At 41.7% G+C, this 144179-nt stretch overlaps 1 protein-coding gene and 3 long non-coding RNA genes across 6 annotated transcripts; 2 read left to right on the plus strand and 2 right to left on the minus strand.

The window, feature by feature from the left end:
• Nucleotides 1-15618: 15618 nt before the first annotated feature.
• LOC110521697 (BMP/retinoic acid-inducible neural-specific protein 3) lies at nucleotides 15619-120845 on the minus strand. 3 transcript variants are annotated; one of them, XM_036968751.2, is made up of 9 exons: nucleotides 120317-120845; nucleotides 120120-120176; nucleotides 119364-119695; nucleotides 71130-71320; nucleotides 70775-70959; nucleotides 60759-60864; nucleotides 60137-60373; nucleotides 50284-50506; nucleotides 15619-17488 (listed from the first exon to the last, which is right to left on the minus strand). In XM_036968751.2, the coding sequence occupies exons 3-9, from the start codon at nucleotides 119639-119641 to the stop codon at nucleotides 16372-16374; spliced, it is 2337 nt and encodes a 778-aa protein (XP_036824646.2). In that variant the 5' UTR covers nucleotides 119642-119695; nucleotides 120120-120176; nucleotides 120317-120845; the 3' UTR covers nucleotides 15619-16371. The 3 variants fall into 3 exon arrangements, with proteins under 3 accessions (XP_036824646.2, XP_090087998.1, XP_090087999.1); XM_090231873.1 differs by lacking the exon at nucleotides 15619-17488 and adding an exon at nucleotides 44200-45581 and having other exon boundaries at nucleotides 120120-120719; XM_090231872.1 differs by lacking the exons at nucleotides 70775-70959; nucleotides 71130-71320; nucleotides 119364-119695; nucleotides 120120-120176; nucleotides 120317-120845 and adding an exon at nucleotides 61668-61752.
• LOC149983983 (uncharacterized) lies at nucleotides 24574-38201 on the plus strand. The gene is made up of 3 exons (XR_016495210.1): nucleotides 24574-25263; nucleotides 31495-31580; nucleotides 37239-38201. It is a non-coding gene; the product is annotated as an uncharacterized LOC149983983 (long non-coding RNA).
• On the plus strand, nucleotides 64207-65701 carry LOC149983984 (uncharacterized). The gene is made up of 2 exons (XR_016495211.1): nucleotides 64207-64423; nucleotides 64533-65701. It is a non-coding gene; the product is annotated as an uncharacterized LOC149983984 (long non-coding RNA).
• Nucleotides 87636-89672, minus strand: LOC110521698 (uncharacterized). The gene is made up of 3 exons (XR_002473180.3): nucleotides 88901-89672; nucleotides 88102-88388; nucleotides 87636-87985 (listed from the first exon to the last, which is right to left on the minus strand). It is a non-coding gene; the product is annotated as an uncharacterized LOC110521698 (long non-coding RNA).
• Nucleotides 120846-144179: the final 23334 nt, after the last annotated feature.

Below are 144179 nucleotides of genomic sequence, written 5' to 3' on the forward strand. Positions count from 1 at the left end.
AGAAAAAGGCTATTCTTGAACATGGGGTGAGCTATTGTTACTAATTTGTAAATACAGCCAGTTTGTTATTTAGAATGACTTATTTCTGTTTTTAGAGGGAGAGTAACCAAAAACCTACAATCATTTCATGGATCTCCCAGTCGAGGGCAGCATGGGTATTGAACCAGCATCTGTAGCAACACAACTTGCACCCACAACTTGCACCCAACAACTTCCACGTGACCGGTCGGGAGTGTTCTACAGTATTACAGTAAGAGTAAAATAAAATAAATACATAAATAAAATAATAAAAACCTTAGTGTAACAACAGTTTTAGTAAGTAATACTGAAGTCATGCACAATTATCAGTTTCTATTTAGGTTTATGTCACCCATTCATTGTCATTAGAGACACAGTAGGACCCAAAAGCATAATCAGTGCTCTAACTCCACCTTGCACTGGACTGGAGCAAAGAAGTGGTAACGCAGGGTATCGTACTAAACCACAAATTACCTCTATGTCCCGCAGCATAATCACAAAACTTTTAGTGGAGCAACCACTGTAGCTAGCTAGCTAACGTTAGCTGGCTGGCTCGCTAGCTAATGTTACAAGTATGATTTTACTATTCACAAGCTAGCCAATGTTAGCCAGTTAGTTTGGGTGCTTGACTGCCGTTATGAGTTCAGAACATTCGGATCAACCCTACTCATCTGCCAGTAGTCCGGTGTGTCCGGTGTGCACTCTGAATGCTCTGAGAGCAAAATTCTCTGAATTTCCGAACAGACAATCTGACAGCACAGTTGCAGTCACCAACACTCTGGATAACATAACAGCCTAACCAGCTCTGCTAGGGTGAGTAATGTTCAGTGAGCTATTCTCATTTGTGTCTGGAAGTAGCTAGAAAGTTGCTTGGGTGCTTGACTGCTGTTGTTAGTACAGAAGGCTCGGATCAACCCTTAAAGAGATGGGTGGGGCTAAAGCTTAAGAGGGTGTGAACAATGCTGAATGGATGTAGACAAAGATGGGCTCTCGATTAGCAGTACCAACACATTCAAAGTTTATCCACATTTAACGCAGAATTAGTTCCTCAACTGTAGTGTATGATATACAATTTTGCAGCTCTCAGTCTCTACTTTTATCCAATGTAAATAACACAATATTACATTTTGTAGTGTATGATAAGGCCGATTTTGAGCTGTTCGGTCACAATTTGCAAGAGGCTGAATGTACGTATCTCACACACAGGAGAAAGTACCCGAGCAAACAAAACAGCGCCTGTCTCTACATGTATCTCTAGATGCAGCTCCTGCTTTCTTTGCAAGTTGCGGTAAATCTTTGTGTTTCTAAATCAATAGTTGTTTAGTGGTCAGAAAATGTTGGAAACATTAACTTGCTTGACCATGCTGTAGGTCATGTAACAGTCTGTTACATGTGATATGCCCTGTGCATTAAACTGGACAGAGGTTGCTATCCGGTTTTGTGATAAAACAAAGACGTGGTTGAATTTATTCTGCCACTGTGTCTTTTTGTCTTAAGCATATGAATTAACAGGTCACAAGGCATATGAATTAACAGGTTATAGAGCAAACTATGCAATTATCACAACACATAGGTTGTAATATGGCTTTTTTGGAGAGGGAGGGGGATTGGCTTCCCAAGTGATTTTACCCACCTATCGCTACGGTCCTCCCTGTAAACCTGTGCTTCTTCTCATCTCCTTCTTCTACCAACTCCTTCTCTCTAACTAACCCCTTACACTCCTTCTCCACTTCTTCACCTCTAACTACTTTCCTATTTCCTCCATCCTTCCCTTCATCCCCTTTATCTCCCTTTTCTTACTACCTCCTCCCCCTCCACCCCTCTCTCCCAGCCTTGTTAAACAGAGAACCACATTAGTCTAACTGGGGCCCCCTCTGGGGATAGCAGTCCTGTCAGCCCCAAGGTTTAGTTAATCACTCAGCCAACCTCCACGTCCTACGTACAGCTCGGCTCGCTGCTATGTCCCCCGACGCTAATAGAGAGACAACCATAGGGGAGGAGAGGGGGGAAGAGGGGGAGTGTTTGTTAGGAATGCAGGTATTTCATTAAATGGTCCATTTCAAATCAAAGGATAATTTGTCTCCGTCTTGAGGGCTGGGGTTCTGAGAGGATGGATAGGCCTAGGTTATTGGACTGCAGATTTGCGGTGGCTCAGCAATGCTAAAAGGGTGGAATGTTGACTTTTTTAATTTGTGATGTGATAAATACTGTGTTTAAATAGCATATTTAGACACCAAAATAGGTTTGGGTTTAGTCATTTTGAAATGGATTTCGCTGACTCAATACAGTTAAAATTTGACCTCCATTTGCTGTTTGTTGTATATGCTGTTAAGTTCCAGAGTTGATCAACACTTTTCAACACTGACCCCGAAAGCTACTAAAACAAAAAGAGTTGGATGCGTTCTCATCACAATATATATATTTTTTTATGACTATACAGGTTTCCTAACTTGACATCTTTTATTCTTCAGTACCTCTCTAATTAAGGCTCTACAGTACAAATGTGTTCTTTATCAATTAATAAAAACATGGGACAGGATCAACTCTACATAATGTCGTCTTTGTTGCCGTTCCCTCTGGCAGAAACCTCCATAGGTGTCTCCAGTTCTGACCGAGCCAACCTGTCCCCAGTGTTTATCCCACTGTATCATTAGGCAGCGACTCAGCTCCCTGTTCTAAAATGCCATATATCCACAGTAATGAACAGCTCGGGAGACTAGAGTAGACACTATTCCCAAATTTCACTGCTGTACTACTCTCATTAATCTAAACGCTCCAACTTTGCTGCTCCAGTCCCTCTCCTCATTAGCCGTGGCAGGTATCGGGATGCACATAATGAGGATGTGCCCTAAATCAGGTGGTTGAGGGAGAGAAAGAAAGAGGGAAAGAGATCCATGAGTGAAAACCTATCCTAAATGAGGAAACACCCTGTAGAAAGAGGGCTAGGGGTCAGATACTACAGGGGTGCAAGTGACAAGCATCAAGATTTTTATTCTGTTTGGCAAACCGTAGCAACCCCTTCCAGCGCACCGTGCCAATCAAACATAAATACAGGAGTCCCTGAAAAAAAAATGACAATTTTGAGTGGGGACAAATGAGAGGGTGTTTGTGAATGCCAATAACTCTCAGAAGCTCTGCGAGGCACCCGCTGTACCCACTTCTCAAATTTTTACCTCGCTGAGAAGCATTGTTATACAAAATAAACAATTATTTCTCCTTTATGTTGAGCTTCCTTGCCAGTCCCTCAGTGAGGGAGAGTGAGATTCTACTCTCAAACTATTATTCCACTGCTGCTCATTGGATTAGAGTATGTCCTGTGGTTAATATTACAGAACACCTCTCCTCCCGGTCTTTGTCACAATTAAGGCAATCTCATCCCAGCTCCTCATGTGTCTGAGCACTTCATACACTTCACAGCGAGGGATTTTTGAGAGCCCGGCCTACATAAATGCTTTCACAAATAGATGCACAAACAAGTCATAACACTGTTATGGTTGCTCAGTCTCTACATGTTGCCCCTGCATTAGTTTTCCATGTTAAGTTGAACTGAGGTGTCTGCCTTAATTGCATCTTGCCCTGAAGTGGCGTTTGAGTTGATTTACTAGAACTACGAGTTAAAATTAGAGTAAAAAATGTATTGGGGTTTACATTGATATGTTGGTGCTGGGTTATTAAGTTTGGGCTATGGATATTTGACCCAGCTAGGGGGTTAATTCTTCCGCCATTAGCCCGTTAAGTCCACCAGAATATTTGCAAGTATTCAAGTTCTAGCTAGTGCGACTGAGTGACTGACGAGTGGGAAAAAGCAAATGGTATTTCGACAGACTAAGGGTGTTTTGGCAGGCGTAACTAGGTTGGGCAAGAGGGTGCACTGTGATGTTGAGAAAAAGGTGGACAAGGGAGAGGGAAAGAAAAGGAAGCACATGTCTGGAGAAATAACAGAGATAGTGTTTTTGTCTCGCCCACAGTTTTTCCTGGAGTAATGTAAGGTATTTCACCTTCCTGTTTTCACTGTCCCATTTAAATACTGCTCCAGCCATGCAACTACTCTAAGATTTGACACCACTTTGAAATTGGTACTGAAGGGAAAGCAACACAGTATTCACAAAACCATGGTACAGGTGGGCCCTGGCATGGGTTCATCACTGTAACAAACAGTAGTAGAGCTTTTCACAAGGAAATAACACACAATAGTAGTTACCCCATAAAAAAAGAAAATAATTGTGTTTTAACAGTAACTTTAGAACCAAACAACATTGATAGAAGTAGTGCCTGGACCTGGATGTTCTTACTACTTAACACACTTATTATGGACATGATTTTTTATCTTTCAAGAAAAGTCACCAATCAATGTTAGTAATTGGAGAGCTAATGGAAAGTAGATTCCTTTGAAATGCTACTCCTAAACAATGTCAAACGAGTGTCAAACGAGGTAAGGAACATAAATCAGAATTCCCCTCATCTCTGCTTCATTATCAAATGCATCTCATGTATTTCAGAGCTATGCAAAAATCTGACAATTTGGAGAAAAGCCTTGCCTTTTCTAATCCAGTGGAAATGTTGATTGATTGAAAGTTGGATGAGTTGCAGAGTTGAGCCAAGTGAAAGGTGAATTTGAATTAGGCAGACCAATTTTTATGGGCTCCCTTTTCACAATTGCACTCTTAGGATGTTAATGTAACTTTCAGACAGAATTACCCCTTTATGTGTTCTGATCCCGGCACTCCATTAATTTAGTTGTATTGCCAGTAAATTAGTTTCACTTAGCCCCTCTGGCAGAGAAACCTAAAGAGTATAAATATAATTAATACACCTAAACGTTTGTACTCAAAATATCCCCTTCCCGAAAATACATGCTTCTGGCAAACAGGTGGGGCAAACCTTTGGCCAATTTGCCACACATTTGCATCAAGCTCATATTTTTAAATGCAAACAATTCTGGGAAACCTGTGGTGAACATTCTGTTTGCTGCAAACTTAGTATGAATATGCAAGTTCGATCAGGTTTTTGGCTACTGTGTGTTAAACCAAATTTAAATGTATCTACATAAACCAAATCGCATAACTTTAAATTAACTTACTTCACAGAGAAAAAAATGAAGTACACTAAATGTAGAAATATGTTGTGTTCAATGTCTAATAGATAACCATAGATGCAATACAACATCTGCAAAGACCGGAAATTTCCCAAATGGTTTATTTAATATTTTCTTGTAGCTAAAACATTTACAAGAGAGAAATCTGAATACTATGGGGATGTTGACCTTATGATGTTTAATGGGACAACTACAGATGTCACACCCTGACCATAGTTTACTTTGTATATTTCTATGTTTTGGTTGGTCAGGGTGTGAGCTGAGTGGGCATTCTATGTTTCATTGTCTAGTTTGTCTATTTCTATGTCTGGCCTGATATGGTTCTCAATCAGAGGCAGGTGTTAGTCATTGTCTCTGATTGGGAACCACATTTAGGTAGCCTGGGTTTCACTGTGTGTTTGTGGGTGATTGTTCCTGTCTCTGTGTTTTCACCAGATAGGGCTGTTTCGGTTTTCGTTACGTTCATTTCGTTCTTTGTTTTTGTAGTGTTTGTATCGATTCGTGTTTTACGTTTGTTTATTAAACATGGATCGCAATCTACACGCCGCATTTTGGTCCGACTCTCCTTCACATACAGAAAACCGTGACAGAATCACCCACCACAAAAGGACCAAGCAGCGTGTCAATAGGCAGGAGCAGCCCAAAGAGGAGATGCGTAATAAGGATTTCTGGACATGGGAGGAAATCCTCGACGGGAGAGGACCCTGGGCTAAACCAGGGGAGTGTAGCCGCCCAAAGGTGCAGCAGGAGAAGAGGCAACAGGAGCAGCCCAAAGAGGAGTACAGTATGGACTATACTTCTTGGGAGGAGATAGACAGGTGGGCGGTCGACCCAGGGAGAGTGCCGGAGCCCGCCTGGGATTCGATGGAGCAGTGCACGGAAGGTTATCGGAGAATGGAGTTGGCGAAGCAAGCACGGCGGCACGGACAGAAGCCCGAGAGTCAGCCCAAAAAATGTATTGGGGGGGGGGGCTCACAGGGAGTATGGCTATGCCAGGTAGGAGACCTGTGCAAACTCCCTGTGCTTACCGGGGGGCTAGAGAGAGCGCATGGTGTCTCCAGTGCGGGTGCATAGCCCGGTGCGGTATATTCCAGCTCCACGTATCTGCCGGGCTAGATTGAGCGTCGAGCCAAATGCCATGAAGCCGGTTCTACGCAGCTGGTCTCCAGTGCGTCTCCTTGGGCCGGCTTACATGGCACCAGCCTTGAGCACGGTGTCTCCGGTTCGCCTGCATAGCCCAGTGCGGGCTATTCCACCTCTCCGCACTGGCAGGGCGACCGGGACCATTCAACCGGGTAAGGTTGGGCAGGCTCGATGCTCAAGAGCTCCAGTGCGCCTGCACGGTCCGGTCTTTCCAGTACCACCTCCACACCCCAGCCCTCCGGTAGCAGCTCCCCGCACCAGGCTTCCTGTGCGTGTCCTCGGCAAAGTACCACCAGTGCCAGCACCACGCATCAGGCCTACAGTGCGCCTCGCCTGTCCAGCGCTAACAGAGCCTTCCTCCTCTCCAGTGCTGTCGGAGTCTCCCGCCTATCTAGCGCTGTTAGAGCCTTCCTCCTCTACAGCGCTGCCGGAGTCTCCCGCCTGTTCAGAACTGCCAGTCTGCAAGGAGCTGCCAGTCTGCAAGGAGCTGCCAGTCTGCAAGGAGCTGCCAGTCTGCATAGAGCTGCCAGTCTGCATAGAGCTGCCAGTCTGCATAGAGCTGCCAGTCTGCATAGAGCTGCCAGAGCTGTCAGTCTGCAGGATGCCGCCAGAGCTGCCAGTCTGCAAGGAGCCGCCAGAGCTGCCAGTCTGCAAGGAGCCGCCAGAGCTGCCAGTCTGCAAGGAGCCGCCAGAGCTGCCAGTCTGCAAGGAGCCGCCAGAGCTGCCAGTCTGCAAGGAGCCGCCAGAGCTGCCAGTCTGCAAGGAGCCGCCAGAGCTGCCAGTCTGCAAGGAGCCGCCAGAGCTGCCAGTCTGCAAGGAGCCGCCAGAGCTGCCAGTCTGCAAGGAGCCGCCAGAGCTGGCAGTCTGCAAGGAGCCGCCAGAGCTCCCAGTCTGCAAGGAGCCGCCAGGGCCGCCAGTCTGCAAGGAGCCGCCAGGGCCGCCAGTCAGCATGGAGCAGCCAGAGCCGCCAGTCAGCATGGAGCAGCCAGAGCAGCCAGTCAGCATGGAGCAGCCAGTCAGCATGGAGCAGCCAGAGCAGCCAGTCAGCATGGAGCCGCCAGAGCTGCCAGTCTGCAAGGAGCCGCCAGAGCTGCCAGTCTGCAAGGAGCCGCCAGAGCTGCCAGTCTGCAAGGAGCCGCCAGAGCTGCCAGTCTGCAAGGAGCCGCCAGAGCTGCCAGTCTGCAAGGAGCCGCCAGAGCTGCCAGTCTGCAAGGAGCCGCCAGAGCTGCCAGTCTGCAAGGAGCCGCCAGAGCTGCCAGTCTGCAAGGAGCCGCCAGAGCTGCCAGTCTGCAAGGAGCCGCCAGAGCTGCCAGTCTGCAAGGAGCCGCCAGAGCTGCCAGTCTGCAAGGAGCCGCCAGAGCTGGCAGTCTGCAAGGAGCCGCCAGAGCTCCCAGTCTGCAAGGAGCCGCCAGGGCCGCCAGTCTGCAAGGAGCCGCCAGGGCCGCCAGTCAGCATGGAGCAGCCAGAGCCGCCAGTCAGCATGGAGCAGCCAGAGCAGCCAGTCAGCATGGAGCAGCCAGTCAGCATGGAGCAGCCAGAGCAGCCAGTCAGCATGGAGCAGCCAGAGCTGCCAGTCAGCATGGAGCAGCCAGTCAGCATGGAGCAGCCAGAGCAGCCAGTCAGCATGGAGCTTCCAGATCTGCCAGTCAGCCACTCTTCCAGATCTGCCTGTCAGCGAGATCTGCCAGTCAGCCAGACTCTTCCAGATCTGCCAGTCAGCCAGACTCTTCTAGATCTGCCAGTCAACCAGACTCTTCCAGATCTGCCAGTCAACCAGACTCTTCCAGATCTGCCAGTCAGCCAGGGGCCGCCAGTCAGCCAGGAGCTTCCGCCCCTCTGTCCCGAGCTGCCGCCCCTCTGTCCATTGAGAAGAGTTGCCATGGTGAGGAGGCCACGGAAGAGGACAAGGTGGGGGAAGACTAAGGTGAAGTGGGGGCCACATCCAGCACCAGAGCCGCCACCGCGGACAGATGCCCACCCAGACCCTCCTCTATAGGTTCTGGTTTTGCGGCCGGAGACCGCACCTTGGGGGGGGGGTACTGTCACACCCTGACCATAGTTTATTTTGTATATTTCTATTTTTGGGTTGGTCAGGGTGTGAGCTGAGTGGGCATTCTATGTTTCATTGTCTAGTTTGTCTATTTCTATGTCTGGCCTGATATGGTTCTCAATCAGAGGCAGGTGTTAGTCATTGTCTCTGATTGGGAACCATATTTAGGTAGCCTGTGTGTTTGTGGGTGATTGTTCCTGTCTCTGTGTTTTCACCAGATAGGGCTGTTTCGGTTTTCGTTACGTTCATTATGTTCTTTGTTTTTGTAGTGTTTGTATCGATTCGTGTTTTAAGTTTGTTTATTAAACATGGATCGCAATCTACACGTCGCATTTTGGTCCGACTCTCCTTCACATACAGAAAACCGTGACAACAGAATTATTTACATGAACTAAATGATAACTGAGCAAAGCCTTTTATCCGCAAAAAGTATGTTTGCTGGAAACATCTATGGTGGGATATTGTTTTATGCAGATTTTAGAATTTTCGCTTGAAAATCTGTCATGAATTAGATGGAAATCTTGCTAATCTCTTGGACTGTGCAGTTATGCGTAACAGATTTTGGAATGCTGTTCCTTTCATTCAAGGTTTACAAAATACTATTATCTCCCTATGCCTATCCACTATTTAAACTCACAGGCTGCAAGTCATTGAAGGACTTTCTAGTCTCATTGAAGCTGGGTTGGAATGTCTTCCTGCCGATATTGTAGACTGGTGATGGGAGGACCACTGGCAGAAGTATTAAAGTGATGTCACCTTCTGTGTCTAGAGAGAATAATCTTTAGTGAATAACTTGATTGTTTCAGGTAAAAAAAGACATTATCATCTGAGGCACCCCCAGCAGGGTCATATCAAACTATACCTACACTTCAAAGCGACGATATTGGGACTGTTTGTCTCTGGGCTGGCGAAGCAAAGTTTTTTTTTTTTGTTCTTGAAGACCGCAATCCAGTTATTAGTTTCAGCAGTCCGGGTTTAAAATGTAGAAGTCTTGTGCAATCTGTAGTTAAGCAGACAATTATTATTTTTTGACATTTTATTTTACTTTGTAAAAAAAACAAACAAAAAAATACATTGACGTAAATAGACAACTTAACATTTACTTAACATATCACACTTGCTCAGATCCACGTTCCCACCGTATTCACACCCAATGCTGTTTCGAATGCTTGTGAGACTTCAAATTGTGTTATGTTGTAGACAGAGAAACAATTACCTTTCCATTGCAGTTAAAGCTGGCTAACACCTAACTCTTGAAGTCCTCCTGACTTTAGAGTCTGGAATGTCTCTTTTATATTGTCAGCACAATGCGTCAAAAATGAATGGGGCTGTGCTTTTACGGGTTGGCTCTGAGTCTTTCTCACTCAAACACCTACAGCCCCTGAGCGCCGCCCCCTTCTATTACAATGGTTGGATTTTCAAATCCAAAAAATGAGAGGTCTCAACCCCGAGGAAAAATCAAACACTTGAGAGAACCAATCAAAACCCGTTGCACAATTTATTTTCAAATATTGCATTAACAAACAGTCTCCTTTCCAGACCAGTGTGTTCACAGCTCTCCCTGCTGTGTGGGTCACGTCAGCCAGTCTAGTGAATCACAGCAAATAGAATCATATTCAAGTCTAATGTTTTTGTAAAATATGTAACTCACAATGCCTGGAGTATCCAGCAGATGCGCATAACAAATAACAATATATTTTTTTAAATACACAACAAATCTTTCAACATGTACCTGGCTACGTCACTCCTGCTCAAGCTTGGTGTGTCCCTTGGTGTGTCCCTTGGTGTGTCCCTTGGTGTGTCCCTTTGTGGGTCCACAATCCTGTGTGTTACGAGGACCTCCCCCCATGTATAAAAAAGTAGCATTTACAGAACAACAACTGCGTGTAAGGCTTTTATGTTCTTCTTTAACTTCAGGCTATAGTCGAGTTGTCCAAAAGCAAGAGCGTTTCCTGGTCCATCTCTTCCCCTTCAAAAGAGAGGGTAAAATGGAGTACCTAATCAGTTGCACAACTTCCGCATTTAACCCAAACGATCTCAATCAGAGAGGTGTGGAGGGCTGACTTAATCGACACCACGTCTTTGACGCATCGGGGAGCAGTTTTTTGGGGGGGTTAACTGCCTTGCTCAAGGGCAGAATGGCAGATTTTCCCACCTTGTTGGCTCGGGGATTCAAACCAGTGACCTATCAGTTTCTGGCCCAACGCTCTTAACCGCTAGGCTTAACTGCTAGGGGGGAAATTTTAAGGGATAGTTTCACCCACATTTCTAAATTAAATACTTTGAAAGAAGGGTTGATAAGCCAGGCCATATGGTTGAACAAAGGCAAGGGACTGAGGGAAGAGCAAAATGAATAGGGGCGGCAGTAGCTTCAAGGTTAGAAAGGCATGCCGATATTCTAACCCCTGAACAGCTTGCTGGGAAATCTGCAGGACGTGATCCGTCAGCCAGTGGGTTACCAGCTACAATATGTCTATAAACTACCTACTGCTGTTGTGCCCTTGAGCAAGGCACTTTACCCCTAAGTGCACATGAGCTGCCTGTGATGTGTATGTTGTGTGTCAGGTTGGTCACTGTGACAGAATATTTGTACAAATGAACAATACAGCAAGTATGGTAAAATGTCCAGACTATCTATGGTAGCTGTGTATTTAATGTACACTAACTACCACTCGAGTTTGGGGTCACTTAGAAATGTCCTTGTTTTTTAAAGAAAAGTACATTTTTTTGTCCATTAAAATAGCAGTGTAGACATTGATAATGTTGTAAATGACTAGTGTAGCTGAAAATGTATTATTTGTAATGGAATATCTACATAGGCGTACAGAGGCCCAATATCAGCAACCATCACTCCTGTGTTACAATGGCACGTTGTGTTAGCTAATCCAAGTTTATAATTTTAAAAGGCTAATTGATCATTAGAAAGCCCTTTTGCAATTATGTTAGCACAGCTGAAAACTGTTGTCCTGATTGAAGAAGCAATAAAACTGGCCTTCTTTAGACTAGTTGAGTATCTGGAGCATCAGCATGTGTGGGTTCGATTACAGGCTCAAAATGGCCAGAAAAAAATACCTTTCTTCTGAAACTCATCAGTCTATTCTTGTTCTGAGAAATGAAGGCTATTCCATGAGAGAAATTACCAATAAACTGAACATCTCTTACAACGCAGTGTACTACTCCCTTCATAGAATGATGCAAATGGGCTCTAACCAGAATAGAAAGAGTGGGTGAAGAGTGGGTGGCCCCGGTGCACAACTGAGCAAGAGGACAAGGCCATTAGAGTATCTAGTTTGAAAAACAGAAGCCTCACAAGTCCACAACTGGCAGCTTTATTAAATAGTACCCGCAAAACACCAGTCTCAACGTCAACAGTGAAGAGGTGACTCTGAGATACTGGCCTTCTAGGCAGAGTTCCTCTGTCCAGTGTCTGTGTTCTTTTGCCCATCTTAATATTGTATTTTTATTGGCCAGTCTGAGATATGGCTTTTTCTCTGCAACTCTGCCTAGAAGGCCAGCATCCCGGAGTCACCTCTTCACTGTTGACGTTGAGATTGGTGTTTTGGGGGTACTATTTAATGAAGCTGCCAGTTGAGGACTTGTGAGGCGTCTGTTTCTCAAATGAGACACTCTAATGTACTTGTCCTCTTGCTCATTGGCCTTGACCTAGGCATTTAAGTACAGAAATAAAGGAATGTTAGAAACTAACTTGGCTACATCAAACTTAAGGTCAACTCTAACGTTAGCTAGCTTACAGAATTTGCATCTATCCTCCACATCCTAACAAGTCTGACTAAAGCTGCCACTGTCAAAAACCATTTAAAACCAGTACCGTAATGCTGACGAACTCAATGAATCCCCATGCAAGTTGAGATAAGCCTGCTACATAGCTTGGTTAAATGAACCCAGATGGAGAATAAGTAAAATCTAGACATGGTAACGTAGCAAGCTAACCAGCTAATTTAGCTAACGAGTGAAACAGTGTCAGATACAGTCCAGAAGAAGTGTCAGACTAAACTAGCTAAGTTAGCTAGCTACCGTTACAGACACTGACATAGTTAACTAGCCAAATGTCAACAAAAAAAACGTACATTTAGCTAGTTATATTCCATGTAAACATTTCAGTAAGCTAGCGTCACGAGCATGGTCATGCATTTACTTACCTTATCAATCTTGAAGATGATATAATGTAAACTCACCCCATTCCGTACAAATGTGTGTGACCGCGACATTCAAACGAGGCTACAAAGAAAACTAATGGGAGTGTAGTGACTGTGTTGACTTCAAAATCGGGGGTGTGAACTAGGTTTCTATTCAAGCGTCGATCGACATGGTAATGGCTCTATAGTATTGGAGGAAAGTTGAAAAAACGGACCCTCCGTTACATCTTGATGTGTCATGTCGTAACGTACAGCACGCATAAAGCAACTATTTTCGTCTTACAATCTCTCTCCACCAGGTGTAGCACTTCTCTCATTGTTTAAAAACAAGAAATGGACAGTGACGGGGGTAAGGGGGGATACCTAGTCATTTTTTTGTCATCATTGCATGCGATCATCATTCTCAAAGCCGCTGTTTACTTCTAAGGTCACTTTTGCACCGCCCTAAAAACTTGATTCAAATTCGACACAAACCTTCAAATAGGTATGTAATGACACATTATATAAACTCTTCATAGTGTTTTCTTTACATTTTAGAGGCGATAAGGTGGACAGATCGAGTGAAAAAGCAATTTTCCCCCACGACATCTGTCCTTCTCACTATCACGCATTAGTTTCGCTTCCCCATCTGCCATTTTTTTAAAGACCCAAAGGGGCTCATTGCCTGCTTGAATTATACAGAAACGGGCAGTGTTTAGGTAATGTAATTGAATTTGTTGGAAAGGGGATAAATTGTGCTTTACAATGGTATTGACATTACAATTGATCTGGAAGTATTAATTTTTGGGGCGCTAAAATAAGGGCAATATGACCAAGGCGATGTACGAGTTTACGTTACTCATTTATCACTCAAAAAAGTGTTATGAGTGAGTGCACCTCAAACATATTTCCAGGGTGTTGATGCATCATCCACCCAATCCAGCCTCTTCAACATCACGGGTAGGGGAAGGGTATCCATCTGCAAAAGGGATGTTTTGCTCTGATGTCAAATCAACTGTTGCTAGCTACCTGCATCAACCTACCTTAGCTGTTGTGCTAACTAACATGCTACTGAACCGTGACGCTAGCATATTGGTATTAAAAGACAGCAACATATTCACATAAAAATTGTGTTTAGGCAAATCATTAGTTAGATAGCAGAAATATGATAGCTAATGTTAGCTAACTAAGCACTAGCCAGTCAGTAAGTGGAGCTGACAGATTGAAACTGGTATCAACAAAATGCGTTTCACGCTATCCCATAAAACATGACATTGCTAACTAGGCATCATTTAGCTAATACAATTTAAAAGTTTATTTGGAAGTTTAATTCATAAATTAGACACTCACCAGACAACTTTGGTAGGTAGCTAGGTTTCCATTTTCGAACAGATGTTTCCAATCGCCTTGATTGATCATCAACGGTTACTGGCCTTAAAACTTGTTGCCACAAATTGAAATTGAATCATGAGAGAATTGTCTGCAAGAAAAAAACCTCTGGCAAACATTTTTTCCACTAGTGTCAATACATATTATTGTTGCCAAATGTTTGCTGCAGATTCAACACTAGTGGCAAACTTTTGGTTATATTTTGTGGCACACTATTTAGTTTGCAGCAACTAATTTATTTTTGTAAGGGGAGTCAGATGTGTTAAAGCATTACAGTAGCTCTTCGGCAGGAGGTTTGGCCACCTCTGTTTTCTATTTATTATTTCCCTCCTTCTTCCTTTTATGTGTCTGAGCTAATGCTGTAGAATGTTTGTCTCATTGCCTACAGTTGTCATTCTGAGTGATGGAGCAAGAGCTCAGCTAGGGTTGGTAGATTTAAACCAGGATGTAAACACTTGACTCCCATCAGGCCCGCTGTTGGGATAACCAAAAGCTTTCTCTCTCTGAGGCCTCTCAGCTGAATACCTTTTATTCCAGGACCTAGAGTAAAACATACAAGTCTACAGATTACAAGAGACTACCAGCTAGTGAGAAAAACACCTGAGATAATGAGCTTTGATACGCTGCCTGTCTCTCTTCCTCCAGCCGCCATCCATCAATGGAAATGAAAGAGACAGAGAGAGGGCTAAAGCTGGGTTATTCTCAGTTTGTCACTGTAAACTAGATTTCACAGACCTGGCTGACCTTTGGTGAAGCAATTTTCGGCGCAGTGTAGCCTGCTGCTGCCCTGCCAACTATGCAAACCACTGGAATGAGTGATGGGATTTATTTAGGGATAGCCATGTCTCACTAATAGCCAAACATAACATATACCTGCACCCACCTATCAATGTAATTGAATCAAACACAATTAATAGTCCTTCAACTCACATTTCAAGTGTATCCATGCCACTTTTGTTTTACTGTTATCTCATCAGACATTCCAATTAAGCTCAGTGTTTTCTTTTTCTGAACTGGATTTGCACCTAATATTCCTTAGATTCATACCTCGTGCTCCCCAGCATTCTAAAAAGGTACTAAATATTGACAGCCAGAATGAAGAGAATAAAGTATATCAATAACTAATAAATGCCCCCACTCTGGCCATCATAAATTATAGAAAACTTTCCAAGCTGCCTCTCTTAGTATTTTACACTTTTTTCTCACACAATGCATTGGCTGGATTGTTTTCAAGGATATCCAAGGGATAAAGTCATTAGTCTAAGAACAAGTCACCTGGTGTTTAATGGCAAACACTGGAACAAGTGGTGCTCTAGGGTTTGTTGTGACTTTAATGTATTAGACTGTTGTCTGGCAATGTAGCCTTGTCTAAATCTTTTACACAGATTAATTGTAAAGATTCACATAAGGCAACATTTCATGGAATATCTGTCCTGGTCCTAAAATATGGGATAAGAAATCCTCTCGATGCGCTAAATGAATGAATGGAACATCTTAATGATATTTTCTGTGGTTTACATGAAGCTTGTCCTCCTTAGAGAGGAGATTAAGATTTAAATATAATCTTAACTGACACACTTCCATTTAACACTGTCATTTAGTGAATTGGTACTAATTGATAGGATCTGGGACCAACTAACAGTACTAGTATGTCTAATTCTGTTCAATTTGCATCAAATATGTTATCATCTAGATTAATGAACTAAAGATCAAATATAAATATGAGGTGGATTTAAGTAATATATTATGTCTGAGAAAATTAGACACTAGATGGAGTATCTACACTATTTACAGACAGGACATAAAAATGACTTTTATTTAGTGAATGAACAAATTCAGAATGTTATACAGCATATGGACATTGCTTAGTAACTGTTCACAAACAACTGCAGTATAAAAAATAAAATTACATGTAACATAACATACTAGCTACTGCATTTATGGTGTTTTATTTCTGTATGTCTGAAGTACTGTAACTCCAATTTGTGGGAATTTAAACATATGAAAAAAAAAACTTAAACAAGGAACAGTTGATTTCCATATTGACTCATGAAGCTCTGAACATGGGGTGGGGTAGGATTAAACTGAAGAGTGTGAGTATAAAAACATGGGTTGTGTTTAATAACAAAGTGAAGGACCTAAAGCCATGCTGGTGTCAAACCAAACACACTGTCGAGATAACACTTCATTATCAGCAAAAGCATCACATTGTAAGTGATTGAGATCTGTGCAATTTAAGGATGTCAGGACATGGGCAACATATCAGTGATGATACATCTTTTGATATCGATAATGGTCAGAAAGTCTGAGTTTTATTGTTATTATGTAAAAAGGCAAAGTGAACATGATGAAGCCCCCTGTTATATGTGTCTATGACTCAACACATTTCCAGAAAGTTATAATTTTACATTAATCCAAATGCATATCTTTTGAGATCATAACCAAAATGTCCCTCAGTGCCTTCCAAAACTGCTCTTAACTGTAATCAGGTCAGTGTGATAGCAGCACAAGCATCTGCATATCTGGACACTGGCACCTTATTAGCTACATAATTTGGTTGTTTCGTATTCCATGGAATTAGGCTGTTTGGCAGAGAAAGCCTGCAACGCTGCCTGTATTCGGACAACATCTGTGGTGGATAATTTGAGGCGGTGGCGCAGGAGACAGGAGAACAGGTCCAGGAGCTGAGGTCCGGGAGGGGACAGTCTGTTGACCCGGTCCCTGATCTCCAGCAGCTGCAGCAGGGCTGAGTCCTGCGATCCCTGAGTGTACGGGTAGTCCAGCTGCAGAATCAGGTCCTGGATCGCTTCTGGGTCAAAATGCATACTATAGCCGAACACCTGGATGCTATTTATTTTCATGTAGCCCAGGTTCTTACCGGGCTCCAGAAACTCGAAAGGTTCGTAGTACACCGAGCCGTTCCCTTGGGGCAATGGAGCCCTGATCCTGCTCCGCAGGTAAAAGTGGACAGTCTCAAAAAACGTTTTCCACTTGTTACCCAAAGTCAATGTCCAGTTGTAACAGTCCAGGGGAATGTTTAGTTTAGTCCTCTCCCAATCAGGATAGCTGTTCTGGTCTATGGGCATGCTCCAGCTCTCAGAGTGACTTCCCCCGAAGGGGTTGATGTAGACAGACAGCACTGGTTCCAGGGAGCTGTTCCTAGTTAGGCAGATCTGCAGGGTCATCCCCAGGAGCATGTGGACGTGGTTGGACTTGTACTTGTTGCTTTTCAATGTCAACAGCATCCTCTTCCTCCACGATGGGTCAAACCAGTTGTTGAGTCGGACGTCGTTGCTGACGAAGATCCCATGGATGCTAATACGGCTGTCTTTCTTCTGCAGCAGGTATCTCAGCTCCAGGTCCTGCAGGTCTGTCTCGAAGCTGATGTAGTGGTCCGTGGAGTCTGGGACCTCATTGCGGCAGACCCCCTGGCTGAGCATGTACCCGGGGTTGCAGCTGGCACAGCGGGAGCGGTTGTCATAGGAGCAAGAGGCGCAGAAAGAGGCATCGCCCACAGTGCAAGGGATGACACCCTGGCAGGACGGATGGTCGTACGGGCAAGAGCAGCTCCTTGTCTCCTCCAGGTAGGAACCTATGTAGTTGTTCTCACTGCAGTACATGATGGACAGGATGTAGTTCAGCCAGTAGCTGAAGGACCTGCAAAACACACTCAAACACAAATACAGATCACCTTCCAGACAGTATATTATCATTTTATTTTTAGGGAAATGCACTTAGTATGGCCATACACTGTATAGTGCTCTTTGCAGTTCTGGGAATACTATCTGCACTATGATATCAGGTTCACTAGAATAACCACATATTCCCCAATAAATAGTTTAATCTCCCATAGGTTCATGTCATCATATAGCTGTATTTTCCTGAAGAAATAACAATATATAAATTATCCCCCTGTAGTATTTATGTCTGGCCATGTCAGTGGGTTGTCAAAGAGTGTTAACTTCATATGTACGCAAGCAGGGTGTCATGGTATTTTCCCAACCCCACATGAGACATAAAAAATGATAAATGCAGTATCTACAGTGCCTTGCGAAAGTATTCGGCCCCCTTGAACTTTGCGACCTTTTGCCACATTTCAGGCTTCAAACATAAAGATATAAAACTGTATTTTTTTGTGAAGAATCAACAACAAGTGGGACACAATCATGAAGTGGAACAACATTTATTGGATATTTCAAACTTTTTTAACAAATGAAAAACTGAAAAATTGGGCTTGCAAAATTATTCAGCCCCCTTAAGTTAATACTTTGTAGCGCCACCTTTTGCTGCGATTACAGCTGTAAGTCGCTTGGGGTATGTCTCTATCAGTTTTGCACATCGAGAGACTGAATTTTTTTCCCATTCCTCCATGCAAAACAGCTCGAGCTCAGTGAGGTTGAATGGAGACATTTGTGAACAGCAGTTTTCAGTTCTTTCCACAGATTCTCGATTGGATTCAGGTCTGGACTTTGACTTGGCCATTCTAACACCTGGATATGTTCATTATTGAACCATTCCATTGTAGATTTTGCTTTATGTTTTGGATCATTGTCTTGTTGGAAGACAAATCTCCGTCCCAGTCTCAGGTCTTTTGCAGACTCCATCAGGTTTTCTTCCAGAATGGTCCTGTATTTGGCTCCATCCATCTTCCCATCAATTTTAACCATCTTCCCTGTCCCTGCTGAAGAAAAGCAGGCCCAAACCATGATGCTGCCACCACCATGTTTGACAACGGGGATGGTGTGTTCAGCTGTGTTGCTTTTACGCCAAACATAACGTTTTGCATTGTTGCCAAAAAGTTCAATTTTGGTTTCATCTGACCAGAGCACCTTCTTCCACATGTTTGGTGTGTCTCCCAGGTGGCTTGTGGCAAACTTTAAACAACACTTTTTATGGATATCTTTAAGAAATGGCTTTCTTCTTGCCACTCTTCCATAAAGGCCAGATTTGTGCAATATACGACTGATTGTTGTCCTATGGACAGAGTCTCCCACCTCAGCTGTAGATCTCTGCAGTTCATCCAGAGTGATCATGGGCCTCTTGGCTGCATCTCTGATCAGTCTTCTCCTTGAATGAGCTGAAAGTTTAGAGGGACGGCCAGGTCTTGGTAGATTTGCAGTGGTCTGATACTCCTTCCATTTCAATATTATCGCTTGCACAGTGCTCCTTGGGATGTTTAAAGCTTGGGAAATCTTTTTGTATCCAAATACGGCTTTAAACTTCTTCACAACAGTATCTCGGACCTGCCTGGTGTGTTCCTTGTTCTTCATGATGCTCTCTGCACTTTTGACGGACCTCTGAGACTATCACAGTGCAGGTGCATTCATACGGAGACTTATTACACACAGGTGGATTGTATTTATCATCATTAGTCATTTAGGTCAACATTGGATCATTCAGAGACTGAACTTCTGGAGAGAGTTTGCTGCACTGAAAGTAAAGGGGCTGAATAATTTTGCACGCCCTATTTTTCATTTTTTGATTTGTTAAAAAAGTTTGAAATATCCAATAAATGTCATTCCACTTCATGATTGTGTCCCACTTGTTGTTGATTCTTCACAAAAAAATACAGTTTTATATCTTTATGTTTGAAGCCTGAAATGTGGCAAAAGGTCGCAAAGTTCAAGGGGGCCGAATACTTTCGCAAGGCACTGTATGTAGGTACATTGTAGAAAATAGGATGTATGCAATAGTCATGCCCTTTTAAAAAAATGCAGGGTTAAGGGCAGAGCGAACCCTTTGTTTACTGAGGAATTTAGTAAAACCATAAGGGAATGAAATGCAATGTGGGCTAAAGCAAGAGGGTCTGGTTCGGCAAATGATTGGATGGCTTTTCAGCGTCTTCGAAATATGGGTGTGGATATGATCCGAAAATTGAAAGCAGATCACTACCCGAAATCTACTTCGGATAATTTCAATAATCCATCCAAATTTTGACAAGTAGTGAAAGGTTTGTATTGCAAAACGATACAAAGCTTCACAAATAATTGTTGGTAGACACACAGATTGTAACTGAGAGAACCTCCATTCTGAAAACCTTAAATCAACATTTTCTAGATGCAGGCTTATTTGAAATGGTCAAAGGTATAACTGAGCCCCGTATGAATTTACCTGACACCCCTGTGCACTCCTTCGCCAGGTTCTCCTTTTCATCCTTCTCTGTTTCAGAAGTGTGTAAAGCCCCGAAAGAAATTGATAGAAAAAAAATCCCCTGGCCCTGATGTTCTAGACCCCCGTTTCCTACACCTAGCTGCAGACATCATTGCTCCCCCTTAACATGTATCTTTATCTTTACACTTGACATTAAGGAAATCCCCAAGTTAGTGCATCTGCTCTTGTACTGCCTCTCCTGAAAGGTGGAGATCCTTTGTAATTTACCATATCGAAATTGTCAGTACTGTCAAAGGTACCTGAGTTGTTAGTTAGTAGGCAGCAGAAAACAACATCTGAAATGGAATGCAATCAGGCTTTAGGTCTGGCCACAGCACTGTTTCAGCAACATTGAATGTTTTAAATGACATCCACTGTGCTCTTGACAAGAAGTTACATTGTGTGTCTGTCTTTATTGATTGTCAAAGGCATTTGACACCGTGGACCATGCTGTGTTAGTGCAAATGATAAAATGTTGTGGAATTACAGGTCATGTTCTAGATTGGTTTATAAATTACCTATCAAATCGTACACAATGTGTAATGGTGGATGGTTGAAAATCTGAGTACATAGTGGTGTGCTCAGATGTTATGCAAGGTTCTATTTTGGGCCCAATGTTATTCATTTTGTATATCAACAACATTGTGGATCATATTGAAACAGCAGATTTTCAATTTTATGCAGATGATACTGTTCTTTATTCAAGTAGTAGTAGTTTATCTTTAGCTTTTGAAAATGCCCAAAGAGCATTTAACATCATACAACATAATGTATGATTTGAAGCTGGTTCTGAATTTGGGTAAAACAAAATGCATGCTATTTTCAAATGCCGGGCATGTTACTAATCATGTCATTGCTACATTGGCTGGACATACTATAGAGCAAGTCAAAGTGTAAAAATAATTAGGTGTGTGGGTTGATGACAAGCTGAGCTTCATTGTTTATGTGGAGAACTTGATAAGGAAGCTCAAGCTGAGAATAGGTTTTTATTATCAGCATGAGGCTTGTTTTTCTTTGGAGGCCAGGAAGGAGCTGGTACGATGTACATTACTGGCGGTATCAGATTTTAGTGATGTTATTTATACAGTTCAATTCGGAAGTTTACATACACCTTAGCTAAAGACATTTAAACTCAGTTTTCTCAATTTCTGACATTTAATCCTAGTAAAAATTCCCTGTCTTAGGTCAGTTACGGTCACCATATGCAAAATAAGTAAATGCATATTCTAGTTTCTGGGCCTAAGAAATAGGCAGTTTTATTCTTTATTTTTTATTTGTATTCTTTTTTCTTTTTTTTAAGAATTTGAAATGTCAGAAAAATGCTTGAGAATTCTTTATTTCAGCTTTTATTCCTTTCATCACATTCCCAGTGGGTCAGAAGTTTACATACACATAATTAGTATTTGGTAGGATTGCCTTTAAATTGTTTAACCTGTTGAGTGTAGGGGGCAGTATTTAGATTTTTTAAAATTAAAAACGTACCCATTTGAAACTGCCTATTTCTCAGGCCCAGAAACTAGAATATGCATGTACTTGTCAGATTAGGATAGAAAACACTCTAAAGTTTCCAAAACTGTCAAAATATTTGGTGTGTGGGTTGATGACAAGCTGAGCTTCATTGTTTATGTGGAGAACTTGATAAGGAAGCTCAAGCTGAGAATAGGTTTTTATTATCGGCATGAGGCTTGCTTTTTTTTGGAGGCCAAGAAGGAGCTGGTACGACGTACATTCCTACTGGTGGTATCAGATTTTAGTGATGTTATTTATACAGTTCAAGTCGGAAGTTTACATACACCTTAGCTAACTACATTTAAACTCAGTTTTCACAATTTCTGACATTTAATCCTAGTAAAAATTCCCTGTTTTATTCTTTATTTCAGCTTTTATTCCTTTCATCACATTCCCAGTGGGTCAGAAGTTTACATACACATAATTAGTATTAGGTAGCATTGCCTTTAAATTGTTTAACCTGTTGAGTGTAGGGGGCAGTATTTAGATTTTTTGGGGATGAAAAACGTACCCATTTGAAACTGCCTATTTCTCAGGCCCAGAAACTAGAATATGCATATACTTATCAGATTGGGATAGAAAACACTCTAAAGTTTCTAAAACTGTCAAAATATTGTCTGTGAGTATAACAGAACTGATATTGCAGACGAAAACCTGAGGAAAATCAAACCAGGAAGTGCTGCTTTTCCTGAAAGCTCTCTGTTCCATTGGATGCCTTGCCTCCATTTAAAGGGATATCAAGCAGATTCCTTTTCCTATGGCTTCCCCAAGGTGTCAACAGTCTTTACACATAGTTTTAGGCATTTTGAAAAATGAGCGAGAAAGATAACCCGGATAGCTGGGTGTTCGCATGAGTTTTGCATGCGCAACAGAGTGGTGCAGCATTGTCTCTCCCTCTCCTATTGAAAAAGCGATAGTCCCGGTTGATATATTATTGATTATATATTTTAAAAACAACCTGAGGATTGATTATAAAAAACTTGACATGTTTCTGTGCAAATTACGGATACTATTTGGAATTATCGTCTGCGATGTCGTGACCGCTCGAGCCTGTGGATTTCTAAACATAACATGCCAAACAAATGATGGTATTTTGGATATAAAAATAATCTTTATGGAACAAAAGGAAAATTTATTGTGTAACTGGGAGTCTCGTGAGTGAAAACATCCGAAGATCATGAAAGGAAAGCGATTCATTTTATTGCTTTTCTGATTTTCGTGACCAAGCTACTTTGATGATAGGTGTTCATGATGTTTTGTCTAGTGATTGATAAACTCACACAAACGCTTGGATTGCTTTCGCTGTAAAGCATATTTTCACAATCTGACACGACAGGTGGATTAACAAAGAGTTAAGCTGTGTTATGCTATATTGCATTTGTGATTTCATGAAAATGTAAAATGTTTAGTAATTTTATTTGAATTTGGCGCACTACAATTCAGCGGGTGTTGATGTAAATGATCCCGCTAACAGGATGGGGTGCGTCACTTGCTCGCACACACATTTTCAGTTCTGCCCACAAATTGTCAATATGATTGAGGTCAGGGCTTTGTGAAGGCCACTCCAATACCTTGACTTTGTTGGCCTAGAACCATTTTGCCACAACTTTGTAAGTATGCTTTGGGTCATTGTCCATTTGGAAGACCCATTTGCGACCAAGCTTTAACTTCCTGACTGATGTCTTGAGATGTTGATTCAATATATCCACATAATTTTCCAGCCTCACGATGCCATCTATTTTGTGAAGTACACAAGTCCCTCCTGCAGCAAAGCACCCCACAACATGATGCTGTCACCCCCGTGCTTCACTGTTGGGATGGTGTTCTTCGGCTTGCAAGCCTCTCCCTCCAAACATAACGATGGTCATTATAGCCAAACAGTTCTATTTTTGTTTCCTCAGACTAGAGGACATTTCTCCAAAAAGTACGATCTTTGTCCCCATGTGCAGTTGCAAACCGTAGTCTGGTTTATTTATGGCGGTGTTGGAGCAGTGGCTTCTTTCTTTCTGAGTGGCCTTTCAGGTTATGTCGATATAGGTCTCGTTTTACTGTGGATATAGATACTTTTGTACCTGTTTCCTCCAGCATCTACACAAGGCCACTTGCTGTTGTTCTAGGATTGATTTGTACTTTTTCACACCAAAGTACGTTCATCTCTAGGAGACAGAACGCATCTCCTTTCTGAGCCGGTTTGATAGCTTCATGGTCCCATGGTGTTTATACTTGCATACTATTGTTTGTACAGAGAACGTGGTACCTTCAGGCATTTGGAAAGTGCTCCCAAGGATGAACCAGGCTTGTGGAGATCTACAATTTTTTTCTTAGATATTGGCTGATTTCTTTTGATTTTCCCATGATGTCAAGCAAAGAGGCACTGAGTTTGAAGGTAGGCCTTGAAATACATCCACAGGTACACCTCCCATTGACTCAAATCATGTCAATTAGCCTATCAGAAGCTCCTAAAACCATGACATAATTTTCTGGAATTTTCCAAGATGTTTAAAGGCACAGTCAACTAAGTGTATGTAAACTTCTGACCCACTGGAATTGTGATTCAGTGAATTATAAGTGAAATAATCAGTCTGTAAACAATTGTGGAAATATTACTTGTGTCATGCACAAAGTAGATGTCCTAACTGACTTTTCAAAACTATAGTTTGTTAACAAGAAATTTGTGTAGTGGTTGAAAAACTAGTTTTCATGACTCCAACCTAAGTGCATGGAAACGTCCGACTTCAACTGTAATTGTTTTAATGTATTTGTGTCTGTAGTTTTGTTTAAAGTTGCATTAGTGTATGTAAGTTGTTTTGTCTGAAACATTGTTCCCACTGCTGCTACTGGACCAGGTCTCTCCTGAAAAATAGATGTTCTCAATGACAAAAACCTGTATTAATAAAGGTTAAATATACCTATTTTAAAAATTGTGAAGAAATCCAAATGATGAAATAGCACATATGTGGCTATGCCAAGGGAAAGTATTCACCTCCCTTGGCATTCTTTTCTATTTTGTTATCTTACAACCTGGAATTACATTTTTATGGCTGCAGGGGCAGTATTGAGTAGCTTGGATGAAAAGGTGCCGATTGTAAACGGCCAGCTCCTCAGTCCCAGATACTAATATATGCATATTATTAGTAGTAGTATTGGATAGAAAACACTCTGACGTTTCTAAAACTTTTTGAATTATGTCTGTCAGGATAACAGATCTCATATTGCATGCAAAACCCTGAGAAATTCCACTTCCTGTTTGTATTTTTTCTGGGGGTGGCAGATTTTCAACCAAGCTCTCCTTGAAATTACAGCGAGATAAGGATGAATTCTCACTTCCTACGCCTTACACTAGATTTCAACAGTCAATAGAACTTTGTCTGATGACTCTAATGTGAAGGGGGGTCGAATGAGACAGGAAATAGTCACCACTGCCACGACTTGACCATGCTTTCACTATGCGCGTTGACAGGGGAAGGACCTGCGTTCCACCGGTCATCTGAAGTCATTCTAATTCTCCGGGTGGAATGTTATTCAAGATATATGTAAACAACATTCTAAAGATTGATTCAGGACATCGTTTGACATGTTTCTACTGACTGTTACGGAACTTTTGGACATTTTGTCAAGTTAAAGTGGACGCGCTTTGTGACTTTGGAATTGTTTACCAAACGCGCTAACCAAAGTAACTAATTGGACATAAATAACGGACATTTTCGAACAAATCAAGCATTTATTGTGGACCTGGGATTCCTAGGACTGCATTCTGATGAAGTTCATCAAAGGTAAGGAAACATTTATCATGTATTTTCTGGTTTCTGTTGACTCCAAAATGGCGGCTAATTTGGCTTCTGTTCTGAGCTCTGTCTCAGATAATTGCATGGGTTGCTTTTTCCGTAAACTTTTTTTAAAGGTCTGACACAGCGGTTGCATTAAGGAGAGGTATATCTATAATTCCATGTGTATAACTTGTATTATTATCCACATGTATGATGAGTATTTCTGTTGAAACGATGTGGCTATGCAAAATCACTTTAATGTTTTTGGAACTAGTGAATCTAATAGGCCAATGTAAACTCAGATTTTTTTTATATAAATATGAACTTTATCAAACAAAACATGCATGTATTGTGTATGTCCTATGAGTGTCATCTGATGAAGATAGTTCCAAGTTAGTGATTCATTTTCTCTATTTCTGCTTTTTGTGAAATCTATATTTCGCTGGAAAATGGCTGTGTTTATTATGGTTTGGTGGAGAACTAACATAATTGTTTGTAGTGCTTTTGCTGAAAAGCATATTTGAAATCAGACACGTCGGTGGGATTAACAACGAGAATAGCTTTAAAATGGTATGAGACACATGTATGTTTGAGGAATGTTAATTATGAGATTGTTGATGTTTTGAAAATGACGCCCTACACTTTGACTGGCTGTTGTCAAATCGCTTCCGTTAACGGGATTGCAGCCACAAGAAGTTAAAGTAGATTTTTGGGGCCACCTTTTGCAGCAACTACAGCTGCAAGTCTCTTGGTGTATGTCTCTATAAGCTTGGCACTTCTAGCCACTGGGATTTTTGCCCATTCTTCAGGGCAAAACTGCTCCAGTTCATTCAAGTTGGATGGGTTCTGCTGGTGTACAGCAATCTTTAAGTCATACCACAGATTCTCAATTGGATTGAGGTCTGGGCTTTGAGTAGGTCATTCAATACATTTAAATGTTTTCCCTTAAACCACTTGAGTATGGCTTTAGCAGCATGATTAGGGTTAGTGTCCTGCTGGAAGGTGATCCTCGGTCCCAGTCTCAAATCTTTGCAAGACAAACAGGTTTCCCTCAAGATTTTTTCTGTATTTAGCGCCATCCATCATTACTTCAATTCTGACCATGAAAAATCCCCATAGCATGATGCTGCCACCACCATGCTTCACTGTGGGTATGGTGTTCAAGGTGATGGGTTTGTGCCAGACATAGCATTTTCCTCGATTATCAAAAAGCTCAATTTCAGTCTCATCTGACCAGAGTACCTTCTTCCATATGTTTGGGGAGTCCCACATGCCTTTTTGCGAACCCCAAACGCGTTTGCTTATTTTCTTCTTTAAGCAATGGCTTTTTTCTGGTTACTCTTCTGTAAAGCCCAGCTCTGTGGATTGTACAGCTTAAAGTGGTCCTATGGACAGATACTCCCATCTCCGCTGTGGAGCTTTGCAGCTCCTTCAGCTTTATCTTTGTTGCCGCTCTGATAAATGACCACCTTGCCTGGTCCATGAGTTTTGTTGGACGGCCCTCTCTTGGCAGGTTTGTTGTGGAGCCATATTCTTTAAAATTTTTAATATTGGATTTAATGGTGCTCCGTGGGATGTTCAAAGTTTCTGATATTTCTTTATAACCCAATCCTGTTCTGTACTTCTCCACAACTTTGTCCCTGACCTGTTTGGAGAGCTCCTTGGTCTTCATGGTGCCACTTGCTTGGTGATGCCCCTTGTTTAGTGGTGTTGCTGACTCTGGGGCCTTTCAGAACAGGTGTACTGTATATATACTGAGATCATGTGACAGATCATGTGACACACAGATTGCACCCAGGTGAACTAATTATGTGACTTCTGAAGGTAATTGGTTGCACCAGATCTTATTTAGGGGCTTCATAGCAAAGGGGGTGAATACATATGCACACACCACTTTTCAGTTTTACATTCTTTAGACATTTTTGAAACAAGGTGATTTTTTAATTTCACTTCACCAATTTGAACTTTTTTCTGTATGTCCATTACATGGAATAAAAATAAAAATACATTTAAATTACAGGTTGTAATGCAACAAAATAAGAAAATGCAAAGGGGGATGAATACTTTTGCAAGACACTGTAATTATGTAGTAACCAAAAAAGTGTTAAACAAATCAAAATATATATTTTATATTTGAGATTCTTCAAAGTAGCCACCATTCAGCTTGATGACAGCTTTGCACACTCTTGGCATTCTTTCAACCAGCTTCATGAGGTGGTCACCTGGAATGCATTTAAATTATTAACAGGTGTACCTTTTATTAAAATTTAATTTGTGGAATTTCTTTCCTTCTAAATGCGTTTGAGCCAGTCAGTTGTGTTGTGACAAAGTAGGGGTGGTATACAGAAGCTAGCCCTATTTGGTAAAACACCAAGTCCATATTATGGCAAGAGCAGCTCAAATAAGCAAAGAGAAACAACAGTCCATCATTACTTTGAAAGTTTTGATGTCTTCACTATTATTTCGACAATGTAGAAAATAGTAAAAATAAAGAAAAGCCCTTGAATGAGTAGGTGTGTCCAAACTTTTGACTGGTACTGCATATGTAACTCATGAAAATATATGAGAGTGGAAAAGTAGAAAATAAAAAATATATTTTAAAGTTCAGCTTCATATATCCCCATTGAGATCGTGTTTGTGCCTCGACCTAGGTTGGGCAAAACTAAACATGGCGGTGTTCGCCTTAGCAATCTCACTAGAATAAAGACCTCCTCCACTCCTGACATGATTGAAAGAGATTGTGATGCCTCACATCTCAAAGTAGGGCTACTTAATAATGTGTTAAAGTTAAATATTTCTAAAGAATATTTTTTGAATTTCCCAACCTTTTCAGCTGAATGGGAGGGGTGTCCCCTTTGGGGGACTCCTAGCCATAATTAATGTTAGATCGCTCACTTCCAAGGCAGTTATAGTCAATGAACTAATCACTGATCATAATCTTGATGTGAATGGCCTGACTGAAACATGGCTCAAGCCTGATTAATTTATTGTGTTAAATGAGGCCTCACCTCCTGGTGACACTAGTGACCATATCCCCCACGTATCCCGCAAAGGTGGAGGTGTTGCTAACATTTACGATAGCAAATTTCAATTTACAAAACAAATCAACGTTTTCGTCTTTTGAGCTTCTAGTCATGAAATCTATGCAGCCTACTCAATCACTTTTTATAGCTACTGTTTACAGGCCTCCTGGGCCATATACAGCGTTCCTCATTGAGTTCCCTGAATTCCTATCGGACCTTGTCCTAGTCATAGCAGATAATATTCACATTTTTGGTGACTTTAATATTCACATGGAAAAGTCCACAGACCCACTGCCAAAGGCTTTCGGAGCAATCATCGACTCAGTGGATTTTGTCCAACATGTCTAAGGACCTACTCACTGCCAAGGTCATACTCTGGACCTAGTTTTGTCCCATGAAATAAATGTTGTGGATCTTAATGTTTTTCCTCATAATCCTGGACTATCGGACCACCATTTTATTACGTTTGCAATCGCAACAAATAATCTGCTCAGACCCCAACCAAGGAGCATCAAAAGTTGTGCTATAAATTCTCAGACAACCCAAAGATTCCTCGATGCCCTTCCAGACTCCCTCTGCCTACCCAAGGACATCAGAGGACAAAAATCAGTTAACCACCTACCCGAGGAACTCAATTTAACCTTGCGCAATACCCTAGATGCAGTTGCACCCCTAAAAACTAAAAACATTTGTCATTAGAAACTAGCTCCCTGGTATACAGAAAATAAATAAAAAATATTTGATTCAATTTTTTTCTACTGGGCCTGGTGTTGTCACCCACATGGGTAGTGTTGCCAAGAGAGATGAGGTGAGAGAGGAGGTGGGTGGCAACTGAAGAGGTGTTACATGTAGCTGTCGGTCTGTCAGCGCTTTACACAAACACCTAATGCCAGAGACCGGAAATGTTACTTTGTCTCTGCTCTGTCACACAATTCTCTGTGACTAACTGGATTTACTTCATAAATTGCCTCCATGAAACAATAGGGGGGAATCAACAATAGGTTGAGAAGAAAACCTAGAATGGAAATGGAAGGGGCAGGAAGCAGCTTGTATTGTTATACTGAAACCCATTCAGACAAATATGTCAGACTTGAACAAGATCACTTCTGTGTTACAGCCACAATAGCAGTAATACTAGGAGACCTAGTTTTCTGTGACAGTATTTTCACAGCTTATGAGAATCAAATGGCCATGTCACAACCCTTTTATTTATTTATAGAGTATCAATCTAACTACCGTTTTCTCTTCATGTATGAAGAAAATACATTCTCCATAAACTAGGACAAGTAAACAGGACACACCATTAAAATAAAGGCTTTCACAGTATATCTAATGTATGAAATAGTTTCCTATTAATTAATCAGTTCTCTATGATTGTTAACAAAGAAATACGTGCTGATTTTGCCAAGTGAAACAATTTCTAAAACACATTTAGAAGAAAATGAAGAGAAAAAAATTACAAGCACAGCAGTTTTACCCGACAAGCGGGTTGGTGAAATTGGAGCAGCTATCCAATGTTCTGATTGATTGCCTTTGAACTATTTTGAACATAAGAAACAGAAAACACCAGTGCAGAACTGTCAAAGCAGTATGCAGAGTACTGTACATAATTTATCTCCCCTCACCTATTAACAGTGTGTAGGTCTGAACATGAACATGGGGACATGAGGCAGCCATTTCCGACTGGGACATTCACAAAACACCAGAGTGTATTCAGGCACAAAGGGGATACTCAAGTGGATTTCTTAGATAGACTGGATGTTTTACTTTCACGTCACTTAGCATACAATCTTATCCAGAGCAACTTTCAGGAGCAATTAGGCTTATGTACCTTGCTCAAGGGCACATCAACAGATTTTTCACGTGTTGAACAATTGTCCTTTTTTTTTTATTACAAATAATACACACCTCTCCTACTCTGGAGGGTGGGATGAACTTAAATTAATCTTGGTCCTTCGCGATTTCATATTTTTCCCCCAGTTAAAATCCTTGTGTCATTGCACTTCTGGTAAATATAGAAAATACTAAATAAATAAAAAACAGATAATACTAATAGTTAGCATAGACTGATGGATTTAGAACCATAAAAGACAATACCTGAGGTCCCACTGCAGACAATACATAATATACAACTAGTCATACATATTATACATGATACAGTATATACACAATCATACTTTTTTTTCCTATCCTCAAGCTCACAAATAGCTGTGTAGAAAGTGTATTTATGTTATTCACTCATAGTTTTTGTGTAGTCCTACACCTGTAGGTGCCTGACCTTGAATATCTACAGTCACTCAATAGCCAGAGATGTGGATCTCATTACATGTGATGTGAAAGGCTGCCACACCTTTTACTTTTTTCAGTAGTGCCTTGGGTGGTGAACCTAATTTTCTCTAATTTAAGGAGAGAGAAAACGTCTCTCACCCATCGTGAATGGGAGGTTGGGGAAGCAGATTTCTATTAAAAAGGATGAGTCAGCAGACTAACAGAGATGTGAATGTGAATGCTATCATGTCTGATAGATTATTTGTGACATTGTTCCCTGGGGTTATTCCAAATATGACGGTGTATGGGTTGTGGTCAATTGGTCGAACGCAGATGCTGCATAAAGTGTTGAAAATGGGGAACAAAAAAGGGGATAAAGATGGACAATCCCCAAACATATGATGTCATAGCAGGGGCCCAATAGCACTTAATAAAAAAAGACACGTTAGACATGATTACGTAGACATGCTGACCAGCTCAAATAGACAAAAGCGTGCTATATGGCAGACCAATCCAAGCTCATCTTTCGGCATGTCCAGCCCACTCATTGTCTCATCCAATCATGGCTAGCGGGAAGGATTCTGTCTTTTTCTTTGGCTAAATTAACTAGGCTCGTAATTTAACAATTTTATTCGTATTTCCATTGCCAGACAAGTTTGTTATTAACGCACATGAAGGTCACATGTTCGATAAGGCATTTCTGCCCAAAAAAACTATTTTGATTTACAAAAGGTTAACGTTCAAACGGCTCTCCTGTGAAGTAGTGACCCACGACATATGCCTAGTTTCCTGAATCGGGTCACATATGGAATCATGTGATAACCCAAAAAGTGTTAAATTACAATATATTTGAGATTCTTCAAAGTAGCCACCATTTTCCTTAATGACAGCTTTGCCACACTTGGCATCCTCTCAACCAGCTTCACCTGGAATGTTTTTCCAACAGTCATGAAGGAGTTCCCAAATATGCTGAGCACGTGGCCGCTTTTCCTTCACTCTGTGGTCCAAATCATCCCAAACCATCTCAACTGGGTAAGCCTCATCTAATAATTTTAAAATATTTTTTTATCTTAAATTTGTCTTTCAGCATCAAATATGCAAAGAGGAAGAACAGTCCATCATTACATGAAGGTCAGTCAATCTAGAAAATGTCAAGAACTTTTAAAGTTTCTTCAAGTGCAGTCGCAGAAACCATCAAGCGCTATGATGAAACTGACTCTTATGAGGGCCGCCATAGAAAAGGAAGACTCAGAGTTACCTCTGCTGCAGAGGATAAGTTACCAGCCTCAGAAATTGCAGCCCAAATATATGCTTCACAGAGTTCAAGTAAAAGATACATCTCAACATCAACTGTTCAGAGGAGACTGTGTGAATCAGGCCTTCATAGTCAAATTGCTGCAAAGAAACCACCAATAATAAGAAGAGACTTGCTAGGGCCAAGAAACACAAGCAATGGACATTAGACTGGTGAGTCCAAATTTGAGATTTGAAGACACCCTGTAAAAAAATTATTGGGGTTGAGATACCAGAAGACATGCGGCAATATTTCAGGATTTAGGATGGAAAAAATGAACCCAGAATTGGACCCTATTTTTATGTATTGTGTATTAAATATGTCCACTTTCTGGAGGACTGAGTTTTGAAATCAGTGGAATTCGAGTATGATAGCTAAGGCGATGGAGAAAACACCTTTCTTACATCTTCAAACTAAGGGCAACCATGGCACCGACAGGAGACGCGTCCTACCATGAATGATGTATGTGGGTAAGATAGTCTAGCTAGATACATTTTCAGATATTACATGTTTTTAATTTTGAAAGAGACATTTGCTTTGCTAGCTATAGCCTAACGTTAGTTAGCTAACATTAATCCTGGTTGGTTAGCTACCTGCAGATTCATGCACAGTAGTAACATCATGAGTTGTGATTATGGCTCATTGTTTACCTAGCTAGCTAGCTAGCTAATGTTAGCTGACTGGCTCGCTAGCTAATGTTACATGTATGACATTATTCATATCTCAGAACCATTTGCTTAGCTAGCTATAGCTTAATGTTAGCTAGCTCACATTGAATCTGGTTGGATAGCTACCTGCAGATTCATGCAGGGTAGTAAAGTCATGAGTTGGGATTATGCTTCAATGTTAAGCTAGCTAGCTACATGTCTTTAAAAAAGACTCCACTATGCAAATAACCATTTCCAGTGCGTTTGTAAATTCAGTCTGGCCATCTACTCCGATTTCAGAGCACTCTCATCTGAGTGTGCCAGAGAGCGCAGAATAACTGATGAATTTAAGAACGCTCAACACCCGTTGAATATGGCCGGATACTAAATTGTTGCCAGCAGCACACTGTGGCAACCCTCCCTCTCTGTCTGCCGAATTCTTTCTCTTTGCTCTTGTTTTCCTTAAAATACATTTTGGCATATAGCACTTTGTTGCATTATGAAGGACTAATATTAGTGTCGTTGAGTTTACTAGTATGTGTTTGGGGGAAAATGTGGAGTTAATGTTTGAGAACTGAAGGTGTAGGTGCTTTGTTTATAACTTTTGTTACTGCTTTTGAGTTGTAATATTTGGTAGGCCCAGTGTTGGTTGCCTTTGTTTGTTTGGTAAACTTGCCACTGCGGTTGGAGATGGAACATTGGTTAGTTTCCAGGCCCCTGCCCAGCCTGGAAACTCTTGCTCTACTCACTGTTGGGACATTGGTCTGAGGTGAGTACAATTGGCTGTGTACCTCAGTGGGAGATTTTTGTAGGGTAGTGACACTTGCTACCCGGAGCTATAGCCTTTCTATTTTCCCTGTTAGGCTTAGTGACGTGTTTCACTTTGGAATACGTTGGGCATGGTTATTTTGTTTGTTATTTTTGTGTGGTGTCCGTGGCAGTTGTCTCGGGGGGCACATCCCATGGCTTGGGGGTATCTGCCAGCATGCTGGTTTTTGTTTTTCTTGTCAGCGGTCTACAGTGTGTAACTAACTACCCATCGCAAATACGCACGAAGACTAGGGTTGAGTTATTGTAGGTTTAGGGAAGCTCCATATATATAACTCCTCTCTTCTGTGGTGCCCAGTGTGATTGTCATTTCTCTTGTGGTCCGGTCTGGTGTGCTCAGCAGAGGGGAAGAGCAAGATTTTTTTTGTATTTCTTGTGACTATGGCGTCTTATGTAGACGAGCTAATTCGCTTTCCATCAGAGGAACTGTTAGAATTATGTACTAAAGAACAGCTGTTGAAGATTGCGGAACACTACAAGGTTGAAATTAGTGATAAATGTCAAAAAATGATATTAGGTTGATATTGAAGGCCAATCTGATGGAGTGATATTCTTGAAGTTACCACTGGGGCAGCCTCTGCTGAGGACTCGCCGTCTCACCATTTCATTACAATAGCTGCTCCATCTGTAAGCACTAGTAGTCTTATTTTTGAACAGCAGTAAGAACCTGCTTCTGTTACAGCTAGAGCATGATCGTGAGAAGCTAGAGCATGATAGGGTAAAGTATGAAAAGTAATTGGAATTTAAACAGGATTTGAAGTGTGCTAAAATCAAGCTGCAAAAAGAGCGTTTAGAGTTGGTTAGGGAAGGAACAATCTCAGGGTGAGAGTTTGCTCTGGGAAGGTGACAAATTTACTTAGGGGTCGCTCCTCTTTCGGTCGTGCTCCGGACACATTTTATATTGTTGGGAACTTACGGTTGTTGCCTAAATGTACATTATTTTCGTTGTTTGAGCCGGTTGCTGAAGCTAGGAGTTGGCCTGATTCTGACCACAATTTAAATGTTGCAGTGTGTGACTGCTAAAGCGCAGGAAGCATATTCAGCTCTAGGTGTAGCCGACAGTGTCAGCTATGATAAGGTTAAAATTGCTGAATTACAGATTTACGAATTGGTTCCTGAGGCTTACTGCCAACAATTTAGAACTTTAAAAAGCAAGATCTTCACAGTTTAATCGCTGGTGTTCCGCCTCTGCAGTTATGACTTCCAAGGGCTATGTGATTGGATTATGCTAGAGCAATTTAAGGACAAAATCCCTGATCATATAGCCACATACATTAACGAACAAAAAGTAAAGACTGTTGCTGATGCTGCGGTTTTGGCAGACGAGTATGTTTTGTCTCAAGTGTCTTTGCAGAGCCCCGTATTCAGAGTGAGTGGGGGCGTTCAGAGAGATTTGGGCCTGGCTCACCGAGATACTCTAGTTCACGGACAGAGTTTCATTCAACTAGGGTTGAGCCTGATTTCTGTGGTAAAGCTGCCTTTGGTCAAGAGTGTCACTGTCAAGGTTCAGGTCATTGGGGAAAATGAATGTCCGGTTCTCAGCGCTAGGGGTAAATGCAGTACTTGCGCTTATGTTTAATCTAAGCCTACAGCGTTAGCAGCACCTGTTCCACATCAGTTTACTCCTGACACATTGTCTCATGCCGAGGTGCATGTGAAAATCCATATTGATCCAGACTATTTACCTTTCATTACAGATGGTTTGTGTCTATGTTAGGAAGTAAGGACCTAGTGCCAGTGAAGATCCTGAGAGACACAGATGCCTCTGAATCATTTGAGTCTGTTACCCTTCTTTGCTGAGCCTGATTCGGGGAGTAGTGTTCTAATTAAGGGATTAGGTTTGAACACTGTCAGTTCCATTGCATAAACTGATGTTGAATTGTGGACTGGTGACAAGTGAGGTTGTTGTGGGGGTGCGTCCATCGTTGCCTATTGACGGTATCGACGTTATCCTTGGGAGTAACTTGGCTGGTGAGCCTGTCTGCCTGTCGTGTTCCCATCTCTAGTGGTTTCTGCTAAGCCGTCATTTGTAGGGATTCCTGATGAGAGTGCGCACAGTTTTCCCAGATGTGATCTCTGCGTGTGCGGTGACGCGTTCTGAGCCATGGCGACCTAGTCACTACGCCGGCTAACAAGAATGGCAAAGAAATCTGTCACTACTTTCCCTGTTATCCCATTATCTGTACCCCGGAGCAATGGGCTGACCCCACATTAGACGAGTTGAGTGACCTAATTGTGCCTGTGGAACAGTTGGGAGATGTCACCCATGGCTATTTTCTCTAAGAGGATGTCCTGATGAGGAAGTCAGTGTCTCATGGTAATTGTTTTGTGGGGGAGGCTATTAGTCAGGTTGTTGTACCAGTTAAGCTTTGTGAGTTGGTGTTGACAACTTCCCACAACGACGTTGCTGGACATATGGGTGGGAGGAAGCCTGACAATCGCATATTAAGACATTTCTTTTGGCCTAGGTTAAAGAGGGATATTTCTGAGTTCATTAACTTGTCACACCTTTCAATTATTTGGTAAACCTAATCAAGCTATTAAGTCGGTACCACTGTTTCCTTTTCCTGTACTCAGCCAACCTTTTGAGTATCTGATTATTGACTGTGTTGGTCCTCTGCCTCGTTCTAAAAAGGGTATTAGTTACCTGTTCTCTGTGATGTGTCAGACCACTAGGTTTCCTGCTGCCTATCCTTTCCGGTCTATCACCACTAAGTATGTGCTAAAAGTTTTGACTCAGTTGATCTCACTGTTTGGAATCCCTATGGTCATTCAGAGTGATCAAGAATCTAATTTCACCTCATCTGTTTGGTCAGGTTCTCCAACAGCTCCATATTAAACACAATTTGTCTAGCGCCTATCAAGCGGGGCATATTTGATTGGCGAACTGAGCCTCGTCACTTTAGTCCAGTGACCAGGTTCTTGCTCTGCTGTCAATTGTTGGTTCTTTCTTTTCAAGCAAACTTTCAAGGTCCATATACGGTTGTGTGCACTAAGCAAAACTATCTAGTTGCCACTGCAGAACGGAGAAAAGCACACCATCTGTGCCATGTAAATCTGTTAAAACCCTATAGGACGGTAAAACCTGTTCTTTTGGCCGATACCGTTATTTCGCAGGGTTCTTGTCATGCCAGGTCCGTGCATGGGGAGGAATATGTTCCTGGTCCCGACGATTGCATACTGCAGAGTAGATTGAAAAATTCAGAGACGCTGGATATTTTAGACAGCCTTCTCGCTTATCTACCTGTTGATGGGCGGGAAGAGATGGTCGGTCTGATTCTGAGATTTCCTCATTTGTTTGCTGATACACCTACATGTACAAACTTAATAGAACACGATATTGACGTTGGAGATGCTGAACCCATTTGGTTCTATATAGTTTCTTCAGAGAAACTGAGTTGTCTGTATGTTGAGGTCAGGTACATGCTGAAGAGTGATATAGCAGAGCCTCCTTTCTCCAGTTGGGCTTCTCCATGTATCTTGGTCAGTAAACCGGATGGGACTGATAATGTTGTTGCTGACGCTCTCTCGTGCGCCCTGTTCCTGAATGTCCATGTGACTGACCAGTTATTTTGTTTGGTATTGTCCTGTTCTATCACTTCTGTCTGTTCCCTTCTGGTCTCGTTTTCTTCTTTCCTCTTAAAGGTTGCTTCCTGTGTGCAAAGGTTGCTGAGGTCTGGGGAGGATGAGGTTGGCTGGGGAAAGTGGATGTGTGAACACGTACCCCACCTCATGGATTTAGGATGCAGGCTGGGTCATTTGGGATGCAGGGGGGGTCTTCTATTAGGATACAGGGTAGTATTTTGTTTGTGTGACTGGTATGGTGTTCCGGGGTCCTTGTTGGTCCCCGGTTTTATGGGGGGATGATGACCCTCCCACTCTGTCTGCTGACTTTCTCTTTGCTCTTGTTTTCCTTAATAGGATGTCAGTGGGCGGAGCCGGGATGGTCGTCAGCGAATTGGGACACACTTGGGCTCGGGTGTGTCCCGGGATAAATACACCGCTTCCCCATGCGGGAGACTGTCTCCATGCAGACACTGATAGATTTTGGTTGTGGCACTTTTGTGGCCGTTTTGGTTGGTTACTTTGGCACCTTTCAACACCCCTCATTATCACATTTATGCACGCAAACACTCACTTACTCTACTAATTACTGACTACACACATCATTGTTAATTGTATTTAGTTTACTTTAGTTAAGAAATATATTTTAGTCCTTATCTCTACGCTGTCTCCCTTTTGTTACAAACTTCGAGCCGGTTTGTGACAAGAGTTAGTCACCAACGATAACATGAAAACAGCATAACCAGTTCTGCTAGGGCGAGTGGGGTGTTTTCTCATTGTGTCTTCAAGTAGCTAGCAAGCTAGCCAACATTAGCCAGTTAGCTTGGGTGCTTGACTGCCGTTGTGAGGTCAGACAGTTCGGCTCAACTCTACTCATCTGCCAGGACGTCCGGTGTGCGCTCTGAACACGAAATGCTCTGAATTTACGAACGGACAAACTGATAGCACAGTTGCAGTCACCAATGCTCTGGAAAACATAACAGCCTAACCAGCTCTGCTAGGGCGAGTAATGTTCATTGAGCTGTTCTCGCTCACTTAGATGTCTGGAAGTAGCTGGCTTGGGTGCTTGACAGCTATTGTTAGTACATTCAAAAGTGAGTTTACAAGTTTCTCAACTTCTAAAGCAAGATGTTTTTCCCATACAAATGCTGTGTGATATACCATTGTGTAGCTCTGAGTCTCTACTTTTATCCAAAGTAAAAAAGTTAATTTCTAATTTTGCTACATAAGACCGATTTGAGCAGGTCGGTCACATATGTATTTTGATGTCTTCACTATTCTACAATGTAAAAAATAATAAAACAAAGAAAAACCCTTGAATTAGTACATTGGTTCTTTCTTTAAATGTTACGAGCTTATGCCGCAACCATTAGTGTAGATGGTGGTATTCTGTCATTGCACCACACTACTCACAATGCTGTTCTATCGGTATTCTAATCTGTGGCATTTAATGGAGACGTTTTGAGTCAGTCTCTCCTCTGGCACTAGAGTCCTGCAAGAAAAACTGTCGGTGGTCATGGAGTTGAGTGAACTTGGGTAAATACAATGAGGCAAGGTCACTTGACATGTGGACTGAAGATTTTTGAAATAGACACAGTGGGCTTTTGGTTTCTTTCCCTCTAAAAACAGAAATAAATAATTCTAAATAACAAACTGGCTTTATTGAAAATTATGTATTTTTTTTTAAATCTTCAATAGCCTTTTTCCCTTTATTAATATATCCAATATTATTTTTTAAACAAGCCATACAAAGTTGGTTTCAGACAAAAAAGGAACTTGTCTGTCGGTCCTGCATTAAAATACCCGTTTAAAAAAAAAGTGAATTGTGATAAATAAAAATATAGCAGTTTCATTTAAGAAACAAAACATTGACATCTGTGCCATATAGATTGGAACATAGTTGGGAAGAGCTTTTCGATGTACCGATTCCATGGCACAGGCTTTATGAATTGACACGCAATTTTCCACTAATTATAACCTACTGCAGGCTTAAAACCTATGGGTTTAACCCTCCTGTTGGATTCGTTTCATGTTAATTAATTCTGTGTTCCCAGTCCTAAATGACCGCTCCATTATAGCTGATTATAAATCCATAATACATATCACCTAATGTTGTTTTAGAAATGTTTATCAACTGAAGTTCTTGTGTACGTTACACGTTTTGAACTTGTATTTGGTATTTATGGCCTGCAGGCCTCATTGACTTGAGCTCATATAACTCGTTTTGAGTAAAAAAAAAGCACAATGTATGGACTATAACAAATACTCAGATTAAACATATTGTGCTCTTTATCAGACTACTTTGTGTCAAAGTTTAACAAGGACTTTTGTTTTGAATTTTTTATTTTAATTTTTTTAAAGTATATATATATATATATATATATATATATATATATATATATATATATATATATATATGTATGTATATATATATATATATATATATATACATGTGTATATATATATATATATGTATGTATATATATATATATATACATGTGTATATATATATACATGTGTATATATATATATATATATATATATATATATATATATATATATATATATATATATATATATATATATATATATATATATATATTGACTAGATTTTGTCATCAACCCGGGATATGGTGTCTCGTTGGCCCTGGGGTCAGTCACCCTGATCACATTTTCAGCCGACATCCGACCTCTTCTCTCAGGTGGGGATGAAGACCAGGACCAATTCCCATTCTTTGACTGGAATGTAACAACCTCAGCAGGGCCCTCTTCCTCATCACTGAATTGTTCCACATCGGTTGTCTCTTGGTCTGGATCATATTCTGTGTTGTCTTCAACTTCTGACACTTCCTCCTCTAATGCATCTTCACTGTCAGTTTCCTGGCCTTTCTCCTCATCACCAAATATATGATCAAGAGCCTCACATACAGTATATTTTTTGGTTATTGTGCTGCCATAGAATTAATTGTGAGCAAGGCCTCAAAAAAGCTTTATATACCAGAGCTGTGACAAAAGTTCTATATATTATTGAAATAATGTTGCGATTGTTTTGTGAGAATGCCAACAAGTGTGGTTCCTGTGGGGGAAAGATTCTATTGGGGAAAGGTTCCTGTGGGAGTTGCCATGGAAGCCAAGAAGGGGAGTGAGGTGTGAATGTATGTGCTCAAACACACATGCATGTGAGGGTCTGGGAGGGGATGCCAACAGGTGTGGTTCCCGTGGGGGAAAGGTTCTATTGGGGAAAGGTTCCCATGGGGGTTGCCATGGAAGCCAACAAGGGGAGTGAAGTGTGTGTGTGTGTGTTTGCTCAAACGTGAATGTGAGGGTCTGGGAGAGGAAGTGTGTCCATCCGATGAATGGGCATGTGCCTGAACAAAATGTTATACACCAATTGTAGTCTCACCCATTAATTTCTTATGACCGGTCATTTTTGACCGGGAACACCACAGGTGTATAAAAGTTAAATAAAACACCACAAATTTTATGAAAATCATCCAAATGTATTTTGTGTGTTCAGATGCCCTATGTGGACAAAGTCATGGAACATTATGACAATCCGATTAAATGACTACATTTTTCAGAGAGAACTTGTAAATCGGCCAATTCGACCGGAACACAGCAGGAGGGTTAACCTTCTGAATGAATTATTATTATTGAAGATAGAAGCCGCCTCTTAATGAGATCCCGAGAGCCGATCTGTTATCCAACGATTATTATTGTTATACTGTAATTAACCATGCATTATTATATAAAAGCCCCTTAGATATTCTCACATACCAGATTTGCCGTTACGAAAAATGATCTGCTCCTGTTGTGTGTTCAGTCATTTGTAACAATGAAGAATGTAAACAAGCATAATGTGCATTTTTTTTTAGATGCTGTGAGTTTATTTACAGTAATGATGGACAGCTGGAGGCATTTTGAAAAAATGTTTACAAACACTTTTTTTTCACAAGTGTACTTTAGCAGGTGTGGCACATCATGCAAACAATGTTTACATGATGGGCTATTAGCAGGACAATAGACTCTTCATATATTGATTTATTTACAGAATTATAATTCAATAGCCCGGCTACTGTAGGTGTGATATTCCCCCAAACTTGCAATGTATATGTTTATTTCAACTACCATTTAGTTGCACTTCCCCCCAGCTCAATGACCACGGTAAAACCTTGTGGAGATTATCAATGTATTTGTTGCATTATTGTATCGCCAATTTAAAACATCTTGATGGCCATCACCAGTTAATCTTTGCTTGTAGGCCTTGCAGAGTTACAGATTAATGTTTTCAGTTGATGCCAAACAAGTTTGATAGGGTTTAAAATCAGGAGACCTACAGTGGGGCAAAAAAGTATTTAGGCAGCCACCAATTGTGCAGGGTCTCCCACTTAAAAAGATGAGAGAGGCCTGTAATTTTCAGCATAGGTTCACTTCAACTATGACAGACAAAATGAGGAAAGAAAATCCAGAAAATCACATTGTAGGATTTTTAATGACTTTATTTGCAAATTATGGTGGAAAATAAGTATTTGGTCACTTACAAACAAGCAAGATTTCTGGCTCTCACAGACCTGTAACTTCTTATTTAAGAGGCTCCTCTGTCCTCCACCTGTTACCTGTATTAGTGGCACGTGTTTGAACTTGTTATCAGTATAAAAGACACCTTTCCACAACCTCAAACAGTCACACTCCAAACTCCACTATGGCCAAGACCAAAGAGCTGTCAAAGGACACCAGAAACAAAATTGTAGACCTGCACCAGGCTGGGAAGACTGAATCTGCAATAGGTACGCAGCTTGGTTTGAAGAAATCAACTGTGGGAGCAATTATTAGGAAATGGAAGACATACAAGACCACTGATAATCTCCCTCGATCTGGGGCTCCACGCAAGATCTCACCCCGTGGGGTCAAAATGATCACAAAAATCCCAGAACCACACGGGGGGACCTAGTGAATGACCTGCAGAGAGCTGGGACCAAAGTAACAAAGCCTACCATCAGTAACACACTACGCCGCCAGGGACTCAAATCCTGCAGTGCCAGACGTGTCCCCCTGCTTAAGCCAGTACATGTCCAGTACCGTCTGAAGTTTGCTAGAGAGCATTTGGATGATCCAGAAGAAGATTGGGAGAATGTCATATTGTCAGATGAAACTTTTTAACTTTTTGGTAAAAACTCAACTCGTCGTGTTTGGAGGACAAAGAATGCTGAGTTGCATCCAAAGAACACCAAACCTACTGTGAAGCATGGGGGTGGAAACATCATGCTTTGGGGCTGTTTTTCTGCAAAGGGACCAGGACGACTGATCCGTGTAAAGGAAAGAATGAATGGGGCCATGTATCGTGAGATTTTGAGTGAAAACATCCTTCCATCAGCAAGGGTATTGAAGATGAAAGGTGGCTGGGTGTTTCAGCATGACAATGATCCCAAACACACTGCCCGGGCAACGAAGGAGTGGCTTCGTAAGAAGCATTTCAAGATCCTGGAGTGGCTTAGCCAGTCTCCAGATCTCAACCCCATAGAAAATCTTTGGAGGGAGTTGAAAGTCCGTGTTGCCCAGCAACAGCCCCAAAACATCACTGCTCTAGAGGAGATCTGCATGGAGGAATGGACCAAAATACCAGCAACAGTGTGTGAAAACCTTGTGAAGACTTACAGAAAATGTTTGACCTCTGTCATTGCCAACAAAGGGTATATAACAAAGTATTGAGATAAACTTTGGTTATTGACCAAATACTTATTTTCCACGATAATTTGCAAATAAATTCATAAAAAATCATACAATGTGATTTCCTGGATTTCTTTTTCTCATTTTGTCTGTCATAGTTGAAGTGTACCTATGATGAAAATTACAGGCCTCTCTCATCTTTTGAAGTGGGAGAACTTGCACAATTGGTGGCTGACTAAATACTTTTTTGCCCCACTGTACATGTAGAGATTAAAAAATAATTTTAGATATAATGTAGGTCTACCGTAGGCGACATAAGTCGCACTAGTGTTGAGACTAGTCAGTTCACCCTAACATTTCCATTGCTCTTCTGACAACAGAACTTAATGAACTGCTCACCAGGCACAGCAGAGGCTGTCTAGACATTTATGCTGTTCCGCTATTCCAAGGATGTGTAACCAAAAAGAGATACGAGAGGACACAGAATACCAACTAGGATGGATCCAGAAGCAACTGTGGCTTACCAGTGAACCTTCGGGTGTTCATCATTAATACTGTGTCTCCGAAGTTTCTGTCCATGACTGATGCAACCCGAAAAAGCATTAAAGACCGAGTTAATGAGTTATTGAGGTCAATGAGAAAGTCTGGCCTGCTCTCCCCTAGGTAAAGAATTAGGCACTTTCCCATGTTTACTACAGTATGCACTGTAGGCTATGTGTACTTTTCAGACTGCACAGTAGCCTAATAAACACATACATTTTGAAATAGTTTTTTTTTTTACCATGGTAGATGCTGTGTTTTTGGTTGATGGCCAACATTAAAAACTGTCAAATGCTTTTGTGAATTCAACCGCTTTATTAATTAATTATTTAAGGCTCCTTTCTCTTCTCTGTGCTGGAGTGAAAGCAACAAATGAAAGCAACAAATTGTTGCTTACTGGAACACCCAAAGTCATTCAATTGTTATAATAGGATTTGAAGCAATAGCCTACCCGTGTATTTCAGCACAGTTTCATGCTGCTTATCAAGACCAAGGGGACTGTTCTTAAATCAATGTTAGGATTATTCTGCTCTTCACTCTCAGTCACTTAGTAGCCTACTCCGGACCGGTCACGTTGTACAGAACCAACTTTTGAAAGCCAGTCACCGCTTCCCCCCACCATAACAAAACTTGTCTCTTTCTTACGTCAACAGTGAAGAGGAGACTCCGGGACGCTGGCCTTCTAGGCAGAGTTGCAAAGGAAAAGCCATCTCAGACTGGCCAATAAAAAGAAAAGATTAAGATGGGCAAAAGAACACAGAGGCAGAGGAACTCTGCTTAGAAGGCCGGTATCCCGGAGTTGCCTCTTCACTGTTGATGTTGAGACTGGTGTTTTGCGGATAGTCTTTAATAATGAAGCTAGACACTCTAACATACGTGTTTTCTTGATCAGTTGTGTACTGGGGCCTCCCACTCTTTCTATTCTGGTTAGAGACAGTTTTGCGCTGTTCTGTGAAGGGAGTAGTACACAGCGTTGTATGAGATCTTCAGTTTCTTGGCAATTTCTCGCATGGAATAGCCTTCATTTCTCAGAACAAGAGTAGACTGACACGTTTCAGAAGAAAGTTATTTGTTTTGAGCCTGTAATTAAACCCACAAATGCTGATGCTCCAGATACTCAACTAGTCTAAATGCCAGTTTAATTGCTTCTTTAAAATCAGGACAACAGTTTTCAGCTGTGCTAACATAATTGTAAACGTTTTTTTAATGATCAATTAGCATTTTAAAATGATAAACTTGGATTAGATAACACAACGTGCCATTGTAACACAGGAGTGATTGTTGCTGAAAATGGGCCTGTGTACGCCTATGTAGATATTCTATTACAAATCAGACGTTTCTAGCTCCAATAGTCATTTACAACATTAACAATGTCTACACTGTACTTCTCATCAATTTGATGTTATTATTAATGGACCAAAAATGAGCTCTTCTTTCAAAAACAAGGACATTTCTAAGTGACCCCAAACTTTTGAACAGTAGTGTATACCAAATATTTATTTGAAAATACTGTCTTTAAAATATTTCCAACGATATGTATTTGAAGTAATTGTAAACACATGCCAATACTTTACACATTGTATTTTGAAAAACATTCCAATATTCAACTACTTTTCTTTCAAATTAAGCTCATCTTAATACTTGTTTTCAAATGTATTGAAAAGTAATTGAAATACCTGAAATAGTATTTGAACCCAGGTCGTTGTGTGTGTATATGTATCTGTCAGCCACCTCACTGAGTGCTGGGGAAATGTGAAATCAGAGAGGAGGAACCAGCTACAGGGATTCTAAGACACTAACTCACTCTCTCTCACACACACACACACACACACACACACACACACACACACACACACACACACACACACACACACACACACACACACACACACACACACACACACACACACACACACACACACACACACACACATAGACAATGTAGCTTATACTGTACAATCTGTGCTTTTTTACAAGTTGAAGATATTATTTTACAACTACTGTGCTCTATCTAATTTAACACTGATCCTTTTGAAATGTTGAACGTGAACAATGAGGATTCAGCAACAGAAGAATAGTTTTCAATTTTCAGATCATGAAGAAAGATCCTTTTGCTTGCAAAGACTTCAAAGATTTGGACAAATACTCATTCAAGGATTTTTCTTTACTTTACTATTTTCTACATTTTAGAATAATAGTGAAGACATCAAAACTATGAAATAACACATATGTAACCAAAAGTATTTTTGCCTTGACACCTTTCACACTCTTATTATTCTCTCAACCAGCTTCACCTGGAATGCTTTTCCAACAGTCTTGACGGAGTTCTCACATGCTGGGCACTTGTTGGCTGCTTTTCCTTCACTCTGCAGTCCAAGTCATCCCAAACCATCTCAATTGGGTTGAGGCCAGGCCATCTGATGCGGCACTCCATTACTCTCCTTCTTGGTCAAATAGCCCTTACACAGCCTGGGGGTGTGTTGGGTCATTGTCCTGTTGGAAAACAAATGATAGTCCCACTAAGTGCAAACCAGATGGGATGGCGTATCGCTGCAGAATGCTGTGGTAGCCATTCTGGTTAACCTTAACTTGAATTCTAAATATATCACCAACAGTGTCACAAGCAAAGCACCACCACATCATCGCACCTCATGATCCATGCATCACGGTGGGAACCACACATACAGAGATAATCCGTTCACCTGCTCTGCGTTTCACAAAGACATGGCGGTTGGAACCAAAAATCTCACATTTGGACTCAGACCAAAGGACATATTTCAGTCTAATTCAAATCAAAGAAAAAAGGAAACTGCACACTGTGCGCGGTTTCCTTTTTCCTTCATCTTGTTCATCTGTTGCCATGCACCTCCAAAAATGATTGCTCAGATGTGCGAGTGCCTTTTTGAATTTTGAAGTTTAAATCAAATCAAATTGTATTAGTCACATGCCCCGAATACAACTGCTGTAGACCTTACAGTAAAATGCTTACTTACGAGCCCCTAACCAATCATGCAGTTTAAAACCCCCCAGCTAAGAATAAGAAATACAAGTAACAAGTATTTAAAGAGCAGCATTAAAATAACAATAGCGAGACTATATAAAAGGTGTAGCGGTACAGAGTCAATGTGCGGGGACACTGGCTAGTTGAGGTAATATGTACATGTAGGTAGAGTGACTATGCATATATGGTAACAGAGTAGCAGTGGTGTAAAAGAGAGGGGGAGGGCAATGCAAATAGCCTGGGGAGCCATTTGATTAGATGTTCAGGAGTCTTATGGCTTGGAGGTAGAAGCTGTTTAGAAGCCTCTTGGAGCTAGATTTGGTGTTCCGGTACCGCTTGCCATGCGGTAGCAGAGAGAACAGGGTGGCTGGAGTCTTTGACAACTTTTAGGGCCTTCCTCTGACACCCTGCCTGGTATAGAGGTCCTGGATGGCAGGAAGCTTGGCCTCAGTGATGTACTGGGCCTTTCGCATTACCCTCTGTAGTGCCTTGTGGTCGGAGGCCGAGCAGTTGCCATACCAGGCAGTGATGCAATGCTCTCAATGGTGCAGCTGGAGAAACATTTGAGGATCTGAGGAACCATGCCAAAGCTCTTCAGTCTCCTGAGGGGCAATAGGTTTTGTCGTGCACTCTTCACAACTGTCTTGCGTGCTTGGACCATGTTAGTTTGTTGGTGATATGGACACCAAGAAACTTGAAGCTCTCAACCTGCTCCAATGCAGCCGTCGATGAGAATGGGGGTGTGCTTGGTCCTCTTTTTTTTCCTGTAGTCTACAATCTCCTTTGCCTTGATCACGTTGATGGAGAAGATGTTATCCTGGCACCACATGGCCAGTTCTCTGACCTCCTCCCTATGGGCTGTCTCGTTGTTGTCGGTGATCAGGCTGTTGTGACACTGTTGTGTCATCAGCAAACTTAATGGTGTTGGGAGTCGTGCCTGGCCGTGCAGTCAAGAGTGAACAGGGAGTACAGGAGGGGACTGAGCACGCACCACTGAGGGGCCACTGTGTTGAGGATCAGCGTGGCGGATGTGTTGTTACCTACCCTTACCACCTGGGGGCGGCCCGTTAGGAAGTCCAGGATCCAGTTGCGGAGGGAGGTGTTTAGTCCAAGGGTCCTTAGCTTATTGATGAGCTTTGAGGGCACTATGGTGTTGAACGCTGAGCTGTAGTCAATGAATAGCATTCTCACATAGGTGTTCCTTTTGTCCAGGTGGGAAAGGGCAGTGTGGAGTGCAATAGAGATTGTATCATCTGTGGATCTAATGTATATTGCTCGTGTTTGTTGGCCCTAGCAAGTCCATTATTATTTTTTGTGTCCTTTAGTAGTGGTTTCTTTGCAACAATCGACCATGAATGCCTGATTCACGCAGTCTCCTCTGAACAGTTGATGTTGAGATGTGTCTGTTACTTGAACTCTGTGAAGCATTCGTTTGGGCTGCAATCTGAGGTGCAGTTAATTCTAATGAATTTATCCTCTGCAGCAGAGGTAACTCTGCGTCTTCCTTTCATGTGGTGGTCCTCATGAGAGCTAGTTTCATCATAATGTTTGATGGTTTTTGTGACTGCACTGTCAGAATACATCAAATGTATTTATAAAGTCCATCTAACATCCGCTGATGTCACAAAGTGCTGTACAGAATCCCAGCCTAAAACCCCAAACAGTAAGCAATGCAGGTGTAGAACCTTTCAAAGTTCTTGAAATGTTCCGTATGTTTCATATCGTAAAGTAATGATGGATTGTCGTTTCTCTTTGCTTATTTGAACTATTCCTTCCTTAATATGGACTTGGTTTTTTACAAAATAATGGTATCTTACCTTGTCACAACACAACTGGCTCACAGGCATTAAGGGAAGAAATTTCACAAATTAACTTTTAACAAGGCCCACCTGTTAATTTAAATGCATTCCAGATGACCACCTCATGAAGCTGGTTGAGAAAAAGTCAAGATCATGCAAAGCTGTCATCAAGGCAAAGGGTTGCTACTTTGAAGAAACTCAAATATAAAATATATTTGGGTTTAACACTTTTTTGGTTACTACATGATAACAGCTGTGTTATTTCATAGTTTTGATGTCTTCACTATTCACTAAAAAACCTGGAGTGAGTAGGTGTCAACTTTTTGACTGGTACTGTATAATTTAGCTACTCTACCTGCTACATTCATGATGAGAAAACTAAGTAGCTAGCTAGCCAAGTTGCTAGTTAGCTAACTAACTAGCTAGCTAGCCAAGTTGCTAGTTAGCTAACTAACTAGCTAGCCAAGTTGCTAGTTAGCTAACTAACTAGCTAGCTAGCCAAGTTGCTAGTTAGCTAACTAACTAGCTAGCTAACCAAGTTGCTAGTTAGCTAACTAGCTAGCTAGCTAAATGGCTAGTTAGCTAACTAGCTAGCTAGCCAAGTTGCTAGTTAGCTAACTAACTAGCTAAGTTGCTAGTTAGCTAACTAACTAGCTAAGTTGCTAGTTAGCTAACTAACTAGCTAGCTAGCCAAGTTGCTTGTTAGCTAGCTAACTAGCTAGCTAGCCAAGTTGCTAGTTAGCTAGCTAAGTCAGTTAGCTAGCTAGCCAAGTTGCTAGTTAGCTAAGTTAGTTAGCTAGCTAGCCAAGTTGCTAGTTAGCTAAGTTAGTTAGTTAGCTAGACAGCTTATATTAACCAGTAATACAAAATATGCCTAAACCTTTTAAAACTTTCGCTGTCACCTTGAGGCTTGATAGGAGGTAAAAATAATCTCTAATTCTTTACTAGCTAGATGCCCAATTAGCTTTTATTCCTCTATGAATCTAGCTAGCCCTACTGGCTGCCGGCTAAACCAACATTCTTGATTCTAGTTACTAAGATAAATAAAACAACTAAAATGAGCTACTCAATTTAGCGTTAACTTCTTTGAAGTATTTTCTGAACAGCTTCTCAAGTCTGTTTCTCCAGTTGTCAACCATACACCATTTACACACTCATTTGTGGCACCCAGATTCAAAAATTACAGTTGGAACTCTGAAAATAAGTGATTGTTGTTGCTAGGCTACCAGTTACAGTGCTTTTTAGCTTACGGATTGCAGGTGACTTTAAAAGTATAGCTTGTGTCTGAAAGAATTATATGGATTTAATATGTCAAATTATTGAGCATATCCTCAAAACTCAAATAAGCATCAGAAATTGTCCTAATTGAGTATATCAAAATGCATATCAGGATCCTGATATGGACCTCAGTCAAGAGCCTATGCATTGTATGTGCTGAGAAAATATACTATGTAGGCCTACAGTCAGTATATACAGAAATCCAGAGGGAATCCAAAAGTGATTTGTGCATGAAAGAAAAATATGGGTTTAATATTTGTCAAATTATTGAGTATGTGGTGAAAACTCAGTAATGCCTCTGAAATCCTCTTTATTTTCAGCATATCAACATTTGCATATGGACAGCCAAGAGAAGCATATTTCGAATCAATATAGTTTCATATCTTGAATGTGCTGAGAAAACACAGATATGCAATGTATACAGTCAGTATTTGTCAACATGAGAGAAAATAGGTTGTCACATATTTCAGGATATTGAATGAGCACACTGTGCACATCCAAAAATATGCATTGGAAATGGTCTGTATTCTTTAGAATATCAAAAATGTGTCATGTAAAGCTATCCCCTGATTATGGACCCTTTTTGCCCAGTGCTTGTGTCTCCCCTGTTTGGTTTGCTCCATGTTTGTTTTTACACCATACCGTAAGTTTGTGGGGGTTTTCTTTCCCTTTAATTTGTCTATTAATTAAGGGAATCTAGTGGGCATCCAGGGTGGGTGTTAAGACGCTTCTCGATTTCGCTTGGCCAGCACCCCCATGGTTCCCTTTCAGAACCCCTTTTAAAACCTCACCTGTTTTCTTTTGGTTGTTAGTTCCATTTTTCTGTTGGGTGACTATTTTTTGTTTCTTATTGGGGAATGTAACACCCAGTACACCACCATTTTACTATTTCCTTTTGCAATACATCCTATTTTACTATGATGTCTTACGAGGGCCTTGAAACTCCATTTGTCACATTTCTACTGATTGCACTAAAAATGAATACTTTCCCAATGATCGATTGTATTTTTTTCAGATCTCCTTACAGTACTTTCTGTATGTCCATCTGAACAGACATTATGACTGAACATTCACTCCTCACAGGGACTGTTTATCATTTATCATAACATGTTCTCACCTCTTTCTCAGCACAACGACTGTCAGCTGTGTCCGACACCTCTTGCTGAGGGTGAAGAGTTTGTCAACGATCCGTCTGGATTTGGCGATAAGCTGTCTGCTGCTGAGATCTAGCTGTCTGTAGCGCTGATGGACGGCAGGCTCCATTTTCCAGAAGTACTGGATGGCAGATGTGTTGAGGGCGTAGAATGTCGGTAGTCTCCGTACAAAGTTCTGGAACTCCTCTGCAAGGCAGACAGGTGTGAAGAGGTTTAATGCTCCATTGCAGTTCTGCTCCGCTTAGTACTTTATATGAATCTGTTAATTTTGGCTCATAGTCAAACGGATCACTTTAGGGAGATGGCACATGGGAATTGGTTTGCTGGGCCACCGTGGGGGAAACTGGAAGTGATACTATGTGACACATATGATAAATGGGGAGAGGCTGAACTAAACGTGGGTTTGTGTATGAAGTGTCCTAGCAGATCAAGCTAATTTCTGTGTGTGGAGGCCAAACAGAAACTGAAAATGTTACCTTGCTTCAGGATATCCGGTTTAATGAGTGAATAGGGGCATAACAGGAATTAACCAAAATATCTTCAGAGCTATCAATAGCCATTGAATAAATCCAACCTAATCTAACAAGTGACTGTGATATTTACAATTAACATTGGTGTGGATTTCTATCTGATTACAATAGGCATTTGTTCTCAGATTAGCCATTTTGTAATACACTACATGACCATAAGTATGTGGACGCCTGCTTATTGAACATTTAATTCCGAAATCATGGGCATTAATATGGAGTTGGTCCCCCTTTTGCTGCAGCCTCTACTCTTCAGGGAAGCCTTCCACTAGATATTGGAACATTGTTATGGGGACTTGCTTTCATTTAGCCACAAGAGCATTAGTGAGGTAGGGCACTGATGTTGCGTGATTAGGCCTGGCTCATAGTCGGCATTCCAATTAATTCCAAAGGTGTTCGATGGGGTTAAGGTCAGGCCAGTCAAGTTCTTCCACACCGATATTAACAAACCATTTATGTATGGACCTAGCTTTGTCCAGGAAACAGGAAAGGGCTTTACCCAAACTGTTGCGACAAAGTTGGAAGCACAGAATCATCTAGAATGTCATTGCATGCTGTAGAGTTAAGATTTCCCTTTACTGGAACTAAAAGGCACAGCCCCTACTGCTCAGCCATGGAAACCCCTTTCATGAAACTCCCGACAAACAGTTATTGTGCACATGATGCAAAACTCTTCATATGGGGATGGTTTCTGTTTTTTGAAAGTTACATATCTTGAAAACTTGATTGTTGACAAGCAAAACCTTTCAAGACCATGTCAAAATTGGACGAATGAAACAAATACAAAAATATTGTTTTGGGTGGAATTTTCCTTTAAAGTTGTTGTACTAGTCCACTTGTAGTCCTGATTGTTGCAAAATTCGTTCAAGATATGTGAATCGTTTCAGGAAACTAGGCGTATGTCGCACGTCACTACTTCACAGGAGAGGCATTTGAACGTAAACATGTAATTTTTTCAAAATTCATTTTTGGGGTGAAATGCCTTCTGGAACAAGTGATCATTCATGTGCCTTAATAACAATACAATGGTTAAATTACAAGCCTAGTTGGTTGGAATAAGGATGAATAAGGTGCCCAGAGTAAACTAGAGTAAACTCAGGCCCAAAAGCTAGAACATGCATTGATTTGGTTAGAAAACACTCTGAAGTTTCTAAAACTGTTTGAATGATGTCTGTGAGTATAACAGAACTCATAAGGCAGGCAAAAACCTGAGAAAAAAATCCAACCAGGAAGTGGGAAATCTGAGGTTTGTAGTTTTTCAAATCATTGCCTATCCAATATACAGGGTCTATGGGGTCATATTGCACTTCCTAAGGCTTCCACTAGATGTCAGCCGTCTTTAGAACCTTGTTTCAGGCTTCTACTGTGAAGGGGGAGAGAATAATTTCAAATGAGGTTTTTGGACATAAAGATGAACTTTATCGAACAAAACACACTTATTGTCTAAAATGGAGTCCTGTGAGTGCCATCCGGTGAAGATCAAAGGTTAGTGATTCATTTTAACGCTATTTCTGAGTTTTGTGACACCTCTCCTTCTTTGGAAAATGTCTCTCTGTTTCTCTGTGACTTGGCGCTGACCTAACATAATCGCAAGGTGTGCTTTCGCCGTAAATCAGACACTGTGGCTGGATTAACGAGAAGTTTATCTTTAAAATGGTGTATAATACTTGCATGTTTGAGGAATCTTAATTATGAGATTTCTGTTGTTTTGAATTTGGCGCCCTGCAATTTCACTGCCATCCAGTACTGTTGAGGTGGGACCTCCTAGAGAAGTTAACCACAGAAAAAGTTAAGAACCTTCCCGCTAGCCATGATTGGCTGAGATAGTGGATGGGCTAGACATGCCAAGAGATGAGTTTGGATTGGTCTGTCATGTAGCATGCTTTTGTCTAGAACATGAGCTGCTCAGTATGTGTAGGTAATCCTTTCTAACAACTATTTTTTTAAGGATATCACGAAAAACTGCAAATGTGTTGATAATGCTCTCCAATTTCTGGAAGACGATCATGCCATGCTTACTCTCTCTGACTCTGAAAATGAGTCAGACGATGAGGAAATCCCTGATTTAAGTAAAAACATTTTCATTGAACCAGACATTGTGGAGTCTTCTGGAACAGCGATGGACAGTGTTGTTGTCACAGAGGAAGTGCACTGAGTTTTGATATTGGTGGAAGCTAAGGAGATTAAGAAAATTCAGAAGCTTTATTGCAAATATGCGGAGGGAGTTGAAAAGAGAACACACAGAAGGCTGATGTATAAAACTCCTGAATCTGGATTACATCTTCAAACTAAGGGGGAGCATGACATCTGTGACAGAGACGTAGAAGTGTTCATCCATGTATACTGTAAGAGTCTTGCTAGCAACATTTTCAGATATTATACGTTTCTCTATTTAGTCAGAAAGTTGTTTATTGGCTAGCTACATGTCTAAATAAGAGAATCCACTATACAAGTAACCATTTACAGCTTCTGTATCCTGTGCATGTGACAAATAAACATAGATTTTATTTTAAATAGTGTGTGTTTACCAGACAGTAATGTGAAGAACATGACTTGCACCAAAGTCAAATTAGGACATAACGTTAGGCCAACGAGACAGTGTCCAAGTTCATCAAACCTCCAGTAGAATACCCTGCTTTTATTTCGTCACACTCACAACCGTAAGCTATTTTCTGTAATTATCTCACCATTCACTTGTAAATAATGATCTTGTGAGTTAATTTCCGTGTAATAATGAATTACAAAATGACCTCAAGTTAAGACAGTGTCAGCTACAATATGGTCATTATTTGAGCTGGCTAGCCAGAAAACATAACACTAGTTAGCTATCCAACCAGCTACAAACAAACTAAGACATTATTTAGATAGTTACTTTTATTTGCCGGATTTCTAGATTGACATACAGTTGAAGTCGGAAGTTCACACAAACTAGTCTTAATGACTCCAACCTAAGTCTTTCAACCACTCCAAAAATGTCTTGTTAAAAGCTCTTGAAGCTAGGGGGCACTATTTTTATGTTTGGAAAGATAACGTTCCCAAAGTAAACGGCCTATTTCTCAGGACTAGATGCTAGAATATGCATGTAATCGTCAGATTAGGATAGAAAACACTAAAGTTTCCAAAACTGTCAAAATATTGTCTGTGAGTATAACAGAACTGATATTGCAGGCGAAACCCTGAGGAAAATCAAACCAGGAAGTGGCTTCTATTTTGAAAACTCCATGTTCCATAGCCTGCCTTTGCTCCATTTAAAGGGATATCAACCAGATTACTTTTCCTGTCGCTTCCTCAAGGTGTCAACAGTCTTTAGACATAGTTTCAGGCTTTTATTTAGAAAAATGAGCGAGAAAGATAACATTGTGTCATTGTATGGCCGGGTGCCAGCAGTGTTTTGCTTGGCGCATCAGAGTTTGGGCAGCTATTGCCTTTCCCTCTCCTACTGAAAAAGAAGGTTGCGGTTGATATATTATCGATTATATATTTTAAAAACAACCCGAGGGTCGATTATAAAAAACGTTTGACATGTTTCTGTGGACATTACGGATACTATTTGGAATTTCTCTGCGTTGTCGTGACCGCTGTTTCCTGTGGATTTCTGAACATAACGCCCCAAATAAACTGAGGTATTTTGGATATAAAAATAATATTTATGGAACAAAAGGAACATTTATTGTGTACCTGGGAGTCTCGTGAGTGAAAACATCTGAACATCAAAGGTAAACAATTAATTTGATTGCTTTTCTGATTTTCGTGAACAAGCTACTTGATGCTAGGTGTTCATAATGTTTTGTCGAGTGATCGATAAACTTACACAAACCCTTGGATTGCTTTCGCTGTAAAGCATATTTTCAAAATTTGACACGAGAGGTGGATTAACAAAAGTCTAAGCTGTGTTTTGCTATATTGCACTTGTGATTTCATGAAAATAAATATTTTTTGTAATATTATTTGAATGTGGCGCTATGCAATTCAGCGGTTGTTGATGACAATTATCCCGCTAAAGGGATGGGTAGCATCAAGAAGTTATTAACAAACTATAGTTTTGTCAAGTCGGTTTGGACATCTACTTTGTGCATGACAAGTCATTTTTCCAACAATTGTTCACAGACAGATTATTTCAATATATCACAATTCCAGTGGGTCAGACGTTTACATACACAAAGCTGACTGTGCCTTTAAACAGCTTGGAAAATTCCAGAAAATTATGTCATGGCTTTAGAAGATTCTGATAGGGTAATTGACATCATTTGAGTCAATTGGAGGTGTATCTGTGGATGTATTTCAAGGCCTACCTTCAAACTCAGTGCCTCTTTGCTTGACATCATGGGAAAATCAAAAGAAATCCGCCAATATCTCAGATAACATTGTAGACTTCATTGTAGTCTGGTTCATCCTTGGGAGCAATTTCCCAACCCCTGAAGGTACCACATTCATCTGTACAAACAATAGTACGCAAGTATAAACACAATGGGACCACACAGCAGTCATACCGCTCAGGAAGGAGACATGTTCTGTCTCCTAGAGATGAACGTACTTTGGTGCGAAAGTGGAAATCAACCCCAGAACAACAGCAAAGGACTTCGTGAAGATGGAGGAAAACGTTACAAAAGTATCTATAGCCACAGTAAAATTAGTCCTATATCGACGTAACCTGAAAGGAATCAAGGAAGAAGCCACCATTCCAAAACCGCCATAAAACAGCCAGACTACTGTTTGCAACTGCACAAGGGGACAAAGATCTTACTTTTTGGAGAAACGTCCTCTGGTCTGATGAAACAAAAAGCTGAAGAACACCATCCCAACTGTGAAGCACGGGGTGGCATCATCATGTTTGTGGGGGTGCTTTGCTGCAGGAGGGACTGGTGCACTTCACAAAACAGATGGCATCATGAGGGAGGAAAAGTATGTGGATATATTGAAGCAACATCAGTCAGGAAGTTAAAGCTTGGTCGCAAATCGGTCTTCCAAATGAACAATGACCCCAAGCATTCTTCCAAAGTTGTGGCAAAATGACTTAAGGACAACAAAGTCAAGGTATTGGAGTGGCCATCACAAAGCCCTGACCTCAATCCTATAGAAAATTTGGGTCAGAACTGAAAAAGTGTGTGCGAGCATGGAGGCCTAGAAACCTGACTCAGTTATACCAGCTCTGTCAGGAGGAATGGGCCAAAATTCACCCAACTTATTGTGGGAAGCTTGTGGATGGCTACCCGAAACCTTTGACACAAGTTAAACAATTTAAAGGCAATGCAACCAAATACTAATTGAGTGCATGTAAACTTCTGACCCTTAGGGAATGTGATGAAGTAAATAAAAGCTGAAATAAATATTTTTCTATTTCTACTATTATTCTGACATTTCACATTCTTAAAATAAAGTGGTGATCGTAACTGAACTAAGACAGGGAATTTTTACTCTGATTAAATGTCAGGAATTGTGAAAAACTGAGTTTAACTGTATTTGGCTAAGGTGTATGTAAACTTCCAACTGACCTGTTTCAGGAAACTAGGTGTATGTCGCGCGTCACTACTTCACAGGAGAGCCGTTTGAACGTGAACTATTTTTAAAAATCAGAATGCGTTTTTTTTTCCAGAAATGCCTTCTCGAACCTGTGAACTTTCATGTGCCTTAATAAGAAACATGTATGCCATCTGTAAATACGAAAACAATTGTTAAATTACGAGCGTAGTTGGTTTAGCCACAGAAAACATGAGCAACCTTCCCACTAGCCATGATTGGCTGAGATAATGAGTGGGCTGGATATTCTGAGAGATGAGTTTGGATTGGGCTGCCATATAGCACGCTTCTGTATATTTGAGCTGGTCAGTATGTCTATTTAATCCTGTCTAACGCAGCTTTAAAAAAAATAAAATGTTTTGCATTGTAAAACTGCATAAATGTTGCTCTCCACTTTCTGGAGGACCGAGTTTTGAAATCAGTGGAATTCAAGTATGATAGCTAAGGAGATTGAGAAAAAAAACTGTCTCTGGATTACATCTTCAAACTAAGGGCAACCATGACATCCAACAGGAGACGCGCCCATCAATAATATATATGGGTAAGATAGTCTAGCTAGCTACATTTTCAGATATTACACGTTTCTAATTTTGACAAAGTGGTTTCATTTCAAGTTAGTGTACTGTTAGCTAGCTAATGTTAGCTGGCTGACCCGCTTGCAGGCAAACGTTACATGTATGATTGTATTATTCGTATCTTAGAGCCATTTGCTTGGCTAATTATAGCCTAATGTTAGCTAGCTAACATTGAACCTGGTTGATTAGCTACCCACAAATTCATTGAGGGTGGTAACGTCATGAGTTGGGATTATGGTTCATTGTTTACCTAGCTAGCTAGCTACATGTCTTAACAAAATACTTCACTATGCAAGTAATCATTTCGGGTGAGGTCATAAATTCAGTCTGGCCATCTACTCCTATTTCAGAGCACTCGTCTGTGTGTGTGCCAGAGCACAGAATAACTGATTAATTTACGAACACCTGTTGAATATGGCCGGTGACTCTAAACGTTGACAAAAACAACTTCATACAACTGTTTCCAGCAGCACAGTTAGTCACCATTGCTCTGGATAACGTAACAGCCTAATGAGCTCTGCTAGGGCGACTAAAATAGTCAGTGGGGTGTTCTCATTTGTGTCTAGAAGTAGCAAGCAAGCTAGCCAATGTTAGCCAGTTAGCTTGGGTGCTTGACTGCTTTTGTGAGATCAGAACGTTAGGATCAACCCTAATTATTCACTAGAGCATCAAGTATGCTCTTAACACTCCGAGAAATGCTCTGATTTTACTAACGGACAATCTAACAGCATAGTTGCAGTTACCAACGCTCTGGATAACGTAACAGCCTAACCAGCTCTAGGGCGAATAATGTTCAGTGAGATGTTTCCTCTTTCTGTCTGGAAATAGCTAGCAAATTGGCTTGGGTGCTTGACTGCTGTTAATACAGAACGCTCAGATCAACCTGTAAAGAGATGGGTGGGGCTAAAGCTTAAGAGTGTGTGAATGATGCTGAATGGGTGTAGACAAAGGGTTCTCCGGTAGTAGTACCAAAACATTCAAAGGCCATTTTCTCAAAAGGGAGTTTACAAGTTTATCAACTTTCAAAGCAGAATTACTTACCCATTGTTCCTCATGTAGTGTATGATATAAAAAAATGTTTAGCTCTGAGTCTCTACTTTTATCCAATGTAAAAAAAAACAATTGAACATTTTGCTATATAAGACCGATTTTGAGCCTGTCGGTCACATATACTAAATACATTTTTAAACGGATGGGTTTATTGCTGTATACATTTTGGACCACCAGACTGATGATGTCATGCAGCGTGTCATTTGTTTTTACACTTTTTCATAACACCAACGACAAGTTTGATGTCGGACGACAATAGAATGTTAACACCTTTGATCTTGAAATCTTTGGTTGTTTTGTACACTACTGTACTCACTCTGTTTAGCACACGGCCTCACATGGGAATCTTTAAAGAGATGGGTGGGGCTAAAGCTTAAAAGGTTGTGAATGATGCTGAAAGGGTGTTGTCAAAGAAGAGCTCTCCAGTAGGTGTACCAAAACATTCCAGGGACATTTTCTCAAAAGTTTACCAACTTCCAAAGCAGAATTACTTTCCCATTGTTCTTCAACGGTACTGTATGAACATTTAAAAAAACACAATTTCAAATTTTTAGACATAAGACCGTATCGAGTCAGTCGGTCACATATGTCCTCCCTCTGGTGGGTATGATCATCGCAAAACAAATTAATCCTACTTTTTGACCAGAATATGGGCAATATATCTATTTGATAATCATTCCGTACAACTGGAATAACGTATTTTCTCATTTACCAAGGGAAATCTAGGGTGGTAATTTACCCTACATGTTGTATAAATGGAAAACTCATGTTTGTGCAGCCTCAATTGTTTCAATTCCAATTTATTGAATCCATTAATTACAATGTGTCTTTAAAAAGTATAGTAATTTGGTATCAAGACCGGGGGGGAATTATCCCTACACTCGCCATATTTGAAATGTGTAAATAAATCAAGTCAATCCTGATTAGTTATCTAATGAAAATGTAGTCTAATTAAGATATTTCCAATGGCACACACATTGATTTGCCATTTCAGATGAAACATTGGAATGAAGTATAGGCCTACTACTCCTATAGTGTTATAAATATTTTCCATTTATCAGCCTTATATTTTCCGATGCTCTTGATAGGTCATTATTTCATTGGGGCGGATATTGAAAACCTAGACAACGAAGGTTACATATTTCTGGTTTCAATGTAAAATCAGCTAAAATCACTGGATTATTCTTGTGGGGTTTTCATTGCAATCAAGCTAGCTTATATTAGCACGCAGGTGCATGTAATCTCCCATTTAGTATTGTTTTAAGAAAACAAGCGCTAACAAAATGCTCCAATGCAAAGCTCTGCGTCTTTGTTGTGATCCACCCTTACAGTATAATGCTGTCAACATCAATGTTGTGGATTCAGTCCCACATATTAATGAAAGGTGTTTACTGACACAAAGCAGACACTCTAGACTCATCAATATTGACCTAACATTTAATTTGAATAATTAATCCTTAAAGTACATATTGAGTGTACAAAACATTAGGAACACCTGATCTTTCAATGACATAGACTGACCAGGTGAAAGCTATGATCCCATATTGATGTCACTTGTTAAATCCACTTCAACCAGTGTAGATTATGGGGATGAGACAGGTTAAAGAAGGATTATTAAACCGGGACAATTGAGATTTGGATTATGTATTTGTGATATTCAGAGGGTGAATGGGCACAACAAAAGATTGAAGTGGGTATGGTAGTAGGTGCCTGGCGCACCAGTTTGAGTGTGTAATGAACTGCAACGTTGCTGGGTTTTTCACGCTCAACAGTTTCCTGTGTGTATCAAGAATGGGCCACCACGCAAAGGACATACAGGCAACATGACACAACTGTGAGAAGCATTAGCGTCAACATGGGCCAGCTTCCCTGTGAAACGCTTTTGACACATTGTAAAGTCCATGCCCCCATATATTGAGGCTGTTCTGAGGGCAAAAGGGATGCAACTCAATATTAGGAAGGTGGTTCTATTATTTTGAACACTCAGGGTAGACATGAACCCATATATCTTGTCAGATGTCACATTCATCTCTGTGTTGTGTAATGTTCTGTGGCCTACCTACTGTACTTGGCTCTGTGTGCAAGTATCTTTAATGTTACAAACTCTTTCTATACTCTGAGTGTATCATCAATCTCATGCTCCCTACCTGACTCCTCAAAGTCCTGGTTGGCTATGTTCCAGGTGTCCCTGATGTGCATTAGGCTGGCCTCCATGGCCCTCAGGTCCACGTTGGGGCAGTTACACTGGGGGAAGCCTGGGCTGCAGCGGCACCAACAGTCATTGTCCCGGCACACAAACTGACCCTCCTCATTACAGCCAATGTAGTTCAGAGCCGCCTGGACAAACCTAGCCCTCAGGTACTCTGGTAGGATGGTCTGGAGACCTGGCAGAGGAGAGGATATGGTACTGTTTATACAGTATTTTACAATACTGGGTAAACTACAAAACAAATTACTGTAATATTAACTAGACTCAAATACTGTAGTAACTATAGCATATTGCATTTCTACAGTAAGTTTATATAGGACAGAATGAGGTACTTTCTAGTCACTTTATAGATACATTTCCACTGGCTTGTTCATACATGTCTATCAATCCCTGTGATTCACTTTGGAATCCAGTGGTTTGGTTTCCAATGCCAGACTGAAACACAGATTGAAGCTAAATTCCTTCTGACACTCTGGTGCCTCGTCTAATGCTTGGCAGAAAATAGAAACTGTGACAATTCCATCAGAATGTCTGGGTGTGTTCAATTCTGGATGGCCGACCTTGCAGATTAATCTTGTTTTCAGGGCTCTGAACCAGAACAGAGCTGACTGAGTCCAGGTTGTCATAGTTACTGCATCCAAGAGGGCCTGTCCTTGTTTCGGTCACCTAAAGAGAAAGACAGAGGCACATGGCAATAATCCACTGCACTGTGAGAGAGAGCCACTAAAGTCATTAAAAATGCAGGGATGCGGAGTTGAATGTCATGTGGAATGAGATGAACAACTAATAGTACACTCACTTTCTCCCATCTACCCTTCCACAGGACTAAATATATTACACCTTATTAAGACACAATTAAATGTTCACATCTACAGACATTACAAGTAGTCTAGATACAGTATTTCAGTTATTTGATGTATGACGCAACACCAAGGATGTGCGTTTTGACATTTAGTATAGTCTGTTATATGAAAACTCAGAGGCCACGTGAGATTATATCCAAAAAGTATGGTACACGAAGAAGCTTAAAGGTGCAGAGTAGGTTTGTTTGTCTACTCAGAGAACGTGAAGACATACAGTAGCAATGCAACCCAAAAGTCCTGTCATCTGACACAGGGGAGATGATGTGGATTCTCCCCAAAAATAAAAAAATAAATAAAAAATAAAAAATTTCGGGGGCAAAGGGAAGAAAGAAAATAAATCACTAGATTCACGCTGACAAACCTGGAAGACAGGATCTCTGTTCTCTGAGTGGGTGGTTAGATTGTGAACAATCACAGCTCAATCATCATTGACAAAAGGCTGATTTAAAGCTCCCGTATATCAAGGTTCCTCTGCCATCCTCCCAAGACAAACTGGAAGCCTGCAGGCTTATCCATCTCCCTCCCTGTCACTTAAAAATCGTTCTCCCCTTCCACCACAGTGGCTACTTAAAAGTAACTACATTGCCAGTGTAGATTAATGAGTACCTGTAATTATACTGTACATCCAGCAGAAAGGACACACTTTTCCTTTCCGTCTGTGGGCAGAACAGTCGGATTTCTTTGACACCTACTTTAAGGTCACTGGGAAAAAACATAGGGAAGGGTGAGACACGAGAAAGAAAAATAAAATAAACTGAACTGTGTCAAAAGTTCTCTATCCTTCAAAGCATTGAGACACCATAACCATGACCAACCTTATCAATGACATAAGTAGCAGTTATTCATTATATGAAAATCACAAGATGTTCATAAAAATTTTCACTCAACATTGAGGTTTGAGTTACTTTGAAACGGAGGAGCGGGGGAGAGAAAGAGTGTGTGAGAAAGAGAGAACGAGACAAAGCGAGGGTGGGAGAAAGAGGGGAAAAAGAACCAGAACTTTAGCAGGCCCATCGCCAGCATTTCCATTCTTTTTTTATTGATGCTTCGACACAGTTAATTAAAATCCCAGATGTGTCTACAGGGATGGGCAGATTAATTTCTAACACAGACAGATGTCCGACTTAAAGGGAAAATTGACCGAATGCAAATCTAAAGCTGGGTTTTCAATGCATAGCAATGAGACCATCTGCAACAAGGACCCAGCGGAGCAGAGCATGTGCACACTTAGTCGTTTCTATAAGAAATTGATTTAGAAAAAAAATACTCTAAACAGTGATTTGTATATTTCAGTATGGACAGTAACTTACGGGGAATTTGGGCGCTGTCATTAACTGGGAAATTGCCTGAATACAAATTGAAACATTTAAATGAGATGGATTGGAGATGGGGAGAGTGGGTGGAGAGAGGGAGGATTATATTAATATGCCAAAATCGATTGCAATTAAATCACGCTGACTATCACACATTCTAATTGTAGCTGTTTGATTGCTCTTAAAGGATTTCCTGGAATAATTTGTTTGTGTTGCTTGGTTATGTGATTAGGAGGGGACAGGGCCGGCCCCAGGTATGAGCGACATAAGTGGTCATTAGAGACTAAAAAATGAAAAAAACGACTTACTGTTGAGAATTAGAATACACAAGGTACAATTTCAAAATGTGGTTGTGCATCAACAGTTGTCAATTAGCCCATGTCAACATATTTTTTTTTAGATTGGTAAATTAATCTAGCCAGCTATCTGAACTTGTAGTAATCATGGCCGAATTACCAAGCGGGCACGAAGGGCATGAACCCTGTGGAGGCCCCCATTGATTTTGTTAGTCACGCTCAGTAAGATATCAAATTAACATCGCATAAGTCATGGCAAAATGTGTAGAATTTCAGGAAATTAGCTGTAAAACTGCACATTTCTCTCCACCTCAAAGCAAAAGCAGTAGAATTATATGAAATGAGTTATACAATTGCTAAACTTTCTCTCCACCCTATGAAAAAATTAAAATTGCAGAAAACTTGTTTTAAAATAGTAAGTTATACAACATTATATGTACGTCCCATGTAAAAAAAACATGTCAAATTGCAGCAAATTAACTTTTTCTTACTCTGGAGAGGGGGAAATAATCAAGAGTAGAGCCATTAAAATGTTTTTCCCATGAGCTGGAGGGGTCCCAACCAAATCTCTCTTAGGGCCCTCAAAAGGCTAGGGCCGGCCCTGGGAGGGGATGTGTCTAGTATACATCATCAAACAGTACTATTAGTCAGCACCAGCATTCTTTCACTCACTCCTCATGAAGCATGCATTCTTCCTCTGATTCGGGCAAGGATGTTTTAAAATGCCTCAGCCAAAGAATCTGCCACTGGGGACTTGTTTAAAGGTCTAACTAGCGGTTAGTGTTTGGGAATAGCTAATGGTTTTAAGGGAGGACGGCAAAAGTGCTCAAAAGTAGTGCAGTAACAAGCCTTTCATATTTTAATATACATGGTGCATTGCCTCAAGTGTCTTGGAAGCTCAATTATTTTCTGAATGGAAGCGTTAATATTATTATAATACCACTAAGGCAGAGGCATTGAAACTGAAAGAATCATGCCTTTTGTTAATTCAACCAATGGATAATTCCACAAAAGCAGGATAAAATGCCACTAAATGTGCCAGAGATGTCATGTATTTGAATAACAATGGGTATTAAGAGGCCTGTACTCCAACCTGTTTAGAAAAATATGGAATGCCAGTAATATTTCATAAGGAATGGCGATTCTTTGGAAATTGCTTCTTTCACTGCGCCAAAGAATCGGCCCATTTTTTATCACTGGGGCATAGCCTTAGTCAATGCTGCATATCCCCATTTACATCCTAGATGTGTTTATGATTGTTGAGACATTCTTTGAGGATTCCGGCCAGATGTTTTAAAACCACTGTTTTCCTGGCTTACACTATCATCGCTAGCAGAACTGACGTTAGCTAGCTACCTTAACAAGCTAAGGTTAGCCTACTTCATTGCAACGTGGATTTGGCTTTGAAACATGATAACATTTAGAAGGAAAATTAGAAGGAAAACATTTTGTCATGATTGTGATGTCGCCAGATTGACTTTACATGCAGTAAAAATGTAGCCAGCTAACCAAGATTGAGGGGACCACTGAATGTTTGCTAGCTAACATTAGCATTGCTAGCTATTTTTGATTAACTTTACTAGTAACAGTAATGGAGTGATTGAGCGGTGCTCTTCCCTTCTCTCAGAGCTGAATGATTCAGGTGCTCTGACCAGACAACGTTGCAGAGAGTAAACCGAGCTGGTTAAAGTTAAAGTTTACTCACAGCTTGCAATTGAGAAGCTTGACTGACGACCTAGACAGAGGTTTAACGGTAAGCGAAGCTGGCTACAGTTTATACCTTTATCTAAATTTGTAAAGTTCCCCAAGATTCTATGACTTTGATAGAAAATAACAAAGTTACTCTTGTTTTTGCATCCAAGGGTACCTTTTTATTGAGGGGGAGGACATCGAGACCATGATACTGTCATGACGTTGCCCTCTTTTAGTACAGCGAGCACCATCCCCCGCTCTCTGCTTCTACAACCAGACTGCTGTGGTCAGAGAGAGGTCGTAAATTCCTGAGGAGAAGACCCTACTTCATGGCCACACAGTATAAGAGACAGAGTGAAAATTTATAGAGAACAAAGGAATTTCTTCCACCTCACAGAACTTGAGGTCCGAACAAATTTCATGTTCCGGAGAAGCTATAAAAGATCGGTGAAGAATCCAGCTACAAACTGGTCTGTTTGTTACAACTTGGGAAAGCTCATGGGAGACAGTGTGGCCACATTATCATAATGCTGTTTATATAATAGCCTCATATATGAGGTTTACATCTAATTGTTGTAATAGATGAATGAGTATGATACCGTTTGTAAAATTGTGTAATGTGATTTTGGACTGTTTAATGAAGGAAACTCCAATTCCCTTTTGAGTTGAACTTAATCAGAGGACCGCCCCTGAGCCCAGTTAGGGTCAGGCATCCTGGGACAGACCCTTTTCTGCAATTCCAAATAAAACCCAACTCAGTCAGACCATGTTTCTTTCAATCACGGGAGTACAAAGATTGCAGACCATTGCTGAATCTTTTAACCATACCACGTGGTTAAACTCTTAGACTATCGATACCGACAGAATAAGAAAAATCTTTGATATTAATTACTAGTCTGCAGCTAGTAATTCGGTATCATTGAACGCGAAGAACGACAACCGCCGAAACATCCATTCAACACCAACATGAATGAATGTCACTCTGAACTATCCTGAGAGAGAGAGAGAGAGAGAGAGAGAGAGCGAGAGAGAGAATTCTACAAAGGAAACAAACTTTTCACCAGTGATCAAGACCACACACTGAGGGTAAATATATATATATTGATTGCAATTGTTCCCGAATGAGTGCAAAGGATTAGCATTTTAATTGTTATAATTATCAACTCTGTTGTGACTTCTCAGCTGACCCCGACTCCCCGTTTTGTCCACCAAGCCGTGATGCCGGTTTAGCCCACTAGGGCTAAACCCTTATCATTTCTTGTAACTATATTTACTTTGTGTTTTGTTTATGCATTTCTGTGAATTACTTAGTAAGTAATAAATAAATGATTTAAATGACTGGGTTCGTGCAGATAACCAACAATTTACGACATTTGGAATGAGACTAACGTGAGGTAAAGTAAATAACTCATTAATCAGAAGACTATGGATTAGATATGAAAATATCTGAAAAGTTATTTTAGGAAATTATAACTTTGTAATCTGAATATTTTCCTTGGTGCCCCGACTTCCTAGTTAATTACAGTTACATGATTAATCAGTTTGATCGCGTAATACTAATTACAGAGAATCTTTGCTAAAAACTAAGTCTTCAATTCAATGATAGTAAAGACACGACAATACTGTAAGGTTCTATCTGACATTTTTGTCAAAAATCGGTCAGTAACATATCTTCAGATGGTTCTTCATATGTCTGTGAAGTTAGATTTTTGAAAAAGTAAAGTGAAAAAAAGGAAAAACTAGTAAATTTGATCTGCATGAACCCATTTGAACCCATTGTCTCTATACTGTTCTATCTGAAATTGAATCACAAGCCTTAACAAATTCAGACAGGCCAATCAGACCATCTCTTTGCCATCTGCCGCTAAGTATGGTCTTGGCCAGGTGTGGACAACCCCAGTCCCCGGAGTCCTGATTGGTGTCACTTTTGTCCCAGCACCAGCTTACACACCTGACACCAATAATCAACTAATCATGATCTTCAGTTTAGAAGGCAATTAGTTTAATCAGCTGTGTTTGCTAGGGATGGGGGGAAAGTTACAATCTGTCCCCGAGGAGTGTAGCTGCCCATCCCTGGTCTGAGCTAGTCTAGCCAACAAGCAAAATCTTAAAGTATAATAAATCTTCAAGTAAATAATGTTGTCCCATCATTCAGTGATGACAGTAATTTGTCTGATGATCATAATACCTTTCTTCATGTATTTGATGATGTGTTCTGACTATCTTGGCAAACTAGTGTTATTCTATCATTTACATATTGAAATAGCTACAGTTTTTCCATCAAATCCGTTCTACATCTTGAACTGCTGCTGCTGTCATTTTTCACTATATTTATCTTGCGTTCCAAAGCTTAACCATAACAAGTTATCTTAATTCTCCTACAAATGAACCATAACAGGACATGAATGATTAAACACCACATCCTAGCTGACCAGAAGATTGGGTGAAAAACACTCCTCTATCCTTTCTCACATCGATGGCTAGTTGTTTTTCAAGCTAATTGTAATAAACCTCAGTAGAAATTGTCCAGAGTTGTAAATCAAACTTAAACCACCTGATTTATGTCCACCTGGTGCTTTTAGTGTTTCCTGTTTGTGTTCCATGCTCACTGGTAGGTTAAAGAACGATTTATTATGGACAGCGTGAGACATCTTAACTCATACCCAAAATGGCTGACAAATGGGGCAAGCTCTCGAAGAAATTATTGAAATGGAACCAATGATTCGTCTCGCATGCGTAATTGTAGAGGCACCACTTCCCATCCTCATCTATTTCATTTTCCCATTCCCTTTCTTTTTTACCCGGCGTGTTACACTTCCAAAAAGTTTTGGGACACTGGAGAATAAGAGCTCCTCCCAGCTGCCCACTGCACTGAGGCAAGGAAACACTGGCACCACAGATAAATCTACGATCATTTCAGTAAGCATTTTTCTTACGGCTGGCCATGCTACCCCTACCCTTACGGTTGGCCATGCTACCCCTCTTACGGCCACCTGGCTACACCTACCCTGGCCAACAGCTCTGTACCCCCCGCAGAAATGTGCACAAGTCCCCCCCCCGGTTATCCTTCACCCAAATCCAGACAGCTGATTTTCTGAAAGAGCAGCAAAATCTGTATCCCTACAAATCAGCTGGGCTGGACAATCTGGACCCTCTCTTTCTAAAATTATTCGTTGCAACACCTATTAGAGGATCCAAATATATAAAACATTTTTTAATTAACCTGGGATAGGGGGCAGCATTTTCACTTTTGGATGAAATGCATGCCCCGAGTAAACTGCCTCCTCCTCAGTCCTAGATGCTAATATATGCATATTATTAGTAGTATTGTATAGAAAACACTCTGAAGTTTCTAAAACTGTTTGAATGATGTCTTGTCTGTGAGTATAACAGAACTCATATGGCAGGCGAAAACCTAAGAAAAATCCAACCAGGAAGTGAGAAATCTGAGGTTTGTAGTTTTTCAAAGCTTGGCCTACCGAATACACAGTGTCAAGTTGCACTTCCTAAGGCTTCCACTAAATGTCAACCATCTTTAGAAACTTGTTTTAGGCTTCTGCTATAAAGGAGGGGGGAATGGGAGCTGAATGAGTAATGGGTCTTGCAGAGTGTCAGACTCGTGAGGCGCGGTCCCGACAGAGTTAGCTCTCATTCCAGTGCTTTTCTACAGACAATGGAATTAGTTTGACATGTTTCTAGCGGAACTCCTGCGCTAGAAATGTCAAAAAAATATTTCAAAAAATTACTAGTCTGTTCAACCTCTCTTTCGTATCGTCTGAGATCCCCAAAGATTGGAAAGCTGCCGCGGTCAGCCCCCTCTTCAAATGGGGAGACACTCTAGACCTAAACTGTTATAGACCTCTATCCATCCTGCCCTGCCTTTCTAAAATCTTAGAAAGCCAAGTTGACAAACAGATCACCGACCATTTCGAATCCCACCGTACCTTCTCCACTATGCAATCTGGTTTCCGAGCTGGTCATGGGTGCAACTCAGCCACGCTCAAGGTCCTAAACGATATCATAACCACCATCGATAAAAGACAGTACTGTGCAGCCGTCTTCATCGACCTGGCCAAGGCTTTCAACTCTGTCAATTCTTTTCGGCAGACTCAATAGCCTTAGTTTATCAAATGACTGCCTCGCCTGGTTCACCAACTACTTCTCAGATAGAGTTCAGTGTGTCAAATCGGAGGGCCTGTTGTCCGGACCTCTGGTAGTCTCTATGGGGGTGCCACAGGGTTGAATTCTTGGGCTGACTATTTTCTCTGTCTATATCAATGACGTCACTCTTGCTGCCGGTAATTCTCTGAATCACCATTCTGTGTCTGTGTACATCTGGCCCTTCTTTGGACACTGTGTTAACAAACCTACAAACAAGCTTCAATACCATACAACACTCCTTCCGTGGCCTCCAACTGCTTTTAAATGCAAGTAAAACTAAATGCATGTCCTTCAATCTATTGCTGCCCGCACCCGCCCACCCGACTAGCATCACTACTCTGGACGGTTCTGAATATGTGGACAACTACAAATACCTAGGTGTCTGGTTAGACTGTAAACTCTCCTTCAGACTCACATTAAGCATCTCCAATTCAACATTTAATTTAGAATCGGCTTCCTATTTGGCAACAAAGCCTCCTTCACTCATTCTGCCAAACGTACCCTCATAAAACTGACTATCCTATCGATCCTTGACTTCAGCGATGTCATTTACAAAACAGCATCTAACACTTTACTCAGCAAATTGGATTTAGTCTATTACAGTACCATCTGTTTTGTCACCTACGCCCCATATACTACCGACCACTGCGACCTGTATGCTCTTGTTGGCCAAACCCACTGGCTCCAGGTCATCTAGGTAAAGCCCCGCCTTATCTCAGCTCACTGGTCACCATAGCAACACCCACCCGTAGCACATGCTCCAGCAGGTATATTTCACTGGTCAATCCCAAAGCCAACACCTCATTTGGCCGCCTTTCCTTCCAGTTCTCTGCTGCCATTGACTGGAACAAATTGTAAAAATCACTGAAGTTGGAGACATATCTCGTTCTCTAACTTTAAGCATCAGCTGTCAGAGCAGCTTACCATTGTACCTATACACAGCCCCTCTGTAAGTAGCACACCCAACTACCTCATCACCATATTGTTATTTTTTTGTTGTTCTTTTGCAACCCAGCATCTCTACTTGCACGTCACCATCTGCACATCTATCACTCCATTGTTAATGCTAAATTGTAATTATTTCGCCTCTATGGCCTATTCATTGCCTTACCTCCTTAATCTTACTACGTTTGCACACACTGTACATATACTTTTCTATTTTGTTACTGACTGTACATTTGTTTATCCCATGTGGAACTCTGTGTTGTTGTTTTTGTCGCACTGTTTTGCTTTATCTTGGCCAGGTCGCAGTTATAAATGAGATCTTGTTCTCAACTGGCCTACCTGGTTAAATAAAGGTACAATTCAATTAAATACAGTAGCTACAGGGTTTTCTCCTCTTGAAAATCTCTAAAAGCCATTGTCCGGTGCTCTCTCTGAGAAGCTTTTGTCTTGCCATCCGTCTTCATCTTAGTGAGGTAGAAATCCATGGCCTGAATTAAAGCCTGCTGATGCTGTGAATATTTCACATCAGTCACCTGAAACTGCCTCCCAACAAATGCAACTCCGAGAACTTCTGCTCCATTCATCTTAATCAGAGGATTTTAGCAACACTTTGTCCACGAGGACACTTCCAACGCAGCCATGATGTGTCCTTTTGCCAATTCAATTTAATGACTATGCCTTATCTGTCTGTGGTTGCCCATGATGGGATAGCACTGGGATGAGTCAATAAAAAATGGAAGGACGCTTACAAAACAGCAAGTGAGTTTTTAATTAATCTCAGATAATGTTAGGAATCAACACTCAGCTGTATAATTTTGTTAGGGACGACCATCACAGTGGTTCCCAAAGCCTCATTATGAGCAAAACAGTCCAGCAGTGTAGTTTTATACAACTACTTAAAGAAACTTAAATTAGCTGGGATGGCTTACCAGCTCGTCCAAAACGACCATTTGGAAAACACCGCTCTAATACAAGGTGCCTGTGCTAGGGAAATTCCTCATTGATAATCCTGTCATTGTCACAGGTACATGTAAATATACCACAGGCTCACATGGAAACTGCCAAACGTCCTGCTGTGAAAAGGGCAAACTCAGCCGATCAGACTCATTATTCAGTAATAATGATGGTCCCAGCTAGAGGGCTCTGGGAATGAAAGATGGAATGAATTGATGATATTTAAATCAAACACACATCCTGCTATTTATGAAACTTTCATCCTGGCGCCAACAGACACAACTACAGCACACATCACAGATGGAACTACAAAGCAAAACTGCTAGGTTTATTCTAACCATTGTATGGTTACCTTGATGGCTGTGGATGCTATTTGGATGTGGTGTAGCTTGCGCAAGGTGCCTTCCCTGTCGATGAAGTAGGATGCAGCCAGCTGGTGGAGTGCCTCCAGAGTCACGGCCGTACCGTTGGCCTCGCTTGCCTCCACTGTCCTACTCAACCTCCGCTTGTCCACAAAGATCATTAACGACTCCTCCCCTAAACACAAACAAGGGCACAGAACGGCGCAGAATATGCACTGAGAACTGGGCCGGGAATAGTCCACATCCAACACGACACCTATACAGCACAGAGATAATGTGTTTCTGAACCTGAGAAATGGGCCTTCCAATCATTCCACCAATAAATAAAAGGTGTATTATTCTTACCCCCCAGGGTGGCTGAGAGTAGAAAGTGTGTTCCGTACTTCCTGATGATGCTGTCTGTGATAGAGCTGAGGCTGGGCCGTCTGCCCAGGTGCCTTATGGTCTGAAGGAACTCGGGGTCCAGAGGCAGAGCCAGACCATTGTTATCCTGTCTCTCTAGAGCCAGGCTGTTCACCTTCCAGCGGCCAAACTCCCTGCAATGTCACACACAAACATTATTACGCACACACAAACAAGCTCACAGGCAGGGATGCACACACACACTGGCAGGGCACACTCCATTAGCAAACACCCTCTATCATAGTCATAAGGAAGAGAGAGAAAAATGGCTCAAGAGCATGTTACAGCCAGACCCAGCCCACAACCCCAGTGCCCTCTGCCAAAATAAAGAGTAGACCGTCTAAAGGTCCGCAGAGGCCCTGGCACCGCCCCAGAATGAGGCCAATGTCTATCTGTGCTCTGAGTATTGAAAGAAGAATACAACATAGGATTATACTGTTCCAATTGCAGAGTGGACAGAACAACACAGCTTGGGCTGCATTAGAAGACTCATATTCAGATTCAGGCCATGCTGGGTGGAAAATATCATGTCTGCACAGCAACTCCGGTGGCATTTGGATCTTTATGTGCCATTTCCTAAAAGATGAATGGTACCATGCTGTTTTCAATGTGTTCTGATAATTACTCTGTGCCTATCATGAAAACACTGTCCTTCCCCAACACTTTTTACACAATGGTGCAATCTCGGTTGTGTAGAGTGACTTGTGATGCCCTGCGGCTGGACTGGTTTGTAATCACTGGGGAAGACATTCTGCTCAAAGGGCGCAAGCACACACACACACACTGTGCTGATGAGCTGCTCTCAAGGGTCCTCTGTAGAGGCTAAGACCCTCTGATGAGGATAAAGGGTCTTGATATCCATGCTGGCAGAGCAGGGTTCCAACGGTCTTTATCTAGATTATCATGTGGCTCAAATAGCCCATAATAACCAGGGTATAGTGGTCAAGCCTGTTATGGAAAGAAGAAAGCAGAATTGTAAAGCTGTCAGACATGAGTGCTGCTGAGGTGTATTATTCCATTATAAGCAGTCCATGTTGCGAGTGTTCCACCACAGCAAGGATACTATATCTATACCTCACATTTCTATGTGAATTTGGTCAGGTCGCCCAAAACTTTATATATTGCAGCTTTAATAACATCAGTGGGATTGCAATTGACACCACATGTGGTGAATAAACAAAGTGTTAAATGAATCACTTTGGAATCAACACTGTGTGGTGTTGTTACTCAACTGTGTTGAGTTAATTTCCATTAACTCTGATTAAAAATGACGTAGAAGGGGCCTTGTTCACATTTTCCCAGAATGCTTTGTTGCAGGTTGATTTATAGAAATGTATTTTAATATTTGTGTTTCTGCATAAACATTGATTGATTATTTGAACTAAACTAATCCAATCTGTAATTGCAGAGTATACAAAACATTAAGAACAGTTCCTCCCATGACATAGACTGACCAGGTGAAAGTTATGATCTCATATTGATGTCAATTGTTAAATCCACTTCAATCAGAGTATATGATGGGGAGGAGACAGGTTGAAGAAGAATTGAGACATGGATTGTATATTGTCGTGGAAATTCTAATCAATAATGAGGAGAGACAAGGTCAATCACCAATCAGGATATTACTTTATTCAAACCTTATTAATAAGGGAACATAGAGCAATTTGCTTCCACGATATTGAGGCTGGTTGACTCAACACTCCCAAGTGTTGTGGCGAGCAGCTCTGATACAAATAATCAAACATAGATTTTATATTAAAGATACACCATCTTGGTCTACATGACAAACAACAGATGCATGGAATGGGTCAAATGGTGAGACTTGATATATGAGAAAGGAGTGTCCCCCAGCCAGATAGCATTTGTTATGAAGACTTTTCTTATTGTACAGAGTTTGGTCCCTAAGACAAGGCTCTGATCTCGTCCTTTGTACTTCACAGTACGGAGACACCAACTCATTCTATGGCATAAATCAAATGTAAAGTCCAGAGGGGAGTGAGTCTCTGGGTCATACACTAGGTATAGGATAACGTACAATTGTACATCAGAGATGACGTACAATTGTTCCAGACACTACCCCACACATCTTGTCACGCCTTACCTTCCCCAAGGCCAAAGGAGGGAGTGACTGGCACACAAACATTGTGGACACAAGTAATTGGTTCCCCATTAATCACGGCATCCCTTCACATGGTTTAAAATAGGTAAAGACACATTCACATATGAAGACAATGTTTCCTCCTGTCCTCCTCTCTATCTGATATTCTGCATAGCACCAGGGACATGTGATAGACAATTTTGACTTCTCCCCTCTCTGGACCCCAGGTGACTGAGACCCATATAAGGGAAGGAGTGCAACTCTACGGACAATTCCTTCAACCTCATGGCTTGGTTTTTGCTCTGACAACTGTGGAACCTTACATAGACAGGTGTGTGCCTTTCCATATCATGCCCAATCAATTAGATTTACCCCAAGTTTTAGAAACATCTCAAGGATGATCAATGGAAACAGGTTGCACCTGAGCTCAATTTAGAGTCTCATAGCAAAGGGTCTGAATACTTATGTAAATAAGGTGGTTCTGATTTTATTGGGAATACATTTTCAGAAATATCTAAAATGCTGTTTATGCTTTCTCATTATGGGGTATTGTGTGTAGATTGATAAGGAAAACATTTTAATAAATTTTAGAATAAGGCTATAATATACAAAATGTGGGAAAAGTGAAGGGGTCTGAATACTTTCAAAATATACTGTATAGTCATAAGGGTTTACTTTAAATTCAAACACATTCACTTAGGAAGTCACTTGGTAAAGGCTTCAGGAATAGAATGTATTGAATGCAACAACCATGTCTCTGTCACTTACAAACACAGTCATGGGTGGGTATCTCTCACATTCACTTGAAAGGCATAATGGAAAATATGCAAATAAAGCTTTACAAACTGCAATATTAAAACACTGTGAGTATAAAAATTCTGATCTCATATGCGCTGTGTAGACACGCATGCTGATGTGATATTACACACTGCCATTACACTGGGTGTTCTGTCGTGGAATTTACAACAAACAGATATGCACGCATATATACACTCGCGCGCACACACAGCAACACTAATTTATTTCTGGAGAGAACACCCCCAGGAGTCCGTGCTAACTGTCAATCAAAATCTCACCAATGAGAATTTCCACAGAGGAAAAAACAAGTGAAAAAATAAAGTAGCCAACAGGAATCAGTTCATTAGGGCCTGTTTCATGACGGATTTCCCTATAACGAGGGGCCATTAATGGTACTCCTTCCACTAAGCTGAGGGGGAGAAAGGGAGGGAGGGAGAGGGAACAAGGGAATAAAGGAGCAAGGGAGTGGAGGAGAGCTTAACCGTAATCGACACAAAGCTTCTGGGGATTTCTGATGGGCAGTTATGGATTCCGCTGCAGGTTAGCAAGGACACACACACACACATTCTGGTGGGCAATTCCACCACTGGCCCCTGGCAGTATGTGAGCGACAGGGGTTCCAACTAGTATGTGTGTGTGAGTGTCAGACCTAGGTTCAAATACATGTGTATTTAGTAATAGTTATTGAAAATACTTATTTGAGTATTTTCAAATACATAGCCCAAAACAATGTATTTTATTTGAATATTTGAATGGTTATTTGTAAAAAAACAAATAGTCTAGCAAAAATACTTTCAAAAACTTTCCTGGGATACTATTTGAAACCCTTTCAAACATATTTTCCCAAAACATATTTCAAATAGCCTCAAATACTCTGCTCTCAAAGTTGGACTAAAAATAAAATATGTATTTAAAATTCTATAAGTACATGGTTGATTATTTTGCTAATTTTAAAGGTGACACATCCTCTAAAAAAAGAGGATACTGGTGATGAAGAGGAGGAAGGTCTGCAACCTGTAAGTTCCATTGACCTTGATGAAGTTCACTTTTCACAGCATGAACGTTGCTATACTCACACAATACTGCTCACCATTAAAGATTGCTTTCAGTCTGTATATAACCTTATGAAAGCCGTTTCCAAAGACATTAACATTGTCTCCCACTAACACAAGTCAACATTTGCACAGGATCGCCTTGAATGGGAGAATTGTCTGCAACCAGCCACTGTCACAAGGTAGAATTATCAACTGAAAATGTTGACACACTGCCTGTCACCTTTATGCTATCCATGCATAAAAAGTATATCCTCGCTGATGCTGTGGACATCCTAACCCCTTTGATGTTGCCACAGATTGTGTGAGCAAGGATCCAACATCATCATTGCCAACATCATCATTCCTATGCAGAGGACTGACTAAACATCTCACCAATTGCTCTACCAGGTACAATGAAAAGCTTGTCAAAAGAAGTTGTTGATAACTGTTTATGAGCAGAAGAACACATACCAGATTGCCTCAGTCTTGGATCCACAATTTAAACTGCCATGGTGCAATGCCACTGAGAAGGCTGTCCTTACTGCAGATATCATCGATCTTGCCACAAAGTTCACTAACACAACACAGGATGATCCCCCACCAAAAGCAAAGTAAAAGTTGGCCTTCTAGGCAGAGTTGCAAAGAAAAAGCCATATCTCTGTCCAGAGTCTGTGTTCTTTTGCCCATCTTAATCTTTTCTTTTAATTGGCTTTTTCTTTGCAACTCTGCATTGAAGGCCAGCATCCTGGAGTCCCCTCTTCACTGTTGACATTGAGACTGGTGTTTTGAAGGGTGCTATTTAATGACGCTGCCAGTTGAGGACTTGTGAGGCATCTGTTTCTCAAACTAGACACTCTAATATACCTGTCCTCTTGATCAGTTGTGCACCGGGGCCTCCCACTCCTCTTTCTATTCTGGTTAGAACCAGTTTGTGCTGTTCTGTGAAGGGAGTAGTACACAGCGTTGTACGAGATCTTCAGTTTCTTGGAAATTTCTCGCATGGAATAGCTTTCATATCTCAGAATAAGAATAGACTGACGAGTTTCAGAAGGAAGCGCTTTCTTTGAGTCTGTAATCAAACCCACAAAAGCTGATGTTACAGATACTCAACTAGTCTAAATGCCAGTTTTATTGCTTCTTTAATCAGGACAACAGTTTTCAGCTGTTCTAACATAATTGCAAAATAGTTTTCTTATGATCAATTAACCTTTTAAAATTATAAACTTGGATTAGCTAACACAACGTGCCATTGTAACACAGGAGTGATGGTCGCTGATAATGGGCCTCTGTACGCCTATGTAGATATTCCATTACAAATCAATCATTTCCAGCTCCAATAGTCATTTACAACATTAACAATGTCTACACTGTATTTCTCATCAATTTGATGTGCTTTTCTTTCAAAAACAAGGACATTTCTAAGTGATCCCAAACTTTTGAACGGTAGTGTATACCAAATATTTTTTTGAAAATACTGTCTTTAAAATATTTCCAACGATATGTATTTGAAGTAATTGTAAATACATGCCAATACTTTACAAATTGTATTTTGAAAAACATTCCAATATTCAACTACTTTTCTTTCAAATTGCATAAGCTTATCTTATTACTTGTTTTCAAATGTATTGAAAAGTAGTGATGGGGAAATGTGAAATCAGAGTGGAGGAACCAGCTACAGGGATCTTAGGACACAAACTCTCTCCCTCTCTCACACAGTATAGCTTATACTGTACAATCTGTGCTCTTTTACAAGTTGAAGATATTATTTTACTACTACTGTGCTCTGTGTTCAATATAATTTGACACTGATCCCTCTGAATGTTCAACGTGCACAACGTGGAATCAGCAACAGAAGAATAGTTTACCATTTTCAGATCAGGAAGAAAGATCTTTTTGCTTGCAAAGACTTCAAAGTTGTCATACCTGAAGTCAAAGTAAAGAGCCAAAAGAGAGAAAGAGATAAGATGAAGAGATGAAAAGGGAGAGAGAGACGAAAGGGAGAGATATGAGAGAGTGATCAATACAAAAGCAAGAAAGAGAGACAAAAGAGAGGGAGACAAAAGATAGTGAGGAGAGAGAGGAAAGCAAGAGAGACGCCAGAGAGAGACGAAAGAGGGGGATGAGAGAGACACGAAAGACAGAGACACTAAAGAGAAAAGAGAGTGACGAGAGAGAGCGAAATGAGAGAGTGGGAGACGAGAGAGAGCGACGAGAGAGGGAGAGAGGAAAGAGAGAGATGAAAGAGTAACGGAAATGAAAGAGCGAGGGAGACGAGAGATGGAGAATTGAGAGAGAGAGACAAAGAGAGACGAGGGATACAGAGATGAAAGACATGAGAGAGAGGGACAGAGATGAAGGAGCTGGAGAGAGACGAAAGAGAGATGGAGTATTGGAATGGTTAACAGCTTTGATAATAACAAAAGCAATGATCCCATGAGTGAACATGATACCAACAACATCAAAAGAACTTACCCTTACAAACACTTACAAAAGAGAAAGACAAAAGAGAGACTAGAGAGAAAAAAGAGAGAGACGAAAGAGAAAGAGAGATGAATGAGAAAGAGAGATAAAAGAGAGAGACAAAAAGAGAGAGAGATGAAAAGTGAGCATGAAAGTGAGCAAGGGAGAGTGACAAAAGAGAGCGAGACGCAAGAGAGACGAAAGAGAGAGAGAGAGACCAAAGTGGGATACAGAGATGAAAGAGAGAAGTATGAAAATGGTTAACAGCTATGATCCAAATGGAATCAATCATCCCATGAGTGAACATGTCCCCAACGACATCAAAAGGACATTAAACACCAATTTGAAAGACTGTTTCCGACCGTTCTACGATAGTTGCCGGGAGCTGACGCTGAGTAGTCCATGTGGAGTCAAACGACATTAGGAGGACAGCTCGGGAACGTCTGAAAATGTATTTTAAAGAACTAATTCCAGCACTGAAAGATTCCAAAAAGTGGCTAATTATTTCAGGTTCGGTACCATTGTTGGGCTGCGAGTGTGAAAGATTCAGCAAGCTACTTGCAAAACACACCTGGCTAAAACATTACTGTAGCTCTTTTGGAATCATTTTTACAGATAATTTTGACACCTTTTGTAAACAAAAGATGAATGACGAATTCCATCCAAATCATCTTGGCTCCTGGACTTCTGTCCACGCACTTCAAGGCTACGTTGAGACATTGCCTTATCAATGACCCAAGCCCAGCTCAGATAAGCCCTACCATTGTGTCTCTGCTACTGAAAATGTTCATTGCCCCAGGGGTGTTGGCAGACACAATGTAAATAACTTAATTTATGTCCCTCTAACTGCCCTGAATGCCTCTGTTGGTCCTACAGCTATTGTATACAGTAATCATGTGCCTATGAACCATAGTTATACTGTTAGAACTGCGGCTGTGTGCCCTAGTAGGAAGTCCACTGTGTGCAGCTCACCCTGCAATATCAGGCGGAAATTTTGAAAAGTAGGGGGGTAGCTCTAAGAGGTTTTAAGGCAAGTTCTCTCTAGTTACGAGGCAAGGTCTGGATTTTACTCAGATCCAATTTAGACAACTAAATTCACATTTCATCTTTATAAAAACATTATCTTTGTTCTGGACATTTTCTTCACAAAAACTTCAGGTACATATTGTGAAAACTCATCAAGCTACAATGTTTTTGTTATAATATCGTCATTTACATTTTAATAACATAACAAAAACTACATTCATTTTCGTATTCCATCTACCGTCATTACTATCATTTTGGCTGACGAAGTCCATTTATTGAATGTTACTGTTCTGAAGTAGGTTCTCCATAGGCCCATCATACATTCCATTCCTCCAAACTGAGAGGACAAAGGCTTTTGTCTGCTGCCTTAAGATTTACAATGGGGGTGAGGTGTCATAAAACCGCCCACCTCCATACTTCTCGAGCTCCCCCCCTCTGGTGGGTGTGAGATATGTCTCTTGTGGTCCACGGTAACCTGACCCGAACAAGCCAGTCATGACATATCACTACTAATGCTACAGAAATGTGCTTTAAATGCAGTATCGAGATCTATCGGATGTAGTGATCACAATATAAACTCAGCAAAAAAATAAACGTCCTCTCACTGTCAACTATGTTAATTTTCAGAAAACTAAACGTGTAAATATTTGTATGAACATAAGAAGATTCAACAACTGAAACATAAACTGAACAAGTTCCACAGACATGTGACTAACAGAAATGGAATAATGTGTTCATGAACAAGGGGGGGGGGTCAAAAACAGTCCCTATCTGGCGTGGCAACCAGCTGCATTAAGTACTGCAGTGCATCTCCTCCTCCTGGACTGCACCAGATTTACCAGTTCTTGCTGTGAGATGTTACCCCACTCTTCCACCAAGGCACCTGCCAGTTCCCGGACATGGCCATAGCACTCACCCGCCGATACAACAGGTCCCAGACGTGCTCAATGGGATTGGGATCCGGGCTCTTCGCTGGCCATGGCAGAACACTGACATTCCTGTCTTGCAGGAAATCACGCACAAGTCGAGCAGTATGGCTGGTGGCATTGTCATGCTGGAGGGCCATGTCAGGATGAGCCTGCAGGAAGAGTACCACATGAGGGAGGAGGATGTCTTCCTGTAACACACAGCGTTGAGATTGCCTGCAATGGCAACAAGCTCAGTCCGATGATGCTGTAACACACCGCCCCCAGACCATGATGGACGTTCCACCTCCAAATCGATCAGTCCTCGGTGTAACGCTCATTCCTTCGAAGATAAACGCAAATCCGACCATCACCCCTGGTGAGACAAAACCGCGACTCGTCAGTGAAAAGCACTTTTTGCCAGTCCTGTCTGGTCCAGCGATGGTGGGTTTGTGCCCATAGGCAAAGTTGTTGCTGGTGATGTCTGGTGAGGACCTGCCCTACAACAGGCCTACAAGCACTCAGTCCAGCCTTTCTCAGCCTATTGTGGACAGTTTGAACACTGATGGAGGGATTATGCATTCCTGGTGTAACTGGGGCAGTTGTTGTTGCCATCCTGTACCTGTCCCGCAGGTGTGATGTTCGGATATACAGTACCAATCCTGTGCAGGTGTTGTTACATGTGGTCTGCCACAGAGAGAATGATCAGTTGTATGTCCTGTCTCCCTGTAGCGCTGTCTTAGGTCCTGTCTTCGGCGTCTTAGGCGCCCTGGCCACATCTGCAGTCCTCATGCCTCCTTGCAGCACGCCTAAGGCACGTTCATGCAAATGAGCAGGGACCCTGGGCATCTTTCTTTTTGTGTTTTTCAGAGTCAGTAGAAAGGCCTTTTTATAGTGTCCTAAGTATTCAAAGTTTGGATTTTTACGACTTATCTTTGAAAGACAGGGTCTTGAAAAGGGGACGTTTCTTTTTTTCCCTTATTTTAGTAGCCATATCTAGGAAAACCAACGTTTCAGAGGCTGGGTCTAATATAGTGTATGAGCACATACAATACGTTTTGTAGTGATTCCAATGTTGATGATGTAAATAATATTTGCTGGTCTGTGGTATGTAATGAGCAGTGGTGTAAAAGTTGTTAAGAAAGAGTCGTACTTTGAACAATGTTTCATATTCAATTAACCGAAAATTAGAAATTGTCATCTGTATAAAGGCAGCCTTTTTTTGAGCCTTTCCTAGTAATCTACTAGAGAAACAATTTAGGTTTAGGTTTAAGTATAATTTATGTATGAGTGAAGCTTTCTGTGAGAGGTTCAAGGTTTTAATATTGAATCATTTCAATCCCCCAAACTCATATTCAATATTTAAATAGGCACGTTTAATTTTGTCTAGCTTAGCGTTCTAAATTCAATTTTATATTTTTTGCTCATATGATTTAAGAAAAATAGTTGTCTGGAGTAAGCAGCGCAATAAGTAAAAAACTAAACTGTGATAGGACTAAAGAGTTAATCAGTGTGATTTTTTTCATCAAAAGAAAGGTATCTACCACTCCATGGTTGCAGGATCTTGTAAATGTTTGCAAACTTTGTATTGAAATTTGTTGTGGTAAGATCATTTATATCTTTAGGGATATGAAAACCAAGTATGTCTACGTCACTATTAGCCAATTTATTGGTAAACTACAGGGTATTGTAAAAGTTGTCTCATTTAACGATCCAATACGTAATATGGTACAGTCCAGAGAGGCTGGAGAAGTGATCGAGATCTTCAATGAGACTGTGCAGTGATCCAGTTTGCAGACTTAAGAGGAAATGTGAAAGTTTTCGGCATACATTGACACTTTTATTTGGAAGCCCTGGATTATTTTTATTTGGAAGCCCTCCTTGATTATTTATTATTTTACACCTAGGGATGAGGTAACATAGCATATTACTGCATCCACGCTGTAAATTTACAGCAGGGATGCTGTAATAGGTTTTACAGCAAGGAAAATCATGCTGTAAATTATATTACAGCATCACTGCTGTAAAGCAAAATTACAGTATTAAACTGGCAACTGTGGTGCCAGTATAATGCTGTACATTTACAGCGAAATACCTACAGTAATATACAATTATTTTACAGTACTAAGCAGCATTACAGGTTGTCTTTTAAGACAGCTCCCTGAAATGTAATATTGTAAAAAAAAAAAAAAAAATATGTGCACAAATATATATATTTATTCAAATTCATGACATGAATTGCACTTTATCCACAAAGAACAACATTTGACAAGAGCAACACTACTCCAGATAGTAGGGGAGAGAGAGAGACAGAGAGAGATACAGTGATATCAACCTTGACAAATACTGGCCAATAATGTACTTCACCAAACATAAACCAAGACATCAGAATAGGTCATTCTTGTAAATACAGGATTATGTAAGAAAAAAAAATCTAAACAGATCAATGAAAAATAGGAAAACAACAGTTGAATGGGGAGAAATTTGTACAAAAAACTATAACAAGAACTGCTTGCCTGCCTGTCTTTGAGAGAGAGATCGAGCGATAAATGGGCTGAGAGAGAAGGATGAATAGAGAGGAGCAAGCAGGGCTAGACTGGAGCCAGAGAAGCACGCTACCTACCGCAAGCCAACACAGGCTCCGGGATGGCGCAAGCAGATCATTTGCTGACCCAACCTGCATGGCAGGATTTATGCGAGAATGAGAGATGCAAACAAGTCTCGTTGGCGTTCAGATTATCACCCCAATCTTTGAAACTCTGATCCTCCTTAGGTCTGATACGTCAACTAGGATAAACATGGAAATATAAAGAGAGATTGCTATTACTATCTCTACTACTATCACTACTCCTTCAGGTCTGCGAGAAAGCGTGTAACATGTGGTCTTGAGGCTCACTCCTGCTTTCGCTGTGCATTTGGTTCCTTCAGGGTTTATTCAAACCAGGAACCTGCACAACCCAACATAGAATATATTAAATCAGTTGAGGCATTGAAAAAATAACAATAAGAAATATCCTTGCAATGTAACTAACAAATGCTAAATGTAAGTGCTGGATCAGTGAACGTGTCATGTACTGTCATGTTGTCTTGTCTCTGTCCTTTCCCTTCACCCTGTCTCCCTCTGCTGGTCGTGTTAGGTTACCTTTTCTCCCCCGCTTTCCCCCAGCTGTCCCTTGTCTCCTCTAACTACCCATTCACCCCGTTCCCCACCTGTTCCCTTTTTTCCCTCTGATTAGGTCCCAATATCTCTCTCTGTTTCTGCTCCTGTCCTTGTCGGATTCTTGTTTGTTTGTGTCATTCATGCCTGAACCAGACTGTCGTCATGTTTGCTGTAACCTTGTCCTGTCCTGTCGGAATCTGCCGGTCCATCTGAGCCTACCTATGTTTGGTAATTAAAGAAGCTCTGTTTAAGTTGATTCGCTTTTGGGTCCTCATTCACGCACCGTAACAGAAGAATCCGACCAAGAATGGACCCAGCGACTTCGGATCCTCTCCACTCAGCCGTCGAGATCCAGGGAGCGATGCTAGGCAGACACAAGCAGGAATTGTCTGCTGCTCGACATGCCGTTGAGACCCTGGCCACCCAAGTCTCCAACCTCACAGAACAGGTTCACCATCTCCGCCTCGATCCACCGGCCACTTCCAGGGCTTTCGAATCTCCGGAGCCCAGAATCAATAACCCGCCGTGTTACTCTGGGGAGCCCACTGAATGCCGCTCGTTCCTCACCCAGTGTGATATTGTGTTTTCTCTCCAGCCCAACACTTACTCCAGGAGCACTGCTCGTGTCGCCTACGTCATATCTCTCCTTATTGGACGGGCTCGTGAGTGGGGCACGGCAATCTGGGAGGCAAGGGCTGAGTGTACTAACCAGTATCAAGACTTTAAGGAGGAGATGATACGGGTTTTTGATCGATCTGTTTTTGGGGAGGAGGCTTCCAGGGCCCTGTCTTCCCTATGTCAAGGCAATCGATCCATAACAGACTACTCTATTGAGTTTCGCACTCTTGCTGTCTCCAGTGGCTGGAACGAGCCGGCCTTGCTCGCTCGTCTTCTGGAGGGTTTCCGCGCAGAGGTAAAGGATGAGATTCTCTCCCGGGAGGTTCCTTCCAGCGTGGATTCCTTGATTGAACTCGCTATTCGCATTGAGCGACGGGTTGATCTTCGTCACCGAGCTCGTGGAAAGGAGCTCGCGCTCTCCGTCGCCTCCCTCTCCGCATCACTACCATCTTCCTCTGCCGGCTCGGGTGCTGAGCCCATGCAGCTGGGAGGTATCCGCATCTCGACTGAGGAGAGGGAACGGAGAATCACCAACCGCCTCTGTCTCTATTGCGGTTCCGCTGGTCATTTTGTCACTTCATGTCCAGTAAAAGGCCAGAGCTCGTCAGTAAGCGGAGGGCTACTGGTGAGCGCTACTACTCCTGTCTCTCCTTCAAGATCCTGCACTACCTTGTCGGTCCATCTACGCTGGACCGGTTCGTCAGCTTCCTGCAGTGCCTTAATAGACTCTGGGGCGGAGGGCTGTTTTATGGACGAGACCTGGGCTCGGGAACATGACATTCCTCTCAGACAGTTAAAGGAGCCCACGGCCTTGTTCGCCCTGGATGGTAGTCCTCTCCCCAGGATTCAGCGTGAGACGCTACCTTTAACCCTCACTGTTTCTGGTAATCATAGTGAAACCATTTCTTTTTTAATTTTTCGTTCACCTTTTACACCTGTTGTTTTGGGCCATCCCTGGCTAGTTTGTCATAATCCTTCCATTAATTGGTCTAGTAATTCTATCCTCTCCTGGAACGTCTCTTGTCATGTGAAATGTTTAATGTCTGCTATCCCTCCTGTTTCCTCTGTCTCTTCTTCACAGGAGGAGCCTGGTGATTTGACAGGGGTGCCGGAGGAATATCACGATCTGCGCACGGTGTTCAGTCGGTCCAGGGCCACCTCTCTTCCTCCACACCGGTCGTATGATTGTAGTATTGATCTCCTTCCGGGAACCACCCCCCCCCGGGGTAGACTATACTCTCTGTCGGCTCCCGAACGTAAGGCTCTCGAAGATTATTTGTCTGTAGCTCTTGACGCCGGTACCATAGTCCCCTCCTCCTCTCCCGCCGGAGCGGGGTTTTTTTTTGTCAAGAAGAAGGACGGGTCTCTGCGCCCCTGCATAGATTATCGAGGGCTGAATGACATAACAGTGAAGAATCGTTATCCGCTTCCTCTTATGTCTTCAGCCTTCGAGATCCTGCAGGGAGCCAGGTTTTTCACTAAGTTGGACCTTCGTAACGCTTACCATCTCGTGCGCATCAGGGAGGGGGACGAGTGGAAGACGGCGTTTAACACTCCGTTAGGGCACTTTGAATACCGGGTTCTTCCTTTCGGCCTCGCTAACGCTCCAGCTGTCTTTCAGGCATTAGTCAATGATGTCCTGAGAGACATGCTGAACATCTTTGTTTTCGTTTACCTTGACGATATCCTGATTTTTTCACCGTCACTCCAGATTCATGTTCAGCACGTTCGACGTGTCCTCCAGCGCCTTTTAGAGAATTGTCTTTTTGTGAAGGCTGAGAAGTGCACTTTTCATGCCTCCTCCGTCACATTTCTCGGTTCTGTTATTTCCGCTGAAGGCATTAAGATGGATCCCGCTAAGGTCCAAGCTGTCATTGATTGGCCCGTCCCTAAGTCACGCGTCGAGCTGCAGCGCTTTCTCGGCTTCGCGAACTTCTATCGTCGTTTCATCCGTAATTTCGGTCAGGTGGCAGCTCCTCTCACAGCCCTTACTTCTGTCAAGACGTGCTTTAAGTGGTCCGTTTCCGCCCAGGGAGCTTTTGATCTCCTCAAGAATCGTTTTACATCCGCTCCTATCCTTGTTACACCTGACGTCTCTAGACAGTTCGTTGTCGAGGTTGACGCGTCAGAGGTGGGAGTGGGAGCCATCCTTTCTCAGCGCTCCCTCTCTGACGACAAGGTCCACCCATGCGCGTATTTTTCTCATCGCCTGTCGCCGTCGGAACGTAACTATGATGTGGGTAACCGCGAACTGCTCGCCATCCGGTTAGCCCTAGGCGAATGGCGACAGTGGTTGGAGGGGGCGACCGTTCCTTTTGTCGTTTGGACTGACCATAGGAACCTTGAGTACATCCGTTCTGCCAAACGACTTAATGCGCGTCAGGCGCGTTGGGCGCTGTTTTTCGCTCGTTTCGAGTTCGTGATTTCTTATCGTCCGGGCTCTAAGAACACCAAGCCTGATGCTTTGTCTCGTCTCTTCAGTTCTTCAGTAGCCTCCACTGACCCCGAGGGGATTCTCCCTGAGGGGCGTGTTGTCGGGTTGACTGTCTGGGGAATTGAGAGGCAGGTAAAGCAAGCACTCACTCAAACTCCGTCGCCGCGCGCTTGTCCTAGGAACCTTCTTTTCGTTCCCGTTCCTACTCGTCTGGCCGTTCTTCAGTGGGCTCACTCTGCCAAGTTAGCCGGCCACCCTGGCGTTCGGGGTACGCTTGCTTCCATTCGCCAGCGTTTCTGGTGGCCCACCCGGGAGCATGACACGCGTCGTTTCGTGGCTGCTTGTTCGGTCTGCGCGCAGACTAAGTCCGGTAACTCTCCTCCTGCCGGCCGTCTCAGGCCGCTTCCTATTCCCTCTCGACCGTGGTCTCACATCGCCTTAGATTTTGTCACCGGACTGCCTTCGTCAGCGGGGAAGACTGTTATTCTTACGGTTGTCGATAGGTTCTCTAAGGCGGCTCATTTCATTCCCCTTGCTAAGCTTCCTTCTGCTAAAGAGACGGCACAAATCATCATCGAGAATGTTTTCAGAATTCATGGCCTTCCGTCAGACGTCGTTTCGGACAGAGGTCCGCAATTCACGTCTCAATTTTGGAGGGAGTTTTGCCGTTTGATTGGGGCTTCCGTCAGTCTCTCTTCCGGCTTTCACCCCCAGTCTAACGGTCAAGCAGAACGGGCCAATCAGACTATTGGTCGCATCTTACGCAGTCTTTCTTTTCGCAACCCTGCGTCTTGGTCAGAACAGCTCCCCTGGGCAGAATACGCCCACAACTCGCTTCCTTCGTCTGCGACCGGGCTATCTCCTTTTCAGAGTAGCCTCGGGTACCAGCCTCCGTTGTTCTCATCTCAGTTCGCCGAGTCCAGCGTCCCCTCCGCTCAGGCTTTTGTCCAACGTTGCGAGCGCACCTGGAAGAGGGTCAGGTCTGCACTTTGCCGTTATAGGGCGCAGACTGTGAGAGCTGCTAATAAGCGTAGAACTAAGAGCCCTAGATATTGTCGCGGTCAGAGAGTTTGGCTCTCCACTCAGAACCTTCCCCTTAAGACGGCTTCTCGCAAGTTGACCCCGCGGTTCATTGGTCCATTCCGTATCTCTCAGGTCATTAATCCTGTCGCAGTGCGACTTCTTCTTCCGCGATATCTTCGTCGCGTCCACCCGGTCTTCCATGTCTCCTGTGTTAAGCCCGTTCTTCGCGCCCCCGCTCGTCTTCCCCCCCCCCCCCCCATCCTTGTCGAGGGCGCACCTATCTACAGGGTCCGTAAAATCTTGGACATGCGTCCTCGGGGCCGTGGTCATCAGTACCTAGTTGACTGGGAGGGGTACGGTCCTGAGGAGAGGAGTTGGGTTCCCTCTCGGGACGTGCTGGACCGTGCGCTGATTGATGATTTCCTCCGTTGCCGCCAGGTTTCCTCCTCGAGTGCGCCAGGAGGCGCTCGGTGAGTGGGGGGGTACTGTCATGTACTGTCATGTTGTCTTGTCTCTGTCCTTTCCCTTCACCCTGTCTCCCTCTGCTGGTCGTGTTAGGTTACCTTTTCTCCCCCGCTTTCCCCCAGCTGTCCCTTGTCTCCTCTAACTACCCATTCACCCCGTTCCCCACCTGTTCCCTTTTTTCCCTCTGATTAGGTCCCAATATCTCTCTCTGTTTCTGCTCCTGTCCTTGTCGGATTCTTGTTTGTTTGTGTCATTCATGCCTGAACCAGACTGTCGTCATGTTTGCTGTAACCTTGTCCTGTCCTGTCGGAATCTGCCGGTCCATCTGAGCCTACCTATGTTTGGTAATTAAAGAAGCTCTGTTTAAGTTGATTCGCTTTTGGGTCCTCATTCACGCACCGTAACAGAACGTTCAATGCTTGCCTCTGTATCAGCTCCAAGGTTGCTGAGGCCGACTCCTGGTATTCTATGTTAAAAACATAGAAAGTGCTGAAGAGCACAGAGAGAGTAGCAGCAAAGTTGGACTCACTGTCCAAAACACAGACCACTCTCTCCTCGATCAACACCATGCATTTTGTGGAACCCAAATAGAGCATACCATAATTCACAAAAGTACGGGTGTTAGTGTACACTTACTAGACATCTCTAGGTACCACAATACTATAGATATTATATTATGTTCCACCTTAAATCAAATAAATGTATTACCAAGCATGATCAGCCTTGGTGTGTCTGGCAAAGAAAATTGCGATTTGACATCAACCCGGGTCGCAGTGACCTAAAATCACAAAACAAGTAAAAAAATATTTAAATAATGTGTAATAGTACAGTATAAACACCATTAATCAATCATTAACCATTAATCAATTTATAAGTATAAAAACACTTCCTTACATCTACCAAGAGGAACAGAGATTCGTCCTTCTCTTTGAAGTGGGTCATCAACAAAAGAATGGCAGCAGTGGCTGTTAGATCGTCATTGCCTTTTATGTAACCGTCGATTTCATTCAGCAGGCACTGGATCTCTCTTCTCAACTTGGGCTTTTGGCTTTTAAAAAAGTTGACAATTCTCTTACCCTTGTTCAGGAGAGCTTGAGTCAAGTGACTGTCAATCAAGAGGATTGAAGTGGTTGCAGAGCAGTAACTTGGTGAAAAGAATGTGTCCTATCCATTTTAATTTTCTTTCAAAAAAGCACAAAGAAAAAAACTCTGTTAGGCTATGCGCTGCACTCCATATCATCACAAGAGGACAAACAATTTACAGAAACATTTGTATATTTCTGTACATTTATGTATTTTTGTAATTTCCATCCCTTTTATTGCATATGCCTCGCTACCTCATAGTATAAACCATTTATTTTGAGGGCAAACAAACTAACTATTTACAGAACCTTTTTAACCTTGTGTGTGTGTGTGTGTGTGTACACTCATAGAAAAAAGGGTTCCGAAAGGGTTCTTTGGTTGTCCCTATAGGAGAACCATTTTTGGTTCCAAGCAGAACCCCTTTGTGTTCCATGTAGAACCCTCTGTGGAAAGGGAGGAACCAAAAGGGTTATACATTTACCTGGAATCAAAAAGGGATCTTCAAAGGGTTCTCTTATGGGGACAGCCAAATAACCATTTTAGGTTCTAGATAGCACCTTTTTTCATAACAATTACATATATATGTTACATTTATCAATCAAGATCTCACCTCTTTGGTTGAAGGACTGAAGCAATTCCCGGCACTATATTGGCGTCAAATGGTATTTTATGTCCTCCGGCTGAACATATTCAAGGTCGTTAATATTCTCGACTCCAAAACTTGCCCTCAGATGCTCTGACAAAGATCTCACCATCTCGAGCAATTGGTGTTTAATTGCATCTTGAAGACTCTCCATGCCTACACTGGTTTAAGGTGAACACACTGAGAGATGCAGGGAAACAATAGAAAAACCTAACACTTTATAAACTGATAGTCTTAGTAATTATAAACCACTATCTTCATTAACACACAAACAATTAATCAGAGAATCTGGCATAAAATGAACCCCCAGATCGACCAGTGACACAGACTGATACACCCCAACAATTAAATGAACCTGTGATTCTTTGACCAGAATCAGTGAGATCTTTTTAAATGCGTATCCGTCATAATTTTCTCCCATTACAACATGGCTTCAGTGTATGTTTTAACTTTGAATACAATTTTAGACACGTCTGCAGTGCTTTGCTTTATGAACCCTTCTGAATTTACAGATCCCTGAATAGCGTTGTTATACACTGCTCAAAAATTAAAGGGAACACTAAAATAACACGTCCTAGATCTGAATGAATGAAATATTCTTATTAAATACTTTTTTCTTTACATAGTTGAATATGCTGACAAAAAAACACAAAACACAAAAATTATCAATGGAAATCAAATGTATCAACCCATGGAGGTCTGGATTTGGAGTCACACTCAAAATTAAAGTGGAAAACCACACTACAGGCTGATCCAACTTTGATGTAATGTCCTTAAAACAAGTCAAAATGAGGCTCAGTAGTGTGTGTGGCGTCCACGTGCCTGTATGACCTCCCTACAACGCCTGGGCATTATCCCGATGAGGTGGCGGATGGTTTCCTGAGGGATCTCCTCCCAGACCTGGACTAAAGCATCCGCCAACTCCTGGACAGTCTGTGGATGGATGGTTGGTGGATGGAGCGAGACATGATGTCCCATATGTGCTCAATTGGATTCAGGTCTGAGGAACGGGCGGGCCAGTCCATAGCATCAATGCCTTCCTCTTGCAGGAACTGCTGACACACTCCAGCCACATGAGGTCTAGCATTGTCTTGCATTAGGAGGAACCCAGGGCCAACCGCACCAGCATATGGTCTCACAAGGGGTCTAAGGATCTCATCTCGGTACCTAATGGCAGTCAGGCTACCTCTGGCGAGCACATGGAGGGCTGTGCGGTCCCCCAAAGAAATGCCACCCCACACCATGAACGACCCACCACCAAACCGGTCATGCTGGAGGATGTTGCAGGCAGCAGAACGTTCTCCCGGCGTCTCCAGACTATGTCACGTCTGTCACGTGCTCAGTGTGAACCTGCTTACATCTGTGAAGAGCACAGGGCGCCAGTGGCGAATTTGCCAATCTTGGTGTTCTCTGGCAAATGCCAAATGTCCTGCACGGTGTTGGGCTGCAAGCACAACCCCCATCTGTGGATGTCGGGCCCTCATACCACCCTCATGGAGTCTGTTTCTGACCATTTGAGAAGACACATGCACATTTGTGGCCTGCTGGAGGTCATTTTGCAGGGCTCTGGCAGTGCTCCTCCTGCTCCTCCTTGCACAAAGGCGGAGGTAGCGGTCCTGCTGCTGGGTTGTTGCCCTCCTACGGCTTCCTCCACGTCTCCTGATGTACTGGCCTGTCTCCTGGTAGCGCCTCCATGCTCTGGACACTACGATGACAGACACAGCAAACCTTCTTGCCACAGCTCGCATTGATGTGCCATCCTGGATGAGCTGCACTGAAAGCACCGCCAGCATTCAAAAGTGACCAAAACATCAGCCAGGAAGCATAGAAACTGAGCAGTGGTCTGTGGTCACCACCTGCACGCCCAATTTTTCAGTTTTTGATTTGTTAAAATTTTTTGAAATATCCAATAAATGTCGTTCCACTTCATGATTGTGTCCCACTTGTTGTTGATTCTTCACAAAAAAATACAGTTTTATATCTTTATGTTTGAAGCCTGAAATGTGGCAAAAGGTCGCAAAGTTCAAGGGGGCCGAATACTTTCGCAAGGCACTGTATTCCAATTTATTTTTCAATCTCTTTTTCCATTTTAAAATTAAATATACCTTCCAGTAACCTGCCTCACTCAATGTGACACGGATCTGCTATGTTTTTAGACCCTATAGCCAGAACTTTCATCACAAGGTATCCAACAAATTAGCTAAGTAACTAGCTATTTAGTCATTGTTAGCCACTGCTAGCGGCCTTTACCCTCTGCTCAGGCACCAGCCATGTTTTTAGCCTGGATAATACCTGCCAGCCTCGGACAGTTTTTCTCCAATACAACGCCAGATTCCTGCCGTAAACCCTGGACCATTGATCATCACAGCTAGGTAGCTGCCAGTGAGTGACCCAGCCCCGAAGCTAGCCCTGAGCCAGGCACATCTCCTGGCTAGCAAACAAAATTACCACAACGACAATACCTCTTTCGCTATCTGGCCCGGTCCCTTCGTCGACACGGTGCCCCGTCGTACCACCATGACTGGTCCGCAGACGTAATTCCATCAGCTGTGCCTTCAACCGGCCTTTGCCGAACGATGGAGCATATGCTTCTCCTTACCCCGGACTGCTAACTTTAAACGTGTCTCCCGCGTGCTTGCATAGTAATGAATACCTAGCGGCTTCCCTGTTTCATCTATTGCTTTACACTTGACCCTATTATCACTTGGCATAGCTGATAGCTGATGCCTACTGGATACATAGCTGATGCCTGCTGGACTGTTCATTTATCACAGTACTCCACTTTGTTTACCTTTGTTTATCTGTCGGCCCTAGCCCCGGACTCAGGCCCTGTGTGTAGTTAACCGACCCTCTCTGCCCATTCATCGCCATTTTCCCTGTTATTGTTGTCTTATCTTATTAGCTGTTGTTGTCTTACCCGTTGTTGACTTAGCAAGCTCTCCCAATCAACACCTGTGATTGCTTTATGCCTCGATTTATGTCTCTCTTGAATGTCAATATGCATTGTATACTGTTGTTTATTATCATTGTATAGTTTTCTGCGGAGCCCCTAGTCTCACTGTACATCCCTTAGAGATCTCCTTTGTCCCACCTCCCACACATGCGGTGACCCTACCCAGTATAACCAGCGTGTCCAGATATGCAACCTCTCTTATCATCACTCAGTGCCTGGGCTTACCTCCACTGTACTCGCACCCCACCATACCCCTGTCTGCACAATATGCACTGAATCTATTCTACCATGCCCAGAAATCTGCTCCTATTATTCTCTGTCCTCAATGCACTAGAAGACCAGTCTTGCCAGCCTTTAGCCGTACCCTCATCCTATTCCTCCTCTGTTCTTCAGGTGATGTGGAGGCTAACCCAGGCCCTGCTTGTCCCCAGGCACTCTCATTTGTTGACTTCTGTAATTGAAAAAGCCTTGGTTTCATGCATATTAACATCAGAAGCCTCATCCCTAAGACACTCCGTCAACCCTGATGTCCTTGCCGTGTCTGAATCCTGGCTTAGGAAGGCCACCACAAATTCTGAGATTTCCATACCCAACTACAACATTTTCCATCAAGATAGAACTGCCAAAGGGGGAGTAGTTGCAATCTACTGTCATACCTTCCAGGTCTATGCCCAAACAGTTCGAGCTTCTAATTAAAAAATTTAAAAATCTCTCCAGAAATAAGTCTCTCACTGTTGCCGCCTGCTGTAGACCCCCCTCAGCTCCCAGCTGTGCCCTGGACACCATACGTGAATTGATTGCCCCCATCTATCTTCAGAGTTCATTCTGTCAGGTGACCTAACTTAACACCCCAGCAGTCCTACAATCTAAGCTAGATGCCCTCAATCTCACACAAATTATCAAGGAAACCACCAGGTAACACCCTAAATCCGTAAACATGGGCCCCCTCATAGATATTATCCAGACCAACTTGCCCTCCAAATACACCTCTGCTGTTTTCAATCAGGATCTCAGCGATCACTGCCTCTTTGCCTGCATCCGCTAAAAGTAATTTCCTCACCATCTTAAATAAATGTAGAACTAAGAACAGATATAGCCCTTGGTTCACTCCAGACCTGACTGTCCCTGACCAGCACAAAACAACATCCTCTGGCGGGCTGCAATAGCATCGAATAGTCCCCGCGATACGCAACTGTTCAGGGAAGTCAGGAACCAATACACACAGTCAGTCAGGAAGGCAAAGGTTAGCTTTTTCAAGCAGAAATTGGCATCCTGTAGCTCTAACTCCAAAAAGATTTGGGACACTGTATAAATTCCATGGAAAACAAGAGCACCTCCTCCCAGCTGCCAATTGCACTGAGGCTAGGTGAACCGGTCCTCACCGATAAATCAATGATAATCGAACATTTCAATAAGCATTTCTCTACGGCTGGCCATGCTTTCCTCCTGGCTACCCCAAACCCAACCAACAGCTCCGCACCCCTCGCAGCTACTTGCCTGAGCCTCCCCAGCTTCTCCTTCACCCAAATCCAGATCGCAGATGTTCTGAAAGAGCTGCAAAACCTGGACCCGTACAAATCAGCTGGGCTAGACAATCTAGACCCTCTCTTTCTAAAATTATCCGCCGGCATTGTTGCAACCCCTATTACCAGTCTGTTCAACCTCTCTTTGGTTTCGTCTGAGATCCCCAAAGATTGGAAAGCTGCCACGGTCATCCCCCTCTTCAAAGGGGGAGACACTGTAGACCCAAACTGCTACAGACCTATATCCATCCTGCCCTGCCTCTCTAAAGTCTTCGAAAGCCAAGTTAATAAACAGATCACTGACCATTTAGAATCCCACCGTACCTTCTCCACTGTGCAATCCGGTTTCCGAGCTGGTCAGCCATGCTCAAGGTACTAAACAATATCATAACCCCCATCAATAAAAGACAGTACTGTGCAGCCATCTTCATTGACCTGGCCAAGGCTTTCGGACTCTGTCAATCACCGTATTATTTTCTGCAGACTCAATAGCCTTTGTTTCTCAAATGATTGCCTCGCCTGGTTCACCAACTCCATTGCAGACAGAGTTCAATGTGTAAAATCGGAGGGCCTGTTGTCCGGACCTCTGGCAGTCTCTATGGGGGTACCCCAAGGTTCAATTCTCGGGCCGACACTTTTCTCTGCATATATCAACGATGTCACTCTTGCTGCGTGTGATTCCCTGATTCAACTCTACGCAGACGACACCATTCTGTATACATCTGTCCCTTCTTCGGACACTGTGTTAACAAACCTCCAAATGAGCTTCAATGCAATACAACACTCCTTCGGTGACCTCCAACTGCTCTTAAATGCTGGCAAAACCAAATGCATGCTTTTCAACCGTTCGCTGCCCGCACCCGCCTGACTAGCATCATTACATCTGGCAAGACTCTAAACTCACCTTCCAGACTCATATCAAACATCTCCAATCCAAAATCAAATCTAGAATCAGCTTTCTAATCCGCAACAAAGCCTCCTTCACTCACGCCGCCAAACTTACCCTTGTAAAACTGTAGCGCGCGCTCCGGAAGGTATATATCACTGGTCATCCCCAAAGCCAACACCTCCTTTGGCCACCTTTCCTTCCAGTTCTCTGCTGCCAGTGACTGGGACGAATTGCAAAAATCACTGAATATGAATACTTACATTTCCCTCACTAATTTTAAACATCACGTATCTGAGCAGCTAACCGATTGATGCAGCTGTACATAGTCCATCTATAAATAGCCCACCCAACCTACCTATCCCCATATTGTTTTTATTTACTTTGCTGCTCCACACCATCATCTGCTCATCATCATCTGCTCATCTATCACTCCAGTGTTAATTAATCTGCTAAATTGTAATTACTTTGCTACTATGACCTATTTATTGCATTACCTCCTCATGCCATTTGCACACACTGTATATAGACTTTTTTTCTATTTTGTTATTGACTGTACGCTTGTTTATTCCATGTGTAACTCTGTGTTGTTTCTGTCGCACTGCTTTGCTTGATCTTGGCCAGGTCGCAGTTGTAAATGAGTACTTGTTCTCAACTAGCCTCTAGTGACTCCCAAACCCGCATGCGGGAGCGTAATCATCGCCTGAAACTAATTAGCATAACACAACGGACATAAATATCCCTAGAAAAATGTAATGTAATATATTGAGACACAGCTTAGCCTTTTGTTAATCACCCTGTCATCTCAGATTTTCAAAATATGCTTTACAGCCAACGCTAGACAAGCATTTGTGTAAGCTTGTCATAGCCTAGCATAGCATAGCATTATGCCTTGCTAGCAGCAGGCAACCTTGTCACGGAAATCAGAAAAGCAATCAAATTAAATCGTTAACCTTTGATGAACTTCGGATGTTTTGACTCACGAGACTCCCAGGTAGATAGCCAAAGTTATTTTTTTCCCAAAATATTATTTTTGTAGGCGAAACAGCTCTGTTTGTTCTTCACATTTGGCTAAGAAATCGCCCGGAAATTGCGGTCACCACAACCCCGAAAATGATTCCAAATTAGCTCCATAATATCGACAGAAACATGGCAAACGTTGTTTAGAATCCATCCTCAAGGTGTTTTTCTAATATCTATTCGATAATATATCTGTCAGGACAATTCGTTTTTCTCTAGGACCGATTAGAGTAATGGCTACCTCTTTTACGCGAGAATGTCTCTCGGAGCCACCATGTGACCACTTACGCAATGTGGCCGCCTACGGCTATTCTTCAACAGAAATGCGTAAAACTACGTCACAAGGCTGTAGACACCTTGGGGAATAAGTAGAAAGCGTAAGCTCGTTGATGGTACATTCACAGCCAAATAGGGAGTCATTGGAACGCAGCGCTTTCAAAACCTGGGGCACTTCCGGATTGGATTTTTCAGTTCTGTTTCAGTTCTGTTATACTCACAGACAATATCTTTACAGTTTTGGAAACGTTAGAGTGTTTTCTATCGAAAGCATATATGCATATTCTAGCATCTTTTCCTGACAAAATATCCCGTTTGAAACAGGAACGTTTTTTTTCAAAAAATGAAAATACTGCCCCCTAGCACCAAGAGGCTAGCTTACCTGGTTAAATAAAGGTGAAATAAATCAAATCAAATAAAACATTTAGGGGCTTCATAGCCGGCCCCGGACTGGGGACCGGCCCCGGACTCGCTGCCGGCCCCTGGACTGGTGACCCTCGCTGCGGGCCCCGGACTGGGGACCCTCGCCGCCGTCCCCGGACTGGTGAACCTCACCGCCGGCCCCGGACTGGGGAACCTCGCCTGAGGCCCCGGACTGGGGACCCTCGCTGCCAGCCCCGGACTGGGGACCATCGCTGGAGGCCCGGACTGAGGACACTCGCCACAGGCCCCGGACTGGGGACCCTCGCCGCCGGCCCCGGACTGGGGATCCTCGATGCGGGCCCCGGACTGGGGAACCCTCGCTGCCGGCTCCCGGACTGGCCCGTGGAGCATGCACAGGACTCACCAGGCTGGGGAGACCGACTGGAGGTATGGTCCTTGGAGGAGGCACAGGATGAACCGGGCTGTGGGGGAGCACTGGAGATCTGGTGCGTATCCTTGGCACCACTCTTCTAGGCTGAATGCCCACTTTAGCCCGGCACCTCCAGAGCTCAGGCACAGGTCGAACCGGGCTGTGGGGCAGCACTGAAGATCTGGTGCTTAGACCTTGCACTGCTCCTCTTGGCTGAATACCCACTTTAGCCCGGCACGTGCGGAGCGCAGGCATAGGACGAACCGAGCTGTCACAGAGCACCGGAGACCCAGTGTGCAGAGCCGGAGCAGGACTCACCGGCCTGTGGAGGCGCACTGGAGCTCTGGAGCGTAGAGCTGGCAAAGTCTTCACCAGACGGCTAGCACGCACATCAGGACGAGTATGGAGAGCTGACTCAGGTGACATTAAACTGAGGACACGCTCCATAGGGCAAATGTCGTGCCTCATGCACCAACACAACAGCTCTATCCTAACTCTCTCCTCCGATCTCCCCATCAACTCCTTACCTGTCTCTGCTTCACTCCATTCACTCCCCTCCAAGTTCACCTTCTTCTCTCCGACTCTCTGGTTCCAACCTCGGCGCCGCAGACCATTCTGTGTCCCCTCCAAATGTTTGGGGGGCTACCTCTCCTGGCCTGATTGGTCCTTTGGTGGTGGGTAGTTCTGTCACGGACGTCATCGTGGGAATGACCGGACCAGGGTGCAGCGTGGTAAGCGTACATTTTCCTTTATTTATATAAATGTTGCCTACATAACAAGAAACATACACTGCTCAAAAAAATAAAGGGAACACTTAAACAACACAATGTAACTCCAAGTCAATCACACTTCTATGAAATCAAACTGTCCACTTAGGAAGCAACACTGATTGACAATACATTTCACATGCTGTTGTGCAAATGGAATAGACAACAGGTGGAAATTATAGGCAATTAGCAAGACACCCCCAATAAAGGAGTGGTTCTGCAGGTGGTGACTACAGACCACTTCTCAGTTCCTATGCTTCCTGGCTGATGTTTTGGTCACTTTTGAATGCTGGCGGTGCTTTCAGTGCAGCTCATCCAGGATGGCACATCAATGCGAGCTGTTACAAGAAGGTTTGCTGTGTCTGTCAGCGTAGTGTCCAGAGCATGGAGGCGCTACCAGGAGACAGGCCAGTACATCAGGAGACGTGGAGGAAGCCGTAGGAGGGCAACAACCAAGCAGCAGGACCGCTACCTCCGCCATTGTGCAAGGAGGTGCAGGAGGAGCACTGCCAGAGCCCTGCAAAGTGACCTCCAGCAGGCCACAAATGTGCATGTGTCTGCTCAAACAGAAACAGACTCTATGAGGGTGGTATGAGGGCCCGACGTCCACAGGTGGGGTTGCGCTTACAGCCCAACACCGTGCAGGACATTTGGCAAATTCGCCACTGACGCCCTGTGCTCTTCACAGATGAAAGCAGGTTCAAACTGAGCAAATGTGACAGTGTTCCTGAAACATCCTCCAGCATGGCGGTGGGTCAGTCATGGTGTGGGGTGGCATTTCTTTGGGGGGCCGCACAGCCCCCCAAATTGCCAGAGGTAGCCTGACTGCCAGTAGGTACCGAGATGAGATCCTCAGACCCCTTGTGAGACCATATGCTGGTGCGGTTGGCCCTGCGTTCCTCCTAATGCAAGACAATGCTAGACCTCATGTGGCTGGAGTGTGTCAGCAGTTCCTGCAAGAGGAAGGCATTGATGCTATGGACTGGCCCGCCCGTTTCCCAGACCTGAATCCAATTAAGCACATCTGGGACATCATGTCTCGCTCCATCCACCAACGCCACGTTGCACCACAGACTGTCCAGGAGTTGGCGGATGCTTTAGTCCAGGTCTGGGAGGAGATCCCTCAGGAGACCATCCGCCACCTCATCAGGAGCTAGCCCAGGCATTGTAGGGAGATCATACAGGCACGTGGAGGCCACACACACTACTGAGCCTCATTTTGACTTGTTTTAAGGACATTACATCAAAGTTGGATCAGCCTGTAGTGTGGTTTTCCACTTTAAAGAAAAAAGTATTTAATAAGAATATTTCATTCATTCAGATCTAGGATGTGTTATTTTAGTGCTCCCTTTATTTTTTTGAGCAGTGTATAAACAACTGTGAAGCTTACTAGGGCTATAGTGCCACTAACAAAGTCAACTATCAACAAAATACAAAGGGAAAAAGGCTGCCTAAGTATGATTCCCAATCAGAGACAACGATAGACAGCTGTCCCTGATTGAGAACCATACCCGGCCAAAACATAGAAATAAAGAAGCTAGAATGCCCACCATAGTCACACCTTGGCCTACCCAAAATAGAGAATAAAAGCCTCTCTATGGCTAGGGCGTGACAGTCCATTACATGAAATCCAAATAAAAATCAATTTAAATTACAGGTTGTAATGCAACAAAATAGGAAAAAAGCCAAGGGGGATGAATACCTTTGCAATGCACTGTAACTAGGTTTTAGGATATATGATAAACAGCGTAGCAGTAGCGTTTGTGATGATTCTATGCGAGAGTGTGTGTGTGTGTAGTGTCAGTATAAATGTATATGCATATTAAGTGTATGTGTATGTTTGAAAATGATGGAGTGAGTGTTTGTATGTGTGTGTGTGTGTGTGTTGGAGTGTCATAGAGACAGTGTAAACATGTAATTAAATAAAAGGGTAAACTTAGATAGTCCGTGTAGCCATTTTGCTAGCTATACAATAGTTAACTATTTAGAAGTCTTATGGCTTGGTGATAGAAGCTGTTCAGGAACATGTTGGTGTCAAAATTAATGCACTGGTACCACTTGCCATGAGGAAGCAGAGAGAACAGTCTATGGCTTGGGTGGCTGGAGTCTAACAATTTTCCTGGACTTTCTTTCACACCACCTTGGATGGCAGGGAGCTCGGCACCAGTGATGTAGTAGGCTGTCTGAACCACCCTCTGTAGTGCCATGTGATCGAGGGCGGTGCTATACCAAGCAGTGATGCAGCCAGTCAAGATGCTCTCAATTGTACAGATGTAGACATTTTTTAGGATTTTGAAGGCCAATGCCAATCCTTTTCAACCTCCTGAGGGGTAAAAGGTGCTGTCCCGCCTTCTTCACGACTGTGCATGTATTTGGACCATTTTAAGTATACTGCATCCCAGTCAATGTGGATGGGGGTGTGATCTCCTTGTTCTTACTGACGTTGAGGGAGAGCTTGTTGTTCCGTCACCACACTGCCAAGTCACTGACCTTCTCCATGTAGGCTTTCTCATATTTGCCCATGAGGCCCCCGTGATGAGGGTAAGTGTGGCAGAGGTGATATTTTCTACCCTCACCACCTAGGGTGGCCAGTCAAGAAGTCCAGGATCCAGTTTCAGAGGTAGGTGTTCAGTCCCAGAGGTAGGTGTTCAGTCCTAAGCTTGGTGATGAGCTTGGAGGGGACAAAGGTGTTGAGCTAAGGTTTTCCTCTTATCTAGGTGGGTGAGGGCAGTGTGGAGTGCAATTGAGATTGCGTCGTCTATTGATCAGTTGATACCTACCGGAGAGCTCTTTGTGTACATTCAGCATCGTTAACACCCTTTTTAGATTTAGCCCCACCCATCTCTTTAAGGATTCACATGTGAGGCTATGTACTAAACAACCAAAAATGTCAAAACGAAATGCTGGTTTAATCTACAGGTGTGTTCGTAATTTAATCTGGAGTGCCAGGGTGCTCTGGGCGTTCAAAAACTCAGAGCGTTTCTCTCTTAGAGTGCACACTGGACGCTCTGGCTGAAAAATAAGGTTGATCCGAACGTTCTGACCTAACAGCAACAGTCAAGCACCCAGGCTAACTAGCTAACGTTGGCTAGCTTGCTAGCTACTTCCAGACACAAATGAGAGAACAGCTCACTGTGACCATTTTACTCGCCCTAGCAGAGCTGGTTAGGCTGTTTTTATGTTATCCAGAGCGTTGGTGACCATCATCTGTGCTGATAGCAACAATTTAATCATGATTTCCCCCCCCAACGTTTACTGACACCGGCTATATTCAACAAGAGTGCTCTGAAAGGGGAGTAGAATTGTTTTACCAGCTACTTCTATTGACAGTTGCCGCAGTGACATCATAAACATTCTATTGAAATAGTTACTTGCATAGTGGAGTATTTTGTTTAGACATGTAGCTAGCTAGCTCGCTAAACAATTAACCATAATCCCAACTCATAACATTACTACCCTGCATGAATCTGCAGGTAGCTAACCAACCAGGTTTAATGTTAGTTAGCTAAAATGAGGCTATAACTAGCAATGCAAATGGCTCTGAGATACAAATAATATTACTACACAGCTTATAAACATAACGTTAGCTCGCTTGCCAGCCAGCTAACGTTAGCTAGCTAGCTAACAGTGGATGCATCTCGCTCTCGGATGCCATGGTTGCACTTAGTTTGAAGATGTAAGGAACCTTTTGTGTGTTCGCTTTTCGACTCTGTCTGCATATTTGCAATCAAAACAGCAGAACTCTCTCCATCTCCTTAGCAATAATACTCTAATTCCACTGATTTCAAAACTAGGTCCTACAGAAAGTGGAGAGCAACACTTATGCAGTTCTACTACTTGCTACTTGATATATTATTTTTAAAAGCCGTGTTCGAAATGATTACCTTCACCTGCTGACCAGTTCATATTATAGACAGAAGCGTGCTACACGGCAGACCAATCCGAACTCATCTCTCTGCATGTCCAGCCCACTCATTATCTCTGCCAATCATGGCTTGCGTAACGGTTGCTGGCTTTTTCCATGGCTAAACCAACTTGGCTTGTAATTTAACAACTTTTTTCAATATTACAGATGGCATACAAGTTTGTTAATAAGGCACTCCTGTGAAGTGATGCGCGGCGAGATATGTCTAGTTTCCTGAAATGAGTCACAAATATCAGTGTTGTAAAGGGAAGGCCTACTGAAACATGGGTGGGATAAATTGAACTTTTCCCACCCATGTTCTACACAGGAAACACAACTCTGATCCCCCACTCCACCAACTGGTTCCCCGACCAACCACATCAGATCTCCTCACATCAAATCTTTTTCAGAGCTGATTGGTCGAAAGACAAACCAGTGAAAAAAAAGATCAGAACCGGGCCTCCCATGCAAGCGCAGCCCTTGATTCACCCTCACCAAAGGATTCTACTTTTAATGCATCAGTGTATTCGTTATTGCACATCGGCTGTGAGTTGTAGAATTATGCTACCGCTCTGAATATTAACATAATCAATTACATGTAACACAATATCACAAATAAAGGCAGGCCTATATAGAGTGAGAGAGGGATAGCAAAATAAGTATGTAGTGTTGTGTATGCCTAATTGGGAATTACTGGATCAGTATGGCAGGGTTACTCACAACCAGGTTGTTATCTTGGAGTGTCTAAAGAGTTGGTTGTTTATGAACAACTTATTCAATACAAGGCGTACTTTATGGAAATGTGCCCTGTGGTATTTTATAATAGGGTACAGTACCCTTACTGAAAAAGTCAGACTTCTAGCAAACAGTTGTGACAAACCTTTGGCCAATTTGCTGCCACGTGAACTTCTGGCAAACAATTCTGGAAAACGTGTGGCAACAATCTGTTTGCTGCACACTCAGCATGAATATACACATTAGATCAGGTTTTTGGTTACTGTGTGTAGAACAACATTGAAATGTATCTACATAAACCAACTCACAACTTTAAATTAACTTACTTCACAGAGAAACATACTAAATGTAGTAAATACACTAAACAACATGTATTCAATGTCTTTAATTAACAGATACAAATAAATCCAATATAATTTGAAATCATCAGGATTGTAATGAAGAAAATTGCAAAGACGGGATATTTCCCAACTAAATTGTTTAATATTTTAATGCAGCTACAACATTTACATGTGAGAAATGTGAACATTATGGGAATGTTGACCTTAGGATGTTAGGGATAACTACATCATTATTTACATGAGTCAAGTGATAACTGAGCAATAGATGAACCAATGGAAGTTTAAAAGATAATTAACACAATTGTAATAATTAAAACAAAAACTAAATCAAACCCAGTTCAGAACAATTCCGTTTTGATTGAACTTTAGAGAAGTAATTCTTCCAATGCTTGTTGAATGCATGCACTGAAACAATCAGAAAAACAAAATAAAATTAGGATAATGAAAACAATTACTGATTTTTGCATCTTAAAAAAAGTAGAAATTGGAGTTACGCCTAATATGGACATTCATATTATTATTCCAAAATGAATTATTATTCCTCAAAGAAATTCTGGGCTAAAAATAACCTAATTTGGGTAATTTCAACAACCCAGCGCTGTGTCAATATGGGACAAACGCAACATTGGGTCAATTCAAATGAGGGGGTTTGGGTTTTGCTTCTAACCCAGTGCCTTGGGTTGAGCACTTGACCCAACTGCTGGGTAAATTGGACTATATTGTGTTGGGGATTAATCAGAATTAGTTAGGTAACATAGATAAATATGGTGTTTTATTACTTTCATAATATGCTTATGTGAGATATTTGTCATTAGAGTGTCTTCTTTTGGACTATACTGTTGACAGTTGCAGTTGTCCCTTCTCAGCTAGGGCTCAGTCACTTGGGGCCCAGAGAGGGGAGAGGTCAGGCTTGTCTTTTACATGTCTGGTAATATGCAGAATATCAGAAAGGGAGAAGTCAGAATTTAACATTGTCTTCATATGTGAATGTATCTGTTAAACCATGTGAAGGGCTCCACAATGTCTGTACACCAGTCACTCCCACCTTTTCCCATTGGGGGGGAGGAGTATGGCAGTGTCTGGAACCATTGTATTACCCCTCTGATGTTGACATTATCTTTCATAGTATATGACCTACAGGCTCACTCCCCTCAGTGAGCTTGTCCAGGAGGGAGTGTATTTGAAATGGGAGTATCTATGATTGACAATTGATATTTACCATTGGATTTGGTAATGTGTTGGTACTATGAAGTACCAAGAATGAGATTAGAACCTCGTCTAAGAGACCAAACTGAACGATAATTTATAGCTACTGCTATCTGGCTATGGGATACTCCCTTCTCAAGTAAAAGGCCCTTTGTGAAGTTCCTGAGATCTGTGGTTCGTCATGTGAGTTTAGAGGGGTGTATCTGGGCTATTAAAGATACTAGTATTCTTTTGTAAGCACTATCAGAATTAATTTATTAGCACTGAATTGTTCTGAGAGTCAAAGGGCTATGGTGAAGCTCATATGAATTAAAGATGAAGTTTAAGTATAACTCTGACTGGTGTGTGGACTGGTAGCTAACTTTAGCTTGGTACCTAGCTATAACCAATACAACCAGCCTGAAAACAATGACCAGTAGAAACTGCATTCATTTTCAATATTCTTAGCAATGATTTAGGAATCCTTGTGAGTAAGTATTAGCTAAGTTGCCACTAGTTGTTCGCTTATTGAAATTGAACTTCAGTTGATGAAAATAAGTAGCTAACCAGCTACTTAACCCTGTTGCCCAAAGCTAACGTTATAAGTAGCCAGGCTCAACCGGCATGGGTTATGTGTTGTGAAGCTAGCCACAATAAAGATTAGGCACAATAGTGGAATTTGCAGTTTGCCTTTAAAATAAAAGTATGTCATTGACAGGGATGCAAATGAATACAAATAGTATAATTATTCCAAACTTTTATTTTGAAGGCTAACTGCAACATTCACTATTGTGGCTAATCCTTAAGGTGGCTAGCTTCACAGATGGGTCCAACCACCATTAATCAAATAAGAACTGTCTTATAAATTAGTGTTATGTTAGATGATGACACCTAGCTATAGGGTTAGCTAGCTAACTATAGCTACTGAAACAGATTGTCGTTTTGCTATGTTTTGGGGGAAGAATATTGTTTGCATCCTTGAGCTAGCTAGCTTTTTTTTATGAGACAACTTTACCAACATCACAGCATACGTATCGATGAATCGGTGTAACATATGAAATACGAGTGAAAGTGTAATCAATGTGTAATAACTATGTAAAAAATGTAGAAATGCATTAAATTATCATGTGACGTGCAGTCATATTCAGATCCTGATTGGTCTTCAAGCTTATTTGACACATATATTTTTTGACACGCAAAGACCCAAAAGACGTACCATAAAAATCCTGGTTGAGAATGAAATGACTGAAGAAATGAACAACGAAACAGCACAGCAAGTAAGTGAAATAAATCGTTTTTGATTATGCTTTACTGGTAATGCGGACATACGTAAAATGGCAACAAAATAATTTTGGGGTTAGTGTGATGTGTGTGTGTGTAACCTTTATTTAACCATGCAAGTCAGTTAAGAACAAATTCTTATTTACAATGACGGCCTGCCCAGGCCAAACCCAGACGACGCTGGGCCAATTGCGCGCCGCCCTATGGGACTCCCAATCACGGCCGAATGTGATAGAGCCTGGATTCGAACCTGGGACTGTAGTGACACCTCTTGCACTGGGGATGAATTGCCTTAGAACACTGCATCCATGTGTGTGTGTTAACTATTTAACTGTACTAGAATGCTTAAAAGGCCGCAAAAATGTTAAATATCGGTTATTGGTATTGTTTTTTTGGCAAGGAAAATATTGGATATTGGTATCGGCCAAAAATGCCATATCGGTGCATCACTAGTCACAGCTCTCCCTGCGCTGTGAGTCACGTGGGTGGTGTCAGCCAGGCTAGTTAATCACAGAAAACAGATTAAGATTTAAATCTAATGTTTTTGTTAAAAAAAAAGAACCCACCATGCCTGGAGTATCCAGCAGATGTGGATACTCCTGGACAATCTCGACTGTCTTGGCCCCATTCTGTCTTGTCTGGATCGGAATCTCCTTCATGTACTGCGCAACCTGGTTTGCCAGCCAGATGTTGTTCAGCCACTTGGTCATCTGGGCTGCCCTCTCTCACATTTGATCATTGTGAGCACAAAGTATTCAATTAATTATAAATTCCTTCTAACAATCCGTTTTCAAAAAACACAGCAAAAATGTCAATATGCACCTGGCAAGACCCGGCTACTGTTCAAGCTTGGTGTGTCCACAACATATATGTATTTACGTTTGTGTCCCGAGGAACTCCCACCGTGTATAAAAAAGGCTTTTATGTTCTCCTTTACCTTCAGGCTATAGTCGAATCGTCCAAAAGCAAGAGTGTTTCCTGGTCCATCTCTTCTGCTGAAAAATAATGGGTTAAAAGGGAAGGGGGTACCTAATCAGCTGCACAACTGAATGCATTAAACCGAAATGTGTCTGGCAGACCAATCAGAGGTGCAGCGGGCTGCCTTAAATCGACATCCACGTCTTCGGTGTCCAGGGAGCAGTTGTTGTTGGGGGTTAGCTGCCTTGCTCAAGGGTAGAACGGCATATTTTTCCACTTTGCTGGCTCAGGGATTCGAAACAGCGAACTATCAGTTAATGGCCAAAAGCTCTTAAGTTAAGTGCTAGACTTAACCGCTATGGGGAGATTGTAAGGGATAATTTCACCCAAATTTCTAGATTAAATACTTTAAGGGAAATGTTAATAAGCCAGGTCAATTGGTTGAAAAATGCAAGGGATTGAGGAAGGAGCAACATTAATAGGGGTAGCCAAAGCTTTGAGGTTATAAAGGCAGTCCCCTTTTCAAACCCCTGAGATGCCTGTGGGGAAATCTGCAGGGAGTGATCGTCAGCCAGAGTTGCCAACTACAATATCTCTATACTACCTGCTGATGTTGTGCCCTTGAGCAAGGCAGTTTACCCCTAAGTGCTTATGAGCTGCTCCCAGCCTGTGATATGTGTGTTTTGTGTCCGGTTGGTCACTGTGAAAGAATATTTGTGCAAATGACCAATAAAGCAAGTATGGAAAAATGGCCAGACTATCTAGGGTAGCTGTGCATGTAATGTATCTAGTCCCAAAGGGGCTGCATGGTTCTAAGAGGCTCTGTTGAAGTTAAGTATTTTAAGTTTCCATTAAGGTTGTACTATTGGTTATCGATGACAATGTGGAAAATGTAGATGCTGTTTTACACAGGGTCAATGAAAATCTGTTTCCCCATTCTGTCTCCACTCTGAAATTAATTTTTCAGTTTTACTTACCCTCAAACTTTGGAAACAAAGAGGCCAGGTTCGACTCATTCAATGTATCTTTGAAAAGCTGTCCATTCATTGGCCTTGACCTCTGCATTCAAGTACATAAATAAATACATGTTAGAAACATAGCTAGCTAAACTAACTTGGCTACATCAAATTTAATGTAAACTACCGTTAGCTAGCTAACAGAATTTGCATCCATCCTCCTCAACTTCACAGCTGCCACTGTCAGAAACCATTGAAAACCAGTACAGTAACTCTAACTAACTCAATCAATCACCATGCAAGCATGATATAAGCCTGCCAAATAGCTTGGTTAAATTAACCCATATGGAGAATAAGTCAACTCTAGCTATGGTAACATAACTAGCTAGCCAGCTAGCTTAGCTTGGTAACATAGCTGTCGAGTGAACACTGACATAGTTAGCTAGCTAGCCAAATGTCTTCAAAAATCGTACATTTGTTATATTCTGCCAAAACACTTCAGTGAACTTGTGACATGAGCATGGTCATGAGGCCAACCTTAGCTAGCTAGCTAACGTTAACACAGCCAGAGACATAATTATGATAGAACAACCTATTTAACCTGAATAAAATTCATAATTAGTAACATTTTTTACTTACCGTTTTCAGTCAGCCAAAACACCATTTGTCTGTCGAAATAACGTTAGCCATTTTCCACTCCTCAGTCACACTAACTAGAACTAGAATAGCATTCTGGTGGACTTCACACACTGGTGGCGGGAGAATTAACCCACTGGCTGGGTCAAATATCCATAGCCCAACCTTTCTGTAATTACAGAAAACAACCCAACTATTGACCCAATGTCTGTACCTCAACAAGTGGGTCATCCAAACAACCAAAACATTTTTTTTGTATAACTTACATCTCACAGCCATGTATGCAAAAAGCCTGCACACATATTTCTCTGTCCTCAGTTTGATTGAAGGCCTCAATCTGTATTTTTGCCTTGTAACTAGAAAGAGAGAAGGCTAGGGCTGATTTCAAGGTTTTACTGCTAACCTACAAATCATTACATGGGCATGCTCCTACCTATTTCTCCGATTTGGTCCTGCCGTACATACAGGCCGGTGTAGTGCCTCTCCCTCAATCAAACCACCATAAAAAATGTAAATGAAACGCAGCCTAACGTGATCATTGACAGCTGCCTTGAAGGACACACATTTTAAAAAGCTTTCTGCTACTAAGATCAGTGAAATGTAGGCTAAACTGACAATGGAGTGAAGAGCAGAAATCTCAACGCAAATGGGGAGAATTCTGACGGGGGATATTTTTGGCACAACACCGGCCCTGGACATTCTGCCACCCTAGGCGAGACAAAAATCACTTTTATATAACATATTTAACATATATTTTAATATTCCTGTAGAACTCTAAAACAATGTAAGATCATTTGAGCTTTGGAAACAAGTGCTTTCATAAATGCATTGTGGGCCTCATTTAACTAGAACAGTGTAAAATAAGCTTTATGTCAATGACCCAGCCTTAACGAATTTCATTTAATTACATATCGAATTTGATTGTCCAACATCAGCATTTATTTATTTTGTCTAACCTAGAGTGGCATATTTCCTCTGCTCTGGTGCTGCATTGCAGTCAGCGATGTTAGCTCTCGGTAGCTGTCTATGGTCCTTAAATCAAATCATCTGAGTCTGCTTGGACACCAGCCTGATCTCCAGCTCCTTCCACCTCTGGAAACTATCTAGGTCGTCATGCAACTTATCATGCGAACTGAGGAGGTGTCACTGATTCTTCCAGTCTCTGGTTCTATCCCTGACCAGCGCAGATTTGCACTCAGCAAAAATAGATGGCTACATCGTTTTTCTTGGAATAGACAAGCCTTGGTCTCTCCACTCTCTCCCCGTTCGCCATCCTCCTATTGTAGTGAGCAAACAAAAACTTTCACTGCACTTCATCTCTTAGGAAATTCCCCTCCTTATCCTGATGTGGCTCAGCCTGCACTAACATATCCCGTAAAGAGACATTCATATATTTTGGCCACTCCCCGGGATCTTTTATGTTTTCTGTCTGGGAGTTGGATTTAGCAGCAGCAGCACCACCACCACTGTCATCGGGGATGGGGAGCGATGAATCTCAGTCTGGGTCCAAGATAGTAGGGTCTTCGCCGGCATTGTTTTAAAGTGTGGTTAGGCCTGGTGACAACCTGTTCAGCCATAGAGCTGTCAACATCGGTGGAAGTGCATGGCTAGGACTCCTCCGGTTTGCCCTCTTCGCTGCTAGAATCAGCGAACGGGGGCTTGTCTTTCTCGGCAAATGAATGGCCTGTCCTAGGAGGCTTGTCATTCTCCAGACAGGCTGATGGACATTGCTGCACACTGATACATTTCCCCAGCAAATTTCTTGGGTTTAGAGATTGTGCCTCTTTACTCATAGTTTTTTAAACTATTCGCTTCCTAATAATTTTTGTCTCTTAGACATGGTTGCAAATTATTTCAAATCTCCATAGATTACTTTTAGCTAAAATTGTATCGACTAGTAGTAGACAGCTAACGTTAACAGGCTAGGTTAGGCTACTGCCTTAATCACTAATCGTCTTTGTCACACAAAAAAAAAATACAATCATTTATGTCAGATTCATTTTTGTTTCACAATTGGATAATCCCATTAAACACACACATCACCATAGCTACCAAGGATAGTGGAGTGAATTTTGGAAGAAGCGTGTATGGAGTGGGGGTGGTAGGACTGCAGCAACTATATGAGCTGGTACCTGGGGTGCCGCGGGTAGACGATCAGGGGTGCCGGAGGGCGGCAGCCAATTGTCAAAATTCTACCTCATATTTAGGGGCCTCCGTAGGCGGCCTAATCTAACCTAATGGGAGGGCTGGCACTGCGTACATACCTTACACTACAGACACAAGACGCAGGCCTCCTAATTGTCCCTTTAATTTCAAAGCAAAAAGCTGGAGGCAGGTCTTTCTCATGTAGAGCAACATTTTTATGGAATGGTCTGCCCATCCACGTGAGAGACGCAGACTCGGTCTCAACCTTTAAGTCTTTATTGAAGACTCATCTCTTCAGTATATCCTATGATTGAGTGTAGTCTGGCCAAGGGGTGTGAAGATGAACGGAAAGGCACTGGAGAGACGAACCAAACTTGCTGTCTCTGCCAGGCCGGTTCCCCTCTCTCCATCAGGATTCTCTGCCTCTAATCCTATCATGAGTCACTGGCTTACTGGTGCTCTTCCATCCCGTCCCTAGGAGGGGTGCGTCACTTGAGTGGGTTGAGTCACCGACATGATCTTCCTGTCCGGGTTTGGCTTCTCGGGTTCGTGCCTTGGGGAAGATCTTTGTTGCCTATACTCAGCTTTGTCTCAGGGTAGTAAGTTGGTTGTTGAAGATATCTCTCTAGTGGTATGATGGCTGTGGTTGACAAAGTGGGTGGGGTTATATCCTGCCTGGTTGGCCCTGTCTGGTGGTATCGTCGGACGGGGCCACAGTTTCTACCGACCCCTCCTGTCTCAGCCTTCAGTATTTATGCTGCAATAGTTTGTGTCGGGAGGCTAGAGTCGGTCTGTCTGACTGGAGTATTTCTCTTGTCTTATCCGGTGTCCTGTGTGAATTTAAGTATGCTCCATCTAATTATCTCTCCCTCTTCCTCCCCTCCCAGAGGACCTGAGCCCTGGGACCATCACCCAGGACTACCTGGCCTGATGAATCCTTGCTGTCCCCAGACCACCTGGTCGTGCTGCTGCTCCAGTTTCAACTGTTCTGCCTATGGAAACCTGATCTGTTCACCGGATGTGCTACCTTGTCCCGGACCTGCTGTTTTCAACTCTCTCTCTCTACCACACCTGCTGTCTAACTCTGAATGCTTAGCTATGAAAAGCCAACTGACATCTACTCCAGTTGCACCCTCTACAACCACAGTGATTATTATTATTATTTGTCCCTGCTGGTCATCTATGAACATCTTGGCCATGTACTGTTATAATCTCAACCCGGCACAGCCAGAATAGGACTGGCCACCACTCAGAGCCTGGTTCTTATTTAGGTATCTTCCTAGGTTCCTGCCTTTCTAGGGAATTTTTCCTAGCCATCGTGCTTCTACATCTGCATTGCTTGCTGTTTGGGGTTTTAGGCTGGGTTTCTGTATAGCACTTTGTGACATTGGCTGATATAAAAAGGGCTTTATAAATACATTTGATTGATTGATTGATTGATACGGAACAACATATGATCAAGATGAACTAGGTACTAGTTTAAAGCAATGAAATACCTAATTGTTACAAAGAATGAATGTACCTTATGGGCTACATTTCTGGACCAGAGTGCCATCAACACTCCTCACTCAGCTGTCCTTGAGAATGAAAGCTCTGTCACCACCGACACAAAGCACAGGATCTGGAATAAACGCTACCACGGACCTCTGCTCCACAAACAAACACACACACAGGCAATGGCTGTGGACATGGCAGCGGAGACACCACCACGGACCTCTGCCCCATTTAAACCTCCCCCAATCACGCACTTGTCAGGAACAATAAGCCCTGTGCTCTATGAGCTCCCTGTCACGACTCCCCGAGCTACAGGGAAACGCTACTGTGACTGTCCTGAGGAAGAGAAGAGGTCATGCTCCGCAGTACATCATGAGTCTACATATTAACCATTTGAAGCAGTAAATGTTATGTGACTGGAAAATGGATGTGTGACTATTTTAAGGAGTCTGAAAATGATGTCCCTCTTGAAAGACAATATAGTATTATATTATATAGGCAATGAGGAGTGGCTGTTGCCGTAGAAGGACATCCCTAATAAAAAAAACAAAAGTTGTTTTCACATGTCGAGCTTAAATTTAAAACAGTGAAAAAAATAGTTCCCCTGTTTGCACCACGTTTTCACATGCAAGGAGAATAACATGTTTTCCCCTCATTTGAATTGCAGTTTCACATGTGAAAATCACATTTGCCATTTTACATGTCAAAAAAGTGTGGAATTGCAGATGTACATTTCCACATGTGATTTTCACATACAGTGCCTTGCGAAAGTATTCGGCCCCCTTGAACTTTGCGACCTTTTGCCACATTTCAGGCCTCAAACATAAAGATATAAAACTGTATTTTTTTGTGAAGAATCAACAACAAGTGGGACACAATCATGAAGTGGAACGACATTTATTGGATATTTCAAACTTTTTTAACAAATCAAAAACTGAAAAATTGGGCGTGCACAATTATTCAGCCCCCTTAAGTTAATACTTTGTAGCGCCACCTTTTGCTGCGATTATAGCCGTAAGTCGCTTGGGGTATGTCTCTATCAGTTTTGCACATCGAGAGACTGACATTTTTTCCCATTCCTCCTTGCAAAACAGTTTGAGCTCAGTGAGGTTGGATGGAGAGCATTTGTGAACAGCAGTTTTCAGTTCTTTCCACAGATTCTCGATTGGATTCAGGTCTGGACTTTGACTTGGCCATTCTAACACCTGGATATGTTTATTTTTGAACCATTCCATTGTAGATTTTGCTTTATGTTTTGAATCATTGTCTTGTTGGAAGACAAATCTCCGTCCCAGTCTCAGGTCTTTTGCAGACTCCATCAGGTTTTCTTCCAGAATGGTCCTGTATTTGGCTCCATCCATCTTCCCATCAATTTTAACCATCTTCCCTGTCCATGCTGAAGAAAAGCAGGCCCAAACCATGATGCTGCCACCACCATGTTTGACAGTGGGGATGGTGTGTTCAGGGTGATGAGCTGTGTTGCTTTTACGCCAAACATAACGTCTTGCATTGTTGCCAAAAAGTTCAATTTTGGTTTCCTCTGACCAGAGCACCTTCTTCCACATGTTTGGTGTGTCTCCCAGGTGGCTTGTGGCAAACTTTAAACAACACTTTTTATGGATATCTTTAAGAAATGGCTTACTTCTTGCCACTCTTCCATAAAGGCCAGATTTGTGCAATATACGACTGATTGTTGTCCTATGGACAGAGTCTCCCACTCATCCAGAGTGATCATGGGCCTTTTGGCTGCATCTCTGATCAGTCTTCTCCTTGTATGAGCTGAAAGTTTAGAGGGACGGCCAGGTCTTGGTAGATTTGCAGTGGTCTGATACTCCTTCCATTTCAATATTATCGCTAGCACAGTGCTCTTTGGGATGTTTAAAGCTTGGGAAATCTTTTTGTATCCAAATCCGGCTTTAAACTTCTTCACAACAGTATCTCGGACCTGCCTGGTGTGTTCCTTGTTCTTCATGATGCTCTCTGCGCTTTTAACGGACCTCTGAGACTATCACAGTGCAGGTGCATTTATAAGGAGACTTGATTACGCACAGGTGGATTGTATTTATCATTATTAGTCATTCAGGTCAACATTGGATCATTCAGAGATCCTCACTGAACTTCTGGAGAGAGTTTGCTGCACTGAAAGTAAAGAGGCTGAATAATTTTGCACGCCCAATTTTTCAGTTTTTGATTTGTTAAAAAAGTTTGAAATATCCAATAAATGTCGTTCCACTTCATGATTGTGTCCCACTTGTTGTTGATTCTTCACAAAAACATACAGTTTATATCTTTATGTTTGAAGCCTGAAATGTGGCAAAAGGTCGCAAAGTTCAAGGGGGCCGAATACTTTCGCAAGGCAGTGTAGTACTGTGCACCTTCTATAGTCTGTTCAGGACATGGGGACTGTAAAGAGTCCTCTTGTGGGGTATGCATGGGTGTCCGAGCTGTATGCCAGTAGTTCAGACAGTTCAACATGTCAACACTTCTCATGAATACAATCAGTGATGAAGTCAAATCTCTCAAAAGTTTACCAAGGGTTGGTAACAGGCTGATTGGTCGGCTTTTTGAGCCAGTAAAGGGGGCTTTACTATTCTTAGGTAGCGGAATTACTTTTGCTTCCCTCCAAGCCTGAGGGCACACAACTTCTAGTAGGCTTACAACTTCTAGTAGGCTTACATTGAAGATGTGGCAAATAGGAGTGTCAATATTGTCCGCTATTATGCTCTGTAATTTTCCATCCAAGTTGTCAGACCCCGGTGGCTTGTCATTGTTCATTGACAACAATCATTTTTCACCTCTTCCACATTAACATTACAGAATTTAAAATTACAATGCTTGTCAATCATACTTTGGTCCGATATACTTGCATGTGTAGAGCTAATCGTGCCAATGAAAAAAATCATTAAAGTAGTTGGCAATATCAGTTGGTTTTGTGATGAATGAGCCATCTGTTTCAATGAATGATGGAGCTGAGTTAGACTTTTATCCCGGAATTTCATTGAAGGTGCTCCAAAGCTTTTTACAATCATTCTTCATTTCATTTATCTTGGTTTCATAGTTTAGTTTCTTCTTCTTTTTATTCAGTTTAGTCACATGATTTCTCAATTTGCACTAAGTTTGCCAATCGGTTATGCAGCCAGACTTATTTGCCATTCCTTTTGCCTCATCTCTCTCAACCATACAATTTATCAATTCCTCATCAAGACATGGGGATTTAACAGTTTTACAGTCATTTTCTTAATGGGTGCATGCTTACAGTGGCTTGAGAAAGTATTCACCAACCTTGGGATTTTTACTATTTTTTTGCCTTACAACCTGGAATTAAAATAGATATTTGGGGAGGGAGTTTGTATCATTTGATTTACACAACATGCATACCACTTTGCAGATGAAAAATATGTTTTATTGTGAAACAAACAAGAAATAAGACAAAAAACAGAACTTGAGCGTGCAAAACTTTTCGCCCAAAGTCAATACTTTGTAGAGCCACCTATTGCAGCAATTACAGCTGCAAGTCTCTTGGGGGATGTCTCTATAGGCTTGGCATATCTAGCCACTGGGATTTTTGCCCATTCTTCAAGGCAAAACTGCTCCAGCTCCTTCAAGTTGGATGGGATCCACTGGTGTACAGCAATCTTTAAGTCATACTACAGATTCTCAATTGGATTGAGGTCTGGGCTTTGACTAGACCATTCCAAGACATTTAAATGTTCCCCTTAAACCACTTGAGTGTTGCTTTAGTAGTATGCTTAGGGTCATTGTCCTGCTGGAAGGTGAACCTCCGTCCCAGTTTCAAATCTTTGCAAGACTGAAACAGGTTTCCCTCAAGAATTTCTCTGTATTTAGTGCCATCCATCATTCCTTCAATTCTGACCATGAAAAACATCCCCATAACATGATGATGCCACCACCATGCTTCACTGTGGGAATGGTGTTCTCAAGGTGGTGAGAGTTGTTGGGTTTGCATCAGACATTGCCAAAAAGCTCAGAGTACCTTCTTCCATATGTTTGGGGAGTCTCCCACATGCCCACATCTCCCACAAACACAAAATCTGTTTGCTCATTTCTTTCTTAAGCAATGTCTTTTTCTGGCCACTCTTCCATAAAGCCCAGCTCTGTACGGTTTAAAGTTGTATTTTGGACAGACACTCCCATGTCCGCTGTGGAGCTTTGCAGCTCCTTCAGGGTTATTGTTGGTGTCTTTGTTGCCTCTCTGATTAATACCCTCCTTGCCTGGTCTGTGAGTTTTGTTGTCACTTGGTCCTCTCTTGGCAGGTTTGTTGTGGTGCCATATTCTTTCAATTTTTTTAATAATGGATTTAATCATGCTCTGTGGGATGCTCAAAATTTCTGATATTTTTTTTAAGCCAACCCTGGTCTGTAATTCTCCACAACTTTGTCCCTGTCCTGGTTGGAGAGCTCCTTGGTCTTCATGGTACCGCTTGCTTGGTGGTGCCCCTTGCTTAATGGTGTTGCAGACACTGGGGCCTTTCAGAACAGGTGTATATTTTCACTGAGATCATGTGACACTTAAATAAAGTCCACCTGTGTGCAATCTAACAAATATGTGACTTCTGAAGGTAATTGGTTGCACCAGATCTTATTTAGAAGCTTTATAGCAAAGGTGGTGAATACATATGCACGCACCAATTTTCAGTTTTTTATTTTTTTGAATGTTTTGAAAGAAGTTTTTTTTTTCACTTCACCAATTTGGACTTCTTTGTGTATGTCCATTACATGAAATCCAAATAAAAATATATTTAAATTACAGGTTGTAATGCAACAAAATAGGAAAAACCCCAAGGGGGATGAATACCTTTGCATGGCACTGTATTAGCGACTGGAATAAGCAATTTCATAAATGTGTCAAGTGCAGTGCCTGTTTGCTCATCATTACTCACCACAGACCAACATATATTCTTTAGTAACATAGGAATCACTACAAAACTGTATGACCTCTTATTTACTACATTTGGCCCAGCCTTTGAAACTTTGGTTTTCCTACATATAGCTACTATATTGTGATCACTACATCCAATGGATCTGGATACTGCTTTCAAGCAAATTTCTGCAGCATTAGTAAAAAAAAATACATGTTGATGATTTCATTCCTGTGCTGTTTGTAACTACCCTGGTAGGTTGACTGATAACCTGAACCAGGTTGCAGGCACTAATTACAGTTTGAAGCTTTTTTTTGAGTGGGCAGCTTGATGAAAGCCAATCAATATTTAAATCACCCAGAAAATATACCTCTCTGTTGGTATCACACACATTATCAAGCATTTCACACATATCCAGATACTGACTGTTAGAACATGGTGGTCTATAGCAGCTTCCCATCAGAATGGGAATTAGGTGAGGAAGATTAACCTGTAGCCATATTACTTCTAACTAATTAGAAGTAAGAAGTAAGTATTTGACATGAGATCCTCTCTAATCTTTACAGTAATGTGGTTCTGAATATAAACAGCAACACCTCCACCATTGGCATATATACATTTTCTATAAATGTTATAACCTCGTATTGCCACTACTATATTGTCAAAGGTATTATCTAAGTGAGTTTCAGAGATAGTCAGAATAAGGAATATGAATGTCATTTTTTACTAGCAAATTATTCATGAACCTTGTTTCTTAAGCTACATATATTAATGTGAGCTATTTTGAGCACTTTTCATCTGGGATGCTTACTTGCTTTCATTGCTTTACTGGGAAGCTCAGCAGCAGTAGAAGTGCTCATGTTTTTTTATGTTAGTGCAGGGTGAACTGCTCACAGTGGACTTCCTGCTAGGGCACACCGGCTTAGTGCTAACATTATACATCTAGGCGCATGATTACTGCATACAATAGCTGTAGGATCAGTAAAAGCATTCAGTTAAAGGGACATATATTAGGTTACTTAAATTGTGCCTACTGACGCCCTGGTGTAATGTACAATTGCTGAAGCATTATGACAACTCTGCAACACAATGGTAGGGATTAGCTGATAATAATATCAACCCATTGCATCTTGAAGATTTTTTTTTATAAATGCCTCATGAGTTTAGTTCAACTTTCATACCCCATCAGAACCCCAAATATAAGCTTGTTTTACTTCAGTGTTTGCAAACAAAGTAAATGTAAACAACCAGCCTACAAACATGGTTAAAACCAAAAGGTTTATTTCATGTATGGTCAGTCCTTGCATCCAATAGCGTAGTCTATAGATTTGAGAATGGTTGCACTTCTCCAGCCACATATCTTAGCTCCCTACTGAAACTGTGGTAGGAGTAATAGTGTAATAAAGTAATTGTGTTATTATATGGTGCAATCCTCTAGTGAGTGAGTTACGTTTGTGCCATTAATATCAAGCAAGATTTCTGAAGTCGATGACAAAATTCTTAGTATTTCAAACAAAATTAATGATATTGAATAAAAAACATAAAACCCAAAGTACTGATAGTGAAACAAAATAGTTCAAGGAAATAATTTATTTTTTTCCCCCTTTCATAACTGGATACAAATGTTATTTTTTTATACATATTTTTTTAATGATAATGCGATAAGAAAAATGACACTCTCTTTCCTGCAATTTTCCCTATCTTTGGTTATGTTACCCTGGTTTTGATTTCGCTGACTTTTTTCCTTTTGCAAGTTTTGGCACATTCATTCCTGCATCCCACTGCTGGTTTTCCTCTGAAGTTAAGCAGAGTCCTGGTCGGTCCTTGGATGGAAGACTAGATGTAGCGGGAAGTGTTAAAAATAAACATTGAGAAAAAAATTCACTGTCTGATTTGTTTTATGAGGCAAAAACGTGAAAAACAAATATATGAAACTTCATTTGTGTCCGAAAACCACATGTCTAACTGGTGAAAATGACACAAGAACATATATTATCACGTGTCCTAAAACCACATTTTCTTTCACGTGACTTTTTTCATGTGGTTTTTTTGTAAAGGCGGTGGCATGCAGAGTTACATTTACCATTCATATCGCCATTACTATTTAGTGTATGATTCAATCTTGTAGGGGTTTATCAAGGCTGTGTGCCTCTTCCTAACAAACATGGTTGTGTATGTAATTAAACAGCAATTACTCCCTAATTACACGCAATCACTTCTTAGATCAACCAGAGTCAAGGTCATTTTCAGCTGAGACGATGGTCAGAATTAAAGTGTGGTGATATGTACACAAATGAAAGGAAATTAAATACAGTAGCTCTTGGTTAATTCTACCAATTTTGTACATTTGTATGGTATAGGAGTTGGCATGTTTTGGCCGACAGTCACAAAGCTAATCTGTCACAGCACCAAAGTAATCCCTGCTCTCGACAAATACCCACAGCTACTACACTATCCCTGGACTGGGTGAGGAATGTCATCAATAATATTCCATTCAAAGCTTTAGTCGATTCAGGGTGTCTTTGTCTCACATTATATAGGCTCAACCACAAACATAACAACACAACAATGTGGATACAAAAGACAGATAATAATATAATATGTAAAAGCACATATTACATAGTAATATTTAACTCCTATGGTTAATTCAAAGTCTGTACTACTTCTTATCTTAATTAAAATAACTATGTTTATGACATGAGAAGGGAGAGTTTATCCCCGATAAGGGATGAGAATTACTGAGGTGTTTCAATGCCAAGACACTATTCCTCTTTCACTTCCAGAGTAGGCAGTGTAGCAGAGGCACCAATGTTCTCTGCGCTAAGAGTCACCAGCAGGGGGGAGTAAGGCACCGAGACAGAGCGAGAGGGAGAGTTAACACTATCACACTCCTCTTGACTCCCTTTCCCTGGTCCCGACTTAAAAAGGTCACTGGAACACTGGAGAATATTCACGAGTGTGAGAGTGTAAGACAGAGAGTGTGTGTTGGGGAAGGTACACAGAGCCAGAGAACGGGGAGGGAGACAGAAAGACAGACGGATAAATATGCTGATCAGATAGACAGAGAGATCAGAGTAACCAGTGCAGTGTTACATTCCCCATCTGTGCCTGGCCGTGTCACCTCAGCCAGCTGCCAAACACCAGTGTGTGTCAATTAGGACCCTTCAGCTGGTATCATCCACTATGCTGTTCCAGCTATGCCATGCCCAACAACATCACACTCAACACTATTCATATGACCTGGCACAAGCACACACAATTGCACCTGGGACACACGCACAAACAGTCACGAGCACACCCTGCACCTGAATGGAAAAAAACAACTACAAACTATGGGTATGGACAGGAGACAAAGCGACCAGCACTCACTACATCAAACGACCCCAGTATTCAACCCCTGACCTTGTCAGTAGTCAGAGCAGCACGTGTTATTGATGAAGACCACTGGATGTGAGCTACGATATATGAGGCTACTCTGTTAGACTTTGCAAACTGCCTCGCCCTTCCCATTATTTTGAAACTAGAGGTACATGCCAGCGTAGGTAGGTGCAAGGCTAAACCAATTTGTTTTGTAATACAAACAATCTCACATGCAGCAATTTCACCTTTACAGGTATCTCTAAAGCATAGTGTCAATTTTACACTGAACCTTGCTGCTCAACAAACTCTTGATTATCTCACACGTATATCACTTAACCTTGCAGCCATCTTTAATTAATTCCCTCAGCCAGACTCACCTGTATATCGTGTACTTGGTGGTGAATCCTTGCTGGTAGCGCTCTGTAAAGTCAGAAAACTCCTGGGAGTGATGAAAGGGCCCTTTGTCAGACAGGAGCCAGGCAAAGGGCCCCGTGGCATTGCTGGAGCCCCCTGCATCTGCAGCGGCCCCAACTCCAGTACGGCTGGCCCCCGCGGCCGCCGCCACTACCACCCAGCACTGGAGGAGGCTTAGAGTTGTACACTCCCATAGAACCATCAGAGCAGCCCGTCTAACAGTGATACACCGGCCACTCATGCTTCCCCCGCACCCGACGACTCTTCATTCTCCCCAAACTTCTCTCCCAGTGTCCTGGAGGAAAGAATGGAAACAGAAAGGATGTTTAGATGTTAGAGAGGGGGGTGAGTGTGTGTTTGAATGAAAATAATATACAGAGGCTATCATGTTGTCACTGCGTGTGTGTTTGTGTGTGATCTTAGTGAAATACTGTAGGTTCAGGACCTTGTTATTTCTTGACCTTCTGCTTTACTGTAGTCTTCCTGACATGTTTCAATAATCAAGTAGGCTTTTAAAATGATCTCCTTTAAAGATGATCTCCTGAATTACCATGATGCAATTTAAATACTATAGTATAATGTGTACTGTAAATGTTCAATGGTTTCCCATCAATACACAGCCTACTTCATATAATTAGGTAAATAGCCATTTCTACAAAGGTGTCAAATTGACTATTGTCAACTATTGTATTTTCATACATTAGTAAATGATTGTTTACCTGATTCTGCAAGCTGTGTTGTACTAAGCTGATCACTGAAGTTGTTACAATGTCTCCCTGGTAGACCAGAAGGTGAAGTTGTTATCAGCACAATGCACAGGAGACCAAAGGAGAAAAAAATATTTTCACTGGGTCAGATGCGCATACGCTATAAGGCCACGGAAAGTTGATGAATGAGCAAAGTGAGCGACATCCACCTGAATGGCTGGATCCCTCTCTCACCGAATCAGTGGGTGCCCTCGATGGTGTAAAATCCAAAGGAAGGAGAAGGCAACACAGCGCACCGGACAGTCGAACAAGCGCGCGTCGCTCGTTCCAACGAGGGAAAACAAATGTCACCTTCTGCAGGTGAATCTTGTGTTTTTCCAGGGTGAAAATAGGTTATTTATGATGTTCCATAGAATAAACAACGCATGCATGCACTAATAGCTGGTTGTTTTCCCCTCCTCGTCAAAAAAAGCCAAATTATCTTCTTTTCTATTTGTTTTTAAATTTGATTGGAGAGACTCACTTGGAGCACTGTGCACCCGAGTCAGTGCAATGCTTTCTTACACTCCCGTCAGTGTAGTGGCATGCATCTGAGTGATATTCGCTTGCTTGCTCTCTAGCACTATTAAAATGTCCAAGTTATTCCTAAACCGAGCCTCCTCCACTCCCCATTGGCTGAAGCGAGATAAGAGAGGCATGGTTTAGGTCTGGCTGTATAACAGGATCGATGGTCAATGTGCTTACCCAGACAAAAATGTGAGTACCCAGAGAAAATTTGTATGTACATATATGCGGGGGAATTAAACATATATTTACATATATGTCCAGAATATATTGATTAAATGTATAAATTGAGCACATTATTGTATGTCAAAAAATGTAACTATATATGTAAATTAAATACATTTTTGCACCACATGTATCATGCTGAATTGTTAAATCAAATCAAAGTTTATTTGTCATGTGCGCGGAATACAACATGACAGTGAAATGCTTACCTACAGGCTCTAACCAATGGTGCGAGAAAAAACATTTGTGTGTGTGTGTGTGTGTGTGTGTGTGTGTGTGTGTGTGTGTGTGTGTGTGTGTGTGTGTGTGTGTGTGTGTGTGTGTGTGTGTGTAGGTAAATAAAGAAATAAAACAACAGTAAAAAGACATTTGAAAAAAGAGTAGCAAGGCTATATACAACCACCTGTTAGTCAGGCTTATTGAGGTAGTATGTACATGTAGGTATCATTAAAGTGACTATGCATATATGATTAACAGAGAGTAGTAGAAGCGTAAAAAGAGGGGTTGGCAGGTGGGACACAATGCAGATAGCGGGAGCACTGGTTTGTCGGGCCAATTTAGGTAGTATGTACATGAATGTATAGTTAAAGTGACTATGCATATAAGATAAACAGAGAGTAGCAGCAGCGTAAAAAAGGGGTTGGGGGTGGCACGCAATGCAAACAGTCCAGGTAACCATTTGGTTACCTGTTCAGGAGTCTTTTGGCTTCGGGCTAAAAACAGTTGAGAAGCCTTTTTGTCCTAGACTTGGCACTCCGGTACCACTTGCCATGTGGTAGTAGAGAGAACAGTCTATGATTGGGGTGGCTGGGGTCTTTGACAATTTTTAGGGCCTTCCTCTGACATCGCCTGGTGTAGAGGTCCTGGATGGCAGGCAGCTTTGCCCCAGTGATGTCCTGGGCTGTACGCACTACCCTCTGAAGTGCCTTGCGGTCGGAGCCCGAGCAATTTCCGTACCAGGCAGTGATGCAACCGGTCAGGATGCTCTCGATGTTGCAGCTGTTGAACCTTTTGAGGATCTCAGGACTCATGCCAAATCTTTTTAGTTTTCTGAGGGGGAATAGGCTTTATCATGCCCTCTTCACGACTGTCTTGGTGTGTTTGGACCAATCTAGTTTGTTGTTGATGTGGACACCAAGGAGTTTGAAGCTCTCAACCTGCTCCACCTCAGCGCCGTCGATGAGAATGGGGACGTGCTCGGTGCTCCTTTTCCTGTAGTCCACAATCATCTCCTTAGTCTTGGTTACGTTGAGGGATAGGTTGTTATTCTGGCACTACCCGGCCAGGTCTCTGACCTTCTCCCTATAGGCTGTCTCGTCATTGTCGATGATCAGGCCTACCACTGTTGTGTCGTTAGCAAACTTAATGGACTGGGAGTACAGGAGGTACTGAGCACACACCCCTGGGGAGCTCCAGTGTTGAGGATCAGCGTGGCAGATGTGTTGCTACCTACCCTCACCACCTGGGGGTGGCCTGTCAGGATGTCCAGGATCCAGTTGCAGAGGGAGGTGTTTAGTCCTAGGATCCTTAGCTTGGTAATGAGCTTTGAGGGTACAATGTTGTTGAACGCTGAGCTGTAGTCAATGAACAGCATTCTCACGTAGGTGTTCTTTTTGTCCAGGTGGGAAAGGGCAGTGTGGATTGCAATAGAGATTATATCATCTGTGGATCTGTTTGGGCGGTATGCAGATTGGAGTGAGTCTAGCAATTCTGGGATAATGGTGTTGATTTGAGCTATTACCAGCCTTTCAAAGCACTTCATGGCTACGGACGTGAGTGCTACGGGTCTGTAGTCATTTAGGCAGGTTGCCTTTTTGTTCTTGGACACAGGGACTATGGTGGTCTGCTTGAAGCATGTTGGTATTACAGACTCAATCAGGGAAATGTTGAAAATGTCAGTGAAGACACCTGCCAGTTGGTCAGCACATGCCCGGAGCACACGTCCTGGTAATCCGTCTGGCCCCGCAGCCTTGTGTATGTTGACCTGTTTAAAGGTCTTACTCACATCGGCTACGGAGAGCGTGATCACACAGTCGTCCGGAACAGCTGATGCTCTCATGCATGCCTCAGTATTGCTTGCCTCGAAGCGAGCATAGAAGTGATTTAGCTCGTCTGGTAGGCTCGTTTCACTGGGCAGCTCGCGGCTGTGCTTCCATTTGTAGTCTGTAATAGTTTGCAAGCCCTGCCACATCCGACAAACGTCGGAGCCGGTGTAGTATGATTCAATCTTAGCCCTGTATTGACGCTTTGTTGGTTTGATGGTTTGTCGCAGGGCATAGCGGGATTTCTTGTAAGCTCCCGGGTTAGAGTCCTGCACCTTGAAAACAGCAGCCCTACCCTTTAGCTCAGTGCGAATGTTGCCTGTAATCCATGGCTTCTGGTTAGTGTATGTACATACAGTCACTGTGGGGACGACGTCCTAAATGCACTTCCTCAATGTCATCGGAAGAATCCCGGAAAATGTTCCAGTCTGTGATAGCAAGCATTTGTGATTTACCAAATGGAGGGCGAGGGAGAGCTTTGTACGCGTCTCTGTGTGTGGAGTACAGGTGATCTAGATTTTGTTCCCTCTGGTTGCACATTTAACACATTGATAGAGATTTGGTAGAACTGATTTAAGTTTCCCTGCATTTTAGTCTCCGGTCACTAGGAACGCCGCCTCTGGGTGAGTGGTTTCCTGTTTGAGTGCGGTCTTAGTGCCAGCATCTGTCTGTGGTGGTAAATAAACAGCCACGAAAAGTATAGCTGTGATCTCTCTAGGCAAGTAGTGTGGCCTGCAGTTTATCACAATATACTCTACTTCAGGCGAGCAAAATCTAGAGACTTCCTTAGATTTCATGCACCAGCTGTTGTTTACAAATAAGCACATATCTTTCTCATGGATAATGGCATTTTATGTGATTATATAATCAGAAGATATTTACTTCAACTGCCTGCAAACAAGCGTTTTTACCGAGCTATAGTAGCTAAAACAGCTAGTAAGCTAGCTACCTCCTTTAGTTTGACAACACAACATGCAGTGTGACTGACCAAGATAATAATTGTTTTGGATATTAAAGCTCTGTGTTAATGACATGTAGCTAGCTATGTGTTAGATATAATTTAATTGCCAAAGCAAGCTAGTTAATGGTAAATGTTGCTTGCCAAGTGTCACATTGTCACGTTCTGACCTCTATTTCCTTTGTTTTGTATGTAGTTAGTATGGTCAGGGCGTGAGTTGGGTGGGCAGTCTATGTTTGTTTTTCTATGATTTGGGTATTTCTATGTTTCGGCCTAGTATGGTTCTCAATCAGAGGCAGGTGTCATTAGTTGTCTCTGATTGAGAATCATACTTAGGTAGCCTGGGTGTCACTGTGTGTTGGTGGGTGATTGTTCCTGTCACTTGTTGTCACAGGATAGGCTGTATGGGTTTTTCACGTTCCGTTTGTTGTTTTGTAGATTTAGTTATTTCATGTATCGTTCATTTTCCATTAAAGAACATGAGTAACCACCACGCTGCTTTTTGGTCCGCTTCTCCTTCTACAGACGAACGTCGTTACACACATGTGCTCCCTCTCCGGTCTCTAGGTCACCAGGCAGTTCGTTGTGGTGCACACCTGTCACCAACGTTGCGCATCATCCGATTTATTAAAACACTCACTCCCTGAACTGTTTTCCCAACTCTCAGTGCACATCGTTACAGGATGACGCCTCACCTAAGGGAAGCAGGTGAGTGCTGCAATAAAATGCTAATTTAATTACTTAAAAATCATACAATGTGATTTTCTGGATTTTTGTTCTAGATTCATCTCTCACAGCAGAAGTGTACCTATGATAAAAATTACAGACCTCTACATGCTTTGTAAGTAGGAAAACCTGCAAAATCCTCAGTGTATCAAATACTTGTTCTCCCCACTGTATACAGAGAAAGGAGTCAGCCCGAGAATTGAACCCTGTGGCACCGCCATAGAGACTGCCAGAGGTCCAGGCCCTCCGATTTGACACACTGAGCTCTATCTGGGAAGTAGTTGGTGAACCAGGCGAGGCAGTTATTTGAGAAACCAAGACTATTGAGTTTACCGATAAGAATATGGTGATTGACAGAGTTGAAAGCCTTGGCCAGGTCGATGAAGACGGCTGCACAGTACTGTCTTTCATCGATGGCGGTTATGATATCGTTTAGTACCTTGAGCGTGGCTGAGGTGCACCCGTGACCAGCTCGGAAATCGGATTGCACAGCGGTGAAGGTACAGTGGGATTCGAAATGGTCAGTGATCTGTTTATTAACTTGGCTTTCAAAGACTTTAGAGAGGCTGGGTAGGATGGATATAGGTCTATAACAGTTTGGGTCTTGAGTGTCAGCCCCTTTGAAGAGGGGAATGACCGCCGCAGCTTTCCAATCTTTAGGGATCCCGGATGATATGAAAGAGAGGTTGAACAGACTGGTAATAGGGGTTATAATGGCGGCAGACAGTTGGCGGCAGATAGTTTTAGAAATATAGGGTCCAGATTCTCTATCCCAGCTGATTTGTATGGGTCCAGGTTTTGCAGCTCTTTCAGGGCATCTGCAATCTTGATTTGGGTGATGGAGAAGCTGGGGAGGCTCGGGGAGGGGGGGAGGGGGGGGGGGGGGGGGCTGTTGGCTGGGGTCACAGGGAAATGCTTATTGAAATTTTTGATTATCATGGATTTATTGGTGTTGACCGTGTTACCTAGCCTCAGAGCAGTGGGCAGCTGGGAGGAGGTGCTCTGGTTCTCCATATACTTTACAGTGTCCCAGAACATTCTGGAGTTAGAGCTACAGGATGCCAATTTCTGTTTGAAAATGCTATAATCTTTGCTTTCCTGACCTTACTGCATGTATTGGATCCTGACTTCCCTGAACAGTTGCGTATCGCGGGGACTATTCAATGCTATTGCTCTCCGCCACAGGATGTTTTTGTGCTGGTCAAGGACAGTCAGGTCTGGAGTGAACCAAGGGCTATATCTGTTCTTAGTTCTCCATTTTTTGAAAGGGGCATTCTTTATTTAAGATGGTGAGGAAATTATTTTTAAAGAACGACCAGGCATCCTCGACTGACGGGATGAGGTCAATTTCCTTCCAGGAAACCCGGGCCAGGTTGATTTGAAAGACCTGCTCGCAGAAGTGTTTTAGGGAGCGTTTGACATTGACCGTGGACCCATAGCAAATGCAAGCAATGAGGCAGTGATCGCTGAGATCCTGATTGAGAACAGCAGAGGTGTATTTGGAGTGCAAGTTGGTCAGGATAATATCTATGAGGGTGCCCATGTTTACAGATTTAGGGTTATACCTGATGGTTTCCTTGATAATTTGTGTGAGATTGAGGGCATCTATCTTAGATTGTGGGACTGCTGGGGTGTTAAGCATATCACAGTTTAGGTCACCTTACAGAACGAACTCTGAAGATAGATGGGGGGCAATCTAATCTAAAACTGATGGGACTTTGTTGACATCAAAATCTGGTTTGTGAATTTTTTTCTATTCTAGCGTTGATTGATATGGTAATGGCCTGATAGTATTGAAGAAAATGGACCACTCCGACGCTGTTCGTTAAATGTTTTACGTGACATACCGTACAGCACGCATAATGCAACTCATTCTGTTTCATACAGCCTCTCTCCACCAGGTGTAGCACTTCTCTCGCCGATTAAAAACAAGAAAAGGACAGGGTATGGGGGATACCTAGTCAAATGGACAACTGAATGCATTGATTTTCTGAGTCATCACTGCAAGCCATCATGACTCTCAAAATTCACGACAGTGTAGAAGATACAGTTGAAGTCAGAAGTTTACATACACCTTGTCTTAGGTCAGTTAGGATCACCACATTATTTTAAGAATGTGAAATTTCAGAATAATAGCAGAGATAATGATTTATTTCAGCTTTTATTTATTTCATCACATTCCCAGTGGGTCAGAAGTTTACATACACTCAATTTGTATTTGGTAGCATTGCCTTTAAATTGTTTAACTTGGGTCAAACGTTTCGGGGAGTCTTCCAAAAGCTTCACGCGATAAGTTTGGTGATTTTTGGCCCATTCCTCCTGACAAAGCTGGTGTAACTGAGTCAGGTTTGTAGGCCTCCTTGCCCGCACACACTTTTTCAGTTCTGCCCACAAATTAACTATAGGATTAAGGTCAGGGCTTTGTGATGGACACTCCAATAGCTTGACTTTGTTGTCCTTAATTAAGCCATTTTGCCACAACTTTGGAAGTATGCTTGGGGTCATTGTCCATTTGGAAGACCCATTTGCGACCAAGCATTAACTTCCTGACTGATGTCTTGAAATGTTGCTTCAATGTATCCACATAAGTATCCTTCCTCATGACGTCATCTATTTTGTGATGTGCACCAGTCCCTCCTGCAGCAAACCACCCCCACAACATGATGCTGCCACCCCCGTGCTTCACGGTTGGGATGGTGTTCTTCGGCTTGCAAGCCTCCCCCTTTTCCTCCAAACATAACAATGGTCGTTATGGCCAAACAGTTCCACTTTTGTTTCATCAGATCAGAGTACATTTCTCCAAAAAGTACAATCTGTCCCCGTGTGCAGTTGAAAACCGTAGTCTGGCGATTTTATGGCGGTTTTGGAGCAGTGGCTTCTTCCTTATTGAGTGGCCTTTTAGGTTATGTTGATATAGAACTGTTTTACTGTTGTCATGACGTTGGCCTTTGGGTAAAGTTTATGACCCCCCCCATAAATACCTCTCCCCCTCTTTTCCTCTCTCTACCCTACTGATGTGACTATTGAAAATAGAATAGAGATTCTGGGAACAGATTCTTGTTCCTGGTACATTAGGGCGACGGTTCGATGTCAGAAGGATTCAGATAATAACTACAGAACGAAGCCAACCTCAGTGAGAGCTTTGGTTGCGAATGGTATAAACTTCGAACTCCTATTCACTGCAGAATTTATACCTCCTAGCCATTGATTTAGCAGCGGCCGCTGTAGATGTGGGCTAGGAATGGATGGACGACGTATCCAGTCTAACAAACAATGATGATACTACAACGTATCCAATTTACCACCAGAGACATTCTTCGAGGATAGGAAGATCTCTGTTGGCCAACACAGCCAGCATCTACGACCAACCTACCGAAGCGCAGCTCAGAGTAAATATTTATTGCCTTTTCCTTTTCCAAATGGGCGGTAATTTAGAATGCATAAGATACTGTATTTATGATAAAATAGCTTCTCCCTTTTTTCCTTAGTCTTCCCACTCTTTCACTCAAACCCAACCCCCTTTCCTTTGTGTAACCAGCCGTCATGTCGGCTCCGTCCACCAGGGACGTTTTCTGTATGACATAATTTGCATTCTGTGTATATGTAATTCTGTGTGATTAGTTAGGTATTTAGTAAATAAATGAATAACCCAATTTTGTATTGCTGATTCAACTTGTTAGCCAGGGTTCGTGAAGATAACCAACAATGTACAACTTTCCGATGAGACTGAAATAAGGTGACGATTAATATTGACTGCTATTGATGTAAAATATGAGTTGGTCTTTAACTTCTTGAGTGTAGGGGGCAGGATTTTCGTTTTTGGCAACAAAAAAAAGTACCCATGTGAAACTTCCTATTTCTCAGGCCCAGAAACTAGAATGTGCATAGAATTGTCTAAAGTTTCCAAAACTGTCAAAATATTGTCTGTGAGTATAACAGAACTGATATTGCAGGTGAAAACCTGAGGAAAATCAAACCAGGAAGTGCTGTTTTTCCTGAAAGCTCTCTGTTCCATTGGACGCCTTGCCTCCATTTAAATGGATATCAACCAGATTCCTTTTCCTATGGCTTACTCAAGGTGTCAACAGTTTTTAGACATAGTTTCAGGCTTTATTTTGAAAAATAAGCTAGAAAGATAGCATCGCGTCAGTGGATATCTGGGTGTTCGCAGAGTTTTGCTTGTGCAATAGAGTGGGGCAGCCATTGTCTCTCCCTCTCCTATTGAAAAAGCGACAGTCCCGGTTGATATATTATCGATTCTATATTTTAAAAACAACCTGAGGATTGATTATAAAAAACATTTGACATGTTTCTATGGACATTACTGATACTATTTGGAATTTTCATCTGCGATGTCGTGACCGCTCGAGCCTGTGGATTTCTGAACATAACGAGCCAAACAAATGGATGTATTTTGGATATAAAAATAATCCTTATGGAACTAAAGATTTATTGTTTAACTGGGAGTCTCGTGAGTGCAAACATCCAAAGATCATCAAGGTAAGCAATTTAATCTATTGCTTTTCTGACTTTCATGACCAATCTACTTGGCTGCAAGTGTTTGTAATATTTTGTCTACTGAGAGCGCTGTTCTTACATAAACGCTTGTAATGCTTTTGCCGAAAAGCTGAATTGAAATCGGACACGCCAGGTGTATTAACAACAAGCTAAGCTGTGTTTTGCTATATTGCACTTGTGATTTCATGAAAATTAAATATTTTTAGTATTTAGAATTTAATTTGAATTTGGCCAATTCAGCGGGTGTTGATGAAAATGATCCCGCCAAGTTTTTTCGGGCGATAAAAGCTCTATAAACACTCTTTCGTGGTGTCCCGACTTCCTAGTTAATTATATTTACATGACTAGCTCAATCAGGTAATATCAATTACAGAGAAAGGATTTTATAGAATTGCATGTCGTATCACTTAATCCGGCATAGCCAAAGACACAACACTGTGGATATAGATACTTTTGTACCTGTTTCCTCCAGCATCTTCACAAGGTCCTTTGCTGTTGTTCTGGGATTGATTTTCACTTTATACTCCAAAGTACGTTCAGCTCTAGGAGACAGAAGGCGTCTCCTTCCTGAGCGGTATGATTGCTGCGTGGTCCCATGGTGTTTATACTTGCATACTATTGTTTGTACAGATGAACGTGGTACCTTCAGGCATTTGGAAATTGCTCCCAAAGATGAACCAGACTTGTGAAGGTCTCATTTTTTTTTTTTTACATTTCTTTAGATTTCCACATGATGTCAAGCAAAGAGGCACTGAGTTTGAAGGTAGGCCTTGAAAAACATCCACAGGTACACCTCCAATTGACTCAAATTATGTCAAATTTCCTATCAGAAGCTTCTAAAGCCATGACACAATTTTCTGGAATTTTCCAAGCTGTTTAAAGACAGTCAACTTAGCTTATGTAAACTTCTGACCCACTGGAATTGTGATTCTGTAAATAATTGTTGTAAAAATTACTTGTGTCATGAACAAAGTAGATGTCCTAACCGACTTGCCTAAACTATAGTTTGTTAATAAGGCTAGGTGTCCTGCTAGAGGGACAACTTCCGATGAAACTAGAGGGCGAGCAATTAAAATAAATAATCAAAACAAATTATGGATATTAAACATTTAGGTACATACAAGTGTCTTATTAAAAGCTTAAAAGCACGGCCAGTTTTTGATTTGTTAAAAAAGTTTGAAATATCCAATAAATGTCATTCCACTTCATGATTGTGTCCCACTTGTTGTTGATTCTTCACAACAAAATACAGTTTTATGTCTTTATGTTTGAAGCCTGAAATGTGGCAAAAGGTCGCAAAGTTCACGGGGGCCGAATATTTCGCAAGGCACTGTATATATCGTAAGTGATTTTAATCAAGATTAGGAAAAGTTTTGCGGCGTACAGTTCTTCAAGGCAAGTCTGTCAAATTGGCCGCGTAATGTCTGTCAAATTGGCCGCGTAACTCACTTTCTTTCCAATGGAGTAGGAAATTAGCGACTTCAAACTTGCACTAACACTCAATATTTTATAAAAATCCATTATTTAATACTTTACTCTGTACAATACCTGTGCCTGTCCTGTTGTTTCAAGAATTGTCAGTGGAAGATGGAATCCACCGTTTTTTGTAAGAAATGTAATGCGACCCCTACCTAAACAAAAAATGTGCTCCAAAATTGGGTCCAAAATCATAGTAATGAAATTGGAGCCAATTCCCATATGTTCCAAGACCGACCAGAGATATGAGAATTCTAGTCTATGTAAAGCTTTTTCTACATCGAGAGATAATACATCCCAAGGAGCTGCATCTAAGATATGTAGATAAGATACGTCAATGGAGGTTATCTGATAAACTCTTTTTAACGAACCTGCTTTGGTCCATATGGACCAATTTGGATAAGTAAATCTTGAGATGGGACGACAACATTTTGGAAAACAGTTTAATATCTGTGTTTATCAAAGATAGTGAGAAGACTTTTTAGCATCCTTACCTTTTTTAATAAATGCAAAATCAGTGCAGTATTTACATCTCTCCCAAATTAACCTTTGTGAATGGCTAAGCAATAGTGGACCTAATTGATTCCACAATGTTAAATAGACCTCAGGGGGAATACCATCCCATCCAGGTGATTTCCCTTTATTCATGCTATTCAATTTCCTTTTGAGTTCATTGAGATGAGATTTGGTGAGTGAGTTGGCTTCCTCTGTTGAGAGAAGAGGAGTTTTTAATTATTTTAGAAAGGATTTAGTCTGGCTTGTTGTGGATTTACAATCAGAGAATTACAGTTCCTTATAGAAGCAGGATATTATTTGATTAATTTGGGTTCTGATAGTAATTTCCTTGTTTCAGATTCAACAGTTGCTAATTGATCATTACTGCTTAGCTTGTTGGCCAGTAAACGACTGAGATGATTACCATGGAAGTAATGGTTGAGTCTAACTCGATAGATGTCCAATTCTGCTCTCTCTCTCAATCAATAAATTATATTCTGTCTTGACTTTGGAAAGTGTAGTAAGAAACTGGTCTGAAAAGAGTGTTTCTTGAGAATGCTTTAACACAGTTAACAACATTTCCAAATCTGATATCTTTTTTAATTGTGATTTTATTAAATGCAGATGCAAATGGTGTTGTATTATTTGTTAATTTTCTCAATCTAAAAGCACAACTTAGATTCGAGCCAATGTCTTAAGTAGTTGAACATGTTATTACTCCAAACTCGTGAATGCAAAAAAATTACAAGTTTTCCTTTTTGTCAAAAACAACTCTATATCGAAGGAGTGCCTTTCTTTTGACGACCTGCACATGCACAGTTGGGCGCAAGACGACCTTTAAACCCAATGGTGTGTTTCTGCGCATGAATTTAGTTAGCCAACGTTGCCATGACATCACCTACAAGTGTGATCAGGGATTTCTATTGGAGAACCATCTTTGACACGTATGTCCAATCAGGAAGTGGCAAACCTGGGTTGGGAGATTCCACGGATAGTAGTAGAGGGTTTCCTGGGTTCAAACCAAGCATGTCAGGCTATTGGTTTAAATCCCGGGAACTCTTCTACTAATATCCTTGGAATCTCCCAATTTAGGTTTGCCACTTCCTGTTTGGACGAAGACAACATTTTGGCGGCAAAAAACAAACAAACTTAAATTACTTAAAATAACGACTATATGATTTCCAAATATGAAACTATTATAGTTGATATAAACACATGTAATGAATATGCAATAATAAGATAACAATGAGATGTGCTAGGACCCAATGTCAAAATGAAGCTTCCGGTAGGCATTTCCCGACTAGCCAAAAAACAAATGCTATGAAAAAGACTGTGGAATAAAGTGCATGGGTGGATGGATTATGTGAGCAGTGCATACAAGAAACAAGTGTTCAGGCCTAGCTAGTTGTGTGTAGAAACGTATATGCTTCCTTTATTCTGTAGGCCACAGCTTAGCCCCATGATGATGACAATGGTGAGCGGAGAGGTGGATTGATTATGACTATGGTTCATATCATCATCACACCACTTTGGTGTATCTACAGGCCTGTGTTATTCAGACCTAATTTGAAAGCTAATCCAGGTCTCAAACATTAGCCTACATTTGCTATTCCTCTGAATTGATACGATTGACACTGAGCATGCCACACCGAGATAGGGAAGAGGAAATTATGCCTTCCTGCAGACGTTCAAGAGAGGAAATATTGAATCGTGATGCTGTGCTGTTCAAAGAAGAGCTGAAATCCCATAGCACAGTCTCTTCACAGGCTGAAGTGGAAGACTGAGTTGATTCTCAAACTTGTCAGCAGCTCTCAGAAAGTTGAACTCATATCAATAGAATTCTCTTAAAGTTGTGCCTTCTCTCCAATCTTCTGAAATAACACCAAATACTTCCTCATCAATATTAAACTATCATAGGGAATGTGTCAACTGACACCATAATCCCCATACGCCTAGTACACCAGTTTTGACCAAAGCCCTGTTTGTGTCCAGGCTATTACAAAGGAACACAGGCAACTCTGTAGCACTGGGGTCCTTTGATAATAAGACAGTTGTTGGACCCTTCACTATGATTCTTCACTTTCTTTGGATAAGACCCAGTCTGGTTCTGCTCTGGTCATGGCCGGTCCACCTGCTTCTACTTGGTGCATGAAAAGGTGACATGTACTGTTTAGTCTCCACATGGCATAACTATGCAATCGCGGAGTGAAACTTCAAGGTATTTTTTTTCATAGGTCAAAAGTGATTTGAAATTGATTGCTAATAAATCTTATTGACCATGTAAATAACAGTTGGAAATAGAGCAATCTCAGAGGGAAATCAAAGTGTGTCAAAAGGAGTCATTATATGGACAGAAATCACAGGTTCTCTTTCCAGGACTTGCCTGGATAGGTTTGGGTTGCAGAAGTTGCTGTTTGCAGAAAACATTTTCCTGAGCAACTGCAAGTGAGGTGAGGATAACATTGATATGAAAGTTGGCTTGTTAAAAACGGCTAGAATATCAATGTCAGTTTTCATTTATTTGATAATAATGGCAAATAAACCAAATAATAATCTAGATAAACAGCTTATAAGCACACCCTTCAATAATGTGTCACTATTTCCTCTACGCACGCTCTGCCAAGCAGTCATTTGAAGAGGTAAATATTCACTTTAGCCTGAGACTGTTCAATAACACCACTGAAGTGTCTCTGTGACAAGCAATCAGGGAAGAGATTCCAAAGAGGATATTTTAATTAGCCAGATTCTTGACAGCTTTTGTCAGTGCTTATCCAGATCAGTACCATGTGTTTTATCTTTTGTTCAGTGAAGCCAGAATGTTGGGTGGTTACAGTACAGACGCTTGAAAGGAATATACATCCCAAAATAGACCTTTGAAGTCATGCTGCTGCACAGACATACAGTCAGGTCCAAAATTATTGTCACCCTTTATAAAGAGCAAAAAAAGATTGTATAAAATAAGTAATGCAAATACAGAGATATATTGTATGCTCAGACAAATTGGAAAATTACATTATTTTATACCAATAGAATTGCACCGAGATAGAGATTTTTGTTGATAGGGGTCAATTTTATTGCCACCCCTGTTTCCAATATCTTTCAATACTGGATAATGACACTGAGCCTTTTTCTAATGTTTTATGAGATTGGAGAACACATTGGGGGGGGGAATCTTTCCAGATCTTTGGTATCCTTTGTCTGGGATTAGGGACTGCCCTCTTCAATTTCAAATGCAGGTTTTCAATGTGGTCCAAAAACCATTTTTTGTAGATTTTGATGATTTGATGTGTCTTTGGTGTTCTTTATTTGCTGGAAGATCCACTTGAGGCCAAGTTTCAGCCTCATGGCAGAGGCAATCAGGTTTTGGGAAAAAATGTCCTGGTACTGGGTAAAGTTCATGATGCCGTTGACCTTAACAAGGGTCCCAGGACCAGTGGAAGCCAAACAGCCCCACTATATTTTACTGTTATTTTCTGCTCATGCATCGTCTTTTCTACATGAAACATACCACTAAGCTCTATTTTCATGTCATCCAACAAATGGAAACATCTGGAGTTTGCGAAACGGCATTGACACTTGGACCAGAACCGGTGCTTCAATCTGGTCTCAGAACATTTCATATCATCATGAATTTGCTAAATGTATATGTTACAAATTCTAGCTAGGTGGCTAACGTTAGCTAGCTCGCCAACTTTAGCTAGACTAGGGGTTATGGTCAAGGTTAGGGTTAAGTTTAGGAGTTAGCTAAAAGGGTTACGGTTAAGGGATGGGTTAGCTAACATGCTAAGATGTTGCAAAGTAGCCAAAAAGTAGGAAGTAGTTGAAACTTTGTTAATTAGCTAAAATGCTAAAGATGTCCATGATGAAATTCAAACTCGCAACCTTTTTGTCTTAGACGTTTGCATTATACGCCCACCCAACAAACCAACCAACCACACCTTCCATTAGATTTTTACCTCAAGTAACCATCTGTCTTATGTAACCATATCAAACGTAACATATCATACTTACATAATAATAATAATATGAAATGCTATGAGATCAGGTTGGGTGAATGAAGGAAAAGCACCCTGTGTGAAAAATAATTTTTTTCCTATGTTCTTTTAATGAGATTTTTCAGATTTTCACTCTCAAAATCACTTTTTTTATATATAAAAAAATACAAAAATGTGATGGTCTAAGTTCACAACAATGCTTAAACCACATCAGTCTGATTGGGTGGGCCTGTCAGGGCCTGGCTCCCCAGTTGGTGGGCCTCTGTCTACACAGGCCTCTCCATGTCTTCGCCCCTGATGCAAACATGCACATGATGACAATAGCACATCAAAAATAGCCTACTAACCAACACTAACCAAGTTTTCAATACCTGGTTTGCATACCCATTGTTACCTTAGTTAGCATTTACTGGTAGATATCAAGTTCAATTGTCTTTCCTACACTACAGGCTACCGATGTCATTCTTCTGTGAGCTGCTTCATGCCTAAACCAGTTGAGAGCTGCACACCCTTGCTGACTGCACACCCTTGCTGACTTCCATTGAAACTAGGCTCTGTGTGGAACACATGTGAATATATTTCATGTGCTTTGTGATTGTGTAGGCTACTTTGTGCATGATTTGTCTATTTGACTACATAATTGATAAATTGTATAAATAAATACAAATCCTCAGTAATCCACACACAAAACACCATAATGACAAAGCAAAAACAGGTTTTTAGAAATGTTTGCAAATTTATTTCAAATAAAAAACAAAAATACCTAATTTTTCATAAGTAGTCAGACCCTTTGCTATGAGACTCGAAATTGAGATTGATTTATCATCATTGAGATGTTTCCACAACTTGATTGAAGTCCACTTGTGGTAAATTAAATTGATTGGACATGATTTGAAAAGGCACACTGGTCTATATAAGGTCCCTCAGTTGACAGTGCATGTCAGATCAAAAACTAAGCCAAGAGGTCAAATGAATTGTCCGTAGAGCTCAGAGACAGGATTGTGTCGAGGCACAGATCTGGGGAAAGGTACCAAAACATTTCTTCAGAATTAAAGGTCCCCAAGAACGCAGTTGCCCCATCTCTGCAGCACACCAATCAGGTCTTTATGGTAAAGTGTCCAGACGGAAGCCACTTTACAGTAAAAGGCACAAGACTGCCGGCTTGGAGTTTGCCAAAAGGCACCTAAAGACTCTTAGACCATGAGAGATACTATTCTCTGGTCTGAATACCAAGTGTCATGTGTCAAGTGTCAAGATAGAATTTGTAGATAATTGGCCCTCTTTCTGGGACTCACCCACAAACAGGACCAAGCCTGACCTGCTGAGGAGTGACAGACTCCATCCTAGCTGGAGGGGTGCTCTCCTTTTATCTACCAACATAGACAGGGCTCTAACTCCTCTAGCTCCACAATGAAATAGGGTGCAGGCCAGGCAGCAGGCTGTTAGCCAGCCTGCCAGCATAGTGGAGTCTGCCACTAGCACAGTCAGTGTAGTCAGCTCAGCTATCACCATTGAGACCGTGTCTGTGCCTCGACCTAGGTTGGGCAAAACTAAACATGGCGGTGTTCGCCTTAGCAATCTCACTAGGATAAAGACCACCTCCATTCCTGTCATTATTGAAAGAGATCATGATACCTCACATCTCAAAATAGGGCTACTTAATGTTAGATCCCTTACTTCAAAGGCAATTATAGTCAATAAACTAATCACTGATCTTAATCTTGATGTGATTGGCCTGACTGAAACATGGCTTAAGCCTGATGAATTTACTGTGTTAAATGAGGCCTCACCTCCTGGCTACACTAGTGACCATATCCCCCGTGCATCCTGCAAAGGCGGAGGTGTTGCTAACATTTACGATAGCAAATTTCAATTTACAAAAAAAAAAATGACGTTTTAGTTTTTTGAGCTTCTAGTCATGAAATCTATGCAGCCTACTGAATCACTTTTTATAGCTACTGTTTACAGGCCTCCTGGGCCATATACAGCATTCCTCACTGAGTTCCCTGAATTCCTATTGGACCTTGTAGCCATAGCGGATAATATTCTAATCTTTGGTGACTTTAATATTCACATGGAAAAGTCCACAGACCCACTCCAAAAGGCTTTCGGATCCATCATCGACTCAGTGGGTTTTGTCCAACATGTCTCTGGACCCACTCACTGGCACAGTCATACGCTGGACCTAGTTTTGTCCCATGGAATAAATGTTGTGGATCTTAATGTTTTTCCTCATAATCCTGGACTATCGGACCACCATTTTATTACGTTTGCAATTGCAACAAATAATCTGCTCAGACCCCAACCAAGAATCATCAAAAGTCGTGCTATAAATTCACAGACAACACAAAGATTCCTTGATGTCCTTCCAGATTCCCTCTGTCTACCCAAGGACGCCAGAGGACAAAAATCATTTAACCACCTAACTGAGGAACTCAATTTAAAACCTGTTAAGGATATGGCAGACTTATGCCCCCTTTGGAGGAATTGGGTACCCCTAGTAAACTGAAAAAAAAATCTGTCAAAAATTGCTAATATATGCATATAATAATTATTATTGGATAGAAAACACTCTAAAGCTTCTAAAACCATTGGAATTATGTCTGTAAGTATAGCAGAACTCACAGGGCAGGCATTCTTCCAAACTAGTTTTTGTGGTCATGAAAGTTGGAGTAACTTTGACGTCATCGCCCCCACCCTTCCCAACCAGTTATGATTCTGGGGAGACTTTCTATGTCTTCCACTAGATGTCCTCATTCAGTAGAGCTTTTAATCGTTCAAATCCCGCGAGAATTGGCCCTATGGGAGTGAAATTAGTGTGTGCCATGAGAAAATATGTTGTGCGTTGTGGCGCGAATTGGTCCCAGCCATTCCTTTGTTCCAGCACTCAAAAGAAGGACAAGCAAAGACCGGTTGAATTCAAAATTGTTTTGTATGTCTATAACATCCTAAAGCTTGATTCTGCACTTAGTTTGACCAGTTTAGTCGACATATAATATGTAATTTTGAAGTTTTGATGCGCAACTTTTCCGGACCAGAGGACATTTTGGGTGCATTTCAGCTGATGTTATTAGCAGTAGCTAATACAAAGACGCAAGACTTGAAACCAAACGATGTATTGGGTAAGTATGAACCTTTCCAGAACATTCTGAACGAAGACCATCGAAGGTAAGGGAATATTTATGCTGAAATCTGTGTTTCTGTTGACTCCAACATTACGGAGAAATGTAGCTTATATCTGAGCGCCGTCTCAGAATATTGAATAGTGTGCGATTTCTGTAACGTTAAAAATAAATGTAACAAAGCGATTGCATAAAGAAGCAGTGTATCTTTCTAACTATATGTAGAACATGTATATTTAGTCAAAGTTTATGATGTCTAGTTACGCTATCTTGCCGCGCTACCTAGATTTCCTGCGGACATTTTTGAGTAATTTCTGAACATGAACTCAATGTAAATGGACATTTATGGATATAAATGGCATATTATTGAAAAAAAAAAATGTACTGTGTAACATGTCCTATTACTGTCATCTGATGAAGATTTTCAAAAGGTTAGTGAATGATTTATTTTTTAATCCTGCGTTTGTTGATTGCATGTTTTGGCTATTCAAATGAGCTGTGTCTGGTGGTGGTTTGACATATATATGTGCTATGTTTTCGCCGTAAAACATTTTAGAAATCTGACTTGCTGGCTAGATGAACAAGGTGTTTATCTTTCATTTGAGCTATTGGACTTGTTAATGTGTGAAGGTTAAATATTTTTAAGAATATTTTTGCGTTCCATGCGCCACCGTTTCAGCTGAACGTGGGAGGGTTGATTCCCAATTTGGAACCAATATCTTAGACAGGTTAACCTTTTGTGACTAGGGGGCAGTATTTTCATTTTTGGAGAAAAAAACATTCCCGTAGTAAACGGGATATTTTGTCAGGACAAGATGCTAAAATATGCATATAATTGAAAACTGTAAAAAATATTGTCTGTGAGTATAACAGAACTGATGTTGCAGGCGAAAGGCTAAGAAAAATCCAATCCGGAAGTGCCTCATGTTTTGAAAGCGCTGCGTTCCAGTATGTCCCTATTGAGCAGTGAATGGGCTATCAACCAGATTACTTTTTCTCCGTATTCCAGAAGGTGTCTACAGCATTGTGACTTAGTTTTACGCATTTATGTTGAAGAATACCCGTAGGCGGCTACATTGCGCAAGTGGTCACCTGATGCTCCCAGAGAGATTCTCACGTAAAATACAGAGGTAGCCATTACTCCAATCGGTCCTACTGAAAAACGAATTGTCCCGATGGATATATTATCGAATAGATATTTGAAAAACACCTTGAGGATTGATTATAAACAACGTTTGCCATGTTTCTGTCGATATTATGGAGCTAATTTGGAATATTTTTTGCCCTTTTCGTGTCTGCAATTTCCGGGCGATTTCTCAGCCAAACGTGAAGAACAAAAGGAGCTATTTCACCTACAAAAATAATATTTTGGGAAAAAAGGAACATTTGCTATCTAACTGGGTGTCTCTTGAGTGAAAACATCCACAGCTCATCAAAGGTAAACTATTTAGGTTGATTGCTTTTCTGATTTCCGTGACCAAGTTACCTGCTGCTAGCTGGACAAAATGCTATGCTAGGCTGTCGATAAACTTGCACAAATGCTTGTCTAGCTTTGGCTGTAAAGCATATTTTGAAAATCTGAGATGACAGGGTGATTAACAAAAGTCTAAACTGTGTCTCAATATATTTCACTTGTGATTTTCATGAATAGGTATATTTTCTAGTAATATTTATGTCCGTTGCGTTAAGCTAATTAGTGTCAGATGATGACAATGGTCCCGTTCACGGGATGGGGTGTCACTAGAGGTTAACTTCTTGTTAATCCAGCAACCATGTCAGATTTCAAAAAGGCTTTATGGCGAAAGCAAACCATGCGGTTATCTGAGGACAGTGCCCCATCATACAAATGCATGACAAACATATTTCAACCAGGGAGGTGCAACACGAAAGTCAGAAATAGCGATATAAAAAATGCCTTACCTTCGATGATCTTCTTTTGTTGGCACTCCAAAAGGTCCCAGTTACATCACAAATGGTCATTTTGTTTGAATATGTATTTCTTTATATCCATAAAAATTCAGTCAATAATCCACTCAGTTTACCTCCGTCAAAATACATACAAAATGAATTCCAAACGTTTCTAATAAACTTTTCCAAACAAGTCAAAATAACATTTATAATCAAACCTTAGGTATCCTAATATGCAAATAAACGATAAAATGAAAGACAGATAATCATTATTGTCTTTACCGGAGATAAACAAGGAAGAACACGCTCTCATTCACACGCTTGGAAACACTACAGCCAAAATGGGAGCCACCTAGAAAAACTACAATTTCTGGGTCATTTTTCCAAACACCAGCCTGAAACTCTTTCTAAATACTGTTGACATCTAGTGGAAGCCCTAGGAACTGCAATCTGGGAGGACTTGGGCTTGTATTTATAGTACTAGCCATTGAAAATAGTGGTAAGCTGAATGTTTTTTGGGGGGGATGGTTTGTCCTCGGGGTTTCACCTGCCATATCAGTTCTGTTATACTCACAGACATAATTGTAACAGTTTTAGAAACTGTAGAGTGTTTGCTATCCAAATCTACCAATTATATGTATATCCTAGCTTTTGGACCTGAGTAACAGGCAGTTTTTAAGAAATGATAACTTCACAGCAACACGTTGCCACTAAGTTAATTGAAAATACACATGAACATCTTCACAGTGCAGCTCATGACTGACACATACTCTTACAAAGTTTGCAAAAGAGAGAGTGTCAGAGGAGGTACTCAACTGTCATTAGCATAACCATCAAACACTTAAACCGCTACAACACTACTGATGCCCCAAAATATGTTAATGTCCCATGAAACCTACAAGGTACTGAAATGTACCATGTGAGTTTAGATGTGTACCTGTGAAGTTTACCCCAAAAATGTACCCCAGGGAACAACCTTTGTACCCTAACCATGCCCTTATTTTTTGTGTTTGTTCCAAGCAATAAGTATGGACCTCGTGGCACTGCAGAAACATAATGCACTCAACCAAGATGCTGCAAGTTCAAATCCTTGAGCACTGCTAATTTTAAATTGATGTTAAATTGGTGGTGATAATTGTAATACTATTTGCTTGATTCTGGGAAAAAATGTACTCTTGCCAATACACTAAGTCTGTGGCCCTATCTCTTTTATGCTCAGAAAGCTGATGGTGTAGCAGGACATTTCAGGTTGCTAGTGACCAAGAGGTTACAAGTTCAAATCCCAGTTAGAGGGATACATCAGATTTTGGCAATGAGGCCCTTTAACTACTTCAACTGAGACATATGAACGTGTGAATATAATTGTATGCCTCTGTGTCCAGTATGAAGGAAGTTAGAGGTAGTTTTGTGAGCCAATGCTAATGCTAGATGGCAATTGTGCTAGCGCTAGTTAGCAACTTCCTTCAAACTGCACGCAGATATAAAAATGGTATCCATGAGTTCATCTGACTCTGGTGAAGTAGATAAAGGGCCTCATTGACAAAATCTCTAAGTATCCCTTTAAAGCGGCAATCAGCAATAGAAACAATAACAATGAGGTTTCCTGCCCCTAGCACGGTGAAAAGCTGAGGGTTGGGGCTGGAGAATAATATATGTAAAGACTATCACCTTTATGTGGCCTGATCTGGTGACACTGCAGGAACTTCAGGTAGCAATCAACCAAGAGGTTGAGATTTCAAATCCCAAGTGAGATTGAGTCCCAAGTGATGAACATACAACAGCATACTGTCCATTAACACCTTAATTTAGCTGTAAAAATACAGTTACTTGTTGAAGATTTACAGTATTTTCTCTGTAACTAGATCAAATCCTCAAGGGGACCATGACACAAACATCTAACAATGCCCTAAAAAAGGTTATTGGGGACATCCCTGGAACAAACCGGGAATTAAACAAAACCTGCAGGGGACAATGACTGTTTAAATTGAATTAATGTAAATTATGCCTTTTAAAGTAAAATATTCTCAATTACATTTGACACATGCGTTTTCACATTTTGTCACATGTAGTTTCATGGTATCACATGTAAACATTTTGCATCCCCATGTTGTCACATTTATTTAATGTGCTCAAATGTGTAGTGTAGTTTTATGGTATCACATATTGCGTCCCATGTTGTCACGCTATCACATTAATGTCACAAAGTCACATGAGATCACACAAGATCACATGTTCACATGTGTGCTGCCATGCCGTTAGAAGGTAACAGATTATTTTATTATAGTGGTTAAGATTGACTTTCATTGTGTTCCATGGTGTTTATGGCCCCTAGTGGAGCTTCTGGTACTTAGAAAGACTGCATGAAAACAGGAAGTAGAGTAGACATTACACGCAGACAAACAGCTAAAAACAACGCTACAGTGCAGTTATTTGTTTGTAAATTAAATTCAAGCATATTTCTAGTGATAATAATATTGTTATTGATATAATTGATTACTTATCAATGTTAGTTGGTTACATTTACTCACGCAAATTGCCTTTCCTTTCATGTATTGCCATCAGCTGTATTAGTTTGCTTGTGCATCATGTAAGCGAATTGTAAAACATACTATACTATAGTTTTGTTAATGTTTTTAGTGTAATATGCTTTGTTATTGTACAGAGGTGTTTGCACATTATTAGAGTAATGAAAGGAGTTGGCTAGTTGCTACTCATATGGTAATCATCTATCTGGTTTGGCATCATGCCAAATACATGGTACCTTGGCATGTGCTTTGTATTTATGCAACTTCAACTTGAAATGTGTAATGTACAGCTATTTTCTGTATTTTGCAGTGTCATAACATAAACGTTTTCAATATATTCGTTCAAGAAAAGTCACGCCTCTAGTTTTGCATGAGAACGCAATTCCAGGGCAGAATAACTTATGTTCACATGTGACATTAATGTGTGTTTCTGTAAGGGTCAAGCCCTTGATGTTACTAATTGTGCCAATGCCTACTGTAATCTCGATTTACATTTAACAAGGAGAAATAAGCCATTTGGATTGTCAGGTTCAGCATATCGTCAACATTGTTTTATATTTTCCAAACCATTAAACAGCTAAATATTGTAATTCAGTTAAATATTCTTCTTAATTGACTAGAGAAGGTCTCTGTGCTCCACATAACATATTTTTACTGGTGAGTCTAAATCAGCAGTGTTGGGCTGACTCGGTACAGCCTAACTTTGAAGTCCATGTATGCCTTCCAGTTTTAACTGTCTTCAAAAGCAAAGTTGAGTGAATGAATCTACAGTACCTCACTTTCCTGTCTTAGAGTGCTGAAGATACTGTGAGGGTTCAAACAGTCTTGAAGCCTTCGGCAGGGAACTAGAGTGAACATGTGCACAATACAATGAGTTCACCTGAAACAAACCTACATTCTGCACAATGAAGCACAGTGGTTTTTGATTAGCATTAAAAGCACAAAAAAAGGTAATTGATTACCAGAAAGGGAACAACAGATAACAATGTTTTTCCAATCAGTAATGTAGTATTTATCTAATAAATAAATTAATATAATGAATTAATAAATTAACATTGGATTTGGAGACCCAGCGATTTAGGTACTCAGACTAGTAAGGAATTAAACTGATTTATACAGTAGAAGTGATACTTTCAGAATAACAATCAAGGGAGACCTGCCCTTGAAGAATTCCATAAAGAATGATTATCAAGAAGATTATAGGAGATGATGAAGATCCCCTAGAGAAGGCTACAGGTCAAAACGCCTTACTTTTAACAATAGAAGACCACTGCCATTGTAAGAGTTGCTGAATGTTTTAAGCACATGATTATGTTGACCATAAATTAAGCATTCGGCTGTCCAACACACATCATCTAAACAAAAACATATAAAGAAATAATGATGGCTATTTCTCTCCCATCTGTCAAACATTACATCAAACTACATACTCATTATATTGTACATATCAAAGGATCCACTTGCAGTAAACCCCAAATAGTCCCTCTACAGTCAGATTCAAAATGTTAGGCACCCTTA

This window comes from Oncorhynchus mykiss, chromosome 4, assembly GCF_057628025.1.
Source record: "Oncorhynchus mykiss isolate SJ-2025 chromosome 4, ASM5762802v1, whole genome shotgun sequence".
Classification (NCBI taxonomy): Eukaryota; Metazoa; Chordata; class Actinopteri; order Salmoniformes; family Salmonidae; genus Oncorhynchus; species Oncorhynchus mykiss.

Excerpts from the sequence above, each read along its gene's own strand:
- LOC110521697 (XM_036968751.2), bottom strand. The coding sequence starts at position 119,641 with ATGAGTGGCCGGTGTATCACTGTTAGACGGGCTGCTCTGATGGTTCTA. Across the intron at positions 71,321-119,363 it reads ACCAAGTACACGATATACAG|GGAGTTTGGCCGCTGGAAGG; the intron begins GTGAGTCTGGCT and ends GTGACATTGCAG. Across the intron at positions 60,374-60,758 it reads AAACAAGATTAATCTGCAAG|GTCTCCAGACCATCCTACCA; the intron begins GTCGGCCATCCA and ends CTCCTCTGCCAG.